Genomic DNA, 123,150 nt, shown 5'->3' with positions numbered 1-123,150 from the left:
CAATGCCCTTGCTGATGGAAGGAGGTGTTCACTCAAAATCTCACAATACATGGCCCCATCCATTCTTTCCTTTACACGGATCAGTCATCCTGGTCTCTTTGCAGAAAAACAGCCCCAAAGCATGATGTTTCCACCCCCATGCTTCACAGTAGGTATGGTGTTCTTTGGATGCAACTCAGCATTCTCTCTCCTCCAAACACGATGAGTTGAGTTTAGACCAAAACATTCTGCTTTGGTTTCATCTGACCATATGACATTCTCCCACTCCTCTTCTGGATCATCCAAATGCTCTCTAGCAAACTTCAGACGGGCCCGGACATGTACTGGCTTAAGCAGGGGGACACGCCTGCACTGCAGGATTTGAGTCCCTGGCAGCGTAGTGTGTTACTGATGGTAGCCTTTGTTACTTTGGTCCCAGCTCTTTGCAGATCATTCACTAGGTCCCCCCGTGTGGTTCTGGGATTTTTGCTCACCGTTCTTGTGATCATTTTGACCCCACGGGGTGAGATCTTGCATGGAGCCCCAGATCGAGGGAGATTATCAGTGGTCTTGTCTGTCTTCCATTTTCTAATTATTGCTCCCACAGTTGATTACTTCACACCAAGCTGCTTGCCTATTGCAGATTCAGTCTTCCCAGCCTGGTGCATGTCTACAATTTTGTTTCTGGTGTCCTTCGACAGCTCTTTGGTCTTGGCCATAGTGAAGTTTGGAGTGTGACTGTTTGAGGTTGTGGACAGGGGTCTTTTATACTGATAGCAAGGTCAAACAGGTGCCATTACTACAAGTAACAAGTGGAGGACAGAGGAGCCTCTTAAAGAAGTAGTTACAGGTCTGTGAGAGCCAGACATCTTGCTTGTTTGTAGGTGACCAAATACTTATTTTCCACCATGATTTGCAAATAAATTCTTTAAAAATCAAACAATGTGATTTTCTGGATTTTTTCCCCCATTTTGTCTCTCATAGTTGAGGTATACCTATGATGAAAATTACAGGCCTCTCTCATCTTTTTAAGTGGGAGAACTTGCACAATTGGTGGCTGACTAAATACTTTTTTGGCCCACTGTACATATGTCAATTCAAACTGTCTGACTACGCTATTTAACTCTTAGCCTGTAGTGTTGTTTTGGAAATATTTTTTGATGCACCTGTTAGATTAGCATAATATAATCAGGTTAATGTTTTGGCTGATTGTTTCAGTGAGAGAATTCCTGGGCTCACCAGGAAATCTATTTATAAAATTGCTATTTCAGCACCCAACTGGTCTTTCTGAAGATGAGTATTTTATCAGTAGTCTTCTCCTCCTCCTCCTCCTCCTCCTCCTCCTCCTCCAAAGAATACCAAATATGTTTTGGTAACAAGTAAAAGATCAGATTTGAGGGGGGCCTCTGTTTGAATCCAGATGGGGCAGCTCAGGACCTGCATGGGGGGCCCCCATATTTTTGAAACTGGCCTGCTGAAATTCAGCAAGAAAATGCTGATTTGGCCTAGTGAAATTTCCTTGCTTCCTTCTTCCTCTCCAAATTAAGGGTAGGAATGGACACAGATGGTCTCCAGAAAGGAAACCCCTTATCCCACCCTTAAAATCCCATAGAACATCCCCCTGCCCCCCAGATGGCCTGAACTTGCATTCCCTGAATTGAGTCATTTTGGTGCCAAAAAATCAACCACACCGTTTTGAGCAAGTTTCATAGGGACATTAAGAGTCGTAAAAGAAGCAGTTGGCTTCAACCAGTTTCCTGTTTCCATTTTTAACTCCCACTCCAAATGTGTGTGGGGGGGGGGGAATAGAAAATCCACCCCGCACCCCCCATTTTTGATGATAACCTCCTTGAGAAGATCAGGAAGCAGAATTGCAGAGACCGGTCCTTCCTGTTTCATTCACACCTAGTTTGCACTGTTTTAATCCATCAAGGCCAGTTGATCCCAACATATTGTGCCCCTAATACATAGAAATGTGCTTTCATTCCTATGTCTCCCAGATGGAGCCAAATATGTGCAAAGCCTGCATTTCAGCTCCTCACGCGATGTCATTTTCTGCCATCACCACCGCCTCCTTTCCTCAGTTGATGTTTACCTTCTGAACGAGGGGGTTGCAGTTGAAATACGTTATTATCTCTGCTGTCAGTTTCCCACACAGGGTAGAAGCAGCTGGAGAGGAGAAGCTGGTGCGTGCAGTCCGGGGCACATTCCTTATGAATCTCTCATGAGTTTGCTCTGAAGGACTTGCGTTGCATACCGGGTAGAAGATAATGAACTGCACGTCGTCGTGGCTTCCTTCCTGTCCCTGGGTTTCCCCATCTTTTCCTGAGCCTCTTGCTTTGAAATCTCAAAAGAGGATCTAGCTCAGCTGGAGAAGATAAGACTTGAGGAATTAAGGTCTGGTAGCTCACAGGCACAGAAGTGACTCTGAAAGCCTCCAGTTCAGATCTCACCATTCCTACGAGTGTATTTGTTGGCTGGGGGCGAGCCACAGCCTCCCAGCCTCACCCCATCTCTCATCTCCAGGACGAGAGATGCTAATGTTGGCTTACCTGGCAGGTAATGATGCTGATTTAAGACACTGCAATGTGGGAGGAATGTGGCTCTTTGGGGCTACCAATATTTGATTCCCTTTGCTGTCCTCTTCCTTGGAGTGACTCCTTGCTCCCAAATAATCAGGGTGGGGTGACTCTTTCCCCAGGTTAGCATTATATTGGTCATCAATCGTTTAAAATGTTTTGATAAAGAAAAATAAAGTTGGTCTTTATCAATCCCCCAAGTTTATTTTTCTGTAAATGTTGGGGGGGTGTAAATAAAACAGTTGGAAAAATTTATCAGGTGGGAAGAAGGTCTTACAGTTAGTTTGTCCTTCCTTGTCTCCTTAAGTCACTTGGGTTTAATTCTTAGACCAGTGTTTCTCAAGCTTGGCAACTTTAAGATATGTGGACTTCAACTCCCAGGATTCATGGCTGGCTGGGGAATCCTGGGAGTTAAAGTCCACACATCTTAAAGTTGCCGAGGTTGAGAAACACCATCTTAGACCATAAGACCGTCATCCTTTGGTGACGGATGCTGACAAAAATGGTCACAAATGACTATCTTGCTTAAGGCTGGGCTCGGATATCCAGGTTGGGCTGGTTCACCAGATTTGTCAAGAGATTACAGTCCACGTTCAAAAGGCTGACAAGGTTGTAATGGAAGTTAAGGTATAGGAAAACTGATTGGTTGGGAGCAGAATCAGGCAGCATGGCCAACCAGGGGTTGGGGCATAAAAAATACCAGTTGCAAGCAAGGTAAAGCTATAGTCCCAGGACCCAACACATATTTTCAAGACACACGCACAGAGTTTCTGAAAGCCCGGTTTCCAAATCCTTGTGATAGGCTGATGTACTGACTTCCTTGAAAGGAAGCCCAATTGGATTTAATGGGACTTGAAATACTTAAGTTTAAGTCTGCGATCCCCTGAACAAGGACCACACAACCACCCTTTGTTGAAACTGTCCTCTAATACCCTTATACCATATATATAATTTGTTCTTTATGTTTTTATTACTCCCCTCCCCCTTTCTTCTGTAAAAAGGAAATAGAAAAAAATATATAGTGGTTTTACTGTTGGCTAAGCTAGAAAACAGTGGGTCGGGGAATCAGTGTCTTTTTTTTTTAAAAGGAAAGGAAAATTAACAATCTCTGTAATTTAAAAAAACACACACAATTCCATAGTTATTTCATGTTAGTTCAGATTTTACAATCATGGTGGAGGCAGTTTAGGCTGAAGATGGAACTTGTCTTGCTTCCAAGATAGCATGGTTTCCATGGAATTCAACAGGTGCAGCCTTGAAAATTCCCAGCGAGCCTCCGGGGTGGGGCGGGGGGAGTCTCTTCCTTACTGCTTCTTGTCATGAAAATGAACAAATATCTTCACCACCCTCATCAGCATTATCCTTTCACTTTATTAACCTGTCCAGGAGGCTGGTGTCCCCCCAGATATTCCCACCTTGGATTAATTCTGTGCCCTTTTTCCTACCTCCTCTCTCGAGCAGCATCTTGTTGGCAGAACACAGGGTTGTAAACACCAAAACAGATTGGCTTAGCAAGAATCAATGCTGATGGACCAAACAAACTGGGTTTGCATGATCATGGTACAATCACAGAGTACTTAAGGAAGGGGAAATGAGGTTAAGAAATGCCCTGATCTTGATCTGCCCCTGGAACAGGTGAAAGGTAGGTCAAAGTCATTTACGATTAGGAATTTTCTGATTCTCAGTTGAATGGTTTCCCAGATTGTTCCCTTCAAATTGTCATTTGTCAGCTTGCTAACTCTGCTGAGTGGACTCCAAATTCATCTCACCCAAATGGTCCCCGTGATCAAAGCTATCAAATAGACACTGTGGTTCCCAGGACGTTCTTGGAACTCAGTTCTTGACCATTGGAATGCACTGAAGGGTGTCTTCAAATAATGCACAACCAAATCTTTTTTATGTCCTCATGAGGTTTGTCCTTACTCATGACCTTTCAGGTCAAAATATAAAAACAGAATCATTGTCTTCTTCATGTATTTAAAAGCAGAAACTAAAAAAATTGGAGTACTTGGTGCTCTGAGCTTGGTGGTGTGTGTGCGTGCAGACGTTTTGTTACCGAACTTGGTAACATCATCAGTGCAAGGAAGTGTGGGGTTTGCTCCATGTTTATATACAGTAGCTTGCCCTACCAGTGTTGGTGGAGAGTTGGTTTTCTCCTTGGTAGGTCCTTGATTAGGGTATTGTTTTCTACTTGATCGTTTGTCCGGTATTAATCCCTGCTTATCTGGGTGTTGGTTGCTGGAGAGGATGTGTTCTGGTCTTTTGGTTTCCTCCTTAGGAAGGAGACTTTTCATTGTCTCTTTTGAATGGTGTGTAAATGTGGTTTATCTCCATGTGCCTATGGATGGCTGACTGGTCTGAATGCCAAGCTTCCTGGAATTCCCTCACATTTTCAGATTTGGCTTGGTCTCGGATGCTCACGGTTTCCCCATTGATTTATTTTAAGTTATTTTAATTTTAATTTATTTTAAGTTTGTTTGGAGATGCCAATTAGCTTTTAAGCACACACATCAAAATTAAAATATGCATTGGGGAACTTAAAACACACACAGGCACTCCAAAAATGAAGCAGAGTGTATTGCCTCAGCTGAGGGTGGGTCGGGGAAATGTCTGGAGGGCATCTAACAGGGAAGACAAGTGACATCACACAGCATTTATTTCATTTATTTATTTATGCCTATGGCACCCAGTAGCTTACTAGTCTCCAAAATGAAATATCATACCAACAAATGGTGAAGTTCCTGTCTTTAAATAATAGACCGTTGTCTTCTAAGCAGGGGTGTTTCTATCCCAGCATCTAAATTCTAGAATTTCCTTCACTCTTCCTTTCCATCAATATGATCTTCCAGGAGGCACGATAAACCCACCATATGTCCATGCTAATTGCCACAGTTCATAAAAACTCCTGCTGTTCCTGATCAGAAAATTATGCTGCTGTTTATCTGGATTTTTTTTTTTCATTTTGCTTAATCTTTGGCATTGTATAGTGTTCTCATTCAAGGTTGTATACATTAGCAACTTAAGCCATCTTCCACGTTCTTTTAGAGCTAGAAAGAGGGAAACCTAGATATGGGTGTGTGGAAGGAGTCATGAGAACCAGGACCAGAATACATATAAGAAAGATGGTGAATTCCCAAGGAAGGATGTGTCCATCTCCAGCTAAGCAACGTAGGCTTTTATAAGTAGGCAGCAGACATTTGCAAAGCAAAGCAGTGAATAATGATGTCCAGTTCCTACCTGTAGTTCTCAGTCAAAGATGAAATATACCTACTGGGAATCTCATGAAGGTAAACATTCAACTAATAGTTGCCAATCTTGCTTCCATAGTGAATCTCGGGGGAAAAGCAACAGAATCGAAACAATTTCTGCATTACTGCTAAAATCAGCCATATAACTTTAACAATAGCACTTTCTGGTTTGGATTAATCTGCGGCTGGGGACAAAGGGCTGTTGGACTCTGTGTGTGTGAATATGCATGCTGTAAAAGGAAGATACAACAGAAGGCAGATATCATCCTTTTTTGCTGCAAAAATGTAAGGCAGGGAGTGGACTGCAAGAATTTTCTTTGGCTGGTCTGATTCACCCCCTCTGCCCTTATTGACGGCCCTGTTCTGCTGACATTCTCTTCGATTGCGATGAACTGCTATCAACCAAACATAAGCAGAATTCTGACCGTGACCTGGGAACCTTCCTCTTTTCCCCCTCTTTTTGCAAAACTGTAGTAACGCTGCTCCAACCTGAGATGCAAAATATAATCACAGCACGTGCACAGTCCCCCCCCCCCCCCGAGACTGCACCTTTTTTTAAGCTACCTGTGAATTTTCTTGGCATTTAGGCATCCTCGAAAGATGATCTGATATCTTGGAACCTTTTAGACCTGCGGGACTGATAGAGGATGTAACGCTAATGCTAGCTGCACCTCCAGGGAATAAGAGGGGCTACGCACACCCAGTCCCAATCCTTGAGTTCTCCCTTAGAGCAAAGGAGTAGCTGTTCGGAGTAGCTACTGCTTGCCATTGATAGTTGGGATCAGAGCGACAAAAGGTTGGTGAGACCAGCTGAGTCTCTCTCTCTCTCTCTCAATCTCTCTCTCTCTTTTATTATTCCCCTGCTGTTAGTTTACTGCATTTCTCCTCCACCTCATGTCAGCAGAGACCTGGGCTCCTTGCCAAAGGAAGCATAAGCCAAGGGTCTTCCCAACTGGCAACTAGCCCAGAATGTTGACATAATCAGGGATATTCAACATCTTGCCAGAATGTGGTTGTGTTTACATGCCTGGGGTCAAAGAACAAGTAACAACACAGTGCTCTCTTGGGCACGTGACTGGCCCACAAACGCCCAGGAGACTTAGAAGCTTGGCTATTTCTTAACCCACCAGGTGCTGGAGGCGGAGGAGGGTGGGTTAGCTCAACAGCCTGTGTTGGGTCCAGCAACCTTTGGGGAATCAAGGGATGGCACTTTTGATTTTTGATTTCTCCAGGTGGCAAAGATCTCCAGAGGATGCCATGAGAGATGAGATGTGCCTGGAGTGAAGGAATCTGAATTGTATTTGCCCTTGGATTTATGTCCCACTGTTTCTCTTGGGAACTAGAGGACATGGGCATTTATCTCATTTTATCCCAACTATAATGCTGTGAGTTAGATTGGATTGAGAGGGAGAAAACCTGGTTCACGATCAGGGCTGAGTGGGGACCTGAATCGAAGAATCCTGAATCCAAGTCCAACACTGCACTGCCTTTCACGCTAGTCCTTTCTTGGACCTTCTTTGCCCAGTCTGTATGTGGACTTGGTCTCTAATTATTGGCTGGTACAATCTTCTAATCACTTATTGAAGTCTGACCTTCTTTTATTCCCAGTGAGGGCCTATTTCTAGAGAAGACAACTCTCTCTCATGAAGGACCTGCCTCATGTTGGCTTCCTAAGGATCTCCATAAATAATAGATACGGAGGAGTCTTAATAGGATGACAAGATGGACATTAGCAAGGAGCTGATCTCCACTGCCTCTGGAGCCAGCAAATAATTCCTTCTTGGATGGCAGAGTTCCAGGAACTGCAGACCTGACTGCTTGGATGATAAATAGAGAATGCAGGTGATGTGCTTCCTGTTCATCATGTCAACAGACCACAGATAGGAAACGAATCTATTTTAAAGGGTACACCTATCTTTGTCTGTCTAATTCAGGGCCTGTCCAAGAATGCTAGTTTGCATCCAATTAGCATATGCTAATGTATATGAATCGGTGCACATGTAGGAATGATGACTGTCATTGGAATAGAAGGATGTGTCTTGCTGTAAAGTCAGAGAGTAGGAATGAATCTCATCTAATCTAGCTTTCTCCAGTGTCTTGCCCTCTGGATGTGTTGAAACCTCAACTCCCAGAATTCCCCTACAATATGGCCAAGACAGCTTGGCCAAGGCTGATCAAAAAGCCCACCACTGTTAGCAGCCCACCAATGTGAATCAATTATACACTTGATTGCCAGAAAATACCTTGGCACTTACACAAAGAAAACGCTTGTTCCCTACACCACATTTGACCCTCATGTTTACTCTATGATTCACTGGAGCTCATTCTCCTGTTTGGAGGAGGAGGAGGACTATGAAGAAGTCCTTGGCTTTCAGTGGGCAGCAGGACCTGGAGAACTCTCTTGTGCTGCTCAGGAGAGTTTCATGAAGATCTGGGAGAGAGGGAGTGAAGAGGTTTTTGGAAGGAGTACTACAAAAATTGACAGTAAAGTTAGCTGTCTCTCATTCTTTTATTTTCTCTTTTTCTCAATTGCTTTCCCTTTCTTTCTATCCTCATTTGTTTTGCTTTCCCTCCCTCCCTCCCTTTCTTCCTTCTTCCCCTCCCCTCCACTTCAATCACCCTTCCTTCCTTCCTTCCTTCCTTCCTTCCTTCCTTCCTTCCTTCCTTCCTTCCTTCCTTCCTTCCTTCCTTCCCTTTGTCTCCAATATCAGTCTGCATTTCCAACTGGTTAGATTACTATATAATTAGTTCTCTCTGCCTGAAAACCAGCAAGAAGTTTCATTCTAATACAGTTCAGAGAGATGGCAGGGACAGTAATCCCACCCAAGCCAAGCTGTTCCCCCTCCCCAATTATAGTAAAATATTTTTGATCTTGTTTCCTGTAGTATTATGACAACTCTGATGGATTGCTATAGCAACAGGGCATGCAGGGCTGCATACTAAGCGGAATTGGCAGAAGGAAGATGGAGGAAAGTGTTAATAATGCAAGCCCAAGGCATGCTCAGCGCATCACTGATGGTGCAAGGGGAAGCTACCTTCATTTTCTGGAGCCAAAGCTTGCAACTAACATGCTGCTGATGGAAAGGGGTGGTGGAAATCCAAGGCTATAAGAGTGACATCTTAGCTGGTAAGATTTGACAGTTGCACACAGACTCCCTTGTCATTTTCATACCACAATTACCAATTTGTTTTCTGATTACTGGCCTACACACACCACCCCCGTTCCATTTTGCCAAAGGCCCAGCTCCTTCCTGGGCTTGTTCATTCTGTTGTGGCTTGTCCTGGGCTGTTTTCAAAGCCAAGTAGAGCTCATGATTTCCCAGAAAAAATAATTCTGGAGAAAAGAAATTGGCCCTTTGTGGCTTTGCAGTCCAGACAGGGGTATCTACTTGGCTCATTTTATAGAGGCCAGCTCTTCCTAGGAAGCCCTACTTGGAAATGGTGTGGATTGAACCACAGACTGGTGTGGAGAGCTGAGAATCTACATCTGAATTAGGGTTCACTAATTCAGAACATCAGGTCAAGATTCTCTTGGGTTCACAAGAAGAAAGTGATTAAATGCACATCAAGAGGATGCACCTATTGACTGTGCTGGATTTTACTTGCATGGAAGGAGATAAAATGTAGGCTTTGTCCTGGCTTCACGCGCTACTCTTTTAATTGTATTTCCTCAAAAGCTAAGGACAAGCTCTCCGCTGAGAAAAAGTAATTCAGCTTTGTCCTGTCTGGCAGAAGGAAGATCTTCCCGGGATTTTCCATCCTGTATGAGTCTCTTCTAGCCCTTCCCAGACCCTGAATCTGAGATTTCCTGTATACAAAGCAGCTGCTCCAGAGCTGAGTAATGTTTTGTTTTAAATTTGTTTAAAACATTTGTATGCCCCTTCTCATTAAGGAAATAAATAACTCCCAAAGCGGTTTATAATTAAAACTCATCATTTAGAGGAACGAGGGCTCAAATGCTACTGTGCTTGGTAGAGAGAGAGGGGCTTGTATTAGTATCTCTATGCAGAAAATATGACTTTTTGGAGGAGGATGGCAATGGTGATGATGACCACTGAAACTCCTCCTTAGGCTCTTTTCCAAGAAACTGGGTCTTGGAAATCCAGCAGAGTCGGGTCTGCATCTCCTGGTGCAGCTCTTGGCACAGCTTTTGTTCTCACTGCCCTTTTGACCTCGGTCTCCTTCCATGTGGGTCAGGCTTGGCAGCGTGATCTCCATGACAACCTGTAATGTATGCCATTGGTGTGGTGGGCCTGCCCTGCGCTCATTAAATTTCAATGACTTTCATGGGGCCCGGACATGTAATTAATATCCAACACATGGTCTTCGTCAGGATAAGGTTTAAGCATGGAGAAGGGGGATCTGGGGGGAAAAGAGGAATGGAGCTTTAGCCCCTAAACATTGTGGAGGAAAATAGCCCCCAGGAAATGCAAACAGAACCAAGGAGTGGCTGTAATGTATGGCCTTTGTCTATAATGCTGGGAAACATGGAAGGAAAGAGGAGAAGAAGATGACCAACAGCAAGGTGGATGGACTCAGTTATAGCAGTGATGGATGTACCATTAGAAGACCTGAAGGACCAGATTGGGGACAGATTCTCATGGAGAAAACCTGTGTGTTCGATAAGAGTCAACACTGACTTGATGGTATATAATCACAAAAATCCATGTGTTAGAAGAGGTCTTGTTTTATAGGCAGAAGCTTGTAGATTTAGTTCCTGGCATTGAGTTCCTCCCTGGGGAGTAAGGCTGAGAAGCAAGGCCTTCCGGTAACAATGAAAGAACCCTGCTATTGTTAGTGTTGACAATATTGGACTAGATGTGTTGGGACTTGCCAGCCAATTGTCAGGCCCAAAAGAGAAACCAGAAGACCAGATCAAGGAGCAAGTTAATAGGCAGTATAGAGGAATAATATATATTAGAACTTTGGAAGATCTTGTAGCTCAAACAAGTATCAGTACTCTGGCCTTGATGCTCCTCTTAACTAGAAGAGGACTCAAGAAGAAGGAAAAACATTATTCATTGAGCCAGGACTGTTTAAGCTTTAAGATATGACTCTAATAGAATTGTCAGATCTGAAGGGCGTTTCCCAAAGCACTCTGTACTGCTGGAGTTTTGTAGAAGTCAGCAGTTATAGGACTGGTCAATGGGCTTTTAAGAAAGAGATCTTTGGAAGGGGTGAGGTTAAAAGCAGGGGGCTACAGAGTCTTCAGAACCACCTTCTCCCATCTGAGCATTCAACAACTGGGTGATCCAGCTCTTGAGTTTCCCAACCAGCAGGGGCATTGCTGGGAATTCTGGGAGTTGAAGTCCACAGATCTAGAGAGTACTCAGGTTAGGGGAGATGGGTGTAGAAGGCCTTTGTGTCCTGCTGAGACAACAGCTTTTTTGGAGCAAATTCTGGCCAACTTCGGCCACATTGATCTGTCCAAGGTTCTGACATACTTTCCTGAGCCTTTCTTGTTTTAGAGCTGCAAGTAATCCTTCCCTACCTGTTAAATAACATTATTACTTATATTTTTTAAGAGGGCTTCAGTAGTACACAGTGGCCATTTCAGGCAACTCCAGAATCTGAGAATACTCCATTAAGAACTTGCAGAAAGTGAAAGAGTATTGTTGAAATAACGGTTTGGTAAGGGTTCCTCATTTTCAGCTTTCTCCCTGCTTGTAACCTCTCTACATTTCCCCCCAAACAGCCATGTTAAGTCTTTCCCTGATAGAGGCAGAACAACTTCCAAAGTTGTTATTCTGATGAAATATTAACTTGTGTCTGATGACCAGGTTTTTAAAAGTTAATTTGGGGGATTTCGTGGAGAGAAAGGGGCCATGGAGGCCATGATGTCTATGAAGAAAAGACAGTTCCTTTTAGTGCAATTCTTATTCCTCTTCCAAACAGTTGTTTTAATGCAATTTTGGTTGTAAGCTTTTTGGATTTTTTTTAAAAAGAGGGCCTATCTTGTTGGGGATGCAATATTTTAGCCAGTCAAGGACTGTCAGCCTTCCCAGGTAGACCAGGCAGGAAACACGACCAGATGAGCTAATTCTACTTTATGGTAAAGCTTCATTAACAGAATTTTGCAAGTCTGAAAGGACAATTCTCCTGTCAACTTTACAGCCCAATAATTTAGGGAGGGTCCCTCCTGAGCCTCTTGCTCTGTCGACTATACAGCTGAGGGCTATGCTGCCTCTTATCTGACCATTCCCTAGGCAGCATCTCTTTGCCCCATTTCCCAAGGTCTTTCCCACATACCATTACTTGGACCATATCACCAATTTAGGGCTGAACTGACAGCCCACATACCCAATAAGATTTAGCTATGATCCAACAAGATCACAAAGCCAGATCAGAGTGAAGGCAAGGCTTTCAGCCCTCGCTCTGAATGAGCAACCCCCCCCCTTTTTTTTTTTTTAAACAGGCTGGTCAAATTATCCTTGAAATAAATGCAACAGCAGGGAGGGAAAGTGACTTTTCATTGCAGGCTGGATATTTACAGGAATCATTTCCCTCCCCCCGTTTCGATTCAGCCCTTAAACACAAGATAAATGAGAATTAATAACAAGGTATAATTGGGGAAAATGAAGGCTTACACACCACTGAACAATACAGCAGCTTCTTTGTAAGAATAAAAGCACACTGTACAATCTGCTGGTCAATGCTCTTCCTCTCTCCCTCCCTCTCTCCATGGTATATATTAATAATGACATTGCTTTTGGGTACTGGAATTTTTATTGGCCAGGATGCCTGAGGTCTAAACAGCGAGGTCTGCAGGCTTTCCTCCCTCTGGGGGGCTTCAATTATATTTCCTAATGAGACTTGTTTCATTAGCAAGGGAAGCAGAAATCGGTCCTAATTAAAATTAAATTAGGGCCTGTTTGAGTGTTGGCACTCAGTGCCACGAGTTGTTAATTTTTTTCCCCCTTTAAGTCTTCCTTGAACAAGCTCAGGCCAAAAGATCAAGCAAGAACAATTTAGAAACGAAGGCAATGGTGTGAATGATGTCTTATTACTGGTTTAGGGTGTTTTTTTCTTTTTTCAATGAATGAAGAAGCTCAAGCTAGTGAGTGAAATCGGGGCTTGGGTGCAAACGACTGTTAGTTTCCTTCCTTTTAGCATAGATGTTCTCCATGATGAGCTCTCTCCAACCTGGAGGTCTTCCAATGGTGCACCTATCACCACTGCAATGGAGCCCATCTACCTTGCTGCTGGTCATCCTCTTCTCTTTCCTTCCACCTTTCCTAGCATTATGGACTTCTCAAGAGAGCTGAGTCTTTCCACTGACTGACTGATTGATTGATTGATTGATTGATTATGTGCCTTCAAGCCAGTGTGTCAGCCTTACTAGGTTGATCAGACAGGAAACAGGACCAGATAAGCTAGTTCTACTTTATTGTAAGGCCACATTAACAGAAGCTTGCAAGTCTGAAAGTGCTTCTCTTCCCTTGTCCCCTTTTCAGCCCCAAAACTAGGGAGGGTCTCTTCTGAGCCTCTTGCCCCACCCACATTCCTGCTGTGGGCTCAGCTGCCTTTTATCTGACTGTTCCCTTGGCTGCATCACTTTGCCCTGTCTCCCAAGGACATTCCCATGTACCATTACACAGTGTCAACTCTTAGCGACCACATAGATAGGTTTTCTCCATGACGATCTGTCCCCAACCAGGTCCTTCAGATCTTCCAATGGTGCACCCATTGCCACTGTAACTGAGTCCATCGACCTCGCAGCTGGTTGTCCTCTTCTTCTCTTTCCATTGGAAGACCTGAAGGACAAGGTTAGGGACAAGATCATCATGGAGAAAATCTATCTATGTGGTTGCTAAAGGTCGATTCTGACTTGATGGCATGTAATCAATCAATCCATCAATCAATATATCAATTCCCACCCCCCCATGCCAGAGCTCAAAGCAGAGATTGTAGTTTTTCTACCCTTTTCATCCCCACAACAACCCCATAAAGTAGGATACATAGGGTAGTAGTGAAGAATTCTTGATGCAAATTGCCCAGAGTGTTAAAGATACGTTGCATTTATCATTTTGCTAAACAGCTGTGATAGAAGGCAGCGATCAGAACTAGAACCTTTAGACAAGGAGAATTAATGTTTTCTCTCCAGGTTAAGGTCCTAGCAAGATGCTCACCCTACATCTCCACGACTAATTTGGCTTTGGAAGGAAAACTATTTTTGATGTTAATCACTGCTTCCTCTCTAACCACAAAGCAAATTTAGATGGGGAGAACAGAAAGGGGGGCGCTGAGAGAAAATGTTCACCCTCCCCACTACACCCCCATCATATTTTTGATCCTAATTCCTTCTCATGATTTGTTTCAGAAGATGAAACAGCTATGTTAAATCACACGCAATACCCAAGGTGCTTGCCAATTTTTTTTTTAATTAACCCCAGGCCATACTGAGTGGGGGAAAATGTCACTGAAGACCAAGATGTCCAAGGGGTTACAACTAGGGATTTTTTTTGGTAAGTCACAAGCTGAGAAATCACCCCCAGCACAGGCTGATTTCTCCAGCTTGTCCTCCATCGTTCCTACACATTAAGCCCACCACTGACTTTTGCCAACATGATCTGGAAGGGTCTCCCAAGCTTATAAAAAGGGATTTCCTACTCTGGATTAAATGCCCATTGATTCTGCTGGTGTGTCACACCCCCCCAATCAAAACAGAAACAATTCTTTACATATTCATTTATTTTTTAAAAAATATAGTCCAATCCTGTGTGGTGCTATGTATTGTATAAAGAAATGTCAAATAATGACAATGGAATACGAGTAAAACAAACTCAGTTTCTTTGGTAACTCACACACGGAGAAGAGTTGACGTTGGGTCTTGATGAACGCTGGCATGGCACTCAAAATGTCGTGGCGTGTCACCTTTGACACGCGTGTCATAGCTTTGCCATCACTGGCCTAATGCATCCTTTGACCCCAAACCAACCTTGTGTTCATATTCTGAAGAAATTGAGAGGTGGGGTTCTGAATGCAGAGCCAGCTCCAAACACAGAGCCGAGCAGACGTTCAACACAATTGTGGTGACTCAGCAGCTGGTGTGACTTAATGGGTATTTAGAAGGCACCTCATGAGGTCGCTAAATATGGGGTACTGGGATGGAAACATCCCTAATGTGTACTTTCTTTGGCACAAGAGCAAATGGATTATTACTTACTGTTCAGTTATTTTCTCTTCCTCTTCCTAATGTATATTGTATGAGGACCTTGGCAGTTTCCTTCCCGTTAGATAACTAAGTTTGTTTCATTCTCTGCATAGTCACCACACACCACTTTATACAGTTTCGCTTTAATATGTGCTTTAAAGGATGGGGGGGTCCCCAACTACTCTCTTGTTAACTGCTGATTCTTCATATATTTTTGTTTATATCCTAACCAAGACTTAAGAATTATTAAGGTAGCGTCTGAGGATATAGGCAGTTCCAAGCAGGGCATTTTTTTGTAAAATTAGGATGTTCAGGTCTGATCAATTCAACATTTCCAAATACTGGGGGAGTCCTTTGGGTATTGCTCCAAGAGCTCCAATCACAACTGGCACAACAGCAGATTTCTCCTCCTTCTTCTTCTCCTTCTCCTTCTCCTTCTCCTTCTCCTTCTCCTTCTCCTTCTCCTTCTCCTTCTCCTCCTCCTCCTTCACAGTAGTTTTAATTAAAGTAGTATTTGTTAAATTATTTTCATACAATAAATGATTGGGGGTTGATGAACAATCTGAAACTTCATGAAGGGGTTGAAGAGCTGAAGAGTTTGGGGACCCCTGGTTTATATTGTGTTTTGTCTCTTCATTTTCTTTTCTTCAAACATACTTTTTTGGAAAGCTGTGATTTGAGATCTGGGCCAGAGAGACAGGGGAATTCCACCCCCTGGGTCAAGGGGCCATCATTGGAAAGACCCTGTCCAGAACTGTTTTAAATATCCCTTGGCATACAGATCTGTCCTGTAGTGCCTTTTGAGATTCATCTTAACCTAGAAGATTCATTGGGTTGTTTTAGAGGCTCAGTTATTTAGTCTTCTACCAGTGGTTTGAAAATTAACAGGAGGACAATAAAGATAAATGCTGCCTGTTTTTATCATTGCCCCAAACTTGACACTGCAAGACTGAAACGACACCCGTTCTCTGCCAGGGCTAAACCCGTTGGAAGAATTTAGTAGTTGTGCTAGTTTTAATCAGAAAGCACTTATAACGAAGTGCAGTGCAGGGACAAAAAACAATAATTAATGCAGTTGATTGATTGATTGATTATGTGCCATCAAGTTGTTTTCGACTCCTAGTGACTGTATAGATAGATCATCTCCATGATGACCTGTCCCCAATCTGGTCTTTCAGGTCTTCCAATGATGTACCCATTGCCACTGTAACTGTTCATCCACCTTGCTGCTGGTTGTCCTCTTCTTCTCCTTCCTTCCACCTTTCCCAGTATCAGAGCCTTCTTCAAAGAGCTGGGCTTTTCCACTGACTGACTGAGTGATTGATTATATGCCTTCAAGCCAGTGTTGACTCCAAGCAACCACGTAGATAGGTTTTCTGCATGGTGATCTGCCCCTAACCTGGTCCTCCAGGTCTTCCAACAGTGTACCTATTGCTGCTATAACTGAGTCGTCCTTGCTGCTGGTCGTCCTCTTCTTCTCCTTCCTTCCACCTTTCCCAGCATCAGAGCCTTCTCCAGAGAGCTGGTCTTCACATAAGGTGTCCAAAGTAGGATCATTTGAGCCTGATCATTTATGCCTTGAGTGAGAACTTTGGGTTGGCTTGTTTGATGATCCATCAGTTTGTTTTCTTAGCTATCCACAGTATTCTCAGGAGTCTTCTCCAACACCAATGTTCAAAAGCATCAATACTCCTCCTCTCCTGCTTCTTCAAAGTCCAACTTTCTCTTCCAGAGAGGGTCACAGAGAAAACCATGGCTTGCACAATTCCGATCTCTGTAGGTATAGACACATCAAGGCACTTGAATATCTTTTCCAGAATTGATAAAGTAATCTATTACAATTGTTTATAACATCAAGATATAAAATAAGAATCCTAACGTAAGATCCATGCCATATAATCACATCAACCTCTGTAGATTCAAAGGGGCAGGAAAAACGGATTTCTTTTAAAGCCACTTCAGAGAGACTCATGAAAAAGAAGCACGTTTAGTGCTGTCTAAAACTGCAAGCGATCCGTTTCCAAGCATAATTCTAGTGGGAGCTTATTTCAGAGAACTGAAGCCAGATTCAGGGGCTTCCTGGGGGCAGGCGGGTGGGGAAGGGACGAAGATGTCAAGATGGTGGTTGCATTTACATGATCAAAGCTCCATCTCCTTTTTCAGTGTGTCACAACAGGCATAAAAAATGGGGTAGGACTTCAGTTGCGTAAGGGTGGGCTCCATCTTGATTTTCTGACCCGCCTGCAGTTTTAAGGCATTTAACACACTTTATTTGTGCAAAACAAACAATCCACCCCTCCCCAATGCTAAATAATCCAGCCTTCCTCTTAGAACCCTATGGGGGCATCACTGGGCATGACCCTTGGAGGATGAAAACGGGCATTAGAGTTTGCAGAAGAATTCTGTTGTTCTGGGAGTGCAAACAGGGCTTATTTACTAAGATGCTAGTGGTGGGTGTGTAAAGACTGGGGCCCAATGAAAGCTCCAATTTCTGCTTCTGCTCAGACCCCAAATGGAATTGCATGGTAAGTGCTTAAGAAGAATTATATTGAAGTCCAACATTGTCACTTTGGTGCCATCCAAATGCCTTTGGGGCAAATTTCAGTCACAAGCTCTCTTGGCATCTTCTGGTCTTAACTGGTAGACTGCCATCCTGCATGGAGGCACTATTCTTAGCTGTCTTGGTGAACACCTGCTGATAGGTTGACCCGTCATAAATTTGTCAGCAACAGAAGAAGAGTCTGGGGGTAGAACCATACAAAGTCTGGGTTATTTCAGAATGGGGGTTGCTCCCGGGCAGCTAACACATTGCTTGGAAGTGAATGCAGTTAATATATACATTGGGGGGGGGGAGGCGGGGGTAACAACTGGTCTGTTGTGACCGAGATTTGGGACTTATCAAAGAACTCCGACATTGCAGCATTCCAGCAACGAAGCAGCTGGATTACTCTGCTCAAGCACTTAATTGGTCGGAAGATTTCTGATTATCCAGCAGGGAAGACCAGAAAGGCACAGCTGCAACATTTAAAAGAATATGCTTGTTTCGGGGGGGGGGGAGGTCCAAAATGCAAGACAGATGTTCATCCCATGTTGCTGTTTTTTTAAAAAAATAATACCTAGAATAAGAAGGCAGGGGAACCCCCTTTAAACAAAAATGCTCGCGTTCTGAGAAAGAACTTCTTTGCGTTCCAGGCAATTTATTTGTTTCCACAGATCTCCGGCTGTAGCAGCCCTGAAGTTGGGAGCATGGCTGGCCTCTGCCTCCCCCCTCTCCCCTACGCTGCTGTGCCACTTTGGAGGTTATTGTGTTATGGGGGGCCAAGAAGCACACCAGAAGGGCAACGGCAATTTATAACCGCGGACGGTGATAGCCAGTTGAACCTAGCAACCTCCTTAGCAACACTGCCAAAGCATTATCATGTGATTCCCGTTGCTCAGATGCGGGGATGATGGAATCGTTGTTTGGGGGGGAAGAGAGAGAGAAGGAGTGCTGGTTCGGCCTTACAGCAACCGAGAGTCTGACCTTGAGATGCATTGATAGCCAAGAAGCTAAGCAGAACAGAGGAAGGGAGGTCAAAGAAAAAAGCCCATCGCTTGCCTTCTGAATTAGACCTAAACAAATGTTGCAAGTCACGAGTGGGGCATACAGCTCTGGACCCGGAGGTGGCAAAGGTTTTTTTCCCTTTTTCTTTTCCGAAGATCCAACCCGCTTTTCCAAAGCCTTTTCTACAAGGCCAATATTGAGCCTCCGAAATGTTGCAAAAAGGTGATTGGAACTGCACCAAGTCAAGGGCTCAGATCAGGACTGCAAACCTTCAGGTTGACTGCTAGAGGGCAGCCAAGGGTTAATGTTTTCTATGTCTCTCTAGTGCCATCTCGTGGCCAGTTAGATGTTGGCAACCCAGATCTGAGAGCCCTGAACTAGAGCTGCCAGGGGAGGCAGTGTACTTTCAGATATTCTGGATTTTTGCTTCCTATTGACCTTTTTTCATTTTGCAGCCCATTGATCATGTCATTTTGTTAGAAGAGGCTGATGGTGTTCCTCCAGAAGTCCATTGGAATCTCTCGGGGATTGCGATCAACACCAAAGTTGTCTGCTTTGGGGGAGACTCGCACTTGCACCATTAGAACGAGGGTGATCAGTGATGGAGAAGCAAAATTGGAAGATCAGCTGTACTTTACAGCAAAGCCACAAGAGGTCAGGGGGTCATTGCTCTCTGTCATATTTCAGAGCATGCAAGAGCTGTGTGCTGAGTTTCCTTTTTTCATGTAGCCATCGTGTAACCTGGTTTGCCTTTGTCTTCATGCAACATGTGCATTAAACCATTTGTGGCTTGCAGACCTAGGGCTCGTAGCTTGACCGATTGTGCAAACCCAGCCAAGTAGCTTAGTCTATCAACCGGGGTTCAGTAAACTCTAGCTTAACACAGGGTTTCTCAACCTTAGCAACTTGAAGATATGTGGACTTCAACTCCCAGCGTTGTTGACGTCCACATATCTTCAAGTTGCCAAGGTTGAGAAACCCTGGCTTAATGTAATGGGCAAAGCCAAACATTGAGAGTAACATGCTTTCAGATTAAGTGTTGGCAGAAGACCTACCACAGGCTCAAGGAGATGGAGTGATTTCTCTTTCAAATCCTGCATTTCTTGCCATAGTCTCACACCTGTCCTGCAGAATCCAGTTCTCAGCCCATGAAGGCCCTTGGCTGAACTTATTTGGACTTGCAAGCAAAAGTGGGGTCAGGCTTCTAGGCTACATTGCAAAGTTGAAAAACACTCCCTTCTGCCCTCCCCTCCTCTCCTGGAACTATGTACGTAGTTCCTTTCTCTCTTTGCAGTTGATCAGCAGGCAAATGCAAACCCCTGATCCTAAAGAACCTCAGCCTGGTACGCATCTGCTGAGCAAATGGACACGCTCAAAAGCTAACACGTAGAATTTAGGGAAGGCAACATTCCAGCCTACGTGGCTGAGTTTTCAAGACTTCTCCTTGGTGTCGTTTTGCTTTAAGACTATGAGTAAGAGGGTGCATTTATCTGCTTACAACTAGGAATTTAGTAAGGAATTATGTATTTAGTAAGGAAAATTCTGCTTGGGAATTTTCCCCCCCTGCTTGTAGGGCTCCCTTCAGCTCCGTCATTAATATTAGATTCCCTCTCTAGCTAATGTTATCCCCCCACTTTAGCATCATTTATATGATTTGGTTTATTCTTAAAATTAATTAATCAACCTGACAGTTTACATCTGTGCCTCAGATGTCTTCTGAGTCGTAGCTTGAATGGTTATGTTCTTCCATTGTTGTTTCCTCCTGGTGTTGTTACAGTTATTGATTGCCCGCCACAGACGTTCGTGTTTCGACCGCAAAGTGGGATCCAAATCCAAAATGCTGAACGAAAAGCAAACTTAGATTTTTGCATCTATTTCTTTTTGCTCCATCATGTGATGGAGCAAATTCTCTGAAATGATTATGAGTCACTCCAGCAGCCGCAGGTCAAAGATAGGTCCTTCCCAAAATAGTGTGTTTCTCCAACTGAAAAAGGAAGCGTGTCTTTTTAATTCCTCATAAATTTTGGATCCAGTTCCTGAGGCTTGTTGCAGGATTAGGAAACAATGAATGAGATCAGATTCAGTTTTGGAGCTCGGAGAGGTCATGTAGAAGTTGATATTTCATGGACAGCTTTTTTTTTTTTGCAAATTCTGACTATCAACCCTGTTGGTTTCTGGACTATCGCTGTAGGATTGCAAAATGCATCAACTCGGTTCCACTTCTGTTCATTCCTTAGAGGCGATGTTTGCTTTATGTTAAAATAACTTGTAACGTTCCCATTAAAGTTCATTCCTGCAGCAGCTCAAATAATGTTGCTTTCCATATTCATCTTTTAAGCATTACAGAAAAACTAAGAGTTCATGTTTTAATCATCAGTATTCTGCAGGTTCTTTCCCTCCAAGGAGCTGTAAAAATTTATGAAGCTTTTCTATCCAGCTGGACTTTTTACGTCTTGAACGTTTGCTGCGAATGGTCCTCGTTTGGGCGATGAACATGGGGCTTTGGCTCTGTTATTTGAAAAGAAAAAGAAATAAGCAAAGAAAAGAGAAGGGGATGCTTTCATGCCTTAAGCATTTTCAGATGCTATCAACACAGGAAGTAATTTTAGCCAATCTTGTAAATGGGAGAAGGGGGCCCGAGGGCTGGGGGATTTGAAATGGTTTGCACCAGTCCTACTTGAGGTCCTCCTGTGTATTCTGGGAGCCCAAGTGCATAAACTGAGTTCACACGATACATTAGTTGCAAGGTGAAAATGGTGTTGGGTATTTGATGGATCAGAGTCTGGTGGGAATCCAGCTATGGTCAAGTTGGGGTGAGGGAGTTCCTTGTCGCCATCTGTCTCTTAAATTGGTGGGTACCTAATTGTGGCAGGAGACATCATTTCCATTGTGACTTCATCTTGTTAATGATGCAATTTGAAGAGTGATGACATTTATGGCATTCTAGAAATGACATAAATTCTAGGGAGTTTTGGTCTTTGCATGTGAGATCCTTTATTTCAAGGTCTGGTAAACCAAGGTTTCACCCCATCTGTCCATCCATCCATCCACCCACCCACTCATCCATCCACTGTATGTCACATCCTTTACATCAAGGTCTGATAACTCAAGATTTCACCCTATCCATCCACCCACCCATTCACTGCATGTGACTGACTATCTACCTACCTACCTACCTACCTAGACATCTTCCCTGATGTTTGCTATAAGTCGTGTAATTTCTAGCAATTTAGTATGAGTAGCTGAAACACCACTGGAATCATCAGAGCTGACCAAAACCTGCAACACACTTCAAAGCATCTGTTGAGTCCTAAACTCCTATCGGGAACCGTAGCACGATTCCCAGAACTTCCATTTATTTGTATTCTCCTTAGAGCTTCTTCCAGGCATGCCAGCAATTACAAGGTTGAGTTGAAGTTGAAGTTTTGCATTCATCTTTATACAAATTTGGCCCAAGGATGGGCAACCCCTCTACCCCACTCCTACTCTCATCGATGAGCCTCTTGACAGTACTATGAAGTGTTATGTGTTATTATTAGGCTGGGTTTCCACAATCCCCGCTCAGTCAAAACCTAGCAGCGGCTTTCACCCAACTTGACCCATTTGCTTATGTTCCCCCTAACTTGGGTGGGGTGGGGGAGGGCTGAGCACGATGGGAGGCTGGCTTCATTGCTTGGTTAGTGGTGCAGTGACTTCTGCCAAGCTGGAAGATGAGTTCATTCAGTAACCAAGTTGAGGGTCTGTGCTAACACAGCTTTGGGGTGTTACAAGAACGAATATGCAGGACAAATTGGATTCAGCTAGGAGACGACTTTGCCCACTCTCTATCCACCCCCATCCCATCCTTTCGAGGAACTGCAGTTATTGTAATCATACAACAAGCAAATGGCTTGATGTCATTGTGTTACTCAAGGGGGATTCATCACTTCAACAAGGTTCTTGGGTTCATGACCCAGAACCTCTCAAAATCCCGATCCAGTTCTGATGATCCAGGCATATCTTGAGTAGTTTTTAATCCTTCTTTTTAAAAAGTACTGAACCTATTTAGAAAAAAATGTATATCAAGAAAAGGAGCTAATATATATATTATATTATATATTATATATATATATTATATATTATATATTATATATTATATATTATATATATATATAAAAGAACAAAGTACACACAATGAGGTAGAGATGGATAAATGAAAGGTCTAAAACAGTGTTTCTCAACCTTGGCAACTTGAAGATGGGTGGACTTCAACTCCCAGGATTCCCCAGCCAGCATGGTTGAGCAAGGTTGAGAAACACTGGTCTAAAATTCTAAAATATCAAAACGGCTGTTTCCAGAACATTATTAATCACTTACAATATCATCAGTACTTAAAATAGAAATCACACCCAAAATTTGGATTCTTTACGTATGGAGTCAACATTTTAACTTCATGGAAGATTAAATTTTTAGTATTGATTGAATGTCCTGTGGTTTATAGCCCTAGTTAGGGATTTTTACTGTCTTAATGGGGTATTTTTGGTTTAAAGTTCAATTTTGAATACTTCTTAATAGTATCCTTCCCTCCCCCACCCCCAGGATCTTCTAAACTAGCATCATCCTGAATGCAGCAACTCCCAGGTGTGTTTTCTTACAATGCCTTTTATCCCCAGCCAGCACAGCATGATGGACTTTGCAATCCAGCATATCAAGTTTGAGGAAAGCCATAGAAACCACATGATATCCAATCTCCAGCAGCCACAGTCTCTTGGAAAAGGGCAAAAGTTTGCCATCTTCACAATTTCGTAGGTTTCCTTCTTAACCCTTCTCCCACCATCTCCTAAATCCTTTGCTAACAAGGATGTCTTCCTACCACTTTGCCCTTCCGTGAAAGCCCTAGTCAAATCCTGTCCAGGGTGAGCATTTGTTGCTAATTTTATTTATGGGAAATTCAAAATTGGGAACGGGGATGGGAGGGTAGGGGAAGCAGTAAGCAAGACACGAACAGAATGCGGTTGCTTTTTCCAGTGTGAAGTGAAAATAATTGCTGTTTCAAAGTATTGAAGTGAAACTTCAAAGGGGTACCTTGATTTATTTAATTTATGCGTTTCTCAGGTCAAGATTGTCTTTTTCACTTTCATCTTGACAGCCTCTGTGTTCACTAGGCATAACTAGTCCACTGAGTAGAAGTTTCCATTTTATTTTTACATGAACCCAGTTTATACAGGAGAAACCCTTTGTGACTTGGTTCCCCCAACACACCAACACTGGGGAAAACAGAATTATTTTATCATTACGTACGGCCAAAAGGCCCAGATAGCAAGTTACAGATATAATCTAAAATTTGGCATGAAATAAAAGAGTTTAACAAATAAAATATGTGACACATTTTACATAAAACACTTAAAACACCATCTTATTTACTTGATATGTCTCTTCATTCTGGAGAAAGCCTACCGATGGGGTCATTAAGAGCCAACTCTAATTTGATGGCCTGTAATTAATCATTATATATTTATTGTACCTTCTAATCATGAATTATGGTTTAGGGTTATGTGACCCCAGCCAAGTATGATTTGCTTGGCAAATTGGGCTTAGACAAAAGCAGGTGGTTGCCTGGTGTGATTCTTAGAGCAGTGCTTCTCAACCTTGGCAACTTCAAGATGTGTGGACTTCCACTCCCAGAATTCCCCAGCCAGCATGGCTGGCTGGGGAATTCTGGGGGTTAAAGTCCACATAACTTGAAGTTGCCAAGATTGAGAAACACTGCCTTAGAGAGTAAGGAAGATGACTTTTACAGAGAAATGCAGGTACTGTTACCTAGGCGAAAGGAGATGAAGCATTTTTTAAGTCCAGAACGTCCAGATAACATTCGGAAGCGGCTTAGAATGACACCTCCCTAATTCACTGAACTATAAGAAGGGGAACGAGAAGGTCCAGCACAACGCGACTTGCAAGATTTGATTATAGCCAGTTTCAACAAGGAAGTTTTAGCCTTCCTGTGGAGTTGGTTTCATGGCCTGGTCTACCTGGTGGGGCTGACCCCATAGGCTGTTCTCCAGCTAATGAACGTTGAGGTCCAGTTCCAAAGCAAAGTAGTTCCAGCACATTTGATTGCCCTCAAAAGATTCCTCAACTGAGTTGAAGGTCAGAGAATTCGCATGTTATTTTTGCAGAGCAACAGAGTCACCCCGGTGCAATTCCTTCCTTGTAAAAACATGGTTTGGTCACGTGGCCTTTGAATCATTCCTCAAACGCCACAGGGTCTCCGCATGGCTCTTGCAACCCTTTGGGGTCTAATTAGCACAGCCACTGCACGTGCGCGTGCAAACTCACATATATTTTTTTTCCCCTTACAGCTTTTTTGGAATTAATCCCATTTTCTTCTCTTTCCTTAGGCTATCTGCTGCTACAGCCAGCGAGTCCAGAGTGACATTCCTGAAATTAAATTCTATCAAGGCACGTTGGCGGCTCTGTTGCCAATAAATCATCTTTAGAAGATGCTCGGGCGATGCTTTGACCAAGGTGGGTGTGGCAAGAGAACATCAAGGATCGGGCTGGCAATTTCAATTCTGTCCTCCAGCCAACAAAACACGGAGGCTTTCTAAAATTAGGAAATTGAGGCATTTTGTCCACAAACTCTGCAAGAAATTTTGACAGCGGGAGTCCCCAACTGACCCAGGGAGTGCCTGAGATTCATCAACTGGGTAAAATAGCCTGCTAAACGCTATTAATCCAGCTTATTCAGCCCATTAACCTCTGTGTTTGGTACTCATAATTAATATGCATATTCTTCACACGCTCCTGGGAGAACTCAACCCAATTTTCTCCAATTCCTGGAATTCTTCAACTGCGGCAAGTGAACGAGAAGATAAGCGGGCTTTTGAATTCTACCACACTTGGCAAATTTGTAACTGGAAGAAGTCAAAAGAATCGAAACGGCAGCATTACTACTTCACCTTTTCTCTCTAAAGCAGCTTTTTTCAAACTTGGCAACTTTAAGACCTGTGGACTTCAACTCCCAGAATTCTGTTAATGCCTTTAATGTCTTAAAGTTGCCGAGTTTGAGAAACACTGCTCTAAAAAGTCTTCCTGCAATAGGAGACGGTTCGCATTTCTAGAGGTAAAGTAACCTGCGTTTGGTGGTCTACGTGGCTTAAATTGCAACATTTTGGGGGTATGGTGAACCGGTGCAATTAGAAGCACACCTCCCCAAATTCTTGTTTAATGCGCGTTGAGAAATTTGGCTCATATGAAAAGGGGATTTATGGAAAGGAGGGAGAAATCCAGCAATGGAAGAGAAACATATATGCACGAGTGTTCATGTACCACCTGAGCCTACTGCTTCTTGCACACCCCATGAGATATTCCTTGCTGGGTGGTGTGGGTGCAACCTGAACCCCTCGCAATCTTCATCTTGAAAACCTTTGCTTTAAAAAAAGGTCAGTCAATCAATAAACCCAAATAAAAACAAAGTATAAATCAATTTAAAATGTGCCCGTCTTTAAACAACACGCCGACCGAAAGGCGGGTTGTTTGGGGGTTGACCTTGATGTGTGATTTGCAAAAGAAGGGGTTGCGGCTTAAAGGGTCCTGTGAACCCAGCTGATTGTGGTTTGTTTACTCCACAAATCATGGTGTTCAAAGGGTGACTTGGTGTCTTGCGGGATAATTCGGATCGCAAGCCGTTTTAATTCCCACGTTTTCCAGAAGACCGTCAGAGAGGGGTTTGCGCGTTCCCCGTGAGCTTTTTTATTCTGGCCGAGGCTGCTTCTGTTTATATGCACTGCAAGAAAGCTAAAAGTCAGATCTTCACAACAGTCTCTTAGTCTACTGCTTATCTTTAATTGCCCCAACGAGTCTTTTTTGGGTTGGAATAAAAGACTTCCGGGGCAAAAAAAATTGGGCCCCCAGTCAACGAACCATCCAAGTGACGTTCCCCACGATAAGGGATCCTTTGGCTTCTACAAACGCTCCTGCTTTTATGACCACCCGACCTTTGGGTTAGGAACGTCAATGCCGTAAATGCAAAATATTTTTCATTTTTTTAAAAGCACCCAAACATTGCAGTTACAGCCGGGGAAGGCCGAGGCCAAAGGGAGGGAGACTTTTGTGGAAAAAGGGGGAAAGACTTGATTGGAGTGTGTGTGTGGGGGGGTTCCTAATGTGGGCTTTTTACTGGTGGTTGCCATGCTTGTTGTTCTGGCTTTGCTTTTCGTTTCAGAGGCGCCCAGAGTCTCTTAGCTGCGAGGGGCATTGAGGCACATGGAGTAACCGAACAAACGAAGACGGACTCGAAGGGTTTGTTAAGAAAAAATGCATCTGTCCTCCTGCTAATTAAGAGAGGTTTCTTTTGAGTCATATTGGCCCTCTGCCTATGTCAGTGTTTCTCAATCTTGGCAACTTTAAGACGGGTGGGCTTCAGCTCCCAGAATGCCCCCAGCCAGCATGCTGGCTGGGGCATTCTGGGAGCTGAAGCCCACCTGTCTTAAAGCACGCTGGCTGGGGCATTCTGGGAGATGAAGCCCACTCCTCTTAAAGCACGCTGGCTGGGGAATTCTGGGAGAGGAAGCCCACCCCTCTTGAAGCATGCTGGCTGGGGCATTCTGGGAGCTGAAGCCCACACATCTTCACGTTGCCAAGGCTGAGAAACACTGGCCTCTGGGCTTCCTGGCTAGCTAGGATTTTGTTCTCTTCAGTGTTCCCCAGCTGGTTCAGAACCGCAGTTCTCCCTTCTTTGCCCTCAGGCAGAATCACCGAACCGGAGGGGACTGCCTAGAAAAACCTAGGATCTCCTCCTTCCTTCCCCATCATCTCAGCTCCGCTGGCATCATCTGGCTGGCCTCCGAGGCAATCTGCGATCCTGTCAGCCAGCTCGGGGAGGAAAATTATTCTTCCCTTACCCAAAACGCAATTACAAACCTGAAAACCCCAATCGGAAAACGCTAAGCGTTAATTATACTGGAGGTTAGCCATTGACGTAGCTATAAGACTTTTAAAAACCAACAGTCAATTCAGCAATGACGGCTAGATTGCTGAAGAGCCTTAATTGTTTTTTTTTAGAAGTACGGAAGGGGACGGTCTTACGGGTGAGAAACTCGCAACCACAACTCCCAGAAAAATTATGTTTCTCACACCCACTCACCTGATTTGGCCTGTTAGGGTTACTCGAGCAAGGAAGCTCGGGAGATCTCCTCGTGGTGAAGGGATCTCCAAGACCCGGGCTGGCTAAAGAAGACTTTTTTGGCACTGGCTTCATTTAGGGACGTTCTGGGTTTGGAAGGCGTGATTGATGGATTACGTACCATACAGAACGCTAAACTGCCCCCATGGACTCGGTTTGCACAACGCAGGTGAGTGAAACGTGGCTGGCTAGCTCGGGACTCACCGTGTTGTGCAAACTGCACCGTTGGTGGATTGCACAGTTTCTGAAAGGGAATGGACGGCCGCCCGCAGCACTGACGTGCCAATCCCACCGGTAAGGGGCAAACGTAGCATGTGGGAGCGCAGTGGGAAAAAAGGGCAAACCAGTTTTCTTTCAACATGGCTGTAAAATCTTCTTTGCAATCAGGAGCGCCATTGACGGTTCTGGACGTTCTTCAGGGGCAGCCCCACGTAGAACAAATTGCAGTAGTCCAGACAACTTGATCTAGTAATGTGAGATTTGGGGGGTGGGGTTGTTTTGTTTTACAAAAGTAAATGAAAATCTAGGAAGAATGCGGGGCCCTTCAGCCCTGATGAACCGCGGTCCGGCCCGGCTGATGAACCGTGGTCCAATCTCTCATTGAAGGCCTTCCAAAATAATGTCTCTGGTGGCAGTTTGAAAAATTGTAGTTACTTTATTGCCGGTAATTGTTCTATCCCCCCCCCCTCCACCGCTTGCTTTCTTCTTCTTTTTTTGCTGATCTGTTTTATTTTCATTTTAGAAATGCTTTTGGTTGATTTGTCCCCAAGATTGGCGGTGGTGATTTGTTTTCAAAATGTCAGCAACTTTGGGCACTTTTTAAGAAAACAGGACCTGAAACGCTTTGGGAAAGCCAGCCGAAACAAACCCCTGTACCTTAAAAGAACACGTTCCCGGCTGATCATCCTGGTTAGCCCGCCGGGCAGCCATGCTCCCTTTCGAGATACCGCATTCCTTTCCCCCTCGGGAGCGGATTCTCCTAAAATTCTCTATTAGATGCTCCCCGCCTGTTTTGGCCACGAACAAAGGCGAGCGCACGCGGGGTCTTTCTTCTCCAGATGTGATCCCACGCTCAGCCCGGCCTTCTCCAGCCAGCCCCGGTCGAGCCAGCCCATCTGGAGGGCATCAAGTTGGGGGAAGCTGGGCCCACCAAGCCATGCTACGGAACTTGGCAGGCCCCCCGGGACACCGCACACGTCTTTTCCCCTTGGATCCCCTTGGCAGGGCTGGGGGCTGACCTCATTTCCAGGGCTCTCTTTCCAGCCGGGGCTTTCGAGCTGGGATTGCTCAACCCGCCAAGCCCGGCCAGAGCGAGACAGATGCGCGACCCGCTCCAAACTCCGCGCCAAAGTTAGGGGGGAGGATCGGCGGACGGCTCCGGCCCCGCTCCGAAGGCGCCCGCCGAAGAAGTCGGGATTTACGTCCAGGGAGGAGGAGGAGGAGCGAGCGCCGCGTTGGAGCTTCGAGGGCGGCCCCCGAGGTCTTCCCACCGCCTGGGTCCACCCCCGGGTCTCGGCTGGGCGGCCGGCCGCAGAGCCCCCGGGCGGGCCGATCGGCCGGGTGCGATGGGAGCTGTAGTCCAATTCCTCCGCGGGACGCCAGCTCTTCGTAAAGGTCCGCCGCAACGGCGTCTCCGCGCCAGAGAGTCGCGCTCCGGGACTCTTCCTCCCGCGGAGCCCGGGATCGCGCGGTGCCGGCCTGCGTGCCATCCTGGGCTCCGTCCCGCGCGCCGGCCTTTCCGCCGCCCCCCCGGCCGCTGCTCTTCCCCAGCGCCCCCCCAGCAAGAGCCCCCCCCCGCTGTCCGTCCGGTTCCGCCAGCGCGCGCGGCCAACCCGGCGCCCCGGAGCAGCGCGCCGCGCGCATCCCTCCGCCAGCAGGCGCAACGCCGGGCGCAGCGACCGCGCGCGCGCCCCTCTCCGGCCCCCACTCCGGGAGGGGGCGCGCAGCCAAGCGGCGTTGCCAGACAGGAGAAAGGGGGGGAAAGAGAAGCTGTCAGGAGAAGCCTCCAATTAGCGCGCCCCCCGCCGCGCGCCCCCTTCCCTCTTTCCCCCTTTTTCCCCTCCTTCGCACGCCCCGCGAGCGCCTTTGCCGGGGAGGGGGCGTGGTCGGCGCCCGGCAGCGCGTGCGACGGGGTGCGCGCGCGCAAGCAGGCATGCCTGCCCGCCTGCGTGCACGGGCTGCCCTCGCGCGTGTGCAAGCGGGCTGCCCCTCCGCGGAAAGCGGGTCGCGGCCCTCGCCCCGGCCGGCGCAGCGCCCGGGAGCCCCCGCCCCGCAGCCGCGGGCCCGCCCGGGGCCCGACCCGGCGCTGGCCCCGCGGGAGGCCGGCCGGCTGGCTGAGCGGCCGCCCCTCCCCTCCCGCCCCGGCCCCCTCCCGCCCGCCTGCCCACCCCTCCCCTCCCTCTCCCCCTCCCTCCCCTCTCCCCCTTTGGCTCCTATTCAAATATGGGTCAGGGGTGAGCGCGGCTCCCGACGTCACGAGCCTGCAAGATGGCGCTGGGCGGACGGCTGTGAGGGGAGACGCGCGGCGCGGAACCGGCGGGGGACGCGGGCGGGGGGCGTGCGACCGCCGGGGGCGAGCCGGCCGGGCCGGAGCATGCCTCTGCAGAGGTAAGGCCCCGCGCGCGCCCTGCCCCGGCCCCGGGCCCCCGGGCCGGCGGGCGGGCGGGTGGGGGGCGTGTGTGTACGTGGGGATGCGCGCACGCGGGTCTGCGCAACAGGCCGGGCGGGCGGCCCCGGGCGGCGCGGCGGGCGGCGCTGGGTGCGAGTCCTGCGCCGCGCCGCCGCCCCCTGTCCGGAGCGCCACACAAAGGAACCGGGCAGCGACGGGCGGCTCGCCTTGCGGGCTCCGCGCCGCCGCTCGGGCATCCCCGCCGGTGCCCGCGCTGGGGAGGGGAGAGGGGGGCTCCCTCCCCGCGCCCCCAGTGGGCCGCCCCGCCTGCAGAACTTGGGGCGCGCGGGCGGACCCGCCGCCTGCCCTTTGTGTGCGCGCGGGGGGCGCTGCGCGGGTTTCTGCGCGGCCCCCGGCTCAGCCCAGGGCCCCGGTGGGGGGGAGGAGAGGGGCGGGCGAACCCTGGGCTGGGGCTGCCTCTGCGGGAGGGGGAGCGGCCCCCTGCGACACGCTCCCTTGGCGCCCCCGCCGCCCCCCCGGCCGTTGCGAGCCGGGTCCGTCCTGGACGTGGGGAGGCGGGTGCGTGTCGCGGGGTGGGCGCGCGCGCGCGCGAGTGTGTTTGCACGCCGAGAAGGGGGCTGCTGCCCGGGGGAAGCGCAGCAGCGGTGGGGTCTGGCGGGGGCTGGAAGGAAGAAAAGGAACGGAAAGAGAGGAGGAGGACTGCAGGAGGGGAGGGAGGGGAAAGCCGGGAGGGTCCCTTCTCCTCCTCCTCCTCCTCCTCCCTTCCCCGGTGGGGCGAGTTTCATCCTGGTGGGCTGAAAGGTGACCCGTGCCCACGACCTTTCTCCCCTCCTCCTGGGCCGGGGACCCCCGGCTTTCCCTCCCTACGTGCTAGGGTTGAACTTTGCCACATCGCTTCTTCCTTCTCTCTCCCCCCCAAGGTCTGGGGTCTTTTATTGTTGCTCCCTGACTCAAAGGGACTAGAAACCTGGGCTCTGGGTGTCAAGCCTGCAGCTGTCCCGCCTTGGCCCCCTCGCCCGCCCCTTCTCCAGGGATGGGTGAGGAAGAGCTGTGGGATGGCCCGGGGGTCTTTAAAATAGACATCTGCATTCTCTTTTGCTTTTGTCTCCAACCGTTTCCAAACAGGAAATCTCTCACTCCAAGGAGGGAAGGCTGAACTTCATAATTTTTTTTTTAATATTTCTTTTTTTTTAAATTCAAGTTTGGCATTGGAAAGCAGGCAGGGCTATAGTCGTGGATGGTTGGGTCTGCATATGCGTTTTTCCAAGTCGCTCTTGATCGTGGGCCAATTTTTCCTTTTTCTGCATCAGAGGCGATGTTGTTTCTTTCTTTTTTTACATGAGAAAAGGTGCGGTGGGGTCTCTAAGAAATAGGATCATATTTACAAGAGAAAACTGCCCCATTAGGGATTTCTTTGGGTAAAGAAGACTTTGGGGCAGAATTCTGTTTCCAGAGAGCCTTCGATTCAATTTGGAAAAAAAGCGCGGGGGGGCTAACTTTTCAAACTTCTTCCAGGTGAAAGTTGGGGATGTAAGAAATGGCAGTTCACCAATCCTGCAGTGAGTTTCCCCTTTTATCTTCTTAACCAGCTGCCACTTTCTCGTTCAGTCAGTTTACCAAGTGCCTTCCGAAAAGGGAGGGCGGGTAACTTTCCATTTAAAATTTTAAGGACGGCTATTTTCTTTAAGCTTCCAAAAATTTGCTTGCTAGGCGAGAAGGGGAAATGTCATAATGTTAACAAAAACCCTGAGCTGTCTTTGCTCGGCGCTTGCGTTCCCTAGCGTTCTCTCTTGCCCCTCGAAAGGAGGGTCTATTTTTCTGTATCATAAAACCCCCTGGCTAAAAATGTTCTGCTTGTGATCGATGTGTCTTGTTTTCAACATGGGGGGGGGGGAAGAAAGAAGGAGGGGGGAAAGCAGAGGGCCCTTCCATAACTCGGTCAAAATGCATTTTTTAAATAGTTAAAGGCTAATTTGTTAGAGTGTATGGATATTTTGCATGGCTAATACTATATTAAGAAGAAGAGGAGATCTTCTGGACAGGAGGAAGGATCTGTGTGGCTTTTATGGCAGGAGATATAAGTGGGTCGAGTGTTTGCATCAGTTGCCGTAAAGGAAAAACTGCCTGCTTTTGACAGTTGTCAGTTACTTGCATTACTTAATCCTGCTGGAAGCAATTAATTGCAGGGGTGCCAAGCAGGGGTTAAACTATTTCAAACCATGTTGGCTTGTGACCCAGGACTACAATCTAGCTTTTGGACTGTATAAACCAGGATAGCTCCCAAATGCCTAAAAGGAGCGAAAAAGGGGAGAGCAGAAGTTGTCATCTTCTCAGCCAGCTTCACCTCAGCCAGAGGCGTTGGAACTAAATGTGCCGAATTTTCCTTCCTTCCTTCCTTCCTTCCTTCCTTCCTTCCTTCCTTCCTTCCTTCCTTCCTTCCCTCCCTCCCTCCCTCCCTCCCTCCCTCCCTCCCTCCCTCCCTCTCTCTCTCTCTTTCTTTCTTTCTTTCTTTCTTTCTTTCTTTCTTTCTTTCTTTCTTTCTTTCTTTCTTTCTTAAGGAAAACAAAATAGCTTGCTAAGGAGAGCTGGAGAATAAATTCCAACTCAACCCTTCTGCATCTTTTAGGTTTTTGATGGGCTCCAGGGTGTTGCTGTGTTGTAAGATGGGCATCTCCAAGATATTTGTGGTTGGTTTGCATGGGACTACTCCTTAAAACATGGACCTGTTTCTTTAAAAAGTAAATCTGGGAAGACACCTTCCGAGTACCAACATTCTTGTGTCAACCAGGTGTTCAGAAATCGTTGTTTTTGTACTTTGGGGAGAAGTTGGGACTTACGTGGGAAGGTTGCACCTTCAATGGAATAATGGCAGGTCAGCTTTTCTTTAAGATGTCCTCCTTTCTCCAGGACACGTCTTGCATCTTCCGAGAAATTTGCACCGTGTATATATATTTTTTCTTTAAGAACTGGGAACATGGAATCCGCTTGCTTAATGTCCTGGAATATTTTTTTTGCAATTTTTTTCCCCTTGGCGAGCGTGGGGACTGGCTGAAACGTTTTAATATCTTAAAAGGGCTCATTTGAAGATGTGCACATGTAAACAGTGTTTAACTTGATTGGGGTGGGTGTGTCCTCCCAGAGAGAAGAGTAAGACGTGAAGAAACCGTGTGGGAGACTTCATGCAGATGGCTGTGCTGAATTACTTGGGTTGAAGCACACCCTGGCAAGGTGCTGGCCACATGGATGTGCTTGGGTCATGAGTTGTCCAGCGGCCCCAAGTAGGTCAGCAGGAGAAGGGTTGCGATAAGGCATTCTCGAGCTCTGGAGATTACGGCTGGATTGTTTGCTTCCACCCTCATGGGTTTACTTCCCGCTCTGGTTTCCTGGATTCTCTTAAAGGGTTGACGAGAAAATGGTGTGGAAAACAGCTTGGCCGTGAGGTGAGACGTGTACGCTTCAAGTGCATTCCTTCTTGGTTGTGGGGTATCTTTTCAAGGCAAAGAAAAGTAGCTTGTGATTTTGGAGTTTTAAAGACAGCCCACCTACCTGCTTTCTTGTAGTCCTCTCCCTTTCTCCTCCACCGCCACCACTGCTACTTCTCTTCCTCCTCCTTGTTCTCCTTCTCTTCCACCACTGCTGTGACTTCTCTTCTTCCTCATTCTCCTTCTCTTCTACCACCACTACTTCTCTTCCTCCTCCTCCTCCTTGTTCTCCGTCTCTTCCACCACCACCACCACTACTTTTTTCCTCCTTTCTTTTCCTTCTCCTTTTCCTTCTCCACCACCACCACTGCTTTTCCTCTTCCTCCTTCTGTTCCTCCATAACCACCACTGCTACTATTACTACTTCTTTCCTCCTCTTCCGCCTCCTCCCCCCCTTCTTCAAAGCAGCCCTTTGGGGGTTTGCCCCAAGTGAAACCTTGTGCCTCCAAGAATGGCTTAGTTTCAACAACTCCACAGCAGATGTTGCCTTGCAAAGGTTCAGGGCGGGCGGGTTGCCGGAGAGGCAGAAATGAATTGCATTTGCGATTCGGCCATTATGTGGGCTGTGACAGCCTAAGCTCACTGGGGTCTGGAGAAGTGGGGGGAAGGGCTGGGCAGAGAGGGAAGGCTTGCATTTCACTATCACTGGACACGTCTGCCTGGTTGGGGTTGGCAAAAAATTAACTGGGCTGAGCTGGTAGAGTTATACCAAGGCTGGCTTATAAAACTGAACAGTTTCCAGACGGGGCAACCCAAGAGAGCTCTTTGCAGAAATGTTGAAAGCTTTGGCTGAGTAGAAAAATGAGGGCCGTTGCTGCGTGAAGAGGTTGAGTTGGCCCTTGGAGAAGGGATGAGACTAGAATATTGGGGAAAGATAGCAGTTTGATTCAAACCAAGTTGAAGTTATTAAAAGAAAAAGATGGGGGTCCTTGTTTACTTTCCTGGGAACAGTTTTGATGTTTCCACCATGTCCTGTAGCGTGCCATGAGTGGTTGGCTGTCTCAGGCCCCGCAGAGTGATGCTGGATCTTCTGGCCATTTTTGCTCCTTTTATCTAGCGATATTTGTTGTCATGGGGCCGGAGTGCTGTCAGATATGTGCAATCTTGCCCAAATGGCAAGCGATGCTCGGCAGGGTTTACAATTCCTCCCAGTCTCTGTGCCGCATTTTAGTCCTGGCTGTTTATGTGCACTCAGCTCTTAGCTGATTATCCTGGACAGGGTGGCATAAACCTAGGAAAGGGTTAATGGAATAAACCATGATTCAGTTAACTGTGTGGCAGGAACGATGGCCAAAGCCTCTGAACCTTGGAAACCGCATGTGCATTTTTGAAGGGGCCTTTCTTTGAACGCAGAGATTTTTTTCATGCGATTGTGCTCGAGTTACTATGGTAAAGGGGCACTCATAATATACAGTAATATTGTCCGAGTCTTGCTTTTTTGCTGCAGTGTTTCTGTTTCAGACTTTAAGCAATTTCCCAGTTCCTTTTCCCCAGATGTTCACCCTGCAACTTGCAAAGGACTAGATATTTTCTTCACGATGGACCACAAGCGTCTGCGTGCATCCAAGTATGCAAGAATTAGTTATGCTTCTGTGTGTAATTTCTGGACAGAAAGTCCCTGTCCGCCCCACCCCCTCATGCTTTGGTGAAATGGGGTAGGTAAGGCAAGGTGTAAAGTGCACTCTTGGATCTCAAGTGTCAAAATATACCAATTGATCGCAATTAAAACAGGAGCATTCAAGAAGCGCGGTATAAGAATGATCTCAGGGAGCAGAAGTTTGCTTTATCTGTGTTGGGGGGGAGTGGTTTGTGATTTGTTTTTTAATCTGCATTGAATGAAGACTTGCTGTTGGCTGCAAACTGCAGTTCAGAGTTAATCTCCGCATAGTGTTTTCTTTCTGTAGATCAGGTTTCTCATTTTGCTAATAAGCAATGCCCAGCCGTGCACTTGGAAGTCAGCTGTTCTGAAGCCGAAGCATCGGGGTGGCGAGCTGGTGGGAGGAGGGTGTTGTATTATTGAAATACAACTTCTGGGTTATCCAAGAGCTCTTGTGGTTTGATTTGAGGATCATTTGATCTCTTCTGGGGCTATCTTAAATTTATTTTTTTCTAGGGGAAGGAAGACAGAAGAAAGTGTCTTGGTCAAAAAGGAGAGAACTTGAACCGCTCCTTCATATCCATCCCTGGAAATAGGAAGTATTACAGGAATGAGGAATGTTGGGCTCCAAAGCCCATTACCACAGCTAACTTGGCCACTGGTCAGGAAGGGAATTGGAATCCAACACTTTCAGGTTCCCCATCTCTTTCTGAGTCCTTCAACACTAATTTTGGGGGTGAAGTTATTTTTCTGGTGTCTGTTCCTCATCCTCTGTAGAGCTGCACTATCTTCTGTAGCCTTCTCCTGTTGGCCTTAGAGAATGATGGTCATCCAGAAAGCCAGGTGTGGAGGTATGCTGTCTTACACTTCATAGTCTTACCCTTTGCACCCTTTTAAAACTTAATCATACGGTTCCTCCCTCTCCAAGCTGACATGAAGCAAAAGCACTGCTGTCCTGCATACTGTTCCAAGTATGATATCCTAGGAATTGTAACAGGACGTGTGTAGACTAAGCTGGGATAATTACTGTCTCTACTGCAAACCCACTTGTGGGAAATGCTCGGTGGAGGAACAGCGGCTTGCAAAATTTTTGCACCATAGTAGATCTACTGGTCCACAGTTCCCTGTCTTTTCTGATTCTTGAGCAGAGAAAACCTTTCCCAACCAGCTTTGGTAGCCTAGTTTCTTCCAACTGGGGACCTTGGGTACAGAAGCTTCTCCTGGTGTTCAAAGCACAATTCTGCTTCTTGGCTGATCTTCCCTTCCAGCATCAATTCGTGGGAAGCCTGTGGTTTGACTCTTGCCTCATCCAACCTGTCTTACAGTTGTTCCTTTTTTGCAGCTGCATAACCATGCTTCCCATCGGCTAGACGTTCTTCCACCCTTTCGTTACCTCTCTGCTAAGCTCCTGCACCAGTTATGAGTTTATTCCTCACCATTTCTGATCTTGCCTCACCTTCACCTTTCTTTCATTTGGTTTCAGCTCTGCCTGTCAGGTGCTGAGCTTGTAGTTCCATACCTTCCAATATTTCTATGAGTGATGTAACCCTGGCTTTGGAAAGTGGAACAAAATATAAACCATAGCCACAACTGTCTGTCCATATAGGTGGGTTTCCAGTAAGTTGTCCATAAGTAACTCCATCTTGTTTTTGAGGAGCACCAGATTGAGAGGAGAAAACGTCTAGGGGTAGCTAACATTAGGAAGAGATTTTGGAACATGCCTACTCATGATGTTGAAGTGGTCCATGCTACCCAGGACTATGGGAGTTACCTGCAAAGTGTGCCCCAATCACTTTGTGTAGCTGCTTAACCATGATTTAACCATTGCTTCCTGTTTGGATGACACAGGCAATTATGACTGGACTAACCTAAGCTAAGGATTTGCCACACTCACAGATTACAGTTAAAGCTGTTTGTCTTCTCCACAAGTTTGGCCTTTATCTGGGTTGGGATGGCCCCCTAATTTCGACTAAGGTTTGGCTCAGTGTGTGGCAGAAGACAGGACTGAACGTTTGCATGTGTGCGCAATGGCCCATTGAGTGATGACTGTTGCGTGTCTGCAAAAAGCAAAGTTGGTTATCTCTGCCAGCTGTAATGGCTGCAGGGCACCCTGGTGTCACCAACCAGCATACGACAATGTCCTAAGGCAGTGTTTCTCAACCTTGGCAACTCTAAGGTGGGTGGACTTCAACTCCCAGAATTCTCCAGCCAGCACACTGGCTGGAGAATTCTGGGAGTTGAAGTCCACCCACCTTAGAGTTGCCAAGGTTGAGAAACACTGTCCTGAGGCTTGAAGGACAAAACTTGAGAGACCGGTAATATTTGACTGAAAATTACAGCCAGTGGGAGGGTCATCTTTCCACACACACATACACACACAAAACCCCAGGCTGTTGTGATGAGAACCTTGTGGTGTTGACAGACTCTTGGAAAGTAGCAAAAAAATAAAAATAAAAAAATGGCTGTGCTGTTTTCTGCTTGCCTGGAAGCTGGTGGGTGTCCCCAGGCGAATAGCTATGCAATATTCAATCAGTTGAGGAAGTACAGTGCTGGGGTAGATGGGCTCACGTTGCCTGAAGCCATGGTTTCATTTACCAGGGGTTCGTGAAGCAGCCATTGTTCAACGGGTTCCAACTCTGCCATAATACAGCAGGTTTGCTTTTGGCTTCGTTCACCAACTCCTGTTTGATGAAACCACAGTTTCATTCCTTCGTGCTCAAGCAAAAAAAAAATTAGGCTACTGGATATCTAATTCAGGAAGAGAACAAAATGCATGTGCTTCTTTTATTTCTTTATTTCATAGATTCCCCAACCATGTTCTTTCAACTCAGGTCAGTTTTTCCCCAACTGTCCTCCCTCTTTTGAAACAAAGGCAAATATGCATCTTTAGGGCTTTGCATTTACTTTGGAGTGTAAGTAATCGGGAAAACAAAATCTGAATTATTTTCAAGTGTACTTACGCTTTTGGTCTCTCTTCTATGGATCCTGAAAATTCTGTTGCTATTTTTGCTTTTTGGTACTGAATGCACGTCTGAATAGGTTGTCTGGAACTTGGGATGGTTTGCGTTCCTTCTGTGCGTGAATTTATGCCATTTGAGCAGTTGACATTATGACACACGTGAAGGATGCGTGGCAACTAGTGGACTCCAATAGATAATGATACATTGAAAGTTTTAACTGGGATGAACAACTTGTGATCCCCCCACAACTTTGTGTGTTTTCCAGGTGGCTACTGCTAAGGATTCTGGGAGTTGAAGTTCATATATCTCTACAGTATCCTTAGGGGAAGGCATGAAGCAGGCTGCTTACACACTGCTTGAGGTCATGGGACCGGAAGGGAAGGACTTAGATTGGAGCAGTCAGCATCATTTCAAGGCGCTGCCCATCTGTCCACACCATATGGATGCATTGGGAGACCTTGTTTTTTTGTAGACCCCAAACAGATCTAGTCTGTTTTCAAATCCAAGCTTGCTTTTGGTGGCTTCTCCCCCAAGAAATTTGGCTCCATTTTGCTCTGTCTTCAGATAATTATCTTGATGTAGGATATGCTGAGAGACCAAGTCTGGAGCTCCTTTTCTTTCTAACATTTGGCTGAGTTGAAACAAATAAAAAGGAGAACTGTGTCTACGTGGTTTAGGACCCACTTTCTTTAAGGGTTTCTGGTTGGTTGGTTAGTTAGTTTCCCTGTCTCTGCACCTACATTTTGAGAAGTCTATATAAGGTCTTTTCTGGAGCAGACCCAATCAAAATGGTCTACTTACCCATTGCCTTCTTCTAGCTGTCTCTGTAGCTTAGCCACCAGTTCAAGGCTTCAGTTCACCCAGCGATTTTGAATGCTTAGTGAAGGTGCTCTTGTTACTTTTGAACATTTCCTCCATTCTGTTTTTTTTTTTTTAATGTATTATAAATACTTCATGTAAAGTCATACATTCCATTTCTTGGTGTTGATTTGAGTGAACTCAGCCAACCACGTACACTATGGCTGATGTCTTTGTGTTACCTGTGAATCCAGTGAATTAATGTCATGCTTGGATAAATTGTGGGTTAACATCACACATGGAGCCAACCTTCAGGTGGTTTGATGCTGCTGGAAATTGCCTGGAGAACTTCATTCAAAGATGGGTGACCAAGGTCTCTGTTCCCTCCTTGTGCATTTGAAATGTATTGTTTTCTTTCTGTTGCTTCCCTTTTCTGACTGCTGAGGTTTCTCGCTATCCAAGCCACAGTTGTGTTGCAGAAATGGGAATGACTTGCCTCAGCCACCCACGTTGAAGCTTCACTCTTTCGGGAACAAGTGACTGACCCCTTGAATCTTCTATATAATTATCCAATTCCCTTTTAGAACTGTCCCAGCCATCTTAACAACTTTCTCAAGGAAATTGCATGGGTGAATTACATCTTCTAGGAAAGAAATAGGCCCATTAGCAAAGCCTACTGTCTTTTTATATGTTTTTGTTACATCATATGAGACCCACTTTGGTGTGGTGGGGAAGGTGCTGAACTAGAAACCAGGAGACTGGGTTCTAGTCCACCCTTAGGCCTGAAAGCCAACTGGGTGGCTTTGGGCCACCTCATGAGGAATTTCCTCATTGTTGTGAGGAAAAGAGGAGGCAAGGGCATTTTGTATGCCATCTTGAGTTGTATAAAATAAAGGTGGGATATCAACCTTCTTCCTCCTCCTCTCCTTCTCCTGCTCCCATTATTCTTAAGAAAAATGATATATGGGGGCTTCTGGCATCCAGATTTGGAGAGGACATTCTCATGGTTGAACGTTACTCTTGTCGCTCCTCTCCAGGAGAGAAACTAAACTAAACTTAACCTACTTCTCTGGGCTGAGTCAGGGATACAAAGAGGAATGCCAGCAAAGTCTTCTCAGAATGGGTGGGATCAAAAATTTGGTCCTGTTTGGCATGGTTTGGGTGGGGATACAGGGTGAAATGAGAGCTGAAAGCTCTCTGTATGCACTGGGAATTCGTTTTGCCCTTTGTACTCCCAAATCCAGCCATTCCTGGAGCATGGTCCTTGATACGTCTGGTGCAGATGCTGAGCAGATGGAAGCGCCGCGCCCCTGTAAGTAAAGGCTTGAAGAAATTAATGATTCATTTTCACTATGTTGTCTCTTCATTGGGAGAATCTCAGCAGCTTCCAGCTTGTTTCCGTGATGAGTTAAAAGGTTGACAATTCAGTGTTAAAGCTCAAACAGGTTAAGGGCTACAGTGGCAAAGGTGAGCAACCAAATGCATCTACCCCAATCAAATATTCGTGCCTGTTGGTGTATGTACGGATTGATTGTATTTATATAGCCGTCCCTCTCACAAAAAAGTGACTCTGGGTGGCGTACCACACTCATATATAAACAAGAATTTTTGCTTAATTCTTGATGTCTTGGAAGGACCAGTATGGGTGGTGATGTGCTGGTATTCTTTTCTGAATCAACTACATCCTAAAGCGTGAAGTAGTTTAGATTTTGTTGAGTTGTGCAGACTCAGCCACTGTGCTCTAGTGATTTAAAATGGCGGGCGCCATCCATAGTGGTTGAAGCAATAAACCATGGACAGTTTGGTCAGCACAATACATGAACCCAACAGGTTACACTGAGATTTTTTTTTTTTAATTTTGGGTTGGCTTGTTATTTGACGCTAGCCGGGTTCAGCTTCAAGAAGCTGTTAACCCAACCCTGCGTAAAGTTACCCTGTGCCATCTGTTGAATTATTTGCACACTTTCAGGACAGGCAACATAAATTGGGTTTGCAGTTCTAAGAACCGATAGACTGTTTTTCTAGCCTTGCTCTTGGACGAAAGGAATGTATTGAATCTGGTTGAGAAACTCCCCCCAGTAACGTAAGAGTAACGATAATAGTAATGATAACAGCAGCAATGCAGTGTGATAATAGTGATAATAATAATAGTAATGAAAAAAATCAGAACCGTCTCTCTTTTTATGAGCTTCCTTGCTGAATGTCTGCTTCAAGCTTCATGGCCATATGTCTCTCTCTCTCTCTTTCTCTCTCTCTCTCTCTTTCTCTTTTTTTTTTTTTTAAAGCAACCTGAGATGCATTCTAGAGCTTTGGTTATTTTGGCAAGCTTGAATCCAAGATTGTTCTGCTTCCTTGGCCTCTTGCGGTTGGGAAAATATCAGTTTACCACCTGCTCTTTGCAGCCTGGAAAAAAAAAAAACGCGGCTCCCGCTTTTGCTCTTCTAGCTTGCTTTCGAAGAACTGGCAGCGCGGGCGATTTCTCGGCAAACGTGCCAAAAATTGAGAATCGAGGCAGGAATGAAATCCTGCCCCAGGACTCTCCAACCCTCCCGTCGGCTATTTGAGAACTGCAAAACGTTTCTTGGGGCAGGATGTAATGGATTATTCACAATGCACGGATCTTTTGGGATGGGGTTATATTTCTTCCGGTTGCGGTGGCTTTCTTAAGCTTCAGGAGTTAAGCTTTATTAATCTTCAGATGTTTTATTTGGCAGCTGCCAGTCAGCGTGAGCCGTGGCTGAGGATCATAGGGTTTTGTAGTCCAAAGTGTCGGAGGCCAGGCTGGGCGGAGAAAAGAGGTGGGGACAGCTTTGATCCCAAGGGGTGTGATATTTTCAGGGAACAAACCTGTGGTTGTCAGCCAAACCATTGGATAATAATGCTGGTTTTGGGAAGTTGGAATGCTTTGGGCTGTGAAATGGGGAGATCTTAAAAAGTTCCCAATTGCCTACGATCCTGGGATGTGCAACTTGATTTCGGTTCATCTCAGAACTTCAGGGATTCAAATCAAGCCTTGTGGCTCTTTCTCCCTCTGGGAATTTTGTTAAAGAAGAGGCTGAGGAAGAAGAAATGTTCGTTTTGGAAAGGTTCTGGGCTAAATAGGGAGCTAGATCTGGGGATTATAGAAGAGAATTTTTTTTTCGACATGCTTTGCCCAACAGTGAGCTAAGGAATGATGGAATTAAGCCTCTAGAAGGGGGCATGGAAGGCAGATAATTGAGTTTCGTAAAGTCTCGGTTAAGTAGGACGACAGGGCAGGCTGTCTTTGGGGAGACGTATAATCTCATTCTTTGAATGCCTTCACAACAAGGTTAGGCATGAGTCTGTTTGGGGTTGCTTTGAGAAGCAGGTAAACCTGCCCCAGGACAAGAAATGGGAGGAATTGGCAGCTGTTGTTCTCCAAACGGTTCATTTTGTCAATTCAAGGGAAGGAGCTTAAAAAGCTGGGAAGGAAAGCCATCTCTAAGTTCATATTTCCCCAAATTCCCAGCCATGCCGGCAGGGCATTCTGGGAATGATAGTTCTGCCCTGTCTCAAGGACGCCTAGTTGGGGAAGAGTGACGTGGACAGCTATCTTCCGAAAGAAAATGCTGTTGTTGGAACGAAGAAGAGAAGCAGGCAAGCCGATGTTTAAGAATGTGTGATACAGTTGAGAAAACAACTGCACGGGTGACTCCAGCCGTTTTCTCGACAGTCCTGGGAAACTGACCCTGGTGAGTTTTGACCTGGGCAAAGACATTTTCTTTTTCCCCCTCAACTTTTCACAAAGCTGTTTCAGGCTGTGTTTTTAATCGGGTTGATTTGTTCAGACGGCCGTTTTGCTCTTTCAGTGCCTTGGTTTCTGTTGGTTTTATTGATGTAGGGTAGTTCTGTTGGGTCCCTCACCCACCCCCCGGAAAAAGAAGGATTTGATTAGAGGACAGAATAGCAGCGCCTTGAAGATCTTCAATTTCAACTTAGGTAAATGTGTGTGTGTTTGTGTGTGCAAGAGATGTAAAACTGGCACTGCCTCAGCGGGTTGGATTACAGCTCCCATCAGATTCAACAAGCAATCCTGGACAATAAACGCTGGGTCGTCTAGCCACTGCTGGTCCCAGTGCGTTGAAAGCTAGTCAGCTTGAGAATCGTTGCATTCTGAAGAACGAATGAAAATGAATGAATGGGAACAAATTGATCGCAAAGCTACCAACACATTGAACAATAGATCATTGATCATAACGTGATTGTGTGCCCCAAAGTTTGAGCAGCCTGTTAGTTAGAGAAAGAGTAGGGATATGTTGATCATTTTTGAATCTGTTCTTCATCAGTTCCTTAATACAGTTTTGTTTTGAAGAGCTGTGGATCTGCCTTCAGGTATTAGACAGACTCCGTCAATATGTATTTATGAAATTATATGTACTGGTTTGAATCAGCTTAAGGAGATGGGTGACTTTTTGGCCTCCATTCTGAGAACTTCCGCTCATGATAAACCTTAATTCTCAACAAACCACTTTTGGATTTGATACAAAAACTAGATTAAGGAGAATATAACTTGTGGTTATGGGGAAATAACCACAACGCAGTTTGAAGCATTTTCCCTTCCAGTTTTTTTTTCCATAGCAGCACTGGATAATATTTTATATTTAGAGAAGAAATGTTCCTCCAGCTTGGTTTTTCCCCAGTCTGATGCCCAGGTCCTGCCAGCTAGGAATTCTGGGAGATGCCCAGGTCCTGCCAGCTAAGAATTCTGGGAGTTAAGGACTATGCTAAAAATGAACAAGAAATAGGAAGCTTTGAAAACCAATTCCACCATTTATTATACAACATTTTTTCCTGCGTTGTTCAGTGACGAACGCTCCCTCAGGCATTTGCAAAGATGAGAAACATAAGATGGTTCATGACTGCAAGCCTACAGTCTAGAAGCTATATTTTCCCTTTCAGTTTGCATGGACCTGGACTAGCAGTTAGCTGCATAGGAACAACGTGAAATAAATTAGAGGCCTTTGGGTGACTTCTAGTTATGGATGGTTGCTTACCTGTAGGAAGTTTCTGCTCACCATAGGTGAGCAGATAAGTCATTCTTTACATCAGGGAGGGGAAATTTGTGATTCTCCATAAGTGGCTGAGAACACCAACTCTGAAAGAGGTTTCCTGGAAGGATCTGTACTGGAGATGTCTGCCATGGAGTTTTTACTCCTTGGCGTGCTTCAGCTACTCAGTTTCCTAGTACTTTGTTTTTTGTTTTTTTCGGGTCAGTTTTGGCTGTTGATGTTTGCTTTGCTTTGTTTTCTGTTGTTCCTATCTTTGTTACAAGCTATCTATGGAGGAAAGGACATTTTCCCAATACAGTAAATAAGCAGGAGCACAGGGCACAAGAAGTCAATTTCCTTACTTTTTTGATATCCTTCTACATATGCTTTTGTGACACAGAGAAGGCATTTGCTCAAACATGACTGGCCCCAAGGATTATACAGGAGCATTTTGTTCTCTCTTTTCATTGCAAAGCAGCAGGATGAGGAGTCTCTCAAAATTAACTTAAGAGAGGTCTGCAACACAGATCAAGTTGAAACATTTCAGTGCCCCGCATTCTGCCTTTGATCCAAACGTGCCAGAAATGGTACAACCTCCATTTCAAGCTTTGAAGTGCCTTGTTGTGTGGGTCAGATGACTTGGATTCCCGTATCAAAGTTGGAACGTTTCAACCATAACTTTACACACCTCTATCTAAAAAGCTTCATTTCTGGTCCTTATAGCTGGAACTTTTAGGCAATGAAGTGGAACAAGAGTCTTCTTCTATTACCAAAATCGGAAGGGGGGTCCTCCCGAGATTTTACATGCCCCACCTCTTCTCGTTAAGAAAACCTACAAGGTGGGCTAGGGTTGGTGGTTTTAGCCAGCTGAAGCATTTGTGGTGGAACTGGGGTTGCCCCCAACTCTGATTTGAAGGTGTGTCCTCCTCCTCACTCTATCTTAGGGTTCGCACACAATGGTGCTTTATTATAGACCTGAATTTTTTGGTCACAGCTTGACATGGGATATGAAACCAGCTGCTGTTGCTTGCAAACTGGGGTTTTCTTTAGAAGGACAAGATGCAAAGTAAAGTTCTGAATTTTTCTCTGTATTTCTAAAGTATTGGAAAGAGAGTTTGTGTAGCATGAGTGGCTGGTGTCTTTTTTACTGTGTGTTCAAGATAAATTCTTCTCTTCCACCTTGGGCTGAGAGAGAGGGACTGACTCAAAGCCCTCAAGGAACTTCTGTGGTTGAGAGGGGACCAGAACCTGGGTCTCTCCATTCCTAGTCTAGCACCTTCATCACTACCCCACACTGGCTCTGGGGCTGTGAGAGAAGGACTGTCCCCCCACATCCTCCACAGAGCTTCCATGCCCAAGGGAAGACCAGAACCTGAGTCTCCCCACCCCTTGTCCAGCACCTTCACCACTGGATCACCTGGTTTTCGGGCTGAGAGAAAAAGACTGGGTCTCTCTGCTCCTAGTCCAACGCCTTCATTGCTATACCGCATAAAGCTTTAACCACTGGATCTACTTAGAACAAATCCATCTGGATAGAATGAAGCTTTGTGAAACCAACACTATTGAAATTGAGATAGACAGACAGACAAATAGACAGATAAAAATATTTCTCAGAGACCCTGGTGCATGAAACCAGTCACCTGCTGTATTGCTGAGGGTATATCTGAGAGGGTATATCTGAGGGACTAGAACCAGGGTCTCCTAGTCCAGCACCTTCCCCACTATACCACATTGGCTTTTGACAACAAGAGAAGACCTCTTACGGCATAGACCCCAATCCACAACCTGAAAATGCAGTGGGCTTCATAACACACACTTCTTCTCTCGCAACAGCTCCTGGCTTAGGCAGAAGTTTGCAAATCTTCCTTGCTTTTGCAAGAGCTTTGATGGGGACTTGGCCGTGGGTGAGTAGGGCGTGGATTGATTGGGAAAGTTCCCTCTTGTTTGACATGGGTTTTCACTTTCTGTGTGGATGTTGCTGGACAGTAGGTTAGACAGAAGATCTCTCTCTCACACACACACACACAGACCCATCCCTCTCTTTGGATTTCTGTGCAAAATTGTTTCGGAGAACATGCAGTCCTAAATTTCTACAGTTAGGTGATTCTTTGGAACACGGATCATGCAGATTTAACGTTTTTTCTCCTTGAGAAGGTGCAGGCTTTTAGTATGCTACTTCCTATTTCTTAAACCAGTGGGTCACACCCTTACCTTTCTATCAATTTCTCATTGACCCCCTTTTAAAGAAACTTTCCACAGCGTCTTTTCCCCGTCAGGCATCTTTCAAAACAAGTCTGCTTACAATTGCTAATTGTGGCAGCATAACAAATCGTTTGTGGAAATAAAACGGAATAGAATTAGCGCCAAACTGGGACCAGAATGGAAGAATTCAGCAGGCACATTTTTTTTCAATTAACTTTAAACAGTTTTGAAGTTACTCCATTGGGGCCCTTTTAGCAACAGCCGTGGAATAATTAGAAAATAATCGCATGAGAGACAGTTGCAGAATTAAGTTTTCTTGCGCCAGACAAAAAGATTTAAAGTTTGCTTACACTTCGGATCTTTCCTTTCTGCTGTTGGAAGCAACTTCTCTTTAGCTTACACGTTTAAAAAGTGACTTTTCAGGATTTATCGCTTTAGGTAAGTTGTGGAAGAAGGCAGTAGAAGAAATATTTCCTCCACTCCCCCCCCCAAAGCAACCCTTCCCTAAATAAAAAAACTCCTGGTTCTTAGAAAATCAAGTGGAGAAATGGAGGGATCTTTTTCTTTATGTGGTGCTTGTTATTAGTGGGTTCTTGTTTTCTATGCTTTCATTGACGATTGTCTGCAAATTTCAGGTGCTCTGTAGAGGAGCAGAACAACCCTTGAAAACAACTTGCCCTTGACTTTTTAATGAATTATGGAAACCGAAGTTGCTTGACAAGTTGAATTATCTAGTAGATAAAGTCCAGGGGGGTCTTTCATAATCCATAATCATAATTTGATGCAGTCTGGGTTTTTTTCTTTACATCCTCTCTGCCTTATATCATACCTGTTTTAAGTCATAAAATTGGGGTCGATTGATTAATTTTATTTGTGTGGTGCCCATTCCTGAAGAATTTGGGGTATCTCACCGTCAAAGTTGTCAATTCAAATTATCAAAAAACAAAGAATACCCCCCCCCACACACACAATTTTTGATGTGGAAAAGTCTGGGAATCGTTCTATGTGGCATTCGTTGCTCACCGTATCCCTTGGTTTTGAAGAGGCAAGATCTACTGGTGCCTGTTTGGTGCAATGAAATCTAGGAATTCTAGATTTGTGAATTGGGGCGGGTGGTCTGGTTTGAATGTGGGGGGATTGCTTAGATGCAAAGTATCTGAGGTTGAGAAACACTGTACTGGAGATAGAGCCCAGCATTGACTTTACAGGTACAGACCATCTTAATAGCAACTCTTTGAGGAATGAGGTGTTTTGCTTGCAGATCCTTGAATGCTGTCACCCTGCCCTAACACAAGGAGTGAACAAGAAGACTGGCTTCAAAGGGTCCACTAAGCCATGGTGTGGGTTGGTGCATTCTTGCAAACCCAGCTAATGGTGGCTTATTCCAGATGCTACGATGAAACCATGGTTGAAGGCAGTGGGTGAAGTCCTGCCTAAGGACCAAGAATCAAGGCAAGGGTACCTTTGATCCAGAGTCAGCGTTGGGTGTGGCTGGCTAGTGCCTTCCCAGAGTTCACCATCACCCATAATTTGGCCCCTTCCTGCTAAGCCAAAAGAAACCTGCATTGTCGATGTGCAAGTCCCATTTTCTTCTTTGGTTCAGCTCCCATTGTGGATTGCTGTTGGCAGTCGATCTCTGATTCGTGGCTCCAGTTTCCTTGTGCCGATTTTCTGCATATTCGTTCCTCTTGCTGTGCAAAAGAAATGTTTTTGGCGTTACTCAAGCCTGTTTGGTGGCGGGGGGGGGGGGCGTGGAATGGGAAACATCCTGAAACTCTGGATCGTTGGGAACTGGATGGGTAAGATAAAGGTGAACGGGACAGCCAGGCCTCTCCAGGCCCACAGTCACAGTTTGTGAACGATCGGCATTTTGCTGAAGGAGCAGAAGCCGAGATTACAGGCTTATCAGTCAAGACAAACAAGGGCAGGGCTTCCAAAATCGGTGTCCTGTCCATTTTATCTGGGAGCTTGTTTTGGGAGGCCAGGGAAGAGAGAAAAAGCAAGATCTGCTTGGAGATAGAGAAGGTGGTCTCTGGGGGGCAAACGGTACCCGAAACTGAAGCTGCGATTTGGATGGAAGTTGTGTAGGTTTCCGTGAGAGCAGAGCAAAACCTGAATTCTTCTTTCTGTCTGAAGCTCTAGAATGAAAACAGACCATCTGATGGACTCCTGCTTGAACTGAATAGCCTACCATCCTGACAATCTTTTGTTATTGGCTGGAGGGCACCAGGTTGCCTATCCCAGCCCTTGTGGCTACCTGAATAGCCTGGAACATCCTTCGTTCGGGCCCGTGCATCTCCAGTCGTGGTTTAGAAGCCAAATAGTTGGATTCATCCTTCGTGCTAAGTCATAATGAGGTTTCTTTAATTCGAGCTTAAGTAATCGTGAAGACCTGGTGGTTTAGGGCTCAGTTTTTGTGAACCAAGCTGCAGTTTGTTCAGGAAATGAAGGTTAAATGGTGGTTGAGGGCAACCTGTGAACCTAGTCTCCTTGTTGGGAAGCAGTGCCCATCTTAAGCACTGCTGTTCCAGAATGCTAGCCCCTAAATCATATAACCCTTCAACTTAAACAAGAAATCTGCCTTTGCTGAGGCCCACTCCGTTAGCGGGTTTGACTAAATGACCCTCAGGATCCCTTTCAGCTCTGTGGTTCTCAGTCCAGCCTGTGGTTTGTCTGAGTGATTGTCGCCTTTCAGCTTTTGGTTCGACCCATAATTTTTATCTAGCCTAACTAGAGAAGTGGCCAGAAGGAATCGGGCACCTTTTCCACGTGCGTGCATCTCTTCTTTTCAATTGCGCAGCTTCTCTGGTGGATAGGAAACAGGAAAGGGATGTTCTTCAGTAGCTAGGGTTTGGAGGCATGGAGTATTCTTCCAGGAGGAGTATCTATCCTATAGCTCTCATGGCGAATAACAGTAAATCCCCTCCTCCCCGTGGCTTGTTTAATTTCGAAGCAGATGGAGGATCCAGCATCTTGTAGCGGGGAGTTCCACCGGTGTAGCTATAAGCCGAGGGAGGCCATGCTCAGAACCCCAGCGCTGGAAAGGCCCATCTAGACCAGAAGCCAAGTAACTAGGCAAGAAGACAAGTGAAAGAATTCCTGACCCCTGGCTATCTATCTTCTGCATGAAATTGTTTCATTGTTATGTCCGGTTTTATCTACTGAACCTCTTGGCTTTAATTCTGAATAATAGCAGTGTCTCCTTGCAATAATGGCAGTGTCTCCTTGTCTCCTTCCACTGTGGTCAGTTTGCATTCGTTCTCACCTTTCATGCTTCTGACGGACATTAAAATGTTCAGTGCATAGAAGGGTCTTGGCACTGTCGGCCGCCCCACCGCTCTGATCTGGAGGTGACCCTGGGCAAGCTTTGGTGGATGGGGTGTTTGTGATGCATACTTGAGCAATCCAGTTAAGCACATCCCAAGGGACTCCCGGTGTAGTCACCTCAAGATAAGTTTTATTAAGAGGGGGGCATTGGACCTTTGCACAGGGAGAGGAGCTAAAGAAATACAGTAGACGACTGCTTTCATGGGCCAGGGGTCTCTGAGAAATACACACACACACACACACACACACATATATATATACATACATACATACAAATACACACACACACATAAAAATCAATTTCAGTAGTGTTGGTTTCACAAAGCTTCATTCTATCCAGAAGGATTTGTTCTAAGTAGACCCAGTGGTTAAAGCTTTACACAGAGTAGTGATGAAGGCGTTGGACTAGGAGCAGGGAGGCCCAGTCTCTCTCTCTCTCAGCCCCAAAACCAGGGGATCCAGTAGAGAAGGTGCTGGACAAGGAGTAGAGAGACCCAGGTTCTGGTCTTCCCTTGGGCATGGAAGTTCTATGGATGATGTGGGGGGACAGTCCTTCTCTTGCAGCCCCAGAGCCAGTGTGGGGTAGTGGTGAAGGTGCTGGACTAGGAGTGGGGAGAACCAGGTCCTAGTCGTCCCTCAACCACAGAAGTTCCTGCGGGACTTTGGACCAGTCCCTCCCTCAGCCCAACCTAATCCATCCCCCGGATGTTTGTGGGAAAAACAGAAGGGAATATTATGTGTGATCTTCAGCTCCTGAATGATAGGTGGGGTATCATTCACCTATTGAAATAATAAATACAATAAACCTGGTTCTAAAAGTCCCCACCTTTTAGACTGCAATAGATGTTTTTTCAGTTGTCAGTATTACTAAGAATGATGGACGTTTCAAGCACGGGATGTAACTCGGAGAATTATTTTACAGCGGTGGAAAAACCAAATGTGATTTGCAGCACTAGATATTTAAGGGGTTTTTTGGTCAATGTTTAGTTTGGCTGCTCTTCTACAGAGAAGTAAGCAAAAAAACTTCCCAGCAATTCGGCTTAATTTCCGAGAGCCATTTAAGCTATTATTTCTCTCCGAGAAGTATTTTCCTTTCCTATCTAAAGCCATATATATTGGCTTTATAGCTTTGTTTTGTTTTAAATCTCAGTCTGGATCATAATTTTATCTTGCAGTATTGGAAGGAAATCCCCCCACTCCCCAGCTCTGTGAGTTTAATAAAGAAAAAAGTTACAGCAAACATTTATTTTTTTCCCCTCCCCTCTCCTCAGTCTCTGCTTTTTAACTAACAGCTCCTAAATTCTTGAAATGTTAGAAGGGGGAAATTCCCTTTCTGCCAATCTGGATATGCATCAGGTCACCAAAGCTACAGAAAAACATCTCAATCAGCAAAAAATTGAGGATGGTGTTGGGTGGAAGTTAGAAGCAACTTTGCTCAGTGGCCCCTTTTCAGTTGTGGGTTTTTTGCTAGTCCTCTTTTGGGGGATATACTCAGAAAGAAAAGTTTGGCAAACTTTTGGTGGCCTGAGGACCAAAGGCGATAGGATCATTCATTCATTCATTCATTCATTCATTCATTCATTCATTCATTCATTCATTCATTCATTGGCACTAATGCTGCTCTGAAATTGGCCTTCCACTTCCCTGTGGAAAGAGGCTTCTGTTTTTCTATCTCATTCTCAGGACGCTTGAGAATTTCTTTCCAATTTCTCTTGAAGTATTTTGAGCCGACTGGGGTTGTGATGGAGGGTACAGCTGCTGATGTTGCTGTTCTGTGCAATATCTCTTTCCACCTTCTTGGCTGCTTCAACTTCCCAGCCTGAAATAAAAATTGGAGAAAAGATGCCTTCTCAGGATTGAATGGAGGTTTGAGAATCTAGGGCAGTTTTTCTCAACCGTGGCAACTTTAAGATGTGTGGATTTCAATTCCCAGAATTCCCTGGCAGCTAGGCTGGCTGGGGAATTCTGGGAGTTGAAGTCCTCACATCTTAAAGTTGCTAAGGTTGAGAAACACTGATCTAGGGAGTGTTGGAAAGAGGATTATTCCAGAAAGGACAAGACATTTTTATATACCCCTTGGCCACTTCTTGATTAAGAAGCTAAGTAAATGTGAGAGTACTTATCCCACCCCTGACGATTTATCCAAAATCTTCCAAAAGGATATTTTCTCAGTCAAGCTTTGGCAGTGCCTGGATCTGTTTTCTTCAACTCACCATAGATTCCTGTGAGATTTGAGCCTGGGATCCGATTAACAGGAAACCATGCACCACTCCAAACCCCTTTGGGCTCTGGTGGCAGCTGGTATGACGTTTCAATGTAGATTTTGGCTTTTGAAAAAAACCAAAAACGGGGATGCACAGGTAAAAATGCTTTTTAAAAAGAATCAAATCTTTGATTTTGAGAAGGATTAGTTGCTGAGGTCTTACAGCTTTCTGCAGTACTGTTTCGGAGATACGACATTGGGTTGGTGGGCGGATCAAATTGCTGCATGGAGAGAATTTCCATACCTTTGTTGGTTTGTTGGTTTGTTTGTTAACAAAAACTTACCTTTTTGCTGTATTGCACCTTCAACGCATGTTTATGGTGGTACTTCTCTTTTAATCTCTTTTAAAGACATTTTCATGTGAGCTAAAGAATTGCTGAGACAGTTTGATCTGGTAGTTCTGGACAACGGAAGAAAACTTGAGTTGGTACCTTTTTTTATTTTTATTTTTTTTGAATGGAGGCAAAAGATGAATAAACATCCGGTTTGAAAGTGGGTAGCAGCTGATTCAAAGTAAATATTTGCAATAGTTTCCCGTTCATAAAACAAAATGAAGCAGATGTACATTTCTGGTAATAATATTTGTTTATGTGGCTGGCTTGCCTTATGACCATCCGTCCTTTATTCTCAAGCTTGTTCTTCATTTTATTCCCACCTTACTCCAAAGACTTCAAAGCAAAATGTATGATTTTTCTGGTTTCCCCTTTTTACTCTCACAACAGCCCTGTGTAAAAGAGGGGGGGGGGTTTAAGCTGAGAAATGGCCAGGTTTTCAGAGTCTTCCTACTGTCATCAACGTTGAGATGGGGGCTGAACCTCTATCAGTCCTAAACCGAACAGCACTGTATTATATTATTAGGCAGGAATGACCAGTAGAATGGCTTAAGTGAACTAGGTAGTAACTGTAAACACCATGCATATATTTGAAGTGCTTTTTTTAAAAAAAGGAAGAACTAAATTTCCAGGTAGGGTGGCATTTTTAAGTCACAGACAGAACAACTCAAGGAAGTTTCACTTAATTTCTCAGTCTTCTTCTTCCTTGTCTCTCTATTGAAAAAAAAAAAGGTTTTTTTCTTATGTGTTCTCAACGAATCTATCAGCCATGTTTGGTTCAATGAGTTGTATCATTCCTCCTCTGAATTTTTGCTTCTCTCAGCCCCCCTGGGCATAAAGTGTCTATTATATTTAATAAAGCGCCAGGTGTTAGAAACCCAGATTTTTCCAATGTGTATCCTTTGGACCTGTGGAAAAATGATCATTCTGGTGTTCCCCAGCCATTAAGCTGGCTATGCAAAAAAATAGTCACAGTGTGCAAATCTGGATGTGGGTGGACTTGGAATATTGTGGGCCTTTCTCAAAAAGGATATTTTAGAGTTGGAAAAAGGAGCAGAAAATAGTAAGCAAAGAAAAAGTGGCAGGACATATGATTATGGTGTTGTAGAGGCTTCCCCATGGAAGGTTTTCTGCGATGTAATTTTTTTAGCTTTGAAAGCTGGGAGGTTGGGGGTTCTAGTCCTGCCTTAGGCACAAAGCCAGCAGGGTGACCTTGGGCCAGTCTCTCTCTCTCAGCCCTAGGAAGGAGGAGGGAAGGGTAAACCAGTTTTGAAATCTTGCCAAGAAAACTGCAGGGGCTTATCCAGGCAGTTGCCAGGAGTCATGGTTGATGGAATGGACCATAACCACGGCAAAGGGAACAGGACTGAGGTGTGTCAAACTGGCATGGAAAATGAGAGTAGAAAGATTTATCTTGGTTTGACAGTGTTAGAACCAAGATGGTGAACATGAGGCAACTCAAGTTTGGTCAGAGCAAGGCCTCCTTTGCACAACAGGTAACTGAAGCATGGCAGCCAGATGTGATGGTGGTTACCTACCTAGATGGAAGCTAAACCAGATCAGGTTCTCAGGCTACTAGACCAGATGGCTTTGGGCTAACTGGCGAGTTAAATCTGTCAGAGCTGGCAAGTTTCCTAAATGCATCTGTTTGGCCCCTCTGAGATACAGCAAGATGGATGGACCCTTGGCCTGATCCAGCTGTTGGGCTCTTGTTACAGGTGATGGACATTGCATTGTAGCCTATTCTGGGAGAACCAGATTGGGGAAGACTGGTTGAGCTAGAGGCACACAGAACGACAATGATGGGGACAGACTAAGAGGTGGCCATGGTTTAATGGAACATCTTTTTTGCTGGCCCCTTATCTTCCAATCTTCGAAGGCCTTGTTTATGTGCAGCCAGGGCAACACAGTTGTGTTGTCGTTTTGTCAAGCAGCTGAGAAACTACATCCTGAAATTGCACCAAACGCTTATAAAACGAGATCAGCATTTTCTTTTTCTCCAACCAAGCGTGGGAAGAGATTGGAGTTTATTTTCCTGGGCACACTTGAAACACAAACACGCAAACTGGAGTTTCCCTTCCCAAAACTTCTCTCTCCCTTTTTGACCTTTCCTGCAGCTCTCCCCCTTGAAAATAAAGAGCCGGACTGGGCCCGAAGCTTTGAAATTGCAGATAAAACTAAGGCTTCGGGAACATTCTGCTTCTTTCCAGATGTTGAGGCTTTCTTGAGGAGCAACTAAGCTCTGTCATATTGGCTTTCATTCCCAACTTCCAAATGAATGTGCTGAGGAATTGTCATTCTCCCTAAGTCTAATTCTGGAGGACCTCAGAGATAGATACCGTTTTGCAAAACGACCGTTTCTTCTCCTCCTTACTGCAGTGGCATCTCCTGCAGAAAAGTGTAAGACTTTGCATCTGTTTCCTAGCCATTAACTCCTCACCTTTACTCTCCATCTATGATTTTTCCCCCCGGTTCTTCTTCCTCCACCATCTCCACCTTCTGTAGAACTCCTTTTCTCCTTTTTTACTTCTGTAGCCCCTTTTCCCTGGAACTCTTCTCCATAACGCCTCTTCCTTCTGTCAGATTCAGCTGGGAACTCCTGTCTCTGTGGCAGATACCTTTGCTCTGTTGCTTTGATCCTCCGAATAGGACATGTTGTTGGAGATAAAGGTAAAACACCCTCCAGCTGAGCTTGACTCCTCCATGACAAGGACTCATCCATGTGATTTTCTTGGCAACGGTGCAGAAATAGTTTGCCATTACCTTTTTATGGAACGTATTCCAGCTTCCCAGACTTGTCCTGGTGCCTCCCATTCAAATGCTAATTACATTCAACGTGTGCGTAGCTTTTTCAATATCAGACAAGGTCAGCAGGGACCATATCACTGAAAGGCATTAATGAATTTAGTATACCACATCCTCTTTGCTCCATCTTCTTTTCTCTGCTTTGTTTCCCTCCTGTCAAAGAGTCAACTGTAATATCTTCAGGGCCGTGACTGTCTACCTTATGTTCTTTAAACAGCCATGCACATTGACGGCACTGTATCTTCCTCTTCATCACTCTTGCCATTTGTTTATTTTCTTTCTCTTTGTGAACCTTTACCAAACATTGCAATTGTTTGCAGACTGTTGCTTTCCTTGACTTTGTCCAAAATTGTGGGCTTTCGGAGCCAGGCCAAAAGAAGCAGATTTCAGGGTGCCTTTCTGTATCTTAGGGAAAAAAATCTGTTCCTTGACCAGGAAGTGAGATTCTGTGCATTGTAACCTAAGCACTGGCCTATGCAAGTTTCTAGCTCTCTCTATTAAAAAATAACAAGGAAAAAACCCCTTTGACCTGCTTGGCGAAGTACTTAAAAAAAAAAAAGTTATGCAAATTCTCCTGAAATGTCATCCTTAATCTCTTGAGCCCCTGCAGTGCAAAAACCAGACTTTGTCTATCTTTTCCTCCCTCCCCCCCACCCCCTTTCGCAAGCAAAGGGAAGGCCAGGGCGAGTTACAGACCTGTTTGCTTTTAAACACCCATATTTCACAATGGGATGAAAACTTTGATCCCCGTTTTAAGTTTTTGTTTTCTCTCCTTCAGCTGCTGTTGTGGAAATTGAAGGGGGGTGGGGGGCTTGCCCGGAGCCACAAATAGGTGGCCCAACCCACTTGGGCTGTACTTGGCCATACCAAGACATCTCTTTCTCCCCTCCCCACCATCTAGTGCCCTTGGCTATCTTATCTTGGCTTCCAGTTCCCCCCCAACTGTCCTCTCCCGGTTTGCAGATTTCCAACGCCCCAAAGCTCTTGAACATGGGGGCTACAGATTTTGGATAGATTGGGCCGTGTATCTAAACCAAGGCCACACCTGTTGGTTAAAACTGGGCCGAGAGAAAAAGGTGAGGGAGGAGAGGAGGAAGAGGAAGAAGATGGCCAAGGAGAGATTGAATCTGATAACCATTGCGTCCTTTGCTAATAACGCCGAAGGGCTGCGTTAGTCATTTTTCTGGAATTTATCATCTTTCTCCCTGCCAGGCGACCTTGACAAGAGCCCTGTGGCACCAGGTCGGTTTCCAAGGGCCAGGCAACATGTGAATTCCCAAAGCGGGGCGTGGGCCAAGATAAAGGCCTTTTTTTATTATTATTATTATTTATTTTTTTGGTGGAATGTGCAAATTGCTTCAGAGCCTTCCCGCTTGTGGATGGCCGTGCCTTGTGTCTCTGGCCACCGTCTTGATTCTCCTAGCCTGCTTTTCGCTGTTTGCCAGCGTTTCCCCTGGCCCGTCTCTGCGTTCCCGAGTTTCCCATTGGTTTTAAGAGGTTTTGATTTCTAAAGGAGGCTGGGTGGATGGGGTTGATTTAAAAGCCTTTGAATTGACGGGGTCCCCTCTTTTCTCTGTGAGCAGGGGGCTGCAGAATTTTGGAAGTAAATGGGTTGCATGCCAACGCTTAAGGGGTTGGTTTTCCTTTTTTATGTATGTAACTTTATTGAAGATTTTTTAAAAAGGAAATACAAACTAATAGAAAGTAAGAAAAAGAAAAGAAAAAGGGTTGGTTTTCCAATCCCATACCATGATCCTCTGTATTTTCCAGGAATCAGTAAAGGTTGTTTTAGGAACTTACATTATTATTGTGGACAAGTGGACTTCAATTTGCAGATTTTTTTCTGAATCTGTATTGAGTCACCCTTCATGGGCAGCATATAAATTTAGTAGTAGTAGTAGTAATAATAATAATAATAATTTTTCCCCAGCCTAATGGATGCCTAGTGTCCCCCACAAGTCAGGAGGGCTGGCTCATCTATTAATCGGCAAAAATTCTTGGCCATGGGTCTAAAGCAGTGTTTCTCAACCTCAGCAACTTTAAGACGAGTGGACTTCAATTCCCAGAATTCCCCAGCCAGCATGGCTGGCTGGGGAATTCTGGGAGTTGAAGTCCACACATCTTAAAGTCTGCTAGCATCTTGTCCAACTAAAGATTTTTATTCCAAAGCACACACCACAGCCTTTGGCCTTCATAAAATGTGTTCGTCAAAAAAAGGTGCTGCCAGACACATCCTGATTTTTTGGGGTTTCAGCATTTGGTTTCAAGTCGGTTAGAGTTGGGCAGCTGCAACCCGTTTGAATAAACAAATAAAAAATAAAACGTCCCTTGGTGAGATTGATCCGTTTTCCTTTGCTTCCTGATAGAGCCTGAAGTGGGTAAAGGAGCCTGCGGCTTCTGGATACCATGAAAAGGCTATGAATATACCTCTTACGATAATAATCATAGTTCACCATGGTCCCAGTGCCAAGGAAGAAGAAAGTTGGGTTTGGAGATGGGTCTGCATCAGAAGTATTTTGGCCCGTTCTTTGAAATCCAGACAGCTTGTTTAGCTTTGTCCCTGATTACTTTTTTTTTTTCTTTTTTAATGTTTATTGGCTTGGCTTGCTAATGTTTGCTGGAGGTTGGCTTCGTAAGCATTCTCAGCATTAGAGAAAAGCCCCGTTTTGGAGGAACAAAAAGGAATTTGGCTCTCCCTGTTGTATCTGCCAGAGCTCAGTTTTATGGGCCTTCGGAAAACCTTGTAAATATTTCTATCAAAGGGAGATTTGATAGAGGGGTGGGGTGGGGAGAGAATGGGGCCGAATAGGCTGCCAGCTTTGGAACCATGAAAAAAAAATCAGTGAAATGGGCATAATATTGAAAATAAAGGCTGGGTTGCTTGAATAATTCATCGCTTAGCTCAGTTTTGGTTGCAAAATGCGTTAATCAGTGTTGCCAAGGGGTGTGTCTAGGGGGGGATTTTTACATTCTGGTGTGGTTTTGTTAGCAAAGGTTTTCTCTCCTGAGAGGCTTTCTTCTGCCAAAAACGTGGCATGTTAAGTCCCATCATCTGTGATGTCGTGCCGATACCGACGGGAGGTGAAACCAGCTTAGTTGCGTGCTGAATGAAGTGCCAAAGAACTTTTAATATTTAGATGTTGTCTATAGGCTGATGGCTACCACAAGATAATTAGGGTCACTTCAACATTTATGATGTCTTTTTTCCCTCTATTTTTATTATTGTAAACTTCCCAGACTCTGCTGTTTTTATCTGTTTATTTCCAGCTACTCCAGTCGTTACAATTCCCCACATCTGTAACTTGGATTAAAAACAAAGAAGAAGAAAACATCATCAATATAATAAACATCAAAATTAATAGTTGCACTGTGTCTACAGGAATCAAACATTCAGACCTCCCCCCCCCGAAAAAAAAAAACAAAATTAATTGTGCAGAGGAGTCCTCTTGTTTTGAGAATGTGGCAATTCTCAAAGTCAATGAAATAAATATTGGTCCAGGAAGGGGGGGAAAAATGCCACCTAAAAAAAGGAGCTTGGTCAGGTCTTCCAGACTTAGTATCCAGCAAGGCAATAGGAAGAGAAAGGATTGGAGCAGGAATATGCAGAAAATGTTGAAAAATTATTCCAGATGTTAGTCTAAGAAGTTTAAAAGGAGCTGTGTTTACAGGGCAGAATGAGTTAAGTTCCAGTAGTGTTGTAGGTATCCAGTTACACCTTACTGTAGTGATTTTTATGGTGGGTATCCACAGTAAGTCTCAGAATTCTTATATATGATTATAGTCTATAGTTATATAGATTATAATAATATTATTTATTAAATCACTCAATTATATTCAATTATTATAATCAATTATTAATTAAATCAGTTATCACCCTCTGGGGAGATGGGCAGCATATAAATTTAATAATAATTATTATCATTATACTCAATTATATTCAATTAGGATAATCAAGTAGTTAAATCAATCAATTATTCTTATATATAATTACAATTCAGTAATTATTAAGAGAATGTTTATGCCTAATGGAATTAAAGCTCCAAAGTAGGGAGCTGGGTGGGAAAAGCAAGCCAGTTAATGAAGCAAATGTGTTTTTCTCGTCTAGAGCACATCTTGCTTTTCCTTGTGTATCGGTTTCCTTCTTTCCTTAACGTAATTAAATGACAGCTGTAAGAGAAATATTTCATCCTTTTCAGTGGAGGATCTATTAATTGCAATATGCAGCATATTGAGCTTTTGGCAAACAAGGCCAGGGAAAACGTTGCGTGGATGAAATAATGCCTCTTTTGACATTAAGGTGTAATTTTTTCCTTCACCTGTGCTGTATTTCTCTGCAGTTTATTAACAGGAGGTCATGACTGCCCTGCCCTGTTTAGATGGGTCTGACAATGAGCCTTTTAAACTACTAGTAGCTGCTGAGATAGCATTAGTCATCATTAAAATCATTACTGGTGCAAATAATTGCCAAATTGAAATGTTTGTTCTAAATATCTGGAGGGACCTATGTTAATGGTGTTAAACGTGTATGGATTTTAATAATTTGGCAGCTGTCGTTACATGTTTTGAATTTGATTGGCGTTGGCAGGGGAAGGAGTGTCTGGCCAGGTAACAGAAAAGCAAAATAATTTGAAGCTGTGCCAGCCAGGGTGCTTAACATTAATTATGTTGGCACTGAAGCTGAGTGGCAGGGAACAGATACTACATGCAAAAGATTCAGATCTTGGCATTTGTGTTTAAGCGGTTTGAGAGAAGGTGAAAGGGAAAGGGAAAAGTGCTTTCTCTGCTTGAAAGTTACGGCAGACTGTGCCATACAGAACAATCCAGGGAAAGTCATGGTTTGCCTTTTTTTTTTCTTTTTTTTTACTGTTTCCAGCCCAGATGAAGTTACTGGTAGTCCTTGTTTAGTGACCACAATTGGGATCGGCAACTCAATCATTATGCAAAGTGATCACTAAGTGAAACCATGACTTTGCTTATGATTGTTCTTCAGCTTTCCTTTGCTTTACTGATCTGCGAAGGTCGAAAATGTGAGGATTGGTCGTAAAGTTACTTTTTCATTCCCGTTGTAACTGTGAACAGGTGCTAAATGAGGCAGTTGCTAAACGAGGACTATCTGTATAAGGGTGGGGTGGGGAGATATGAAAATATCCATCTGCACAATAACTCTCTGAAAACTAAACAGAATGGGGAAAAAAATTACGTGGGGGAAGAAGCTGGCCAAAGTATTTGAAAATGGACTGGATTTGCTGGGGACTGCAATAAAATCCCCCCTCCCCCGGTTCTTCTGTGCATTCCTATGGAATGGGTCGTTGGGCAGCCACTCAGAATGTTGGTGACTGCTCCATTCTAAGCCCGCCCATAGCTCAGAATGTTGGTGACTGCTCCATTCTAAGCCCCTCCATAGCTCAGAACGTTGGCAACTACTCCATTCTAAGCCCCCTCCCCATCCATAGCTCAGCATATTGGTGACTGCACCAAACTTCTGCATTCTGAGGCCCCTTCCTTCTCTCTCCTGGTCATGGGACCCAGAGTGGAACATATGCCACCCGTCATGCATTTCCCAATGCACACACACACACAAATCTATGGTCACTGCTTGTCGAAGGGTAGGAAGGAATTCCAGAAGCCCCAGTCACTATGTTTTCCTTACCAGCTTTTAAACTCCAAGATTCCAAAATACACACATGAACTCTCAGGTGGGTGGAACCTCCAAATCCCATAAAAGAAAAAAAAAATAGCTGGGAAATTTTGCCCACAGATTCTCCAGTGAAGTCACTTTACTCCCACACCTCCAATGCCCTTCCGGTGCTTAAAGTTGCACGGTTAGAATAATAAATCCGTGTGAACAGTTTGGCTGAAAAAGGTGTCCTCCCCCTTCCCCCAAATTGACAGGCAGTGCTTTCCCGTGCTTAAACTTTCCATGGAAAAATGTTCGGTTTCCTGCATTCATTGGTCATATAGACACCACTAACAAAGACAAGAGTTTGTCAGTTCTGAAATTTGATTTTTCTCACGTGCTGTTCCCTGCCAAGGATATACGAAATACATAAATCATGGATCGGAACCATTTCCAGTGCAACCTGGATGTCACCCTATGCAAAGTTAGTTGATCTTCTGGAAAAAGTTTCCAGGGCTGAAAATCCATGTCACCGGTGACAAGGATTACGGCATTCCTCAAAGATTGGGTTCGTAGTAGCCCTTGGGGCTACTGGTGTATTAAATTAAATCAGATTTCACTTGGTTTTGGACCTGATCCCACTCACTTTCTTTGAAGTCCTGCCCCTGATGATATAGCTAAAAAGTTGGGGAGGGTTTCCCAGCCTTACCACTTGCCCCCTCAGCCAGCCTCATAATCACTGGAAGACTTGTGGATCTGTGGTGACATCGGGAGAAGGGAGGACAGGAGGGTTACGAGGGCAGATTTTCTTGGCCCATACTGTACTATTTTGGGAGGGAAGGTAGAAGAACATCTCTAGGAGACCAACTGTTCCAACTTTCCCCAAACAGCCTAAACTGGGCCCCCAACATTGGGTGGTAAAAAACCATATTTGGACAAGAAGCACCTTGTTGAATTTCGGGGAAAGGTAGGCTGTGGACGGTCCGCAGGGTGGTCTATCACCAAGCTAGGGAGACCTTCAACTCAAGAAGCTGTTGCACCCCAATAAGGTCACTGTTAGAAAAGCCAAGGGAGGAAACGACATTGGATGAGAATTGTTCTGGGTGTTTTGCAAACTTGATTGACACTTTGGAACGGGATAGGCAGATATAGCTGGTTTCTTGGTCCAGTTTTGCTTGTTTCTTGCTCTGTCAGGTTGGGCACGGCAACCTTTTTTGTCGGCAAAAATCAGCTGGCCCAAGCACCTTTTCCCAACTGGGATGGTGTTGATTTTCAACAGGCTACTGAAGACAGTGTCGGTGGGGCGCCTTCCAGATGTCTGGAGAACAGAATTGGGGAACTGCAACACCCCAAATTGTCAAGCCTGCTGGGAAGTGGGAGAGTGACTGGCCCGGCGTGGTTAAATGGCCGGAGGACAGGGAAGGTCGGTCGAGACCATTTGAAACCACATCCTTTGGAGTGAACGATGGATGCCCTGTCTGTTCCTCTCTGGGTTTACTTCCTTGTCTCGTGCTGTTTTTATGTTTTTTTCTGTTGTTCTTTGTTTTACACATTTTAACAATTGCAAACTGCCCAGAGTCACTGGGAGTCGGGCAGCATATGAATTTAATACATTATTATTATTGTTTTTATTAGTAGTAGTAGTTATTGAAACCCCCGTATTGGCCTTGAAGGGGGAAGAGGAGGGATTCACCCTCATTTTGCACCTAATAATGATGTACTGAAATCTTTTAGAGCAGAGTTTGTCAAACTTGTCAAGTTTAAGACATGTGGACTTCAACTCCCAGAATTCCCCAGCCAGCATTCTGGGAGTTGAAGTCCACATGTCTTAAACTTGACAAGTTTGACAAACACTGTTTAGAGGCACCTCTGCTTTTTTCAAGTGTTTAGGTCTCTTCTTGACTGCTGCTGTTATCCATACGTGCATACATCTGTTTAAACAAAAAAAAACTCTACAAGTATTTATCTTGTTTTCAAACTATTACACTCACTCGATGGATCAAGGCATTGACTGAAAACTCAGTTTAACCAATCAAGTAATCCTTCCGTTACAAGACAGGCTTTGAGTTTCTAGAAGTAAAGGCAACAGAGGAATGTTATGAAAAGGGTGGTGTCCTTAATTTCTGCCCTGCTGTTTGTAAAATATTGTGTCTGCGTCTGTGTCTGTGTGTGCATACCTACTTTAAATGTATAGGTTTGCACAGCACTTTTGGATTCCAGGTTTAAAAAGTGTTTCCGACCAAGCACAGCTGTACGTGTGGCACCTCTCTGCAAACTTCAGCCAAGCGCAGTTTTTCCCGAGGGTTGCAGAGTTGCAGAAAGCAGCTGTGTAACCCCTGGAAAAGGCGCACCAGCTTCAAGGAGTTGCAGCAAGGTGCTTGGTGCACGTCCTTGCAGAGTGGGCTGTTTTGCCTTTGACTCTGAAACAACGCGCAGCCCTATAAACAATGTATGAAAAAGTTGAAATTGGGCGAGTCGAGTGCAAAGGTTGGGTTTGGCCGTAATTTAAACCATGGGACCTACTCTCATGTTGTTCCTGAATAAGCAAACAGATAATGCAGTTGGAGACAGTGGTGGAACAACTGCTTGGCATGCCAAAGATTTCAAGGTTAAGATGCAACTTCATCAGAAAAACATGCACCTGAATCCATCCGCCATTTTTGCTAGCTGATCTAGCCAGACCAAGGTTTTTCACCCTTGGCAACTTTAAGACGTGTGTACTTCAACTCCCAGAATTCCCCAGCCAGCATGCTTTAAGACATGTGGACTTTTTCCCAACATACTGGCTGGGAAATTCTGGGAGTTGAAGTACACACGTCTTAAAGTTGCCAAGTTTGAGAAAACACTGAGCTAGGCCAACAGGATGCTGGTCTGTGACCAAACTAAAGATTGTGGTATTATGTTGTGCTGTGCGTTACAGTTTGAGGTGAGATAGTTAACTGTATTCCAGAGATTAAGCAGCTGGGGTAGGTTATGAAGCAAGACTGTGTTTTCTGAAGATAAACGGCCTGAATTCTGGGATGGGGGGATGCAAAACAGAACAACCCAGAAACAACAGAATGTTGGTTGAACCTCATTCAGAGAAGGATGGTGAAAGAGCCCCCCAAAAGTGACATTTAAAAGCAGTTAAAGGGTTAAACCGAAGAGGGATTTCCCAACAGAAGCTTACCTTATTTTGGGGGGAAAAAATAGTATTGCTCTCTCATTTTCTGCTACTCTTTCTCATCCATTCATCCCCAAGTCGTGGATCCCCACTTGGCTTTCATCTTCCCTTCAAAAGATGAGATTCTTTGGTTGAAGAGAATTCTGTAACATAGTTTGTTTCTTTCCTCCTCCTAGAATTAATGTATTTTTTTAATTTTCTTTTAGCGTCTCTTCCCCCATTCTACTATATTTTGTGTAGATTTTCTGGCAGCGTGTAACATTCACTGACTTCAGACTCCTTTTAAAATACATGTCTATTTTTATTTGTAACACTTGGGTTCCTCTATTTTCTTCTCAAACTGAGTCTCTCTCTTTTTAAAATCCTGCTCTGAATTTTTCATCTCAGTTTACCCAGATACTGTATGTTGGGCCCTCAGTCATATTTAACCTTGATCTAGTCCCTGAATAATTGCTTGAAATAATCAGGTATGATTTTTCTTCCCATATCCCATTTTTCTTCTCTTTCTTCAAATTCTTTAGTCTGAATTGCTTTACAGCGGGGAATGTCAAAAGCTTTTAACGTGAGGATTGCTGGAAGTTGAAGGTGGTGCCAAAAATAGAATTAAGTGGTAATTAAGTCTGTTCTTGGTTGTATTTGAGTTTCTGCGTGTAAAAAGTTACGCTGCTTTAATGCAGTCTAATGTTAAATTCCTTTTTTCTGACAAAAGTCTTGCTTGTTGAGAAAGACCAATTTATTTTGTGCTTTACAATTCTTTTGTAATAGTAGTTTCCCCTTCTTGTGCTGTTTTTCCATATAATCCACTGTATTTTACTATTAGCTATATATCTTATTTTTTTCTTCCCTTCCCCAGAATGTATAAGATTCTTTTGGTTTATCTGCATGGCTTTCCTTCTGTATAAGGCTGGATATATTTCCTGTAGATTGACTGTAAATTCTAAATAAGTTTCATAATTGATTTCACTTGAAAACTGTATCTGGCTCTTTTATCGTCCAAGTAGCTACGAATCAGTTTTTCATGCCTTTTTCAGTGGCCAGCAATTGGTCCCAGTTTATCGTTTCATCTTTTTTTCCCCCCTGGGCTACTGTTTAGCTTCTTAAAGGGTACGAAACATATTTTCTTTTCATCCTCATGACTCACTGAAGATTTTCAGACTTTTGCACTGAGAACCTTTTTGGATCAATTTAAAAACATGGAGAACCAACAGAGAGCAAGTAGGATAATAAATGTTAGTTGTTCCAAATTCTGAGAGCAAACATTTGCATGTTTATGTTCTAACAGAAATATTGCTGGGGTGAAATTACGTTCTGCTTGATATTAACCCAAGAAGATGTATTTCTAATACCTGGATCTGCAGTTGCAGTCCTTCTAGCAAAGACAGGTAGATTCTTACCTAATTAAATGCAGATGCTTTATAAACATCTCAGCAGATGTTTCTCCACTTTTGCTCTTCAGGGATGAGGAGGACCATTCAAACCCATCACAAAATCATAGTGGCAGATAATTTATTAGTCTGCTATACAAGTCAAGAAGTCATGGAACCCAAAACTATAACTGATGTAGATTTGGAAAGTGGTTTGTGTGTTTTGTGGCAGGCATGATCTCTGGGTTTAGCAAGGGATATGCAGCTGTTGCACCAACTCTGAGCATCATGCATCATAGTGATGGGCAACAAATGACCAAAGTAAGTGAGGAGGAACAGAAAACCAAACAAGCTCAGGAGCCTTATCCGTGTTTTGCCTAGTCTTTTCCTATTTGGGTTTAGAAGGTTGAAGCATGGCATGTGAGATCTTAGATCCTTGAAGAGCTGTGCACCTTGGTGTTGGCTTTTCTCAGTGTCCTTTGGTTGATGGCCCCAACTGGTCATCTTTCATCAAGCCAGCTTAGCACACCAAGGACTGTGGTTCGTGTTGCACTATGCCATAATTTGTTTCAAAGTAGTTTAAGTGGAACACACACACACAGAACACATTAAGCCATAAACCACAGGTTACTAATTGCCACGGCTGGAATTTTGCATTGCACGCAGCTGGTCATGTTCCATGACCAGTGTTTTCTTTCATTGTACTTTGAGAAAGTGTGCCTAAACCTGGACAAAGGTGTTCCCAGACCTAGTTTCTTCATGCCCCTTTGAGGTGGGGGAGAAGAAGAGTCTGCCTTTGCTTGAAGTTTTTATTTCAGAGCAGTGAGACATTAGTTAAAAGCGCCTAGCAGGAGGCAGAATTGCAAAACAGTGTCTTGAAGTTGACCAACGGCTTGTTAAACCAACATACGTTGAGACTTGTGAGTTGTACTGCTGTCTAAAGATTAACATCTAGGACTCTGTTTTTGCCTTTCTTCCTTTTCTTCCTCCTCCTTCCTCGCTTCCCCCAGTCCAGGGGTCGAAATGGGATAGCAAAGATGGGGAAGATGTGTTCTGCTCTACCATTCTTCCGACTCCAGCATTTCCCTGCTTCTCGTGTTTTTCAAGACGATGGGGGGGAAAGCTCCCCGCCCCACGCCAAAGTCTTCTTGCTGACTCCCCAAAAAAATATCTCTTGGTACCCACCCTTGGAGAAAGAAAGAGTCATGAAGTGTTGCAAGCCTTATGAAATGGCCTCTGTCTTATCTCTCCCAGCTGCAGTCGCTCTCACTCCACCCCCCAAACGTGGCTGGTTTTGTCTGAGCAGTATCCTTCAAAACCAGTTTTCTAAAGGGGTGAGATGGGCAGCAGAAGCAGATAATGCAATCGGGCAAAAATGCGCTGCAATCATGTCTTCTCCTTCAAAGTGGGTTGAGCAGTCTCTGTCTGCCACCTAGGCTGGCGGTGGTGTATTTTTAGATTATTTTTTTTCCTCCTCTCGACTCTCTGACTCTCTCTCTCTTTGCATTGGCAGGACAAATACCCACAAAATCAGATTGCCACTGACCGGAGCTGAATGCAGCATGCAAGATTCTTAGCTAAAGAAAAGAGACTTTAGTCATCTTTTCCGGTGCCATTGGTGGGCAATGAAGCTCTTTGGCATTTGTTTTATTTATCTGGTTGGCATCCCATCCCCCAGCCAAAATATTTAACAACAGCAGCAAGAAATTAGAAGAGTGCCAAAAATAAGAGCATTAAAATGGGGTAATTTTTTTAAAAATAAAGTTTGGTAAAATAGGAAGACTTTTCACACATAATGCATCTTCTGTTTCTTTAAAGCAGGGGGTCCACGGAAATCTTGGCAGCCTGTGGATCGATATTCAAGGTCCATGAACTAGGATGGGGAAAAACCTGCAACTTTATGTTCACCAATCTAACAGAAATTTAGTTTGTCTTGTTACAGATTTAATCAATTAATAAAGGAGCATACTACATTTTTGCTACTTTTTAATATTAATAAATATCTTTATTTGAGCATAGAATTGGGAGGTTGGTAGCATTTTTTCCAACTAACAAATTCTATTAAAAGGCACATGTTACCAGACTCCCAGTTTTATGATCAAATGCAGTTATCAAAATATTAAAAAAAAAAAATTAAATGTAATATGCTCCTTTATGAATCCATAGACTAACACAGCTCTCTTCCTATACCGAGCATAATTGATTTTCTTTGCGATACAATCTCTATCCAAGTATTTTATTTTATGAATTTAAATCCATTTTTCTGGGACGAGGTTGCCAGGTTTCACCAGACTCTCAAAAGCAGTCTGTGGCACAAAAAGATTTAAGAAACCCTGTCCCAGGTTTGCTGGGGGTCAGGTGGCTTATAAATTTAATTTATTATTGTTGATTGCAGTCAGCCAGATGTTTAGACTGGATTTGGCATTTTTATCCACCTATCGAGTCCTTCCCAAGGACCTGGGATAGGCAGATGTTTGATGGTGTTATATCCTGCAACGATACCTTTAAGCTATTCCAAGTAAAGCTGCCTTTTGCTGCTATGATGATGATGATGATGATGATGATGATGATGATGACAGGCAGACAGACAGACAGACAGAAGGTGAATGCAATTTGTCAGAGAGTACATTTGATAGCTTATAACTGACACAGGACAGACAGACGGTCAGAAGGTCCTTACTCATGAGAGCATTCTTAACGGAGCTTTTCTTCTCTCTGCATCAATGTCTCCAATTTGTTTGGGAGGGCATTTTGCAGACTACCTGAAGATTGATCCCTTACCGAAACACATTTGAACCCTGAAAACCCTAAAAAAAGTAAGGTATGGATAAGTGGAGGAAGGGACAGGCACCTTATTTTGGTTATACACCTTTTGGGTTTATTATAGCTCAGGTGGGCATTCTAACGCCATGCAGGTGTTGCTAACCATGATCTAGCATTCCTAGTCATTCATTGTCAGCATGTTTGAGTGGAGCTGCAATGTATGTTCATTAAAGGCAAGAAAGATGGTTACAGGACTTTAAGAAATTAAACCAACACTTAATGGCTGTTGCATACATAAACCTTTTGTTGATTGATTATGTGCCATCAAGTCATTTTCAACTCCTAGCGACCACATAGGTAGATCTTCGCCATGATGATCTGTCTCTAACCTGGTCCTTCAGGTCTTCCAGTGGTGTACCTATCACCACTATAACCGAGTCCATCCACCTTGCTGTTGGTTGTCTTCTTCTCTTTCCTTCCACCTTTCCCAGCATTAGAGCCTTTTCCAGAGAGCTGGGTCTTCACATAATGTGCCCGAAGTAATTTGAGCCTGGTCATTTGCGCCTCAAGTGAGAACTATGGCTTGATTTCTTTGATGATGCATCAGTTTGTTTTCTTGGCTGTCCATGGACTTCTCAGGAGTCTTCTCCAACACCAAAGTTCCAAAGCATCAGTGTTTATATCAGTCATGGTTGTAGTAAGACTTAATCTAGTCCAAGATTACCCACTGTGCCACAGTTAAGTTGGAATAGGACTGAGAAGACCTAGGTATAGATACACCTTTGGCCCTACAACCTCATTAGATGATTTGAATGTATTCTCTCTTCCCCATCTACCTCATGTGGCTGTGGTGATATAGTTGGGAGAACAGGTTAGGGATAAATCATCATGAAGAAAACCTATTTATGTGGTCACTAGGAGTCAAAAACAGCTTGATGACACATAATCAGTCTTAGCCTTTTTCTCTTTTTCACCCACACAGAAGACCAGCCCAGTATATTTGGGGATCAATTTAACCTCACGCCATGTAGAAGGCATAAGAAAATGTTGCTTGATATTTAGCTGATCTGTAGCATAAGGGAGGATGACAGGGTAGCTGCAGGTGAGCTGGTTTGTTAGGAGAAGAGATACATTCATGATCTTCCAGGAGATAATAAGTGGATATTTTGGCTGGAATCCATAAGGTGCATCTTGATGGCTGGTTGCAAGCCAAAGAAGGCTGTGATGCAATTCTGAGCATTTCCTCCATGGTTCTTGCCTTAATATTACTCAGTCACCAGTATTGAAAAGGTGTTCATGTCTCTGATATTCTCTGATCTTCTTCCCCTCTGTCTTCTACTCATTCATGCACATGTAGGTTAGGCTCTTGATTCAAATTTCTTTTTCACTAGCTGATCGTTGAAATCTAGCCGGAATGCCTCTTTGCTTTCCCAGAAGAACATCTGTGAGTTGAGTTTTCTGTGTGTGTTTTCCTCATTTGCAGTCCTGAGTCAAGAGCGATGCCTTGAGGTTGACGGGAGAGGAAAATGTGCTGGGGATGAAAAAGGAGACATAGTTTGCATTGAGCTAAATTTCAATTCCAAGGATTGATCTCTGTTGGAAACTTGGCAATCATTTTCCTCGTAGCTTCACTGTTCTAATTACGGAGCGTACATACCAGATGCCGGCAATCTTTTCAGATGTAGTCATCTGAAAAACTAGCTAGCTATCAGCATGAACCTTGTGAGATCACCAAATTGTGAGTTTGGCTTGAAATCTTGCAACATCTCAGCAGACTGAATTTTTGTGGAATCTATTTTGGCCATATAAATCAGGTTTTATTTTATGGAATGTATAGACACTATCTTAGGACTTTTGTGACAGATTGGTGCATGCAGGTACTCACTGAATCTTTTACCCCATTGGCAAATTAATTAATTAATTAATTAATTAATTTCTTTTGTGACCACAAGGGTGTCTTATGGACATAGTGGGTGTGTGCAGTTTCCGTAGCTGCTTATTTGCATAGTGAGTACCATGGTTGATTTGTGGACTGATAAAGATTCAGAAGATGATTTTGAAAACATCCACCTGGAAGCTCATCTGTTATCAATGGAGAGAAATCCTCCTCACCCATTCACAGGAAATCCATTAGAAAGAAAGTTTAAAATGTCTGTACCCTAACATATGGGGAAATAAATTGGTTCTAAATTTGGAAATAGTTCAGTTGCTGAAGTTCTTACAAGCCTCTCCCTTTCATCTCAATAAATCTAGATAAAGAAGACCCTGAGAATCTTGCTTGGAAGAATTACTTTCACTTGTGGCAGTTGCCAGATGGCTTACCTTGGGGTTATTCTCCCTCTTCCTGCAAGGTTGGTGGGTTTTCAGGACAGCAACTGGTGCTAATGAGAGAGTGTCCTGGGTGCAGGAAGGGGGTTGCCAGTATGCACAGGGAGAGCTGGTCAGTTCCAGAGCGTTCCACAGCAAGGTGTACAACTTCTGTAGCTCAGGAGTCATGGTGAGTTTGCATAAATGTATGCCAAGGGCCATGTTCTAAAAATGGGTGGGCCCATCTTCCCAGTTTGGGGGAGAAAGGATCTAAGGGGGTTAAGGTATGCATTCTCCCTTTCAGCCCTGGGGTTCATAGAGCCACATTTCTAGATTTACGTAGTCTGGGGGACACCAGACATATGGTTCGCAAACTATGCTTTTGTTATCCCTGCTCTAGGGTGAAGTAGCTATGGCCTTCTGGCTGTTGTTAAACAACATCTCTCAGCAGGGTGAGGTTGCAACCAGGGGCATCTGCAGGGGCAGTCAATTGTAATTGCCATCTTGACTTTTTTAATCCCTTACAGGTGCCCCTGGTTCCATCTGAGATATGGAAGCAATCCTTATTTATTTCAAAGTGGCTTTTGCTCCTCATGGATTCCAGGGAGGTGTAGACAGACTGATATTCAAACATAATTCCCTAAAATTATAGAGTTATTAAGTCACTTCCTCGTGAGATGGGTGGTGTCCAAATTTGAAATATAAATAAATAAATAAAATAAAGAGAGAAAGGGTAGCTCAAGCTCAGATACTTTGGTCACCTAATGCGAAGAGAGGAGTCTTTGGAAAAGACCCTGATGCTGGGAAAGATTGAAGGCAAAAGGAGAAGAGGACGGCAGAGGATGAGATGGTTAGATAGCATCACTGAAGCAATGAGCATGAAACTGAGCAAACTCAGGGAGGCAGTGAAGGACAGGAAGGCCTGGTGCAATATGGTTCATGGGGTCACGAAGAGTCGGACACGACTTAACGACTGAACAACAACAACAACAATGGAGGGAAAAAGTAAGGATACAAGTAGCCAACGTAGGGTGTCCAATGTAAATGCCGAGTGAAATAAAAATCTCTTTAGGATTGAAAAGTTGCCATCGTATGGCACCGGTCAACCTTCCTTAGGGAAAACATTTGTGAATTGTACTTCCACTGCAGAATTCTTCTCTATGAGTGTGTCTCACCCTTTTCATTATGTTTTCCATTTCATCAAGGTAAGCAGAAAATGAAACTCCTGCAGGAACAGGAGAAGGGGAAGAATGGGGGACACTCATAGTTAGGTAACATAGCGTAAGTGTGAGAAGGAAAGCAGGGAGACAGAAACCCAGTTCAAACCAAGTCTGGACAGAAGATGGAGAGTTGGAAGGAGGAAAAAAAGGAAGGAGGAATTAGGAAAAGCATTAGGAGATGGGTGGAAGGAAATGTTCAATGAGTGAAAAAGCAGAGGTCATCTCCACCCAACATTCCTAGCCAGGTCCCATAAAGATCTCATTGATACATTCACATGACTAGGATTCATTAGTGTTAATCATGATTGGGTTTTTGGGTGCCAGTTAGCCCATTCATTTAATTTATGGTTAGATATACAAGGAATCCCCAATTAATGGTGCTTTCCATTACTGGATTCCTTGGACATGTTGACATCAGCAAAGGTTAGCCAATCACCTCTGTTTTGAACATATGGAGAATAGCAACCATCATGTTTTACATCTTGTATAAAATTGAATTTTGAGATTTGTGGCTACTTAATATGTTTCCCAATGTCTCAATTATCTGTCTGTCTGTCTATCTATCATTCCCGATCTGTATAGTTTTCTATGTCATATACATGGCTCTAGATGGCTTACAAACAGATAAAACAATATAAAACAGCCAAACAATACAACAATTAAGAACAATACAAACAATACCAAAGCATATAAAAACCATTCTAAAAAATCATAATTATATCTCAAATGGATTGCTATATTTATAGTTTATGCTGGTAACTATCTACAAGAATTTTGACATTCTAAAATCGCCGTCCGCAGCAGAGGTATCCATTAGGAGGGGACAACATTTGCAAGATGGCAGATGTTTTGAGGCTCATCTTCGATTGCATCACTCCATCTACATCTTGCAGAGGAGTGGAATGGACGGGGCAAGAACTCAACTTGATTAACAAGTTGCATTTAGTTAACATTCAGTTTGATTGATGAAATGCAGTTAGCATGTTTCCTCCATACTTACTTGTAATCCCCACCACCACATTATAAATTGCGATTTGATGGCAGTTTTTGGAGGGGCTTGTCATAAGTTGTCCCTTGGGCATAGACATGGATTGATCCCCTATGATGAATGTTAAGCCTACTCCAGCAAACAATCATGTATGAATGTCACAATTGTTTGCCTGTTGCAGCTGTCATTTGCAAATGACACTCATTGACAGGTTGCATATTCGAGGTATTTGTACTGTATGCCCAACTTAGCGATGAGCCTTGCCTCTAAGTGGCATATCTTTGAATGCATGTTCATGGAAACCTGTGAGGAGTGCAAAATGCAATATTACTGTAATACTGTTCTAGGGATATATGTGTAGAGGAGGATAATCTCTCGAAATCATAGGTGTCTAGCCCTTTTAATTGTGGGGCTACGTTTGCAACTGGAGGCTCAGCGAAACCACGTTTCAGCATGCTTGCTTTACAAACAGTCGTGGTGTTTGTCAAGGATTAAAAAATCTCTGGGCCTCAGTTTCACTGGGTTGGGTCTTGGAGACAGATGCCTCTTTCTGCAAACTCAGTTGCATCTCCATCTTTAATTTATCCAGCCTGTTTCATGCAATCCTTCTGACCTAGAACAAGGTCTCTTTCCTTCTTCAAACCTATTACTTAAACAAAGTTAAGATGAACTGGGGACTCTCATTTTTGAAAACCTTTCCAGTAAACCTGTGCTCTATGTATTCTTAACACTGTACGGTGGTAACGGGAAATCTGCGGCTGTCTAGAGATCAACCAGTTCCCATCAACCCCAGGCAGGGATGATGAGAATTGTAATCCAGGAATAGTAGGAGGGCTCTGTTTCAAACAGATGGGCCATATATAGCCCCTTGGCTGTGGTTGTGTTAGACCGCAACTCCCAGCATCCTCCACCATTGCTATCTTGGGTGGTTGGGAACCGGAGTTCTGCAACATCTGGAAAGTTGTCCATCTCCACCGTAGCAGGAAGGGACAAGTGTTTATTTCTTGCTTGTTTGTTGTTATGGTCTGTCAACTCTCACTCCTCATCCATGTGGATAAGTCCCCGCAGTTTTCTTGGCATCATTTTTGGAAGTGGTTTGCCCTTGTCTTCTTCCTAGAGCTGAGAGAGAGGGACTGGCGGAAAGTCATCCAGCTGGCTTTGGCCTAAAGTGGGACTAGAACTCACAGTCTCTTAGTTTCTAAGAGCCCTTAGAAGAATCTAAAGTCCAATACCATTAACCACTAAACCACACTGGCTCTTGCTTGGTTGTTGACTTGTGAGCAAAACCAACTGGAACTTCATCATCTCTTCCTTTTTCTTCCATAGGTAATGTTACACGTTGCCCCAGGGCGAATTCCCCTGTTGGTAGCTGAGGTAAGAAAGATCTTAGTTCATTTTATGACTGCTTACAAAAAGATTCTTAGAGGCTCACAGGTAGACAAGGGTTACTCAAATTAGTTCCCTTGCTATGCATTTTGGTAACTCCGCATTTGGATCAGAGAAATCCAGGTTCACATTTCAGTGGGGACCACCAAACTCACAGTCACCCTGTCCATATAACTTACTTTACAAGGTTGATGTGGGGATTAAAGAAACAATGCTCCTAGGGGAAAGATGAGCCATAAATCTAATATAGCAGCAGTAGGGTGATAGTATTAATCATAATAACATTTTCCAGTGCAAGCCTATGATTAGAATGGAGGTTTATACTGTAGCAGCCTGCAATGAACATGTTGGTGGACCTGAGATTTCCCCCCCCCTCTGTTTTTGGGGTGGGAACCTGAGTTCCTGTTTGTCTTTTTTTTTTTTTCTAATGTGAAGCTACAAGTTTAAGTTAACTCTTGACCTGTGCTGCTGATTTTCTGCCACTAGGCCTCCAAAATTGGGCAACATGGTCAGAGGAGGCAAGGGAAGGTAGTTTTAGAAGAGGACTCTGGAGACCCCCTGCAATCTCAACAGTGAAGCTAGAGTATCCTGGGTCAATGTTTCTGGTACATTCTGAGCTTGCCACAGGGCAAAGTCCCCCAACTCAGGGTCTCCAAATAAGTAAGACTTTTGATTTTTCTGAAGAATGCTAGGTTTTGATTCGGGGGGCCAGAGAGAAGAATGTTAATCATGCAAGAGCCACAGGTGACATGCAAAGTTGGACTTCCTATTCTCCAGTCCAGCAGTGGGGTTCCCCTGGGGCCAATGTTGGACTTTGTAATTGGCTTCTTAATAATGCTATATAGTCTGCATTCCGTGTGAGAACCACTTTTAAAATGGGAAGGGGAATGTTGAGGAAGAGATGGCCTTGGAGTTGATGCTCGGGGGGGTGTCAGCAAACTCAGGTGAATTGCACATCTGCAAAATTGATGGTGGGAAGAGATTATTTCGTGTTGGTTTCCATGGAAATGTTTTGGCAAGCATGCCCTCGCCCTCTCAGGCTCACTTTCCTGTACATTTCCTGTAGAAATCATGTGTTACATCTTTTTGTCCAAGAGACACATGTTTCATATTTTCCCATAACCTTCTCCTGACCCGTTTGGCAGAGGAGCAGATATGGGCTTGTCTTTCTCTCTCTCTCTCTCTCTCTTCTACTCTTGATTATAATGACTTACACAGAATGGAAAAATTATGTGTCACTTTTGTCTTCCCCCTCCTTTGTGTGTGTGGGTGTGCATTATTCCTTGGAACCCTAAATTGTTGTGAAAGGTCAGCCAAGATCCAGGCATTTGATGCTGCTCAGAAATTACTTCAGTTTAGCTTCTTGGTTTGGGCTGTTGCTTGCTCCCAAGTCTTTCCATGAAACATTTAAGGAGTTGGGGACTTGAGACAAGGTGAGCAAAACTTGCAATTCTCATCCCCAGAGATTGGAAGAAATGCCCTGATAGGCCTACTGAAGTTTTCGCTTGAAACTTTTCCTTTCTGCTGTTGGTGAAAGAGATGAACACCAAGGAAAAGTTAGATTTATAAGGTTGAGCTACAGCTTTGCCTTTGATGGGAAAACTCTTGGGAAGCCTTCTCCAATCTGGTGACCTCCAGATGTTTGAGGAATAGCACAACTCATAAGGACAATGCTGGTCCAGGAATTATGGGGTCCTGGATATACCCCAAAGTGGCCAAATTAGAGAAGGTTGGTTGGGAACTTCACCCAGCCTGACATTTGGTAATAATAGAAAGCATCTGATATTCTGTGGGTATAGATGGTGTCGCTCTTCCACTGGCATCTATGTGGAGGAGACCCTCTTGTTTCTGGTTTTGTAAATTAGAATGGGAAATCGGTTTCATTGTGGACCAGGGTAAAAACATCAGAGAGGATTGATTAATTTTTATGATGCAAATCAGCCTTCTCTAATGTGGGTGGGTTGAAGAGAGTTTGAGCTCCGAATAGGGAAAGACTCAGATCTACCATTTGAGATAATCTTGCTGCCACCTCTGGATATGGGCAGAATATTGCCCAACTAAAACTGAAGTATTTGCTCGCTAAAAAGCTGTGTATTTGGAAAGTTAAGTCTTAGAAAAAGAGGATTTTTATGTTCTGTTCTGCCTGATATACTTGCATTCAACGTCCTGAGCTTTTAGATTGTTATATACGAAAAGGGGATAGGAAAAAAAAGGGGAAACGAGGACCTATTGCGTATTTAGTTTAGTGTCTTGTTTAATACATTCAGATCTTATATACCAAACAAAAGCTAGCTATAGACCAATATTGATTTCCATTTTTACAAACATTAAAAGTTAATAGCTAACAATAAAATGGGGGGGGGATTAAGGATGTACGCTGCACCAAGTTTCTAAATAATCCTGCAAAGAAAACTCCCAGCAGCAGGGTGATTTTTTTTCTTCTAAATATAGAAGAGCCCAACCTGCTTTCTGCAGATCATGATAACCCTCGTTGAATTGTATGACATTCTTTGGACTCAGGGGTTTCATTTGAAAGTAGGAAGGAGTGAAGGAAATGTTCTTGTTTTCCTGCCACTTGTGGACTTGGGGGATTGTGGGGTTTGGAGTCTGAGGGGACAGAGGTGCCCAAGGGGAAGGAAAAAGTGGTCATGTTGATCCATGTTTTACCTCTGTGGGCTGAAATGTATTTGGTGACTTAGCAGCTTTCTGGTGTATTGATATGTTGTTCCCAGTAGTTCAGTGCTGCCAATGGTCTTCCTCGTTGGACAGGAGATCAGAAGATCTGGGGAGAGGAGACTTGACAAACAACCACGGAGAACCCTGCAACTCCATCCCACCCGTGAAAAATTTGAAAGAACCTTTGTTTCCTTCTGAATGTTTCCAGGATCTTTTCCCCAAGCCTGCAGATTGCAGGCCAGCACAACTGCAGAACAATGCAGAGAACCTGATCACATTAATAATACAGGACCAGCTAGTTCTTTGTCTGGCCTATCAGAGGTAGTGGCTTGTGTTTCTTAAACTTGGTAAGAATTATACATGAGTAATCCTCTTATAGGAGCAGTCTTGAGGTGGTCCATTGCACGCAAGCAAAAAAGTTGACTCTCCAGTGAATCAGGTTCTCTCCTTGCAGAGGGTCTCTCCTCCTCCTCCTCCTCCTCCTCCTCCTCCTCCTCTCTTGCACGTGTTCGGCTTGGTGCTTCTCTTCCCCCTTCGGGAGGTGCTCAGCTGTGGAAAACGTGGATGCCAGATTAGGTGTCTTCAGCACATGGACCCTGGATCAGATTACATTACCAGCCACTTAATTTGGTCTTTGCTTTTTTTCTAATTGAAAACCTGGGCCAGAGCAGAAATTCTAGATTGCTTAAGAAGAAAATGGAAAACCTTTGTGACTTCCCACATTTGAACTTGTTCTGTCCGTTCGCTCAGATTCTTCAGCGCTTGGTACAATTCTTGTGTGCCTCTTCCTTTCAAAAATATTCATTTTGGCAACCGTGATGGAAGCAATGCTTCATTTCCACATCTCACCTCATGATTGCTTCCAGAGAGGGTCATTGTCGTGCCAAAAAGTTTCTTCTGCATCCTGATCCATCCCACATGTTCTCATAGCCTCAGGACAGGACCTCCCACAGGCTTATATGATTCTAGACAGCACTTCCTTCTGAAAAATGGGTGCTACTGCCTGCTGGGTGCTGTTCTGAATAGAACTTTCCCCCGTCCTTAATACCTTAACTGTCCTGTATCCCACTTCCCATTCGTCTCCATCAGTATGGCCTGTGATCATGGTTGATGTAAAGGCAAACGCCTTTCTCTGTCTTTTTTCAACACGCACAGGCTTTTATTTATTTTGTTATTTTTAATTGGTGAAACACATATATGCGGCCACCCCTCTACTGAAGTCGCTCTGGACAACAAAGAAACATAAAAACGAAACTAAGTTTGCAATCCATTTGAGGAAAACCAAGTGGAGGCCCCAAAACCATTTCAGGATCAAGGTATCAGGCATCTCCACTCTCATGACATTTCCTTGCTCATTCTCCAGAGATCCTCTTTTTAAAAATTATCTCTCTTTCTTTTTTAAGCTCTACAAATCAGTTTTAATTTACTGGAGGGAGGGGGGAGTTGCCAGACATGCTTCCTTTCCACCTCACACCCCACTGTCACTTGTACAGGATCGCGGTCCAGGCCAAACATTTGCCTTTTCTGGGGTAGCTCTGCAAAGGGGGAGCCGTCGAGGGCCAAGTGTGCATTCTTGCATTTTTTGGAGCACAAATGTTCTTTGCTCGAAACATTCTCTGAGGTCATAGGCCAAGGGGGTGCTGTGTGCTTTCGAAAATATCTTCCCTTTTGAGGACAGTTATGAGATACCCCTATGGGGCAAGCTCCAGCTGGTGAGCCGAGGTACAAGGCTAATCCTTTGGTTGGTGTCTACTGTGTGCAAATGTGTCAGTTGATATTTAAAGGGACACACCTGTTTAGTTAAGGCTATTATATGCCTTGGAAAAGGGGGGGGGGATGGAGAGGGCAACGGGATGGTGGGGGTGCTCCATTTTTAATCAGACTTGGGGCAACTCTTTTCTGCAAGTTGTAGTAGAGAAGGTGGCATCGAGATTTGGGATTTTTTTCCTCCCAAACATTAGGAAGGGGCTGAAATTCTCTAATAGTCCAGGTGAAGGGAGTCATATATATCCAGCCTTTCATCACCCAGTGAGCTTCTATGACTGAAGGAAAACTTTCATGATACAGGTAGTCCTTGACTTATGGCCACAATAGGAATTGGAAAACTCGTCGTTAAGCATGCAGTTGCTAAGCAAGGCATCATGTGACCGCACCCAATTTTACAACATTTTTTGCAGCGGTCATTAAATGACTCACGTGGTTGCCCATTGATTTTGTTTGTCGGAAGCCCCCTGGGAAGGTTGCACGTGGTGATCACATGACCCTGGGATGCTGCAACCGTCGTAAATACATGCCACTTGCCGAGTGCCCGAATTTTGATCATGTGACCGTGAGATGGTTGTAAGTGCGAGGACTGGTCAGAAAGCAGATAGCTCAAAAGAATGTAGATACAGTACTCTAGCCGTGTTTCTCAACGTTGTCAACTTTAAGCCATGTGGACTTCAACTCTCAGAATTCCCTAGCCAGCATGCTGGCTGGGGAATTCTGGGAGTTAAAGTCCACACATCTTCAAGTTGACATGGTTAGGAAGGACTGGTGTATACACTACATGTGGACAAACTTTAGGAAGTTGTTCAGAATCTCTTTCTTTTTTCCAGGCCTTTTAATGCGACAACATTATATTTTGAGATAAATAGGTGTGTTATAGCTTAATGGGATTTTTATAGGTGTTTTTAATGGACCTTTTAAGCTGTGCAGAGCTAATAAGAGATAGATGGCATATCCATTTTTTAAATAAGTAACTATGTGTCTGTTCCCATGTGTGTGTTTATACACATAGACAAACAGATGCAGAGAGACAGAGATAGAAAAACTTCTATCTGTTTGTCTGTCTATCCATCCATCTATCTGAAATGTATTTTTCTCAACCCAACTCTGGTTTCTCATTAGAAAAAGCAAATATCAAAGATTATTTGCCTGCTGAATATTAAGAGGAGAAATACATCCATAAATTTCCCCATCAGTAACTACTTCACCCAGTTTGGTCACGTAAAGGTAGGCCATTGCAGGCCTTTGGTCTGCAAGTATGTTTGGGAACAAATCTCCTTTAAACCATCTCCTTGACATCATCTCTTTCTATCTGGACATTATTCTCCTTTTAAAAAAAACAGCGGAAGTTTGACATTCTCTACCAGTAGCACCCACATTGTTTTAAGGGGAAGGTACAGATCCTGGCCCTCCTAACTTTGCAGTGAATTTGGGTTAGAAATAAGATTTAACATGAATTGGAGCTTGGGTTTTCTGAGCAGGTGCAGGTATATGATCATTACTGCTATTCTAGAGAAAGAAGTGTAGCTGAGTCATAAAACACTTCCTTTGCAGGTAGGTTCCAAGTATCTCCAAGCTGGGGAAACCTTTACCAGAACCCTTGGAGGGCATCTCACCAAACCAGGGTTTGTCGAATAAGCCACAGTGGTTGGAAGGAAGGTAGAGCCCCTATGTGAGCCAGTCAGTTTTGATTTCTCTTGATGGAATGAACCAAAGATCTGACTCAACAGTTGAAGGTCCTTGACAGTGATCCATCCCAAGTGATTTAATGTTCTCTGAGCCCATAAGCTGGGTTCCTATCCACTTCTCTGCGACTTTGGCTTGTCAAGCAGTTTCAGAGGGATGAAAATCCATAACGGAGCTGTAAAATAAGGAGGTGATGAATGGGCTAATGGCATTTTTCTCCCTGACTCATGATAATCAGAGAGCTGAGTCCCATGTTTTAGGTTGATGGATTGCAGAAAAGATTTTTAAAGGTTGGCTTGGATTGTAGTTGAGAAGGGTCAGGCCCACTAACTAGACCTGACCCAAATCAACTCTGCAGGAAGGCTAAAGCTATTTTTACTGAGATTGGCTATAATAACAGAATCTTGCAAGTCAGGTTGTGCTGGGAGTTGAAGTCCACACATTTTCAAGTTGCCATGGTTGAGAAGCACTGCTCTACAAGAAGCTTCAAATGAAGTGAATAGTGTTTGGGAGCAAAGATTATTAAAAACAATTGGTTCCCCAGTGCTATTTAAAGTGTTGGTTTTAACTCATCAAGCCCTATACAGTTTGGTGCTAAGTGCTTTCAGGACTGTCTCCTTTGGTCAGAATAGGCTTGCCCAGTAAGAAGATCTTGGAGAAAATGCTTGTTGTTCCCTGCTACTCTTTAACCAGGAGGGCAGAAGCCAAGAAGATGTGCTTCTCTAGCCCCTGTGTTCCAAAGCAGCCTTGCCCATGGCTTAAAGTTGCCAGTTAGTCTCTGGCGTTGCTGGTCTTCTGGAAGCAGATCAAGATAGAGCTGTTCCAAAGGGGCTTTATAATTAGTTGAGAGAACACCATAGCCATGTTTCTGTTGCTTTGATCAGATTGTGGGTTTAAATGTTTGCATTATATCTGTTATGATGTTTGTAATTGGGTTCTTTTGCACCTCCAAGAGTCGTACAATTGCAAGGTGTAGAAACAAAATTAAATGAAGCTCCTCTAACCTTGTGTCCTCTAGATCTGTTGGACTACAGTCCTCCAAGTCCCCAACCATCTTGGCAATCAGCTTTGGAAAGCCTGGTGTAGACCATTCCTGTAAAGGAATGGACTGCTCAGAATGGAAAGTTGCTACCATTTTTATAATTCTGGGGCACTTTTATTTAATTTCTGAACATTCCTCCAGATGTCTTGATCCAGCATACTCACAGGCTGCCTTCTTACCATCTTTTTAAAATTATTTTAAAATTATTAAAAATTATTTAAAAATTATGTTTTGTTTATGTGGTGGTCCTACCCTTACTATATGCAGTGGTAGTTTCTTTTTGCCCTTCCACTCCTAAGAAGCCAATTTTAACTCCGGATTTATTTATCTGTGATTTTATATATATATTTATACACATACACACACACACACACACCTTGTAGTGGGACAATTAATCAGTTTGGAATCAGCATCTTAACTGAGATTATGGGATTGAAAAGCCCTAAGACGTCAACTCTAAATACTTTCATAGAAACTTAAATTACTGTTTCTAAGCCTGGTGTGACTTTGTCGTAGCAGCCAAACCAGTTCAGCTTGCCTTTTCCCTCGGACACAACCCTGAACGTGCCATAGCAGAAAAAGAAAAAAAAAATTCTTTTGACAAAATTGTGCAACTGTCTCCAAGCCCCAAACCTGCCTTTGCTACTTGTTTAAGCTGCTTTGTATATAACAGAATGTGAGGAGAGGGGTGTTGTTTTTTTTGTTTTAAAGACTGTGTTTAGTTATGGTAGAAAAATCTGTTTGCTTCCACACTCCTTCCAAACTTATTCAACTAGCATTTCCTGAATCTCAAACTAGATTGTGGTTAGATGAACGAGCCTTCGCCCATCCCAAGCCCATTGAAAATGTGCATTCAATGAAAGGATCTAAAAACATGTAAAATTCCAGGGGGGAAACTCTTTGAAAAAAATTGCATATATTAGATAAAAGATTATCCAAAAATATGTGCAGATTTTTTTTTTAAATCATGAAGCAGTGCAGGGACAGAAAGAAGAAACATAAGACTGGCAAACTGAACAATTGAAAATTGAGTCTGAGAGCTTTCCCTATTGTACTCTGGCACAAGGGTTTGAGACATCTTACCTAAAAAGTTAAGACACAACATTACAATAATTGAAAATAAAACTTCAAAACTTTTTTTCCAAAATACTTTGGTTTCTCTTCCAATTCTGTCATTCTTTTGCCTTTTAAGAAGCTTCAGAACTGAATTTAATACTCTTTAGTATTGTCTGTCTCAGCCTGCAGAGAATTTAACTCCTTTTTTTTTTTAAGGAAATTAAAATTATTAAAATTGCCTGGTCTGTCTGAGCTGATTCACATCCAATTTCTGTGTGGTCGAGTCTTGAGCGTCAAAAATCTAAAATCTTGCTTAGAGCCAAGGTGGGTAAGGGAAGATGTTAAAGATATATAAAACAAATGCATAACGTGGAAAATGTGGACCAAGCACAGTTTTTTGCCCTCTTTCACATTTTAGATTCTCACTGAAACTGAGCAGAGACCCAGGACGGAGAAAAAGGAACCACAGCTAGTGAGAACGTGAATTTTGCTGCTACTAAAATTTGGGTTGAATGTGGATTTAGTTGGATTTAAAACAGGTCTAGAAAGACTAATGGTTGGTCTGGTGCTTAATGGCTAATAGTTACTGGCTACCTTCTGAATCACAGGCAGCAGAGCTAAAGTGGTTGGAGAAGGACCAGTGGAAGAGAATGGTTTCTCTATGGACTTCCATGAAGAGAAGCAAAAATGGCAAATATAGCATATGCTTAGGACCATCACACAAATAATGTGACTTTATGTACTTGAGTCAGATGTCATGATGCTAGTAGGCCTTTGTGAGATGATGTCAAGTCATGTGGATTGTTTTGAGGTCATCCTAGCTAGTTATGAATGCCGCTAACTCCTGTCCATGCTCCTGAGCTTCCCTGGTGGGCCACTGTGGACCACAGAATACCAGACACGAAGACCATTTAGGACAATGTTTTTCAAACTTGACAACTTTAAGGTGTGTGCACTTCAACTCCTAGAATTCTGGGAATTGAAATCCACGCATCCTAAAGTTGCCAAGTTTCAGAAGTATTGATTTAGGAATTTTGTTAGGTAAAACAATACATGGGGGGGGGCGGGTATGCATACACAAATTAAGCATTCAGCTAGACTTGTGGCAAAGAGGCTTGAATATCTCGGCCCCAGATTGACACTCAACGAAGGCTTAATCCAGTGCAGCCACACACGCAGTTGCATCAAGAATTTTTGTTGAATTGTTTCATTCTAATTATTTTGGAGTAATTATATCTTTTAAAAAAATATGCTCCCCGTGCCAGCTAAGTCTTTTAAGCTAGGTTCCTTGAGATTTCCATTTCCTTATATGAAGAGCCAGAATAAAATCACCAGATAAGATGTAATTATATAATTAAGATAAGGAAAACTTTCTGGAAATATGAAAGGTTCCCCCCCTGCCCTCACCCAATTGATTTCTTCTTGTTCTCTTGCCTCTTCTCCTTCCTGGTGCAAATTGATGTAAAAATATGGTTCTATTTTTAAGAGTTTTAAAATAGCTGGGTCTGATATCATCTCGATATCAGGCTGTCTATTTCAGTCAACCAAAAAGTCGCTTCTCTTTCAGCAATGTGAATGGAAATAGAAATTTCTTCCAACCTTTGTTGTTTTATTTTGTTCTTTTTGGTTTCCTAATTTGGCAGGCTGAATATTTCTTTGCCGTTTGAGCTGGGAGAAAGGTAGTTTCATTTGTTGGCTTTCAAAGATCCACAAACGGAAGGATTTATTCTCACTGATGTGATCTTCATGACTTCCAGTGGATACGGCAAAGAAGCTAGAGATGCCCCATGCCCACATAGCTACACGTTTAGGTGCTGCCTCTGAATGTCATCTGCCTGGCCCTAAGGCATCTGTTCTTTAGGTGATGTGCAAGGTTGCACTTTGGAATTCAAGATTACACCCCAAATCTGAGATGGTTGAAGAGATTGAATGAAGAAGCTTGATGCTCAGAAAAGTGTGCAAAAGCAGAGATTCATTGAACTTTCTAACCACAATTAGATGTTGTAGCACAGAAAGCAGTGTGTGAGTTGCGGGATTATAGCAGTGCCTGTTGTGAAGGAGCCACCCACTGTGTTGTGATAGTGGTGGGATTTTTTTTGGCCAAGCTTGACCATTCTGGCATCACATCATAACACTTTGGTGGGTTTACTTCATGTGTGTCTTTTGTTTTCTTGCGTGGAGAAGAACTGAAGGAACATCCACTGTAATGGCAGCTGGACCACTTTATCTCTGTAAGTGACATAGGATCATATCCTGGCTAACAGCAAGAGGGATGGGGTGGGAGAACCCATCACTGGTGAAAGAGCAACCAAGTATGGAACTATTAGATAGCATTTGCTTACACTGAGATTTAATCCAGGTCAGCCTTTCAAATGCTCAAATTAATGGGGACAGTGTGCCCAAGTTCACACTTCCATAGTCCCTTGCCGTCAGCTCAAAACAGCTGGAGGCACCAAGCTGCCTTCTGTCACAATACAGTGGACATCTCTTGACCTTTGAAAGGAAAGAGGTGAAGGATCCAATTCCTTCAATAAGCCTCTCTTCCTTCAGGATCCCATTTTCTCTGCTTTGCTTTTGTTATTGCTGCTCCTGTTTTACCCTGATCTACCCTGAGAAGGACGTCTTCACTTTGCATTACATGGAGACGGTGGGGACGCTGTTTCTCAATAGTGAGCTCCTAGTTGGAGCGTGGGCCATTAGACCATCTGAGAAGACCAAACGCTAGTGCTACCCCTGGCCCTTTTACACATCAAAGTAGGATGAGAAATTCAGCTGTGTTTGGAGGAGGAGGGTATGCTGGTGGAAGATTTCAGGAGTTGTGGGGGATCGGGAAATGAGACTCACCTCCATTCTTCTTTAACAGGTTCTTGTGCAAAACTGAATGCCCTGCAATGCCCTCGTAAGCACATGCATTAAAGCAAAATAATGGTATTGACCTAATAAGAAAATACCCTGCACATTTTTTCTGTTCTTCAACCCAGTTCCAAGCCCGTTTTTCGGCAGAGTTGCTTCCAGAGCCAATTTCTACACTGCCACCCTTTTAGAGTTTTTGAGATGTCCTCAAGCCTGCAGAATTTTTCTTTAACACTCCCAGTGGCCATAGTTTATCACCAGTGAGGTGGCTTGTTTTCACACACAGTCCCATAAAAACGCCATACCATTGACTTCATGGCGGTTTTATGAGTCAAACAAGTCAGCCAAGTCTGGAGATTTCGTGTCATGCTTGCATAGGATACCTTTCATATCTCTTCCTCTTCCCAGCCTTGCCTAAATGTCATTTGGTACTTCTCTACAATGACATGAGACTGCAATACTTAGGAGCGGAGAAGGAAGAGCACAGGATCGAGAGAAAGAGAGAGACCAGAAATACTGTTTGGTTAAGTCCCATACCTTAATTTATTATCTATTAGATAACCTATAAAACTGGTGGATCTCTTGGAATAGGTTTGTTATGTATACTTAGCAGTTGAGTTCTTGGGGCTTTGGGAGATCAGTACTAAGGTATTGATCAAGTTTTGTACAGATGTTTTGCCCCAGTGCAATGGTTCAGATGGGTGTAGCAGTTCAGATCAGTTCAACATTTCAGATCAGTTGCACTGAGAAAGCTTTGCTGGGATGTGGGCTGACGAGTCTGCAAGAAACTTGATGACTATCTTGCTAGTTATCTTCTGAAGCCCAGAAAACCCAGCGACTAGGTGTCCATAAAACCAGATTTTATTTATTTATTCATCACACATTCCTTGATAAGCCCTTTAGAAGGACTGGAGCATTGTGTGCAAGGGTTGTGTCTGTTTTTCTAGAGTTTCAGATTAGTCCTTTTGCTGGCAATAAACCTAAATGGGCATTTTTGGATTTCAGCAAACACAATTCTCATGCTTGCTTGCTTTTGTTGTGGCTTCAGTTTGAAGTCTTCCTCAAATATTGACCCATCCCTTGGGATAAAATCACCTTTTATAGAGCAGGCATCCTAGGAGTATTTTTCAATGACTTCTTAAGTAGCATCTTGTTTCTCTTTGATTTCTGTGATGTTTTTCCCTAGCTTCATTTCTTTCTTCCCCTTATCGTCCTTCTTAAAAAAGATGCATTTTTGAAGCCTTATCTCAGAGAGTTATTCCTGTGATTTGATGCACCCTGCAGATAGAATGTTAGCATGTCAAGGAGAGAAGCTAAGGTGGTCATTTTAGCTGCATTGCTGGATTTCTGTGCAGGGGATATTTCTCAGTGGAGAATGTCCCATTTGCCATTTGAAGGCACGCAAAGCTGTTTATGCTGATAGACTTGTAAGACTTAAAATCATGGGAATATCTAGATTAAAGATTGCATAATGTGTGTGTGTGTGTGCGCGAAAGAGAACAGAAAATCACATGGGTTTATGGAAGAATGCGACTGATAGCAGCACCTTTCCCCTTTCTGTGTAGGTGTTTTGAACACACATCCCATCATCCCTGACTGCTAGCCATGGTGGGTGATATAGTCCAGAACATCTGGAGGGACCAAGTCTGGGGAAGGGTTGGGTGGAACCTAGCTAATCCTTGTTCAGGTTGCCTTAGAAACCTCAAAGGTGCACATGGATTACTTACTTATTTATTTATTTTTTTAGCAGCTGAAAGTGGCACAAAGCGAGGGACCTCTCTCAGAAAGGTGGCTTTTTCAGTAAAATGAGTTGCAGGCGGGGAAGAGTCAAGGACAAAAGGATTTGGGGACACACCCTGCTGTGGAAAGAATTGGTTAGCTCAGTGTTTCTCAACCTCAACAGCTTTAAGATGTGTGGACTTCAACCCCCAGAGTTTCCCAGCCAGCATTTGTAGACTTCAACCCCCAGAATTCCCCAGCCAGCATGCTGGCTGGGGGATTCTGGAAGTTGAAGTCCACACATCTTGAAGTTGCTACGGTTGAGGAACCCTGAACGTGCAGCAGAACAAGATGGTTTCATGATGTCTTCTGTCCTCCCCAGATGTAGCTCTTTTAGGAATCTGTGCCTGGTGAGCCACGTTGAAGCCTGCTCCGAAGGCCGGCCTGCCCTCCCAAGCTTTAAATCAAGGCAGGGCTTCCTGAGATTCAGAAATGACGTGGTCCTTCTCTCTCCCTCCCTCTCTGTCTCTCCCCCTTTCCCTTTCTGTTTGCTACGGACGTTTCCATTTGATTGCAGTTTCTTAATTGCATTTAACAGTGATCCCCGCTGGTTCTCCATTCAGCGCGCCTGTTGTGTGTTCAATGGAACGGCATGGGGACCGTCGGAGGGTCTGGAATGGAGTTACCTTTAGTCCAGTGTACCTGTCATGGTAAGCGGCACCACACAGGACTAGCCTGGCTTTTTAACCCTCGAGGCCTCCACGTGTGCATCAGGGACCCCCGTCCCCCTCCCTGTGTCCCTGGCCCCTTCCCTCCCCTTTCGCTCGGACGCAGCTTTTGCACCAGTGAATATATTGCTCTGTGTGTGGTTCTCCTCCTCCTTTTGGATGGCGTGGGCTTCCTCCTCCCCCCAGAGCCACCTTGACGTCTCCTTTGGCCTTGGGCACCTTCAGTTGCATGGGGACCCTGGGGCTAGGTCCACGCCCTGTGCAAAGGCTTCACCAACCCGGCTTAGATCCTACGTTTTTCGCTTGCGTGGACCTGGCCAGTGGCTTCTGGATGCAATGAACGTGCCACAGCTTAACCCGCCTTCAACGACCACGAGGTCTACTTTGCTTGCTGTCCTTGAATTCCAAGAACAAGCCTAAATAAGCAGAGGCAGGTATTATGATATTAAGATGAAGGCTAAGGAAGAGAAGAGGGTATTATGAAGCAACAGGGGTTAAACTGAGAGTGTTTTGTTTCCAGAAACCAAAGTACATGCATTCTTTCTCTAAAGAAGGTCTTTCCTCCCACCCACCCCAGCTTTTTTGGGGGGTAGAACCTCTTAAATTAGGGAAGTTTTAACATTTTGCCTTCTAGTGGTGGTATCAGCGAAAGCAATGTTTCTTAAACTTGTCCACTTTCAGACGTGTGGACTTCTACTCCCAGAATTCCCCAGCCAGCATGCTGGCTGGGGAATTCTGGGAGTTGAAATCCACACGTCTTAAAGTAGCTAGAGAAGGAAAGAGTCCCGTCAGGCAAGTTTTGGTGTTTTTCATGGCTTTATTCCAAGATAGTTTTAGTCCAGCCTGGGATCCAGCACTGGGATCCAAGGACTAACCTAGCTGGTAGACCCTGAATTTGTATGGATATTAACCTTATTACAGTCACTGACCATCATTTAACAAATTAACAGCAAATAAAACAAAATAGTTGAGTTTACTGCAGTCAATGCAGTCGAAGTGGGTCTGGTTTTACCAACAGCATAGCAACATTTGGCCACGTTCGTGGAAACTGAATCATACTGGTCTCATAATAGCAACTGTCCGTAGAATAAACCAGAATTGCCTGGGCATTTGGTTAAATGAGGAACTATAAGACGGGCCTTGGATTCCTGAAATGCAATATTTTGTGTGTTTTTACAGTTTTTTTATTCGTAATTGTTTTTGACATATTTATTCTTTTTAATTGCTGTGTGCTGCCCAGGGTCACCTTGTGTGAGATGGGTGGCTATATAAATATGATAAATAAATAAATAAATAAATAAATAAATAAATATATATAACCGGATGTGGAGTACGGATTTGATAGATCAGACCCTGGGTATGTTAGAGACACACACATGCAAATATTGTCAATCCTTCCAGATAGACCAGCTTGGGAACGGCTGACAAATATTCATCCATGTGTTTGTATGCATTTGTTGGTCAAGGGTTGCATGTGAGTGAGGCAAGGGGAAAGGGGGCACTGCTAAAGCCAAATAGGGGTATCTAGAGTCAGACCACACTTTTTTTCAATCCCATCCACTTCTTTTTAAACCTGACTTTCCCTCCTCCCTGTATCCAGTATGTCCTCGGAAGGAGGTCTTTTGAATGGTTGGTGGTGATCTGAACTGTTCGGGTATCTTAGTTTGTTGTGACTTTTTCTATCAGCTGCCCAAGGCCAAGGGGTTACAGGTCAGGGTATGTTATTAAGAACTGGGCAGTGCATGAGATCAAGTCCAAAAAGGGCGCTTCAGAGCAGGTGCAGATGTGAACGTAGCCCTGTCTGCAACTCTTTAAAGCAGCTGTATCTTGTCCCACGTGGGAGCTGCAGAGGAAAAGGCACAGGTGCTTTAAAGAGTTGCAGGTAGGTGTGGCGTTTGCACTCCTGCGGGCTGCGAAACACCTTTTTTGGAATCACATCTGAAGCTTTGCCTGGCCTTGATCCATATGAATAAATCAATGAGCAGAGGGTTGAGCCTGCTTAAATTGCTTTTTAGGCGATGGCACCTGAAGAAAATGCAGCTCGTACAGTCACGATTTCAACCAACTTTGCCCAGCCTGGATGCAACTGAGATGTATGGATATAAACTCTCAACGAAGGCTTTGCTGGCTGGGACATGGGAACCTGCGTCTCTGGAATGTATCCAGGGTGGAGTAAACTCGTGTGCACCTTTCTAGGTGAAAGCTTGATGCGAAGGGTGTATTCCTTGGTTTTATTCTGAACAGCGAGAGAGATTCTATTTGAAAACCTTTTCGTTGCCAGCTTACGTTTCTCACTGCCCTTGAGAAAAGACCCCCCTGGCCTTTGTACCACACTGGCCATTGCAACAAGCACAAGGTGATCTTCGCTCTGAATTGGAGGAGGAGAAGAGGAGGCTGTAAAGGAACAGGGAACGGAGCCAAGGCAATCTTGATTTTTTCCTTTCGTCAGCAAAGCTGTGGAGTGGAAGGCTGCGTTATTCCCCCACCCTCACCTCTCCCCACCCCCTGACAATGGATGTCCCCATCGAGCTGGGCTCAGCCAATGCATGCCGCGGACTCCATCTTCCACCTGCATGCTGTCGCCCGCTGCATTTTACCCTGCACCCTGCCACTTTTGAATGTCTTGTGATGCCAGGGGCGGGGGGGGGCGCGTTGCCCTGCGTTCCTCTTTTCTTACAAATGAGGGTCCGCCCTCTTTGCGGGTAGGTGGGGGCCTCTGGTGGAAAGCGGTAAGGAACTGTTGAAGTGAGCAATGGGCTGTGCCGTGGAGATATATATATATATATATATATATATTTAAAAAGGAGCAATGGAGCATTTCTAAGAGAGCACTTTTGTTTTGGGAACAGAGTCAGGCAACCAGAGCTCTACAGCAGGGTTTCTCAACCTTGGCCACTTGAAGACGTGTGGACTTCAACTCCTAGAATTCCCCAGCCAGCTGGGGAATTCCCCATGGCTGGGGAATTCTGGGAGTTGAAGTCCACACGTCTTGAAGTGGCCAAGGTTGAGAAACCCTGCTCTAGACGGAAGAGAACCATTTCCTTTTTTCTCGCTACGGAGGGAGGTACGGCTCTTAACTTCTGCAGCTATAGGAAGTGTTGCGTTCAACGTTTAAAAGTTTACATCCATATTGAAGATGTAGTGTTTGTGCCTGCTCCCTGGAGCTGCCTTGCCCGTGGCGTCTGGGGGGGGGTCGCAAAGCACTGCCAAAGGGACCACGAAGGGCTGTGATCCATTCGCAGCAAATATATAGTCCGGTGTTCAACAGTATTTAGTCAAGAAGGCTGTTCTTGCTTCATCGTCCTTGGGCTGTTTTTGTGGGGAGGGGAGAGGCAGCACCCCACCCCACATTGTTAGGTCACTCTCATTTCTCAGTTTGAACTCCGGTCTCCTTGGGCTCTTGGGGCCCGCGTTGGCTTTTAGAAGGGGCTGCATGTCTGGGACAATTGCATTTTGCTTTTTCTTTCTCAGTTCCAGATTTGGCTCCTTCAGCCCCAAGTCCAGGGCAAGGAAGCGCTCGCCCCATTAGTTCATTCCCCCCCCTTGGTTGGGCTCAAGCCACCCCTCATCCTCAGCCAGCCCGTCCCAGGGAAAGGCTGATTGAGATCGGTCAACTGAAGAGGTTCTAGGGCAGACCCCCCCCGCCACCCTTTCCCCTTTGACTGAACTGCCTCGATTTCCCCCCTTGCTCAATCTCGCCCCGCAGCCTCTCGCTGCTCCACCGTGCTCTCTCCGTGGCCGAGATTTCGCCAGCGCTGCCTTGAGGTCCAGGAGTTTGCTTGTGCTTGGAGAGAGAAGGACCCCTTTTTGCTATCGCAGCCTCAGCACAAATGATGCTTTGCTGGCTCATCTCTTCTCTTAATTACTTTGCCTTTAGAGCGGGGGGGGGGGGGGGGGCGGGAGCAAGGCAACAGCTCTATCGGAAGAATGCCCAAGGTCTTGCTGAAAGCGAGTTGAGACCGCTTAAGAAAGATGCACAGGCTGCGAGTCCAGGAGAAATCTGGCCCGTTCTATTCTCCTGGGGTTTTAATAAATCTCTTGGGGTGTTTTTTTTTTAAATCCCAGCCTGCTGTTGTCGCTTAACCCTTTGCCAAATAGGACAAGGTCTTAGGTGCAACCTTTCCTAGGGAGACTCATTTGTGAACACATATTTTGCTTTAAAATCAGATTTCTCTTAGGCCCTCCTTTGGCCCAAAGGTTCCACCAAGATAAACCAGAAGAAAGAGGGATAGGTCAAAAGAAACTGGGAAGAACCAGACCGTAGTGTTGGCACAGCAAGACTTTAGGGCACAGATTTGGGATCCATCTTAGTAAAAGGAACTGCGGAGTCCCCCCAGTGCAGCAGGACTGGCATAATACATTTCGGAATATGTGAAGGAATATGGAAGAAAGCAGTGGGTGGTCAAAGACAATTTGCAGCAGCCTCAGCTGACGAGGGATGCTGGGAGCTGTAGTTCCTCAGTGTCTAGCAGACCACTTAAACCCACCCCTGATTTAAAGAGTGGGATTCATAGCACTGACATGTTCAGAAGAGAGAGAGAGAGAGAGAAAGTGAGTCAGTAGGTAGATATGGGTAGATAAGTAAGTAAGAAGGGAGAGATGGTAGGTAGGTGGATGGATGGATGGATGGATGGATGGATGGATGGATGGATATGAATGGATAAGGGTAAATATGGATAAATAGAGTAGGTAAGAAGAGATTAGACAGACAGATAGACATACCAAATTTCATTCAGGACTTTGAGACACCAGTAAATTGTTTAGAATGGCTTTTCCCAATCCGGGTAACCCCCAGATGCATGGACATCAAGTCCCAGAATTCCCCAGACAGCTTAACCATGGCTGAGGATTCTGGGAATTGAAATACTCATGGTCAATGCCATGGCAGGGCATCTTGCTCTCTTTCATCCCAAACAGAAATCAAGTTGGCCACTGGCATTTGATTTTTCCTAACTGCTGTTTTGCAGGTGCGTTTTCAGAGCCACCAAGCAATGACCATTAAGGTTTAAAATTGAGTTTTAAAAATATTTGGGGAACGCTACTGAACTTCTGTGTGCAGTAGACTTTCCAGGGAAAAGAGAAATCATAGAAGACCAGTCTGGTTAACAGTGATCTGGGACAGCTAAATAGAAATGCCAGGTTTGGAGGGAGAAACTCTGTGCCCGTTACTGAGGGATGTCGTTAGGAAAGAGATACGTTGCCCTCGTATCCTAATCTGGTTTGCCCCAAAAACAGGGCGAGAAGGACTTCTGATTTAATCCAGCAGAGCTCGTATTACGTTCTGATGTAAGCTTTAATATTAAGGCTGGCCTCTGATTGCAGAAGTTTTATTTGATTGACTCATGTGATTCTTTAGCTGATGGATCCATGCCATCTGCATAGATTTGCATAGGTGGAAAAAAAAGGAGAGAGAAGCTGTGGTGCGTGTTTTGGTGGTGCACACATATGTTGGTGCATTGCAGAAGCATTGAGTTAAAGGCATTTCCTCTTCGCTCTCTTTCTCAGGGAGGAAATGCCTCTTAAGATGAAGTTTGCCAGCTGCAAACTTCATCGGAAGGCATTTATTTTTAAAAAATGAGAACTGTTTACAAAGTTGCTCTAAAAAAGAGGCTCCTTTTCTGTTTTGAGGCAAAGTAGTATCTTTTTCGTCCGTTAGTGGTCCGATCAATCAACTAGGAAAGTGTTGTGGTTTTCCAAATCAGTTTTTTGCAAGTGGGTTCCATCAAGCACTGCAGTGTAGAAGATTCTTGCTCAGAATTTGATCAGCCAGCCGTGTCCTCTTGGAAATCCCAAATCCCTTTCCATCATCTCTGCAAAAAGGCAACAGTCTGTGCACACCAACCATGCTATTGATTGAGAAGTTCTGCCATTGTTGGTGTTCGGATTATTTCTGGTGGGGAGAGGAGTTTCTACTACTTCTGCAAATTTGGACCCCCAGCTTAATGATAAATGCTCCATCTACCTTTCGACTACATAAAATTTAGATTTATCCTTGAGCATGGGTAATAGCAGGAATAATAGTGCTCTCTAATTCTTTGACAGTGCAAGAATGATTCAACATTTTCATAAGTTTTTAAGTGTCAGCAGTATACTGGGAGAGTAGTTTCTATGTTTTAGAGTCTCTCTCTTGTGCTGTATGAATTGAACGTTATTGTTTTATTAGTTTTCGGTTTCCAATGTTTTCTGCCCAAAGAGCTTTACTTAAGCAGCAGAATTGACAATTACAACCATAATAATGATATACAATCCTTGCTTATGTTGCAAATGTGAGGAGCTACCTTTTGGGCCAAACTGACACATCTCTCCATCCTTCTGTAGCCTTGCCATTCTGTTGGGCAGTGCAGATTTCTGTCTTCACGTGCTCCTGACCTGCTGGGATGGGACATCTTGGAGATACTTGCCCTTTCTCGTCTCCTTTTTGTTTAAGTGGGGCATAATGGCTGATGCAGATCTTCAGTCCTTGCATGTTAGATTTTTATCTTGAACAAAGCTAGCCTGGAATGGAATTTTCCCAGCCTGCCCTCCCTGGTCCCACCCAAAAACATTGAAATTGGCAGCTTAACCAGGCTTTTCCTCGGTTGATTCAGCATACGACACATTTTTTGATGCGGGGTTTATCCTTAACCTCTTATTCTGCCAAATGCAGTTTTTGTAAGTATCTCTTTTGCCTCTGCTTGGGATGAACAAAGCCCCTTCCTGCCCTATTCTTAAAAACATTCCAGATTGCATAGGGAACGTCATTGCGTCAGTACCACGGGGTCTAAATCCTGGTATGTTTTGTTGAAAATCATAATGCTTTCCCATTCAAATGCCTTCTTTTCCTCCAGCTTTGAGGATAGCTGCTGAAAGTTTTAATTCATTTCAGGATTTTAAGTAAAACTTTTCTGAGTTGATCTTGACTCCTGAAGACCTCAGGACACATCCCTGTGGTTTTCTTGGGTACAAGCAGCTGGCCAGAATCATCTTCTGGATAGTTTCCCAGTGTAACCTACAACCCTGAGATTTTCTGACTATCTCCCCCGGCCTGAATTAACCAAGCCAGACCCTCCTTAGCTTCTCCGAAATCCAGAGAGGTCAACTAAGCACTGCTTCGTGCTGTGATTTTAGCATATGTATTTTTCCTGGCCACGCCCACTTTCCTGGACTGGCCATGCCCAGTGCTTTCCATGCAGCCCACCAAACTCCACTAAATGGCTAAGTGGGACCTTTCAAAAGTCCAACAGGTTCCCACATCGTGTCTCATCCATGGGACATCTGGACCAGGTCCTATTCGTTTCTGCATGATTTTTGCACCGTGCGCCTTCAGCTCCTGGCGAAAGCACTTTGATGTGAAAGTCTGCTTTTGCATTGTAGAGCTGGTGCCTCCAAACCATTCATTTTGGCTGTTGGGAGTAGATTTGAAATATCCTTGATTTTTATTATTTTGTCATTTTGGTGCATTTGGCAGTGGTCTTTCCTCCTGGGGCAAGGCGGTTCTGCTAAGATTTTGTCGTTAGCAGAACTGCTCCCCCCCTTTTAATTGTGCAATGCAATGTTGGCAGAAGGCCACTCCTTTGGTGGGTAAGTGCAAATGTGGCAATTCCTGCAGAGTCAGTAACACGTAGGAAGTTGGGTTTTTCCCCCCCTCCTACTTAATAATTCTCTTTATTAACAGAGACATCATCTGCAGGATGTGTAGGACTTTCATCAAAATGATGGAAGCATTGTCATGTCTGTGTGCTTGTGACATCATGATGCACTTAAAAAAGGAAGGCGCTTGCATCGCAACAGTGCAATGCTGTTTTTGTCAAATCCCCACCCCCCCAAGGATGCCTCTGATTATTCAAACGAGGCAGATCATGGTTCCTTCTCTTAGACTAAACTTTGATGATTTGCCATACCAGATTGAACAAATCTTATTTGGATGATGAAAAGTTCAGTGGGCAACTGTGGAATGGCTGAATCAGGATGGTTGGAGAAAGGAAGGGAATGTTTTCTAGCTCCCTAATCAAAAAGCCTTCTGCAAGTGAATCGATGTGGACATTTGAATCAATTAAAGGATTTGAATTGGATTGACCCAGTTTTTCCAATCAATGTGATGAATAGGCGAGAGCCCATTTGCACACCTTAGTAGCTCAAAGACATACCTCTATTTATGGCAGGATAGTGCAATAAATAAAGGATATAGATTTAATCTACTTGGAGTCAAACTCAGTTTCTAAGGACTTCATGACACCCCCACATCACAAAAATATAGACGTGGTTTCCCTTGCCTTCTTCTAGGACTTTTTATTCAATTCTCCGGTCTTCCCAGTCTCAGCCCTGGGATTTCCTAGTAGTCTCCCATCCAAATACTAATGAGGTTTGACCCTGCTAAGCTTGTCCGGGTCAGGTTTTGCTATCTAGCTGAGCTAAACCATTCCACATCCCTTTTAAAAAAATGTTGACTAGCTTTCTAAGTTTTTAACTTTAAAAGTACTGTGTCATCTTGGGCAAAGAGGTATGGCTGCATTGAAGTCGTAGAGAGGTGTTATGTTCACACCCTTGTGTGTTCCAAACCACTGTCTTGGAATCATATCCAAAGTGCTATATATCACACACACACACATGGACACACACACACTCCTCCCTGATCCATAGCTAAAATATTATGTATGGTTTAATCTTGAGAAAAGTGTGAATGTGAGAATGTTGAGTTGTAAGATTTAAGCATTGTTCTACAAGGCCAGGGAGATGAGAATATTCAAATGTCATGAGACATGATGCTCTCCTGAAATTGTGGACCATTTAAAAAAGCGGGGGGGGGCACATTGAATAATTTGCTGAGCCTTTTGTTGATTATCCCTAAGCTTTGTACCCTTAAGCTCTGTGACTACCATTTTTAACAATCAAGGATGGATTGATGGATTTCTCCTTTTAGTTGAAGCAGACAGTTGGTTTCTATATTTTAAGCTTCTAGACCCTGCCTGCAAAGCAGACCAGCAGAATACCATTTATGTGCCCTTCATTGCAATGAGAGATTGTCCTCCCGGCATTTTGTAGCTTCTTATTGTAGCATTTGACTGAAAAAGAAATGTCCGTCTTTCTATCCAGGCAATTGCAGAAATGCAGTCTTCTACAGTTCCTGTCTGTTCCTCCAGCCTGCCAGATTTCAAGCACAGTGGATAAAGTCTCCCAATTTTATTATCCCTCCCCTTTCTAAAGTTGACGTTTTTTGGTTTCCCGTCCCAATAGAACAAGATGGCGCAAGACCAATCAGACCATTTTAAACTTTGATTTTTGTTCGGAACTCATATGCTAGGAGGAATGCTCACTTTTCGAGCCAAAATGAATTGAAAATGGTTTGTCTTCTGTTTTAAAAATAACTGCAAGTTTCCCATCTTTCGTTTTCCAGGTCCTCTTTCACCCTAGAAGAAATTTGAACCAGGCCTTGTGTTCACCTTTTTGGTTAACATAGTCATTTTCATTCTTTTTCACATGTTATGTTCATTTCACGCTTGGGTATAACTTCTTCCCCTTTCTTTTTAGCAAGAAAAAAAAATAAGCAAAAGGTCTGATTATATGTGGAGGAGGGTCAGCCATTTACACAAATATTGTGGTTGATTCTCTGGTTCAGATATTGCTAAGTGACGTGTTGTAAGTAGATAATTCTAGCTTCCTCTAATATCAGTCATGCTATTTACCTTCAAACCCCAATCCAGAAGGCAAAGAGAGACAGACAGAAACTTTATTTCGGTCATTGGCCAATAAAAATACATTCTATAAAACAAAGCAAAATGATCCTCTAACATCCATAACTGTTAGCAACCATTTGTGGGTGAAGCTTACACATAATGTAGTGGAATTTTGCTACTTTTAGAGAAATACATCTATCTTGGTTGTTTAGCAGATAATGCAAATAAAAATGATCAGAGTGCCCTGGAAATTTAAATAACTAACATAGGGCTCTGTCAGTGTAGAACGGCGAGTTTTGTAGGTATTTGTGTAAATCCTTTTTCTTTCTTTTTTGAAATCCCACCCTCTTTTGCTGTGCTCTCCCATAACTGGAGGAGCATAGAGACAGGAAAACATAGGGATATTCCCCCACTAGTGACTTAGAACAATTTCATAGCATTACATGGCCATTGCTAAAATGGTGTAAAGCCTGTGTTCATGACAGTTATTCTGGTACGTTGCTGGTCTGAGGACTCTAGAAGATTTTATTTTATTTATTTATATTTCAAATTTGGTTACCGCCCATCTCACGAGGAAGTGACTCTGGGTGGTTTACAATAAAAACAACCAGTAAATATTAATTAAAATACAATAAAAATAGTATAAAAATGCCAGAAAAATACAATAAAAACCAAATACATATATAAATAATAATATCTTCCAAGGGTTAGGGTAGAAAAGATATTAACATACAGAAGCATCTTCATGAATGTTGAAAATAGAGCAGAAACACTCTTTTTACAGCCAAGACCCACATTTACATTTAATTTCTTTTTAGCTTTCGGGGGATGCTAGACATACAGTTGGCAGTGGTCTTCATAGAGGTGCAATCAAAATCAGTATCTTGCACCCCAAATTCAGTAGTATAATCTGGAGGAAACTGCAGATTTTTTATCCCAGATTGAAAGAAATAGAAGTTAGATATGCAGAGTGCCCATAACTTTATTCAGTGGTGGGAAGTTCTTCAGAATTGAATGTTAAAAATATCCCTTAGTTCTCCTTCCTCCACTGTCATCGCCCTGTTCCTGCGAGCCTGAACGGTCCTATGGTGTTTCTTTTCCAGGATAACTAGGGTCCTTAGAAAATTCCACCACTGGATTGGACCTTCTAATCTTGAAAAAGCAAAGAGAAAGAGAAAACACAAGTACCATCTGCCCACAGCAATGATGACTCTCATGCACTGGCCATTGCTGGGGGAACAGGGATTTAAGTTTACCGAACTCCATATGTTTGATCTGAGCGTTGTCTTAAGCAATAGATGATTGACCTTTCCCAGTCCTGGGACCTGCCAGATATGTGAACTTCACCTCCCAGAATTCCCAGCTAGGATAACCCTTAATAGAAAATTCTGGGGATGGAAGTCCACACATCTGGAGGGTACCCGGGAGAGGAACAGTTGTAATAAATACCAGCAGAGTTGAGAAATGAACTCACCTTTTTTGTTGTGGTTCTTCCTGTCCTCTCTTTTAGGTGATCAGGTGAACAGGAAAGGGAAGACGAGGTGGAGATGGAACTGCCAAATCATGCCAAACAATTGCTGCTGCAGCTTAACCAGCAACGAGCCAAAGGTTTCCTTTGCGATGTGATCATTGTTGTGGAAAATGCCCTCTTCCGTGCCCACAAGAACATCCTGGCAGCCAGCAGCATGTACTTCAAGTCCCTCGTCTTGCATGACAACCTGATCAACTTAGATACTGACATGGTCAACCCCACCGTGTTCCGGCAAATCTTGGACTTTATTTATACTGGCAAGCTCTTAATGGCCGACCAGCCTGGTGAACAGAACTTCGGTGCCCTCCTCACTGCCGCAAGCTACCTCCAACTTCCTGACCTGGCAGCCCTCTGCAGGAAGAAGCTCAAGCGCAATGGGAGGTTGTTCGCTGGCCGGGCTGGTGGAGCCTCCAGCGTTGGGAGGCCGCCTCGGAGTCAGAGACTTGCCACGGCCTCCGTCATTACTCGTTATTCAGGGTCAACCGAAGGGATGAAGGGCTCTCAGTCAAAGGAGATGCCGAAGGGGAAGGTCTCAGATGATGAGGTCTTCATCAGCAGTTCCAGCCAAGAGAATTCTCACGCCTTGAGCAGGGGCCTTGGCAAGAACAGTGGAGATGGGAGTAACAGCACCAATGGGAGCTGTGGGGACCAGGAACTCGGGCTTGATCTGTCCAAAAAGAGCCCCTCCCTCCCAACTGTAGCCCCCCAAGATGACACCCCACACGGCGAAAGCCAGCGTGGCTCCCCCCGACCCGCCTCAGCCCCCACCGCCAACAGTGCCTCATCGTTTGACGAGTCCACCGCTGGAGCCCCCCCCAGCCTAATAGACAACTGTGAGCCCATGGAAATGGACCTGAGCGAAGACCGCCAGTCGCTCCCGGAAGGCAGCCAGCGAAAGAGCCTACGCCACTCCTCGCGCAAGAAGGAGTGGATCAAGAAGGATTGCACCTTTGACCGGAAGGAGGGGGGAGGCAAAGGCAGCGAGGAGGGCGAGGGGCTGCCCAACGGCATCCTGATGGGCCCCTTGTGCAAGTCAGCGGAGCGCGGCCTAGGCTTGGGCCCCTACGGGTCAGAGCTGCCCTTGCACGCGTGCCAAGAGGACGTGGAGAACGGCAAGGAGAACAGCGAAGACAGCGGTCAGAGCGAGAGCGAGAATGGCGGACACAGCAGCGCCAACTACGTCTACCGGCAGGAAGGCTATGAACCTGTGGCCTTTGGGGACAACTTATACGTCTGCATCCCGTGCGGGAAGGGTTTCCCCAGCTCCGAACAACTCAACGCCCACGTAGAGAAACACACCGAAGAAGAGCTGTATATCAAGGAGGAAGGGACGTTCGATGATAAAGAGGAGGAGGCCGAGGATTTATCCAACCCCAGCCAGCCCTACGCCTCGGAATCTCGGCCGTTCAAGTGCTCGGTGTGCGAGAAGAGCTACAAAGATCCAGCCACCCTCCGGCAGCACGAGAAGACTCACTGGCTGACGCGGCCTTTCCCTTGCAACATCTGCGGCAAGATGTTCACCCAGCGGGGCACCATGACTCGGCACATGCGCAGCCACTTGGGCCTCAAGCCCTTTGCGTGCGAGGAGTGCGGGATGCGCTTCACCCGGCAGTATCGACTGACCGAGCACATGCGCGTCCACTCAGGGGAAAAGCCCTACGAATGTCAGCTGTGTGGCGGGAAGTTTACCCAGCAACGAAACCTCATCAGCCACTTGAGAATGCATACCTCTCCCACCTAAAGCCAAAGTCTCTCCATGAGCTCTGAGCCCCACCCACCATAAATATCCCTTAGACTTGCTGCTTTAAAACAAACTATACAAAAAGGGACATTCGGTCCCCTCTTCAGTCATGGAAGGCCTCAACCAAACAGAGCTTTACTTCTTTCTTTCTCCCCCCGCCCCCGTCTTTCCGCTTCCCCTCTTCCAAGAAAGCCCCAGCCCCAATTTAATTGCTGACTCCCCCCCCTTTGCATCAGCTTTTCTCTCAGGGCCCGTGGGGGTCAAAGTGGAGCAAGGAACGCCATTGGCGGCAGGGTTGGCGTGGAGCCCCAGAGGAGCCCCGGTGTAGGAAATGAGGGGTGGTCTAGGAATTCCTTCCAGGTTGACGCCAATTCAAAAGGAGGGCCCCATGGGAGGGGGGGGTAAGATGGTCTTTGTGACTGAAACAAAGGGACTGCCTTCACCACCTCTGTTTACTTTCTTAGCACTTTGGAATCGCAATGATAGAACTCAACCACAGTATTATTTTCGTTCTTCTGACCAACTCCAGGAACACCCTTTGGCCTTTCTGTGGCTGGTGGACAGCCCTCTTTTTTTTTTTGCTTTTGTAATCCTTTGGGGGTTGGGTTTTAGTTTTTACAACGGAATCGGTTAAAATGGATGGTTGTCTCCCCAAAGCTGCAATGGGGGATGTTTCCGGCCAATGGAGTCCAATCCGTTCTTCCTTTATTCTTTCCATGGGGAAGGGGGTTAGTCTCTTTGTGCCTCCTGAAGGGGACAAAGGACATTTTTGTTGGCTGAAAGGGAGGAAGTCTTGTTGGCCCCATTTCTACGTGGTGCTTTCCACCTAGGAAGCTTTTCCTCCATCTGTCCCTTCTCCATCATGTTCCAGGGGAAGAGCTGGTCCGCCTTAACCTTCACACCCTAGTCTTGAAGTCTTTCTCGTCCAACTTTCCTTCCCCACCTCTTTTGATCTCTCTAGCCTTATCCATGACTGAATGGGGGCTGAGTGACCCCCAGGAATTTCTTTCAAGTGAGCAGGGGTCATATCTGTGTTATTTTCCTCCCCCCGCCCTAGTTTTTGTATGAATATTTTTTGCTTAGAGGTACTTGTTCTATTAAGAGGAAAACAATGCATTGTTCATGTTCATGTAAGCGTTGGAACTGGAAAGCTTGAGGGAATTCGACTGAGCGGGCGGGCAATGGGAATTGAAGTAGGCTGGAATTGCTACAAGTTCCTTTAGGTACCTTTTCATTTTTATTTGGGGTGTGTGTGTGCGCGTGCCTGTGTGTGTGTATGCGTGCACTTAGCTTTTTCTCCCTCACTAAAGAATGGGTCAAGATGGCAGGACCCATTTCCTTTTCTACCTCTTGAATTCACGAGAACAATAAGATGGTTAGTGAAATAATTAGGTGTGGTGTTTTGTCCCTCCCCTCCCCTCCCCTCTCCTCCCCCCATTCCCAATTGTAAGTAAGTGTACAAAGTAGAAACTAAACTAAGTTTAAGGGATTTTTACCACCTCGTCCTTCCATCAGAAAGTCAGCTGAAAAGATAGAGTAACAAAGCGAGGCCAAAGAGAATAGGTAGATTCTAAGCTGGAGGCCCGGATAAGTAAGTTGTGGTGCCACCAAATCATTGGGGTTTCTGTCCACAAAGGAATTTTTTTTAGAAGAGCTTATGGGCTTTTGGTAGCCTTGTTTATTGAACCTGGATGCTATGGTGGGAAAATGCCATTTATCCATGGCTTTCCCAGTAGATGGGCACCAGATGAGGCAGTCAACGGCGTAGCTGGTGATCCTGCTAGGATCCAGAGTGCAATAAGAATGTGGGGAAGCCCAACCAAAGTCTTTCATTTCCTTCCTTTTTTGGGTGGCGGTGGGATGCTGGCATGGGTGTGTGCTTTTCCCGCCTTCTGTCATCGTGGTTAAGGATGCCTGAATGCGTGGGCACACATGTTGAGGGTGGGGGGACCAGAAGAATGAAAAGCCATACACCGTCGGTCAAAAGACCTCACCGCCAACAGCTGCTATAGGTGTAGGAGAAGAGGACAGGGTATCACCTACCGTTTTGTGGCCCTCAACTTCGTTGGCATGACCATTGATGAAAAGTGATGGCTTCCCCCCACCCTGTACGGGTGGAGTCTGGTGGTAAAAAAATTTGACTATCCCTTTAGCGCCATCCTATCTAAATTGAGTAAGGTTTACATTTCCCTCCCTCTGCTTTAACTTTTCTTGCTTGAAACCATTGTTCTTTTTATAATTGTTATTATTATGATTAATATTATTAATATTATTATGGTAGGGTTCGGGTTCACCAAAGCCCTATGTCTTTTTTTTTCTTAAAAAAAAAGGAAAAAGAAAAACCTTTTTGTCTTTAAGTTTAGACCAAAAAAAAAAAAAAGCATGTTCAAATAAAACAAAGAGAAGCTTACATGTTTTGTTCCCACCACCACCTTTAAGTGTTTCCCTCCCCCCTTATTAAGATATAGACAAATCCATATTGAATCAGAGGAGCCTGGAATCCGCATTTCATGCAATACAGATCCAACCTAGCCACCATGAGCCGTTGCGCAGGGAAATGTGTCCCCTTCTTCTCTTCCTAAGGATCTTTACCTCACATTTCACTAGGGGCTGCTTTTGAATTCCATGCATCCTCAGGTTTGGGGATTTTTGGTAGTGCCATGGCTTAATTTGTGTCTAATTTTTGTGGGTCACTAATGGAGCATTAATGTGAAAACTCTATTCCCCTTCCCCAGCAGCCCACAGCCATCTTCCTGTGAAATCGCATTCTCTTTTTTTCCATTTTTTAATATATATGTGCATCATTCCTGGCTTTTTGCAGGCAGTGCAAAAAAAACAAAAAAAACAGAACCCCATCCATCTTTACCTTAAACTTTATGCACAGAGCACTGCAACACCCTTGGCATTTCTAGATAATTGAGGAGGGTCTCCCCCATTCTTTGGGTGGAGGCAGCTGACTTCTCAGTGGAGCTGTTTCCTCTATTGGGAGGGAGGGTTTTTTTGTTAGCAAAGGTGCTTCATATCAAGATCCCAAAGGTTTGATGAGCTGTGAGGCCACATGCAATGCCCACATGTGTGTAGAGCTGCTCTTCCCAGTTCTGTGAATCACATGGTGCATCTACCATCCTGCTGGTGAGAGGAACCTCAGTAGATTGGTTTCACTTCTGGTTAAAATAAAGAACCTCTCCCCAAGCCAGCATTTGTGGATTAATAGTTTGGTGGTGGAAAGCCTCAATGGGCTGCTTTGGCCTGAAGCTCAGGGGCACAGATGTATAGTTTTCAAGAATATAAATCCCCAGGCTTTACAATCCCACCCCTCTTCATCTCCAGACCTTTTCTGACTCTTCAGATGCCTTCAAAAGCCATGCCTTGGGCTAGCAATTGTATGATCTAAAGTTGAGAGTTGAGGATGATGTTTTGTTCCTACCTCACCATCCTTTCAGAAAAAGTACACTTAATCACCAACCCCAACCATCATTGTTCCAGAATCATGGCCATTTCTGGTCCATGTCACTCTTTCTGAAAAGGTTTCTCTTCCGGCTGGTGTTTGACCATTAGTGCAACTGAGCTGAAGAACTTTAGAAGTCATCTGTGTAGAGTAGGCCTTGGAGCCAGCTTAGGAACTAATCATCATTAGGCCAGAAGTATAGAGGTCTAGAAGAAATGTCCAACCCCATATGGAAGTGAGTCATTTGTAGCATTGACTTTCAGGTGCTACTTCTAAGTTGCCATAGAGAAAAGGTCCACTTAGATAATCCAAAGAGGAGCCCAGGAGTGTGGAACAAGTGCAAAGAGGAAACGATGCCTCTGTTTCGCTGGAATTTTGATATTTAGATACAAGCAGCTGGGGGTAATGAGGCTGGGTGGAGGTATTTAAAGTTTTCATTGGGTTTCTGTTTGAAGTTTGGAATCTTGAAGTTTCAGGACCCATTGTCGTTGGGTTGGTTATTTTTATTTTTTCCTTATTAAGCCGGCTTTTTCTTTCATCCCCCCCCCCCAGCACTTAAACAATACGACAAAAAGTCTGTGTACAGCGCGAGTATTGTACAAAAATGAAAAAACTCCTGTTTCTTTCATTGTTTCATCCCCTTTTGACAAACGTAGTTGTGTAGAAGTGTTCCATAGATAGAATTTTGATGTCCTTCTTCCCGTCCCCCCTCCCCCCCAAGATGGTGACAATAATAATGAAAAAAATCAAATAATTCTCAAAACTTCAGGGACTGTTCAGGGCTCGCTTAAAGGGTCTGGACACTCAACTACATTTATACGACATAGTATTGTATCAAGCATTTTCTGTATTTTAATGAAAAAGCAAAACACTAGTTTCATATTTAAGATTTTAAGAATTCTAGGGTTGGGTGGGAGGGAAATACATTTTTGGTTCTGGTTTTGGTTTCTCTTTCTCTTTGTTCCCGTTTTTGTTTTGTTTTTTTTTGTTTTGTTTTTTGGTTCTGGTTTTTGTTTTTTGTTTTGAGATACAGAAAAGAGCCTCCTGAGGATTTTTTTTTTTTTAAGGTAAGATTACAGAGGCCCGACAGCTTAACTCTATGCTTTAGTCAGTTTAGATCCAGAATGTTTTTGGAGTTACAGGAGAGGATTATAAAGAATAAAGTAGAAAAAGTTGTATTAAAAGATAGCTCATACCCAAATTCACAAAAAAAAAAACTATTTTTAAACCAAAGCACATATGAATGAGTATGGAACCTCACTTGGCTCAGAAAAAAAATTAATATATTTATCTCATTGTTTACATAAACTTTTACAGTTACAGACCTCAACAGATCTAGGGGCCAGTCAAAATTAATTGTTGTTTTTTCCATTGGTTTAGCTGACAAAAGAGTCACAGATAATTGTGTGTAAGATGTTTTGTTTGTGCTGTTATGTAAAGGGGGGGGGGGAACTCCAACAACTACTCCAACCTCAACAGTTCAGTAGGAACTAATTTGTACTCCGGCATTTTTTAAGATGCTTTAGGAATAAGGTGGTGAGCCACCAGGGCCTTCAGAAGAACTTTGCATTCCATCAGCCTTGCCAGCATGACCAGTGGCCAGTGGGATAGCAGTTGGAGTGTAGTCCTTCTGTAAAAGGATGATCTTGGAAATAATAGGGCCACACACAACGAGAGAACGAGCTTCCATTTGTTAAAAAATTATCCCAGAAAACCTTTCCATGGCAAATTACGTATGACACTGGATCACAAAAAGTTCTCAAGTCAGAGAGTTTGAGACAATGGAATATTTCCTCCAGAGGGACAGTGGAAATGGTCTGCCCATGGTGGAGAACACCAACGGGAAATCTCTGTTGGAGGAGAGGAAATAAGCACTTAATGTTAGTTGGGTGTACTATGGTACTGGTCATTTGTCAAGATCCTTGGGGAATTGCCAAAAAGTGTGAATTCATTTAACCCAGTTTTAGACTCCACTGAGAAGGTGTGGAAGATCTTGGCGTGCTCCAATCCATAGCTTTTATCTTCAGCCTTAGTCTCAAGAGGTGACCCTGAGGCCTCTTGGCTGGTGCTCAGTGTTCTCCTGTGACGTCCCACAGATAAGAGTGCTAAGCTGGGAGAGATCAGGCTTAGAGGAAGTTTCAGTCTCCAGTGACCTGTGACCCTACAGTTGTTGCCCTCTTACAGCACTCTGTAATACTTCGCAACATCTGGAGGGTCCGGAGATGTTTCCCAGCTCCTGCTGTATTAGGTGCCCTCTTTAAATTCAGGAGGCGTGGTTCTTCTAGCCAAAAATCTTTTAAGTTTGATGACTGTTGTATTCTTTTTGGCATGCTAGCAAATTGGAAACTCTTCTCAAATGCAGGCTTTTAGTGAGGACATCCGCCAGTTGCAATCTGGTGCACTTCCTGAAGAGGCAAAGAGGCCTTCCCTCAGCACTAGGACATACACCAGTCTTGGTACACGCCATATCTGATCTAAGACCCGCAAGAGCCGTTTCTTACAGCTGTTTTCTCCTTTCCATGCGTACCTTTCCTGCTCCAGTGAGTTTGCCAGATTGTGACCTGGACTGGCTGGATCATAGCCTGAATGTTCAGAAGGGCACCTTCAATATTATTTTCTGTAAAAGAAAAATAATAATAATTCCCCTCCCCTAATATTTCCACTTTTTTTTTTCCCAAATGAGGCATCTTTTGAGTGTTTTGCATCATGTAAGTAAAAGCAAAATCACGCTTGCCAGTTCTAACTGAATGTTGTTTTTCCCCTCTGCTTTTTTAACATCCAAGCTGCCTCATTTAAAAAAATAAATAAATAAAAATTAGCATGAAATCTTTAGGGTGCAAAGAGGTAGGAAAGAGGCTGATGGAAAACAAACTTATTAATTTTGCCTGGTCTTGAATATCTAACAAAGATGGTGCAAACACTATTTGACAGTGTTGTTTTTTTTTTTTTTGTATCAATATGTACGTGCTTTATTGAATGTATTTATTTCTCAAGATTCTGTATGCACAGTTTTGCAAGGAGAAAAAAAATAAATAAACCTCAGCATTTGCAAAAAGACAAACGATGCATCAGCAGGGTCTTCGCTACAGAATTTCAAAAAAAAAAAAAGTTTAAAAAAAGTTTTAAAACTTAAAAAAAAAAAAGAAACAAAAAGAATCTCAGAGACTTTCGGCATAGCCATAAACCATAACCTGTGAAGACAATACAAACAGTGGACTTTTGTAGCTCTTTTTTTCCATAAAAGACAAATATTGTTTTGCTGTATTTAAAACGTCTCCAGTTATAGCCGTGTCACTCTTATACAATTTCCTTCCTTTATTTTTTTTTTATTTTCTCTCATTTGTTTGTATGCGTGAGTGTGTGTACGTGCATGAGTAAACAAATGTGTAAAGCGCTTTTTTTCCTTTGAGAGGTGCAGGTCAAGTCTGGGTTAACAGTATTTTTTTTTTAATTTTCTGCCATGTCACTTCTGTTCTAAATATGGAAAAAAAAAAAAAAAAAAGGAATCTCAGCTTTGAAGAGGAAACATTTGGGGGCATTTGGTGACAGAAAGCAAAATCTACGACCTTGAGGGGACGCGTGTATTTTTTATTTTCTTTTATTTTTTCATGCGATTGAGACAAACCAGGAGAACAGAGACCGAGACAGTTCCAGGAAAGGCGGTCTTGGTGTCAAGAAGCTGTCCGGGTGTTGCCAAATGATGCCTCCCTGATGCCTGAATGAGAACAATGTTTTTGCTATTCTATTTGGTCATCGGAGTTACTTTTTTTGATGTTTACAATGCAAGCAATAATAAGCAGTTTTGGAGTTTGTCTGTTTCTTAACGGGGTTCGTAAGAGATGGGCGCGGGAGGCCAAAAGGCTTATGCACCGGGTTCGCGGGACCCAGCGAGAACGGTGCCATCCAGCTGTCCTTCGCGTCCTTCCACACGCTCACCAAATGCTGCATCCGGGACAGATTGGTCCCGGTTCTCTTGCCTCTGCAAAGCTCAACCCCTTGGGGTCATTTTGAGGCAATGCAATGATGACTTTGGACAGTGCAGGGGGATTCTGGGAGTTGCCGTCCCAACACAACCAGGAAGTCCCAGGATGCTGGAAGTTAGTAAAACGTTTCCGCCTCTCCCATCCTGCTAAGCTGCAGGGGAGGTGGCTCTTCTTTGAGCTAGACGGGCGCGTGCATCTGACAAGGTGGGAGTGCGTCTTCCCTCACCCCAGTTTTGAAAAGCCATTGCAGAGAATCAGTTGGGAACAAGGAGATGGAGGTTGCAGAAAGTCAGAAGGCCCCACTCGATCCTTGCCTGTTCTTGGCTTAAACTCCAGCCACCCTCTGCGCAGAGTTCTGAACATGGATGATTTGGCGAAGGAAAAATGCCCGTGAAAAGGATTAAGGGTCCCTTAACTCTGTCCTTAAGCTTAGCAGTCACCACAGACACTTTATTAAAATCTTATTTGCATACACACACACACACAGCTTGAAGAGGAAGAAAGCAGAGGCCCTCTTCAACTTTTCTTTGGGCAATTTTCATTCATGTGCCCCACCAATTAAGTGAAAAGTCCTAAGGCACACAGGTGTTGTGCAGCACTGGGCCAATTTTTTAGGAAGTCCTTTAAAGCCAAAAAAAAAAAAAAAGGCAAGTTAATTTATCTCACTTCCCCCATGTCTGGAAAATTTACACACCAATTCCTCAGAACACAAGATGTGCCTAGGGTGAGATTTCTGTGCAATTCTGGACTTCTCTGCATAGCTTTCGCATGTTCCAGGGAAGACATCCCTCTTTCTACCTCACTCATAGCTCCAGGTGGATGTTGGAAAGAATTTGAAGGAGGATCCCCCCCTTCTTTTGGCAAATTGCCCCACTTTTTTCTAGCCCTCCCCACTCCCACCTCCTCCCATCACCTGCGCAATGTTGAACGTGTGGCATTGACGTGTTTGCAGCTGGGGGTCACTCTTGCTGGGGAACAGATGAGGTGGATCCAAGATTTTTTTTTTTTTTTTTTTGGAGTTAAGGCATGCTGGGCAAAATTAGGGCAAAGAGTTCCTAGGTTTTGCTTTTGCCAACCAATTCGATCCATGGCATGGATGTTGCTCTTCGAAGCGCGTGGAATTCACTGCAAGACGTTAGCAGTAGTTTCACCAATCCGCTTTGGATTGAAAATTGGAAGAAGAAAAGATGCCGTGTTGGGTGAGTGGGTTTGGTGAATTGTCAAGGTCAACTGGAGAAAGGGGCACCTAGCTTCCCCTTCCTCCTCCTTGAGCCTTAATTTTTTCTCTCACTCTCTGACCATAATCCCCAGATGTTTCCCCAAGTGTAACTGACGTTCCTGTCAAACTCTTCTACTTGTTTCCTTCAAAAGCTTGAATTCAGGTTAGAGTTGCAGATGGCTGTGACTGCAACTCACGTGTCATATTGGGGGAAAATAAAAAAAATAATAAAAATGCAGAAATTATAATATGATCTCAGCATTCAGTAATTTGCAGTCTTAATGTACAGTGATGAAAAACTGTTATTTTATGAACTTTTCATTAAAAGGTTGATTGAAAAGTAGGATTGTGGGCTGGCATTTCTGATCTTGGTTTTGGTTTTTCCTCACGCGTATACTGCACGGGGTGAGTAAGTTTGCATTTGCACCTCTGTTTTGGAAGGGGAATGTTCTGTATTTATATGCCTTTTCATAGTTGGAGAACTATTTTGGCAGGTTTTGCAGTCAAACTGCACAGAAAAATAAATGATACGTTATTTTGGGGGGAGGGAAAATTGGTGTCCCCTTAAATTAGCCCTACTCATATCCCTTTCAATTATATGATGTGCAATTATTGCACGAATTTTGAACCAGTTTTCAGGCTGTGATTTTGAGTTTCAGCACAGGCAGTCTATAAATGCAACTAAGTTTCTGCAGAAAAGTTTGACGTCCAGGGTTTAGAATCATAGAATTTGATACAACCATTTTGGCCATCAACCTCCTGCGTGGCCCTGGAATCAGAATTAAAGCATCACTGAGAAATGTCTTTCCAGAGTCTGCTTGATGTCACGATGTAGACCAGAGCAGGAAATCAACTCCGCAGGAAGGCTAAAACTACTTTTATTAAAATTGGCTGTAATAACCATCTTGTAAGTCTGGTTGTCCTTGACCTCCTCCCCTTTGTATACCGTGGTGAACCACGGTGGTATCGGCCTGATCTGCTTCTGAATGTTACCACGTTTCTCTGGATTTCAAAAATGTTTCGGCCCCCTTTGCTTAGGTAACAGTTCCTGCATATGTCCATCAAGGCCATTCTCCTTGCTCTACCCTTGAGCATGTCCAGGAAACGAACTCACCATCATCCTGGATCTGCAGCCAAATAGTGACAGTATTAACAGGATGTTTTGCTCACATTCCACCAGAACATTCTGGTAATTGACGCCTGCTATTCTGTATTTTGCATTGTGGGATGGTAGAAGATGGGTCATGCCCTTCTCCTGTGTGACCGCCCTTTTGGAGGGTTTTTTGAGGAGAGTTATAACATCCGTCTTGGATTGAAGGCCCAGGAACCCAAATCTTGAACGTTTTCTCCATCTTAAAGTGGTTGATGAGCTGGACCAAGGAACTTGAAAGCTCTTAACTGCATCTGGTCCTACTTTGGCCCAACTTAAACAGTTGCTTGGAATGACTGTTTTTCAAACCAGTACCACGCCTCTCGCATCCTTGTACTTGTAATCCATACAAGGACATGAGATCCAAGCTTAGTATTTAGAGATGGGTTCCTGTGTCGTAATGTTGGCTTTCAATGCAATTCGTCTTTTTTTCCCTTCAGCTTCCAGTCCAGCTGCACATTAACAATCTTGTGCGTGGTGCCATGTAGCCTAACTACTTTAAATTCCTCAGCTCTTCTGCCTTCCATTTTCCCCCACCACCACTTCCGGAGACATCGTCAAGGCTGGCTATATTTTAAAGTGCCTGACGCTCCGAGCTCTGAATTTAGGTTGGCTTTTCTGCAAAGTCAGCAGGCCTGGTTAGAAAATCCACTTGATCTGTCCTTGGAGACGTGTTTGCCCAACAAGGTTAAAAAGAAGGACAGCAAGGAACAGAAAACATGAAGAGCTATGATGGGGAGGAGAATGGAATTGTTCGATAGCTTCATTCTGGCACTGGACACGCATATTTACATGGGCTGCTTTTTGTTACTCTAAGCTAAACCACATCTGATTCCTGTAGTATTATGAAATATTCCATTGTTAAAATACAGCTGCTGTTTCAGGTTAACCCTTTTCCTGCTTCTGGAGATCCTGTTGTGATCTCCAAAGTTTAAACAGAACATCGAGAAAGGGGTTTAGAGTAGGCATGAATGAGACATTTGATTCCTTGAGATGTTGAGATGGATCTACCAGGGTTGGATCCATCTGCTAGATCTGAGCCAACTTGCAATGCCGGGGTTAGCCCAGATGGGCATTTTTCAGAATGCTATTTTTGCCGATCAAGATTCCTCCCCTCCAAATATGCCAACCTGGGTAAGTTGGGGAAATGAGATGGCTTTTCACGGGGGTAAAAAAAATGGCTTGCCAAAAGTCTTCCTGCTTAAAAAAAGCACAAGAAGAAAATGTGTGCACTGGGTGTGCTCATGGAAACGTGGATGAAAATTTGCACAACATCTTCCTGATGCTTTTTTTTCCCCAGTGGACCAATTTTCTCTTTCTTTGTCCCTCCAATCAGCCGACATTCCAAGCTTAGCAGGATCTGTCCACACTGTATTGCTTGCCTTTTGCCGTTACATTAAGGATTTAGCATCACCTTTTAGAAGGGGGTTGTATTTCAACACATTTGGGGACGAGCTCCTTGAAGAAAGCTGATTGGAAGTCATCTTACCCTTCTCTCTCTCTCTCTCTCTCAAGTACATTATTTTATTTAGTGACAAAACAATCTTTAATCTTAAAAAAGGAGGAAACTTCAAAAAAATGAAACATTCAAACTAAGAAGGAAAAAAAAATCCCATCTTATATTTTACATTTATCAAGAGTCACTGTTTTTTTTAATTTAGTATCTTTATTTTTAACAATTCAGTCGTTAATCTTACAAAACCAGAAGCTTAAAAAAATTAAAAATTCAAACTAAAGCTACAAACAAGGAAGGAAAAAAAAATCTGGTATTTTATACTTATCGGTAGTCGCTCGTTTACCCATAAATCGGTCCCACTATAATATATGAACAATACAAGATATTATCGTAAGAGATCACAGAATCTCTGCCATAACGACACATTTTGCTGCATCCTTTGGTAGAAAATACTGCCTTTTCCAAAATCTTGCCCTTCTCCAATATCCTTTGCCCCTTGGATGCAGCCAAACACAGTTGCGACATTTTTGCAGCTGTGGTCTCCCAGGGGCTGGCCTATTTTAATTTTACAATCATTAAAGCACCCGCTTTAGAAAGGGACCCCCAGCTTCCCACCCACCGGGCTGAGACCTGCTTTCCCCTTTCCTGCTTGTTCAAAGTGTTTTTCTTCCTTGCCACCCTCCATTTCATTTTCACCGTGTAAGCATTTTTATAAAGCGGTGATGGGCACCAAAACCGGGACCTCGGTGCTTTTTTTAAAGAGGGGGCATTTGTCATAGCTGCTGCTTCTAGCTCAGAGGCTTGCTGGCTCTGAAATATGGCCCATCAAAACCTGCATTCTCCCCAGATGTGTTTTAAACCTCAGTTTGTCTGCTTGGCGTGCACACACGTTTCCCTTCTCATAAGTGGTTTTCTTTCCTCCTTTCACCACACTCGCTTGTCCCCTCCAAATATTAGATAAATCTCTCCCAAGGTCCCTGCGCACAGCCTCGCTGGTATTTTTCCTGTTCAACAGCTTCCCATGGCCGCTTCTCATGTTGCCTTTTTTACAATCCTCTTTGGGTACGTTTTCCCTACTTCCCAGAATTGCTATGAGATCACATTTGGCTCTCGGCGTTCCTCTGCCTTGGGTTGGTTTGGAATGTCTCTGTCTTTGGGGATTAGGGTCACAGATGGAGCCTTATCAGCCCTTGAGTGAAAAGGTCTGGCAGGGGATGGGAGGAAGAGCGAAATGTGGCTGTGATGCAGCTTGGAACAAAGTCCAGGTCAAGAGAGAGATTCTTGGAACTGAGCTAAACAAGATGAGTCCTGCTGGATCAAGCTATGATGGCAATCAGATGCAGCTTCCTGTGTCGTCCTGTGGCCAACCAGATGCTCTTGGAGCTCAAAAACAGCCCAGAAGGGCAATAGCTTGCTTTCACCGTTGATCCCGAGCAACTGATATTTGGTCACCAGGTATCCCAGTAGCCAGGGTGATGCAGCTGATGGACCCTTTAAGTTCCTCCTCCTGGGATAGGGACCTTTCTCAACAGGGAGGTAGTTGTACTCTATCTGGTAGAAATTCTCAGCAGCTACCTAGCTGAGGCAGAGTCATGGGTAAGAAGAACAAGAATTGAAGCTCTGGGTCTTGCCACATGGGGAAGCAGCTACAAGCTTGTCAGGCGTGACTGCTGTGGTTGCCCAATGAGGAAGCATTGTTGACTCAATGTTCATGCTTAAGGTTAGCCAGAAGTGAGTTGCAACCAAAAAGGGTGCTCTTGTCAGCTTCCCTAATCAATCACTTGGGTGGCTGCCTTCACTGGTGAGGTGGTGGTCATGGCTGTTGGGGGTCAAGTGATGGACATGAGAGTGATGGAAGTGATGGAGAGTGGAGATGGAGTGATGGAAGCCAACAAAGACAATAAGTGGAACGTGTGAGTTGGTCAGTCATAATGCATAGCAATATCAGCATTTGGTGGAAGCCACAGTAGCATCATAGCATCATCCAGAAATTGTATAACTTATCTCATCTGTGTGAGGACATCAAGACACATGATTTCATATACCCGCACACACCCTACGCATAGCAATCAACAAGCCAGGCAAAAGCTCTCAGGAGAACCATGCTCTGATAGGTACCTGTACAAACTGGTAGACCAACGGGTCGGAATGATTTGCTTGAGACCTTACATATGTTCAAGGGAGTGCTTGGCTTCCATGAAGGTTTGTTGGTTTGAAGCACTCCTTGAAAGCTGCTTCATAAAGCCATGCGCCTCTTCCTCACTCATTCCTCCAAGGCAGTAGTTCTCATAGTCAGAAAAGACAGCACATTTCCTGGAAGGACCAGGAGACGTTTCATTGTCTGCACATTGGAACTGCCTGAGGAGACCTTGAGATGCTTTGAAGTGCTACGGTGAGACTAACGGCGGCCACCTCACGCATCCCTAGTGTGTATCAATGCATACATGTGCATTTATGAGGTCCTTCAATCATACTGCTCGGGTGCTTTTATCAAAAAAAAAGAACAATTGAAACAAAACGGAGCAATGGAATGAAGGAAGCAGGAGGAAAAACAGTGTGAACGAGCTGCACCTCTGCACATGAAATGTTCAGGAAAATAAATCCTAGTCTGGTCACCAAATCTTTCCTGGTTCCACCACTTTTGCTGCAAGACTGTTCCCCTTCTCAGATGGTGGGACACCAAAGGAGACCATCAAATCAAGTTCTTGATGCATTTATTTATTTTAGATCTGGTTGCTCCCTTACTACAGCTCTTTTCCGGAGCTCTCAGGATTTTACTCCCCCCCCCCCCCCCATAAATGCAGAGGTTGCTGCTATCACCCTGGAAAGAGCTAGTGATGGGAAACAAGGAGAGCAGCTGAGCCAAACATTTGCTTGCCTCGCACTTCTGTCTGCTTGCTGAAATTTAATTGGTGTGACGGTTGCCGCAAGGGATTCCCGACGGAGAACAGGAGGAATGTCAGAAATCTTTAATATTTTGTTTAAGTCCAGTTTGGGGTGAGGGTAATAGAACTTTCCATAGAATTGCTGTTTCTGGTACTTGCAATTTTAGCAAGTCGTCTTCCCTTTCTGCTTTTCTACCTCCTCCAGGTGCCTGAGAAAATTGCTCCCATTTCTCCTGCCTTGCGCGATTGATTTCATTGGCTTTTATTACAATGATTTGCATGCCGCCTTTCGGGTGGCCTGCAGGAGTTGGTCCACTCATCTTAAAGTTGCTAAGGTTGAGAAACCCTGATCTAGTCACTAATATTAACCCCGGGAGACCACAGGTGAATATTCAACAGCTGCAAAGAAGAAGTAGTAGTAGTCAATGATAGGCATCCATGTGGGGCTGTGGGCCTTGGTACATACCTGGCCATGCCAAATCCTGAAGCCATCCTTGTTGTAACCCTGGCAGATTAGAAACCAGGGCTGTGCAGTGCACCAGATTATATTCCAACAAAGTTGCTTTGGAACACGGATGGGGCCAGCGTAACATCTGTCTGTAACTCTTGAATGCTGCAGAATTTTGGCAGGAGATGCGGCTATTGTCGAGCACTTTTCCTGGAGTAAAATCCAAAGTCCTATTAGAAACATGTCCTCTGGTTCTTCCTCCGTCAAAAAATGTGTTAGACTCTGGCAACGGTCTTGAGAATATCATGGTTTATAGCTCGTACTGTCTGGCTCAGCCTAGTAACCGGATTCAGCTGATTGAAGGTTATTCAATAACTCTGGTTCATTTTACCAGCGGGAGTCTCATTCGGAGGAGTTGTTAAGCATTTGGACTTTGCGTGATGGTTTCCATGTTGAATTTTCCATTTTTTAACCTGGCTTAAACAAACTGGCTCCAGGATTAATCGCTGAATGGGGAAACAAGACACGAATATACATATGAGATGAGTTCTGATCGGAATATAAGCGCTAGCATAACTCTGTGTGTGTGTGTGTGTGAGTGTGTGTGTGCCCTTTTGTTTTCTTTTTATTGCTTTCTTGCAGCCAGCAACCTTTTTTGCACAGGAGATAATTCTAAAACTTAAGAAAAAAAATCCTGGCAAATTGTGACTGAGCATCATGCGTGATCCAAGCCCGTGATAAATCACCCGCTTGTTGAGAGCCTTTCAGACGGGAGGTGAACGCACGATCTTGCCAATTTTTTAATGCATCTTCATGTGGTTGGCGAAGGAGCTGACCGCTCTGCTTTCCAAGAGTAAGTGGATTGAGATGTTGGAAACGACACGGGGCTGTGGGTGGAGGGGGGGGTATCCGCACCCCCTTTATCCTAACGCAGCATAGCAAGGACGTGCCTCGGTCGCATCTTTGGGCATGAGATGGCACAGGGGCTGGAAGGGATCGAGGCCCCCGTCCCCAAAAACCAGCAAGTCCCACTCCTGCCAAGACCGTGGTGGTCACCAGGGCCTTTGAGAAGCGCTGGGCCGCGTGATTGGCAGCAGCTCGTGTCCAGGGCCAGCTGTTCCTGAAGCCCCACCCCGCAGCCAAAGGCCAGCGCCCTGGCATTGCGCAATCCAAATGGGATCTTTATTTTCCACTGGTGCCTTCTGGGGAGGGGGGGGGGAGAGACTGGCAACCCAGCCTCCCTTCCTTTCCGTCCTCTCGCTGTGCTCTTCTTTACAGCTGTTTTCCATCTTGGCGCAGGAAGCCTGTTGAGAAAAAGAAGAAAAGAACGCCAGTGGCGTTCCTCCTGGGGTTTGCTTGGGGAGAAAAAAATCCCATCCAGGATGTTGGGGTGGCGGGGAGGGGCGGGCGGGCGGGCAGGGAACAGGCAAAGCCAGGAGGAGTAATTGCAGGGTACCTTCACGTCCTGCGTGGAGCTGTGGCTCATCTTGGTTGATGCTTACAGAAGCCGTGCTGGGGTTGACTCTCCCATGGAGGGCTTGCGATGTCCCCCTCCCCGCTCCTTCTTTCCTTCCCCCTGTCCCAGCCCCCCACCCAGCATTAAGAGGCAGAAAGGCTTTGCGGGTGTCTCGGTCTCCCTGCTGCTGCTTCTCGAAACCTTCTTCCGACAGCATCCCACGGCATGCAGCACGAGAGGGGTGTTTTTCTAATTCCCTTTTTCCAGCGCCCCCCACCCCAAAGCAACGTGGGAAGAAAACTCAGGAAGACAGCTGTAACAATATTAGAGAGGGGGGCTTCTTCCAGAACTTTTCTTACTTGGCTGAGGTCTTCGATAAGGCGATCAGCAGGTCAGGCGGGTGGTTAAGCCAGCTCTGGATTGTTTGCAGCTGGCGTCGATGAGAGCTTCCCTTGCAAACGTCCTCGCCTGTAGAAAGCAAGCTGCTCAGGGAGGAAGCGAAGACGTCTCCCCTTCTGGGAATTAACGCTTCGGGAATCGTTCCAGCCGCCCGCAGAAACTGCTGCCCCGTTTGAGGGGGCCAGCGCAGCACCAAAGCCAGCTACTGCCAGCTTCAAACCCTTCTGAAATCACCCATCAGGGCAGGGAGGGAGTTGAGTCTCACTTTACAATGAGGATGAAAAAGCCTGAAGCTCGGGGACTGCAGGTGGACCCCAAAAATGGGGGTGAGCCCCAGTTCCTGACCAAATGGTGCCCCCAGGTTGTTTTTCTTAGATGAGTGTTGTCCAAACTTGGCCACTTTAAGATGAGTGGACTTCAACTCCCAGAATTCCCCAGCCAGCATGGCTGGCTGGGGAATTCTGGGAGTTGAAGTCCACTCATCTTAAAGTGGCCAAGTTTGGACAACACTGTCTTAGATTATGTAGGTTTATATCCTATCCTTCATTCAGCCGCCCAAGGCAGAGTTTGCAGAGGGGGGGAGTGGGGCTCTGTATATTTCACCACCATCACAACAACCACCCTGTGAGGTTGATTGGTCTGAGAGGGAGGGGCTGGCCCAAAGTCTCCCCTGGGAGCATCTGTGGGGACCACAACCTGGGTCTCCCTGTTCTTAATCCAACATCACTTAACTGTTACATCACCCTTGTTTCTTTATACCAAAGTTTCTCAGTCCTGGCAACTTGAAGGTGTGCGGACTTCAATTCCCAGGATTCCCCAGCCTGTGTTTGTGGACTTCAACTCCCAGAATTCCCTAGCCCATGTTTGTGGACTTCAACTCCCAGAATTCCCCAGCCAGCATTTTGCTGGCTGGGGAATTCTGGGAGTTGAAGTCCGCACATCTTTAAGCTGCCAAGGTTGAGAAACACTGCTTTATATGGTGGAAAAAGGACTCACATCTTAATTAAAATTAAGTCCATCCTATTCACACGATGATTCCCATCTGTTGAAGACATTTCTCCTTCTTGTAAATTAAGCCCCATTTCTTGGCCCTCAAGAACTGTAGCCCTGGATATGAGAAAATTTCTAATCCCTCCTTTCCAAATACAGTGAATCATCTCCTGATCTCATCTTCCCCAACCAGGTGCCCTGATGGGCCGGGATTATAAGACACCCCCGATCCCCACCCAAATTCCCAGGAAACCGGATAAGACAATCTTCTTATTCATAGCTGTGTTTTTTAGTTAGGGTCATCTGTCCCCACCAGTATGGAAGTATCCCAAAGCTTGGGTCTTTGAGATCTGCTTGGCTACAACTCCCATCTGTGTGGGGGTTGAGTGATGGGAGATGTAGTCAAACCCTCATGAAAGTGGTCCGACCAGGACAAGGGTGCTCAATGATCTCAGCTTTTTTGAGCCTGGTCAGGGTGAAATGTTCAACAAAGACAAAAATTGCTGTGCACTGAGTCACTGGCTGGCTAATAATCAGCATTATGTCTTGAAATGACATAATTTCTGAAGGTGGAACACCCTTTTCTGAGAGTTTTTCTTTTTTAAATCAACGCCCCCCCCCCCAACTTTGGGATAGGCAGTACCCTCCCTTCCAGTCTGGCTCATTTTACATTTTAGGGGAAGTGGTAAAGCCACATTTTTTTAGTAAGAAGAGATGTGTGTTGCAATAAGTTTTCCTCTGTAAATTTGCCCGTCTCTCTTCCACCCTACAGCAGGCCACCCTGTGTCTATCTCCAGGCCCTCTGCACGCACAGGGTTTTTCATTTTATTTTTGATCTCTCTGGGGGGAAAATTATCCAAAACAAATAGCATTGACAGGCCCGAGAAAAATGCACACTTGGAAATCTCCTTCACAAAGCAGCTTGAGATCAATTAGTAGAGACAACATTAATCTCCAGAAGCCACCGCCTTCCAGATCAGGGGATGGATGAAGCTGTCAATCTGTTTCTCTTAATTTCTCATTTTTATGGGTCTGTCAATTTTAATTTCATTGGGCCAGAGATAAATGGCAAGCAAGGTGGGCAGTGTAAGGCGCCTATGGTCAGCGCCTGGGTTATTACGATATGTCAGAACTCACTGGGTTTTGACGCTGGACGCTGCAAGATCCTTCTTTGGATTTTTTATAAATCGAGTCCTAGTTCGTTAGTAAACCTGGGCGAATATTCAGGACTCTGAATGGATTCAAAGAAGTCAGGAGGGTCAAACTGAACTGATGAACAGAACTGACCAGTCATTGAATAGAATGTGTCCATTCAGACCTATTTGGACACATTCTACCCATATGATCAAAACCAGATCTGGAGGTTTGATCTGAACCTCTTCAGACGTCTGGGTGAAATCAGATCAGTTTCAATGTTTGGATTAAATCAGGTTATTTCTCAGAATCCATACCGTATGAACATTTGAGCTGAACAAAACCCTATTTACAATTTCCTTTTGCTTAGCTTGGTTCGCCCATAGTCACAGGTGCTAATTTCATTCTACTTTTTAAAAAGGAGATGTTATCGTTGCCTGCCACAGAATTTTACAACAGAAATAGAATTTGTCGCCATTACACCCTGCTGTAAGATGATGAAATCCGGGATCTAATACAGGAATATACAATTAGCCAGTGTCCCTCAGAAACCTTAGATGATGCCTCCAAATCACCCATCATGAAAAATTGCTGCCACCATTATAATTTGTAGGACAACTGAAGAGGCCAACGATTATGCTCCTGGGAAATCGTTTTACTGCCTGTGTTTAAATTAGCATTCAGTATTTATGAAATATAAATACTGTTCAGTTTTTGTCCTGATTCCACCTACTTTTGTAATATGGTCCCACAGAGGCAGGGTCATCTCCAGAATCCAAAGCTTTCATCAAAATAATGAAAATCGGTGTCATACCACCACAAGGCAAATTCCACCCCTGTTGTATTTCCAAAGTGTTGTTATGATGCATGAACAAAAGGGGTGGAATTTGGGTCACAACAACGTTGTGGTGCTGCTTTTGTCACTGTCACCCCCTTGATCTTTCCTGTGGATGCCACTCCAAGGAAGGTACAGATTGTGCACTCCTACTTTTGAACAATTGCTCCTAACGCTGGTCTCTACAATGGGATGCCTTCCTAGCCATCACACCCAACACACCAACAGGCAATATGTTGAAGGGGACTATCTTTATAATAAGTATGTATTTTTAAATATCTCTTACCCTAGGAGTAAAGTCTCCATCAGGCCACCCTAGGCCAAGATGCATCACTCAGTCTCCCAAACATTGTACATCCCCAATCAAAAACAATTGAGCTGTAAGTAAGCAATAAGTAGGCTTATTGTAACCGCAGGTCATAACATATAGCATGCCATGAAACACAGTAAAACAACAGCAAAATAATAAAATTGTAAAATAAAGTAATAAAAAGATATAAACGTTTACAGCAAAATAAAGCCAAAGTTACAACTAAGAACTGAAGTATTTCTTTCTAAGTTTAAATGACAGCAGATCAAAAGGAGCCAGTTGGTTGCTGACCGTTGGGAACACATCTGCAAGAAAATAGTTCCATTTTTCGGGATCTGAGGCTTTGAGTTCATCCACCATCAATAATTTGGCCCCAATCTCATTGTAAACGGGGAAATGGAGGACTTAATGGATAATATCCTCCACTTGATCAACACCGCAAGGACAGAGATGTTGTTCAACAGGAGCTTACAAAATCTCTCTTCGAGATACGCGGAGGGCATGGTCTGCAAGCAAAGAGTTGTTAAAGCCCTTCTCAGTCAAGCACCGATTATATTAACTAGCTACTGGAGAAGCTTTTGTGTTTTTTATAATGATGGTACCAAGATGAAAATTAGGATGATTGTACTGCAGTGGGATCTTTATCGGCATCCCTTTCTTTTTTTTTTATAATGTTTTTTTTTGTCGGCATCCCTTTCAAAAAGCCAATCTCTAGTATTTTCTCTGTTCCAAGATCTCCCAAAGATGGGAAGGAATATATGTGTAGGATGGATGAAAATTATTGAGCTGTTCCGCTCTAGAGAGACAATGGTGGACCATCTGTTTCCCTTTCCTAGGAAAGAAAGACCATTCTTCCTATACTGGTGTTGATGGGAGAAGATGCAATGGAGCTGGAATCACTTGTGCTCTGGCTTCGTTCTTCCATGGAGGAGATACAGTTGCTGTCCATTCAGGTGATGGGGAAAGCAGGATGCCTCCTTTGAAAAGGTGGTGGAGAAACAAAGCTGGCACGGTCCTCACTTGAGGAAAGCAAGTAAAGATGGGAACGAGAGTGATTACTGAATCTGGAGGTTTGCTTTGATGGAAGGACGTCTGTTTCCAAAGGCTACTCCAATGGAATTGTGTTCACACGAGGGGGAAATCAATACAGCCATTGTGAAACACCAGCTTTATTTATGATGAGATTTGTAATCTGCTTTTTCATCCAGCAAGGATGCTAATGTTTTGTGGGCTGGGATGGACTGATGGTGGTTGAACCATCTATGAGGTTGTCTTCAATGCTCTGATGACTTCCAGTACCTGGATGGTGGGAAGTAGAAGGAGCAGATAGCTAATTTTTAAATTATTTTGAGAGAAGGAAATAAGAATATCTTTAGAGGAAAAGCTTAAAAAAGGAAACATGTCTTGAGAAGAAGGTCTTGGCTTTCTTCTCCATTGTTGGCCTGATGCCCCATCCGTATCTCAGCCATGTTCTGTCGTGGAGTCTACCTTCAGAAGAAAGGGTCAAATCTCAAATGCTCCTGATCTTACTTTCCAGGAATGTTCAGAGTTTTTTATAATTATTATTTTAAAACTTGCTTGTCAAAAAAAGGAAGCTTGATGGACCCACAACTAACTTGTGTGCTCTTGTGTGCAAGAAACTGGACAGTAAAAAAGAAAACCTTGGGTGTATTCGGTCTGGATGTCTATAAGCTTGCTATTACTTCTGCACTGTCCTTCAGAGGCTGAATGTTGTCACTGGAAAGGCCCTCACATCTTGCAGGTAGAGCTGGTTTTATTCCTGTTTCTCACCACACCTGAGCCCATCTCTTGTTTGCCAAGCTTCCAGCCTAGGGTGAATTTTTGCAAGCAAGTTGTCAGATTCCGTGCCTTTCCTTCCCCCCTTGTTTATCCTGCTCTCTTTCACCCACCCTCTTCTAAGTTGTTTTTCTGGCCTTACTGCTGTCTCAGGGAAAGCTCCCTAAATCCTAGGGAGAGAAATCAGAAATGAGACCAGGCTGTTAACTTCAGGCCAAAGCAGCTTCGCCAGATAGGTGGAAGCTGATATTGACCACAGATGGATTACAGACTCTCCAAAAGTCTGCGCTGGCTGGTTTAAACCTCTCTCCCTCTTTATTGTGATACTGATCTGTACCTGAGCATTGTGGGTATTTATGATGCTTTTATTAATGTTATGATCAATATTAATTATTGATCATAACATTAATAATAATATTAGTAGAACCTCAGTTTAGCAGGGGGTGTCCATTAAATGCAAGTGTCTGTTAAATCCAGATTTATATCATTTGAGTCAACTGACCTCAGTTGCGGGGAGTAGGACAGCATATAAATTTAATAAATCATTATTATTATTATTATTATTATTATTATTACTATTATTATTATTACTACTACTACTACTAAATAACTTATGTAAACCATTTCCAACAAACTCTTGATTTAATGGACAAACCTTCCATGGAAGTTTGAAAGATAAATGTGTTCTAGTATCCAAAGTCTGGTAATCTCTCATCTGTTAAACTGAGAGTTTACTATAACACAATCCTCAAGAACAAAAATTAATAATTGTGTTCAAATTTTCTTTGGTAAAAACTTTTCAAAAGAAAAATGATAATAGTACAGCATTTAAACCCAAGACAGTATACAGTATAGGGCAATATGAGTCCGAATTTTTCAGAGATTTGGGCCTCCCGATCAAAACATCTTGAAATATATTTATTAGAGTGATAGACTAGCCCGTTTTTTGATTCTTTAGATATAATTTTTATGGAAGATTTTAATCACAATAATAAAAATGAATACAAACTAAACTCAAAGAGAAAAAGGAAAGCAAAAAGGGAATAAAAGTGTAAAGAAAAAAACAGAAGGGGAAGGAAGGTAGGGTAGGGTAGAGTAGGGTAGGGTAAGGGAAGGGAAGGGAAGGGAAGGGAAAGGAAAGGAAAGGAAAGGAAAGGAAAGGAAAGGAAAGGAAAGGAAAGGAAAGGAAAGGAAAGGAAGTAAATGGATGAAGAAAAAAAGGGAAGGGATATATAAAGAAGTAGTTTCCAATCTTTATCGCAACAAGTATAAACAAGTTTGGTAGCTCTTCACCCGCTATAAGGTTACA

General features: G+C 44.2%; 1 protein-coding gene and 1 long non-coding RNA gene across 12 annotated transcripts; both read left to right on the top strand.

Moving 5' to 3' along the window:
• The first annotated feature begins 7,610 nt into the window (after positions 1 to 7,610).
• On the top strand, positions 7,611 to 26,852 carry LOC148216585 (uncharacterized). The gene is made up of 3 exons (XR_015795145.1): positions 7,611 to 7,648; positions 23,157 to 23,288; positions 24,882 to 26,852. It is a non-coding gene; the product is annotated as an uncharacterized LOC148216585 (long non-coding RNA).
• A 1,537-nt stretch (positions 26,853 to 28,389) lies between these two features.
• On the top strand, positions 28,390 to 109,324 carry HIC2 (HIC ZBTB transcriptional repressor 2). 11 transcript variants are annotated; one of them, XM_088135373.1, is made up of 4 exons: positions 28,390 to 29,281; positions 73,820 to 73,867; positions 87,277 to 87,388; positions 98,570 to 109,324. In XM_088135373.1, exon 4 carries the CDS (start codon positions 98,607 to 98,609, stop codon positions 100,329 to 100,331), a length of 1,725 nt encoding a protein of 574 aa, XP_087991499.1. In that variant the 5' UTR covers positions 28,390 to 29,281; positions 73,820 to 73,867; positions 87,277 to 87,388; positions 98,570 to 98,606; the 3' UTR covers positions 100,332 to 109,324. The 11 variants fall into 11 exon arrangements, with proteins under 11 accessions (XP_087991499.1, XP_087991502.1, XP_087991497.1 ...); XM_088135371.1 differs by lacking the exon at positions 28,390 to 29,281 and adding an exon at positions 29,875 to 30,274; XM_025172917.2 differs by lacking the exon at positions 28,390 to 29,281 and adding an exon at positions 32,878 to 33,736.
• The last annotated feature ends 13,826 nt before the right edge of the window (positions 109,325 to 123,150 follow it).

Source organism: Python bivittatus, unplaced genomic scaffold (genome assembly GCF_059951505.1).
Source record: "Python bivittatus isolate LINGU-HERP-01145 unplaced genomic scaffold, Pbiv_v1 ctg000100_np1212, whole genome shotgun sequence".
NCBI lineage: Eukaryota > Metazoa > Chordata > Lepidosauria > Squamata > Pythonidae > Python > Python bivittatus.
The sequence above is the reverse complement of the archived record's forward strand: the minus strand, read 5'-3'. Positions and strand labels throughout refer to the sequence as shown.

Coding starts and splice junctions, on each gene's coding strand:
- HIC2 (XM_088135376.1), top strand. CDS start 98,607: ATGGAACTGCCAAATCATGCCAAACAATTGCTGCTGCAGCTTAACCAG.